A 103,969-nucleotide genomic window follows, 5' to 3' on the forward strand; every position below is an offset into this window, starting at 1 on the left:
GAGAGAAAGAGAGAGAAAGAGAGAGAAAGAGAGAGAAAGAGAGAGAAAGAGAGAGAAAGAGAGAGAGAAAGAGAGAGAGAAAGAGAGAGAGAAAGAGAGAAAAAAAGAGAAAGAGAGAGAGAGAGAAAAAAAGAGAAAGAGAAAGAGAGAGAGAAAAAAAGAGAAAGAGAGAGAGAAAGAGAGAGAGAAAAAAAGAGAAAGAGAGAAAGAGAGAGAGAAAAAAAGAGAAAGAGAGAGAGAAAGAGAGAGAGAAAAAAAGAGAAAGAGAGAGAGAGATTTTTTTTCCACCGCCAGAAAGGATTTCAGGGTTAATTTTCTCCCTGACTTCCTTTCTCCGGGCATGCGCAATGGAAAATGCGGATCCATCAACAAAAAAAAACGTTGCAAGGTCCGTCCAGGCATGCCGGCGGACGAAAAAAATTTGGCGGATCCTCACAAAAACGGTTCCAACGGATGGCCATCCGTCAAGATCTGGCAGTAATGCACCTCAATGGGGAAAAAAACGGATCCGCAAAAAAAAATGGCGGATCCGTTTTTTTCAAAACCTGGCGGATTTTGACTGATGGTCAAAAACGGAAGTGTGTAAGAGGCCTAAGGTTATGCACATGGGAAGGAGAAACAGATACAACAATTACTTACTAAATGGGAAACTGCTGGGGAAATCAGACATGGAAAAAGACTTAGGCATCTTAGTCAATAAGAAGCTAACTTAGAGTGCCCAGTGTCAGGCAGCTGCCACCAAAGCAAATAGGAAGAGGTCTGGGGACACGAGATGAAAACATAATTCTCCCTCTGTACAAATCACTCGTCAGACCACACTTGGAGTATTGTGTGCAATTTTGGACGCCGGTGCTCAAGAAAGACATTACTGAATTTGAAAGGGTTCACAGGCGGGCTACTAAAATGATAAATGGAGTTGGTTCGCTACAATACCCAGAAAGGTTATCAAAATTAGGTCTATTTACTCTAGAAAAGAGAAGACTTAGGGGAGACCTAATATATATGTACAAGTATATCAGAGGGCAATACAGAGATCTCTCCAATGAACTGTTTGTACCAAGGACTGTGACAAGAACAAGGGGGCATTCTCTTCGTGTGGAGGAAAGACAATTTCTGCACCAGCATAGAAGAGGGTTCTTCACGGTAAGAACAGTGAGGCTCTGGAATTCTCTTCCTGAGGAAGTGGTGATGGCCAACTCACTGAATGAATTTAAGAAAGGAATGGATGCTTTTCTTGTGAGTAACAGTATAGAAGGTTACGAATAACAGAATATTATAGGTAGATGGTTGACCCAGCTTAGGGGAAGGAATTTTTTTTCCCTATGGAGAAAATTGGCTTCTACCCTGTGGGTTTTTTGCCTTCCCCAGGATCAACAATGCAGAACAGCTGCACTAAAAATAGGTTGAACTAGATGGACATAAGGTCTTCCTTCAGTCTTCAAAACTATGTTACTATGTTTGACTGCAGTTGCTGCTGCTAAGGGTGGCCAAAATAGTGTTTAGGTTTTGGGGGCAATCACTTTTTCACACAGGGCCCTGTAGGTTTGCATTTCTATTTCTCTTAATAATAAAGACTTTTATTTATAAACTGCACTTTGTGTTTACTGGTGTTATCTTGGTCTATTTTTTTAGACATCTGTTTGGTGATCTGAAACATTTAAGTGTGACAAACATGCAAAAGAATAGGAAATCATGAAAGGGGTAAACACTTTTTCACACAACTGTATACAGTTCTATAACCATATTGGTTACAACCCACTAGGCCATTACGGGGCACTGAGGCCAGGACTGTTATTAGGTTCCTATTTTATTGGAATCCTAAAGGGGTTGTCCACCTTTTGGAGACTATTTTTTAATTTAAATGCATGTATTTAGGACTAAAAATAATTTTTACAAATTGGGTTTCATTAAGGGTGTGTGCACACGCTGCGGAATACTCTGCGGATTTGTCCGCGCGGATTTAATAAAATCAGCAGGTAAATCTGCGGATTAACCTGCGGTTTATCATCTCTACAATGGAGCAAATGGCAAACCGCAGCGGAATCCGCAGAAAGAATTGACATGTCAATTTTTTCTGTGGTTTTGAAACTGCTGCAATTCCGCAGCGTCTGCACTGCGGTTTTCATTTTGCATAGAAAATAAAAGGTACTGTACAACGCAGCAGAAACTGCTGTGGATCCGCAGGGCCAAATCCCCTGCGGATCCGCAGCAGAATCGGCAACGTGTGCACACACCCTCAAAGTGTTGCACCCTTCACTTTCTATGTTGTACTGTCTATTGCTGGCTGCTGAGTGAGTTAACTGAAAATCTGTTAGGGAGCTCTTTCTGTGGGTTGGATAGGGAATCTGACTCTTGGGGCGCAGTCAGAAGGCTATATACATCAGACTGCAATGCACGGACTGGCCGGCGGCTCTCCCGACCTGAACGTGACAGCCGCATATATTGCTACGGAGTAGTCACGCGCGTGTCAGAAGCGCCACAGGCCAGTCCGGTTTACGTGGCGGTCTGACAGCGGCTTAAGTGTCATTCTCTAAGCTCCTCTCAGCTGAGTTATAACACTAACCCCTTCCCGATCTTTGCCGCTACGTAGGCGTCATGAAAGTCGGTGCCAATCCGACCTATGATGCCTATGTGGCGTCATGAACTGATCGCCCTTCTGCGGGTCGAGTGACCGGGATCACTGAAAGGTCACCCGACCTGCAGGTACAGGACCCTTTGTGCTTCATACCAGGGGGGGTGGCTTAGCCCCTCCCCCGTGGCTACGATCGCTCTGATTGGCTGTTAAAAGTGAAACAGCCAATCAGAGCGATTGTAATATTTCACCAATGAAATTTGGTGAAATATTACAATCCAGCCATGGCCGATGCTGAAATACCATCGGCCATGGCTGGAGACCTCGATCTGACCCCCTTCCCCCCCCCCCACCGACTGACGGGGGCGATGGGCTCCCCGCCACAAACTGACAGCGGCGATCTGCCGCCCCCGTCAGCATCTGCTCCCCTCCCCCTGCCTTCCGATCCCCCTCCTCGGTACCTCCTATGTCCCTGTATCCGTCCCGGTGTCCCTCCCGGATCCTTCATGGGCGCTGCCATCTTGAAAAGTGACGGGCGTATGCGCAGTGCGCCCACCGAATCTGTCGCTGGCAGATTCATTCATTGCAGGTACATTTTGATCACTGTGATAAACTCTATGTAGGGACAAATAATAAAATAAAGAAAATATTTTTATTTTTCCATTAGGGTTAGAATTAGGGCTAGGGTTAGAATTAGGCTTAGAGTTGGGATTAAGGTTAGGATTGTGGTTAGGGTTAGAGTTGGGATTAGGGGTGTGTTGGGGTCAGGGTTGAGATAGAATTGAGGGGTTTCCATTATTTAGGCACATCAGGGGGCCTCCAAACCAGATACGGCGCCACCATTAATTCCAGCCAATTTTGCATTCAAAAAGTCAAACAGTGCTCCCTCGATTCCGAGCCCCGACGTGTGCCCAAACAGTAGTTCCCCCCACATATGGGGTACCAGCGTACTCAAGACAAACTGGACAACTTTTGGGGTCCAATTTCTCCTGTTACCCTTGGGAAAATAAAAAATTGCAGGCTAAAAAATCATTTTTTGAGGAACAAAATGATTTTTTATTTCACTGCTCTGCGTTATAAACTTCTGTGAAGCACTTGGGGGTTCAAAGTGCTCCCCACACATCTAGATAAGTTCCTAAAGGGGTCTAGTTTCCACAATGGTGTCACTTGTGGTTTTTTTTCACTGTTTAGGCACACAGAGGCTCTCCAAACGCGACATGGTGTCCGCTGACGATTGGAGCTAATTGTCCATTCAAAAAGTCAAATGGTGCTCCTTCCCTTCCGTACGCCCAAACAGTGGTTTATGACCACATATGAGGTATCAGTGTACTCAGGAGAAATTGCCCGAAAACTTTAGGATCCATTTTATCCTGTTGCCGATGTGAAAATGAAAAAACTGAGGCTAAAAGAAAATTTTTGTGAAAGAAAAAGTACTTTTTTTTATAGATCAATTTGTGAAGCACCTGGGGGTTCAAAGTGATCACTATGCATCTAGGTAAGTTCCTTGGGGGGTCTAGTTTCCAAAATGGGGTCACTTGTGGGAGAGCTCCAAAGTTTAGGCGCACAGGGGCTCTCCAAACGCAACATGGCAACCGCTAAATATTCCAGCTATTTTCCATTCAAAAAGTCAAATGGCGCTCCTTCCCTTCTGAGCCCTGCCGTGTGCCCAGCAATGGTTTATGACCACATATGAGGTATCGGTGTACTTGGGAGAAATTGCCCAACAAATTTTAGGATCCATTTTATCCTGTTTCCCATGTGAAAATGAAAAAAATGATGCTAAAAGAAAATTTTTGTTGGAAAAATTAAAATGCCCATTTTTTCCTTCCACATTGCTTTAGTTGCTGTGAAGCACCTGAAGGGTTAATAATCTTCTTGAATGTGGTTTTGAGCACCTTGAGGGGTGCAGTTTTTAGAATGGTGTCACTTTTGGGTATTTTCTGCCATATAGACCCCTCAAAGTGACTTCAAATGTGAGGTCGTCCCTAAAAAAAATGGTTTTGTAAATTTTGTGGTAAAAATGAGAAATCGCTGGTCAACTTTTAACCCTTATAACTTCCTAACAAAAAAAAAATTGTTTCCCAAATTGTGCTGATGTAAAGTAGACATGTGGGAAATGTTATTTAGTAACTATTTTGTATCACATAGCTCTCTGGTTTAACAGAATAAAAATTCAAAATTGCAAAATTTTCCCCAAATTTCCATTTTTTTCACAAATAAATGCAAAAATTATCGACTTAGATTTACCACTAACATGAAGCCCAATATGTCACGAAAAAACAATCTCAGAATCGCTAGGAAGCGTTCCTGAGTTATTACCTCATAAAGGGACACTGGTCAGAATTGCAAAAAATGGCCTGGTAATTAAGGTCAAAATAGGCTGGGTCATGAAGGGGTTAAAGCCTGTATTAACCAAAAGGTGCAAAATCTGTAGTGAAACCCAAGTGCAAAAATGACTTGTCACCTCAGTGCATGCATTCAAGTAGAAATAGCCCCAATGGTGGACAACCCCTTTAACTGCATGCCAGGAACGCTTCCTTCCATACCTGTCTCGGTACATGACCGTGAGCTCGGCCGCTGACAGCCGCACACACAACCTCTCCGGCAGCGCAATCACTGGCTGAGCCAGCTTGCGGAAGAGGCGGGTGTCGGCGCACAAGCACTTCCGGGTCACGTGGTCGGTTCACACGTGTGTAGTGCGGGCTGAGCTGATCGCTGGCGGCACATAGCACCGTACGGTGAGAGGCCGCGCTCTGCACACGGCGGGAACATGTGGACCGACCTGGATCTGATTGGAACCATAAGGGATGATGACGATGATGTCCCGGAGGAGGCAGAGTCTGAGGAGGAGGACGAGGTAGCAGTTTGTCACTGACACAGTCAGCTGTGTGTTGTGTCCACATATGACCCAATGGGAACTACAAGTCCCAGCATATTCTTTGGCCTCTCTCCAGCTCAGTCAGCACTGCTGCAGCACGGGGCACCGGCCATCTCCTTAAAGGGGTTTCTCCTATTACCCAGTGCGGTGTACACATGATCAGATGAGACTCTGCCCCTTCCCACCGCTGCGGTCCATGTGTATGGGCTACAGCAAACCACTGAGCTCAGTGATTGGCTGCAGTCCTCTGCCGGCAGTGCTGGACCGGGGGAGGGGAGGGCCCTGGTAACTGTATTTGTTGGTAGACATAGCAGCCAGCGTTTGGGGACCACATTTATGATGGTGGAAACCCCCTAAAATCTGAGGAATGGGTAAATCTTGAAGCTGGGCAGATAATGAGCCCTCCTAATGATGGCACGTGTCAGTGGTGTCGCTGATGGGCTACACTCAGTCCCATGGTAGACCCCAGGAACTGAGAAGCCAGTGTTGGAGCGGGAAAGGTCCGGGGACTTGTTAATGTACTAGGGGCCGACCAAGAAACCTGAGCGACAACCATCAGCGAAAAAAGAAAAGTGCCCTGCATCACTTCCAGTGTTTATCGGGCCCTTTGTGTATCGCTTTCTTATGGTCGCCGAGATCTCTGCTTCCAGGCTGTGATTTGGTTCTGTACCGGTACGTCCATATCAGGACAGAGGGACACAGTCTGGGGGTAAAACCGTGTCCCCATACCGGGGCTGCACACAGGACTATTGCCGCGATGACACTATGCGCAGGGGTTGTCCTGCCTCTGATCACAGCTTACAGTGGGCTTAGAAGGCTCATAAATAAGATCACTTATTTATCTTTTTATTCTAAATATATAATTATTTATTCTTATGCTTCCCGAATAATTAGAAAGGAGGCCAGATGGGGAAGTGTTTTAATAATGGACCGTGCACATAAAAATAAAAAGTTGCTGGAGTTCTTTACTTGAACAGGACACAGTTTGACCAGTCCTATTTGGACAGCTCCATCCTTATGCTTTACCAGAGTATATAAGTGTCATAGACGGGGGTCCTGTGCATGGGAATCCCCTCTGAGCCAGCTAGCCAAGTTGGGGGAGTCCGTGTATTACATGTTGGCTTTGTTCCCATGTAGGACAAATGAGGTGATGGTGCCAGAGAAAGTTGCGATCGGCTGTTTTCCAGGGTTTTGGGATCCCACATTAATATCCCCCTTTTAAGCCATGATCTATACGTTTGTATAACAGGAGCAGCCGATAGTCCTTGGCAAGAAGAAGCTGAGCAAACGCAATGAAGACTTCAATGCAGACTTTTTCTTTGGTGAGCGGGATGGCCAGGCTGATGACAGCTGGGTGATGGACGATGTTATGAAGCAGCTGAAGAAGGTGAGAACCAACTACACACAAATAACGTAGATGGAACGGGAGGAGGTCTTTGTTGATCAGAATACTCATTTACCACTTCTGTCCTCAGAGAGTTGCCACCAGTCTGGATGAAAAGATCGAGACCGTTAGAAAGAGGAGGAAGAACCCGGTAAGTAATCCATCAGAGAATGTTTCTCCAAACCTCCTGGTGCGAAAACTAAATCTTCCCCATTGAAACACAGGAGAAAAATGAGAAGATTCCTGACAAGCCAGAGACTGAAGAAGTAAAGAGCGAGGATGAAGAGGAGAAGGAGTCTTCAGAAAACGAGGAGTGTCCAGAAGAGTTCTCCTCCTCAGAAGAGGCCGTGCTGACAAAAGCTGGTGAGCTGCTGGTCTGGTGTCACCGCTCCACTAGGTCACGTCTGTTCCTATGCTCTACTATGTCTTACCCCCTATTGTTGACTTGTAGACACATTGAGAGTAAAGGAGAAGAAAAAGAAGAAAACCGCAGGGGTAAGACATTCTTAAAGACATTGGGGCAGATTTAGGCAACCAAAAACTAGACCTTGCTGAAAGTGGACCAAATTGGTCACGCATTGTCTGATAGATGTGGTTCATCTTGATGGACATGTTAGACATTCCGCTATTTCTTGGTTAGCTTCCATACATGACAGTACTTTGGGCTGACATTTTGGTGCAGGTGGGCACTTTATAAGCCAGGCAACCTTTCTATAAGCTTTAACCCTTTCATAGGCATTGTTGTCTTATAGGACCACTCCGGCCATTTTTGTTGTCTCGTCTGTTAACGATCATGAGTGGTGTGTAGAAAATATAATCAAATACTTACCGGTCAACGTCATTCGCTATTTCCATCACCGCTATGGTCCTCTCTGGGTGCACGTGACCACACGTGTGACCTGCCGTCTTACACAGCATCTTCTGTGTGGACCAGAGGACACGTTCTCAATGTGATTCTATGAGACTCTGAACAAGTCTCTCCATGATACCCGGATTGGTCATGGAAATGGCAGATGATGGGGAGCGGTAAGTATTTGAATACACTCTGTATACTCACTCATGATTGGTGACAGAGGGACTATAAAAGACAAAGAAGAAAATCCCTGGAGGCTCCTTTCAACACAGTGATTAGTTTTTCTTGAAAATTACGCTAGAATTCTGGCCCATATAGCTTAGTAAATGGGCTGTGAGTGAGCAACAGAAATGAAGGCAATGAGGAGACATACAATAGAAGAAGCACTACTTGGCATGTAGATGCCTACAGTGTGGCCATTCAGACTGGCTATCTTCGGATGATATCTTTGTAATACAAGGCCATAGAGCCATTGTATGATGGCACACTGAGCGCCTAGGGCTCTGTGATTTGATGCCTGATTATCCATTTGCTTGTATTTTTGTGCATGGTTTGTATTGATGTCTGAATTTTCTCTCCTTTCTAGAATTCATTTTTTGAAGATGCTTCTCAGTATGATGAAAATCTAACATTTCAAGACATGAATCTGTCCCGACCTCTGCTAAAGGTACTGAATTAGATCTTCAAAGATGGTAAAGATAAATTCAATCTCGATGTAACCTTGTAATATCTCTTAGAGGGGGTAACTTTCCGACCACCGACGCCCCCACCAGTCCTTAGAACCTAGGCTCAGAGGAGCCCTGTGTGAATGGAGCAGAGTTCGATGATGTGACCTGCCGCTCAGCTGCTTTTTGGCATACCCATAAGAATGAATGGAGTGGCCCGTGCGCATGATCGCCCACCACACTTCTCACACGGACGTTGTTTTTGGGATTGGTACAGGTCCCAGCAGTCAGACCTCTAGTGATCGGAAACTTTCTCTATTCCATGGATAGGAGATAAGTTTGAAACTTGACACTATCCTTTATATAGACTTGCCTATCTGGGACCTTTAGGACAAAGAAAGCATTTTGATGTGGGTTTGTTTTTTTTACATGATCATATTGCAAGGGAAATTTATTTATTTTTTTAATCGACGTAGTGGAATAAGAGTTTTTGTTTTTTTTTGTTTTTTTTTTTCTTCTCCCGGGATGAGTTGTTTTTCAGTGGCAGAATTTTGAATGACCTAAGTTTACCTTTGTTTTAATTAACGATTTATGGGGAGGAGTAAAAACAACCCCAGCACTTTTTTTTTTTTATATATCAGGGATGTCAACTGAAATATACACAGAGGGCCAAAATTAAAAGCTTGGACAAAGTCGCAGCCAACCTTATTTATTTAAAGAAAAAAGTGTCTACAATTGAAGTTTTTCCATATCAAATATAACGATGAACTCTTTCATATGGAAACAAGCTTAAAAGTGTTGTCCCACAAACAAAAGTACATTTTAATTAATAGATCTAAAGCCCTCATCACACATAGCAGCGATCTCGCTAGCGAGATCGCTGCTGAGTCACAAGTTTTGTGACGCAACAGCGATCTCACCAGCGAGATCGCTGTGTGTGACACTGACCAGCGACCGGCCCCCCTGCCGGTATCGCTGATCGTCCTGGAATAGCCAGGACATTTTTTTTGATCGCTGGTCTCCCGCTGGCCAGCACACATCGCTGCGTGTGACAGGCAGGAGACCAGTGATCAGCGCGCTAACTAAGGTAAACGTCGGGTTTCTAAGTGGCACGCGCTGCTTAGAAACCCGATGTGTACCTTAGTTACCAGCTCTGCACCAGCGTGCTGGTAACTAAGGTACACAGTGGGTAACTAAGCGAAGTGCGTCGCTTGTTACCCATGTGTCGCTGGTGAGATCTGCCTCACCAGCGATCATGTAGCGATGCACCATTGATCCTGACATCGTTGTCGGGATCGCTGGTGCATCGCTATGTGTGACGGGGCCCTAAGAATAAAGAGAACTAAAAAGCTTATGGCCTAACTTAAATATGTAATGATAAAGGATAAAAAAAAATGCTTGAATAAAATTAACGCAGATAATAAAGTATGATGCAAACAAAAGTGCCCCCAAACACAGGATGATTCCTCCACGGTACCCTCCACACGCACAGTATGATGACCCTACTGGAAGTACCTCCCTCAATTGTCCAAAAATGGATAATCTGTAAGCCCTTCTGTCCTGCTACTGCCAGAGCGAATGGATGCGGATGTAATTGTTGGCATTTTGCATTGTGCAGGCAATCTCTGCAATGAGTTTCACACAACCAACCCCAATCCAGAAGGCCTGCATCCCTGTGGGACTGTTGGGAAGAGACATCTGTGCCTGTGCTGCTACGGGAACAGGTAAGATGGTGACATTGCGTTCAAATGTGATCATCCCGCGCTGTAATGGGCTCATGTATCTAATGATCGCACAAAATCCAAGTAAGAGGCGGATCACACACTTGACCTTGCACAACATTGTTTTGAAATTGGGTTTTTCCTGGTTCAGAATGTTGATGTATATTCTTAATCCATCGAGATCTGCTTGAGGATGACCTTTGCCACATTACCTTATTGTTTCGCTGGGCTGCAGCTGGGTGTTACAGCGTTATCCCATTCACTTCAATGGTACAGCAGTGCAATAATCCGCACAGCTGCTACTAAGTAGGATGCAGGCAGGCTGTACCCCAGCCCCAAACTGCTGCTAGACAGTGGTGCATGGCTTCAGATCTTTACCCATCAGGGATTGCTAATGCTTAGCTTCAGGATAGACCTTAAAAAAAAAAATGCACTCCAGTTTTGCAGCCTCATATTGCACTACATTACTCTATATGGTACATAACGGTGTAGCGGCACAAGTGGTCTACTCGTAGTCCTGCCTCTGATCCACTTTTGTTCTCTTTTGTAGGGAAGACTGCTGCCTTTATGCTTCCCGTTCTGGAGCGTCTGATCTACAAACCGCAAGAGACCCTGGTAACCCGCGTTCTGGTTTTGGTTCCAACCCGTGAGCTTGGCATCCAGGTTCATGCAGTCACCAGACAGCTTGCCCAGTTCACCGCTGTTACATGCTGCCTGACTGTGGGTAAGTGCATGTAGCAGTCACTAGGGCCAGTAATGGTTGATTACCTGTTAACCTCGTGTCAGCGGGTGAAATCGTAGGACTTTATAGTCAAATTCATAGCTTCTTACTTTTTAGGCCCAGTTGCATAACTCTATGGATTTATAGGGAAACACGGTGGCTCAGTGGTTAGAACTGCCGCTTTGCTGCTCTAGGGTTCTGGGTTCAAATCCCACCAAGGACAGCATCTGCAAGGAGTTTGTATGTTCTCCCCGTGTTTGTGTGGGTTTCCTCCGGGTACTCCGGTTTCCTCCCACACTCTGAAGACCTACTGAGAGGGAATTTAGATTGTGAACCCCAGTGGGGACAGTGGTGATGCTTGTAAAGCTATGTGGAAGTAATGGTGCTATATGGGTAAAATAAATACATAGGGAAGCACTTTTGACTTAATAATTTATAGGGCCGCTGCCAACCACCACTAGAGGTAGCTAACTGCGTGTAGATTTACATAGCTATTATTTAAAGGTTGACACCTTAAAGTCAATGTGTTATTAAAACAGCGTTACTTTACATTTTTTACAATTCTTGATATTTTTCAATTATTTTTACTTTTTAATGGTATGAAAAATTCTTTTAAATAACGATTTGATATTTTCAATTTTTAAGTATTAGGGGGAGCAGCTGCTGACATTGGCAATGAAAACCTAGTGTATGGCTATCTTGCTTTATGGCTGCAGTAAATATCGCCAAGATCTTACTTACTGAGCTGTAGACCGTGTCACAGAGGACGGGCGGCAGCACTGATTCTGGCTTTTTTTATTAGCTGAAGTGAGAATTGAAATGGCGCTCCTTTCCCACAGCATAATAAAACATGCAGGGAATAAATGTAAATCCCATTATGAGGGGGTGTAGGGTTCTTCACAGCATTTATTGCTAAGAAATGACCTGGTGACCTCATTCTCCAGGTCGGTATGATTGCTGCAATTCCAAACTTGGTTTGGGGTTTGTTTGTTTTGTTTTTTTTTGAAATGTGAAAGAAAAAAAAATCATTAGTTTAAAGCACCACTCCAGACCCTGTCCCTAGTAATATACTTATCAGCCGCTGTCTACAGCTCTTCCCTGAGCTGCCATCTTGTGACCCCAACTTCTGTGTGACTGGAAGTCAGAGGTAACAAGCTCTGTGTAAAAGCCTTGTTCTGGCTCTCACAGACTTACAATCAGTAGTGATCTTCTGCTCGCTGCAGCAAACACTAGCAATCCGGCAGATCACAAACTGTTGGAAACCGACCAGAATGTCACCAAACAGAAGAAAATGGTGGCTGGTAAGTATAAGACTAGGGTCTGGGAGGTTAGATTAGTGTTACTATTCCATCGGTAAACTTAAACGAATATCGCTGGAGTGGTGTGTGCATATGATTTGCTTGCTTCTTATTGCTTCTTTCTCGTTCGCCTTATTGGGGGACACAGAGACCTTGGGTGTATGCTGCTGCCACTAGGAGGCTGACACTATGCACAAAAAAAGGTTAGCTCCTCCTCCGCAGTGTACACCCCACCGACTGGCAGGGAATTCCTCAGTTTAGCTTAGTGTCAGTAGGAGGTGGACACGGGTCTTTCATTAGACCCATATCTACCTCAGCGTGCATAGTTTCTTTTCAGGTTATCCGGAGGGATACAGAGTGAAGTCACATCTGTAGTCCCACATAGAGACTATGAGTACGGCGTGTACTGCCACCCCGTATCCTCATAGGTCTCTACAGCAGGACCAGGAGATCCGAACACGGATGTGTGTTAGACGATCCAGATGGTCCTCGTTCCCCATCTCCCACCCACTCGCCTACCAGAGCCTGTCGGTCGGATGAGGCGCGGATACGCTTCTTGACAACACACGCTGGATGAAGGTACCTTTATTCATAGAGACGGATGAGGCAGGGTAAGTATGAGGCCCCGGGTCCCATTCTCCTCAGCAGCTTCAGAGGTCACGGTGGCAGGGCTGCGCCGCCCCGCGCTTCCCGGCGGCCGCTGCATTAATTCAGGCCCCGGCTTGTTATCGGCCTGTTCTGCCGCAACTTCGCCCCCAGTGCATTTCTAGGGGGTTTTTCTCCCGTCCGGCCCCAGCGAGCCTCGGGAGCGGTCACCGCGGCAGTGCTGCGGGGCCTCCGCGCCGCCCCGCGCTGACAGGCGGCCGCCTCATCTATTCCAGGCCCCGGCTTCATCTTGGGCCTTGTCCTGCGTCGCGGCCACGCCCCCCCGCCTTTTTTCTCGGGCGGGCTTTCCTCCCGCCCGCTTTAAGCCTGCCCACCGCCTTCTTCCCTCACTCTAAGTCTCCGTGAGACGGCGCTGTCTCCACCCACTCCCAGTCTGGATAGGACGGCGCCATTTTTAGTATCGGCGGTTAGCCCCGCCCATCTTCTTCCTCGGTCTCTGCATGGAGGCGCGCGCTTCCTGCTCTGTTCTCAGGCTGCCGCCATTTTCACAGCCTGTCAGGACAGCGTCCGGCTATCTGCAGTGCCCCCTGCAAGCCCAGACGAGCCGTGCACCTTCATTTGCTGGAAGCTGCGACAGGACACCGGAACGTGAGTAGCTCTGCGACTGACACCCTCCTCTGCCTCCTGTCCCCCCAACCTTCCGGCACTGCTTCAGTGACTGTCCGTCAGTATGTCTAATTCTAAGCCTGACTGCTCTCGTCCTCCTGCCTCCTCTTGCACCTTAGTTAAGTACTTTGCGTGCTCTTCTTGCAATCGCAAACTTCCCTCAGGTCAGTCCACTCCCCTCTGCCTAGACTGCAGCAATCCGATTCAGCCCGACGCCGCCCAGGAGCCATCTATGGACCCAGGTGAGAGTGAACCCCCCCATGCCTAGCTGGGCTTCGTCTTTATCACAATCAGTGGCAGACCTCACCAAGGTGTCTCAGTCCCTAGTAGCCATTCTCGATAAGTTGCCCCTGGACACTTCTGCAGGGTCCAGCAGGTCTCAAGAGATTCCATGTGAGCCAGCCAGTGTTAGTCGCAAAAGACCCAGGCAGGATCTCCAGCCGGAAGCCTCTCCTCGTCCCATCTCACCGCATAGTCCTTCTCAGCAGCCTCCTTCCCGGGCCTCCTCTCTCGAGTCAGGTGAAGCGTTCTTGGACAGGTCCTCTGAGGGGATTTTAGAGCTGGATTCGGACCAGGATGCGAACATGAAGGTTACGGTGCAGAACCTCATTGCAGCGATTCACCAGACCTTCGAGATTGCTGACCCCCCCCCCCCCCTGCGAAATCCTCAGATCAGGAGGTTTCGTTCAGATGGGCGGAAACACCCTCCAGGGTATTTCCTTTCCATTCCGAGTTTGGAAAGATTTTTACCAGGGAAAGAGAAGATCCGACCAGACGCTTTCAAAGAGGAAAGCGTCTCGGCGTACTGTACCCGTTTGCTAAAGAGCTCACGGACAACTGGGCTGCTTCTCCCTCGGTGGACCCGCCCGTGTCCAGACTTTCTAATAACACGGTTCTCCCGCTTTCAGGCGTGGCGTCTCTAAAGGATTCTAATGATAGGATTATAGAATCCCTAGCTAAGTCTGTCTTCGAAGCGGCTTCAGCGGCGGTATGTCCAAGCTTTGCTTCATCTTGGGAAGCAAAGGCCATAGCTACTTGGGCAGAGGATCTTCGTCAGGGTATCCTAGATAAGGCACAACCAGAGCGATTGGCCGATCTCGCCAATCAGATTTCCCATGCGGGGGATTATCTGCTTTCTGCTTCTTTGGATGCCGCATCCTGCGCAGTTCAGGCGTCAAGCAACGTTGTGGCAATCTGACGTACAATTTGGCTCAAGGCCTGGCAGGCGGACTTGTCTTCTAAAAAGTCTCTTACTAACCTGCCTTTCCAGGGAGTACGCCTCTTTGGATTCCAATTGGACCAGATTATTAAGGACGCCACCGGAGGCACGAGTTCCCTCCCTCAATCCAAGCCTCGCAGACCTCCACTAAGGTGTCAGTTTCGACCCTTTCGGGCTTTCCGCCGTTTCAATACGGCGGAGAACCCATCCAACCAACAAAGACCGCAGGCGCGCCAAGACAGAAAGAAAGTTTCCTTCAGGCCCACTCCTTCCTGGTCGATCCCACTCTGCCCAGGGCAGACCATCCAGATCCAGATCTGGATGGTCTACATCTGCATGACTATCGTCGGACTCCCGAGGGTCCCTTCCAATTGGGAGGTAGACTTCTCTTCAGGGACGTCTGGCTGATCTCAGTAGAGGACGCTTGGGTCAGGGAGGTTGTATCGTCAGGATACAAGATAGAGTTCGTCTCTCTTCCACGGGATCGTTTCTTCGAATCCCGTCCTCCAAAAGATCCAGCCTTGATCCCGGGGTTCTTTACGGCCATCACCTCTCTCCTCAGTTCCGGGGTGATTGTGCCTGTTCCCGACTCGGAGCGGTTCACAGGATTTTATTCGAACCTTTTTGTGGTGCCGAAAAAAGGCGGGGCGGTCCAACCCATCTTGGATCTCAAGCTTCTCAACAAGAGAGTACGCCTTCGCCACTTCCGGATGGAGTCGGTTCGTTCGGTAATCGCTTCCATGGAGGAGCAGGAATTCATGTGTTCAATAGGCATCTTGGATGTCTATCTACATGTGCCCATATTCTCCGGACATCAGAAGTTCCTGCGTTTGCGATTCGCCAGGAACATTACCAGTTCGTCGCGCTCCCCTTCGGTCTCACCACCGCTCCCAGAGTCTTCACGAAGATCATGGCTGCGCTGATGGCCTTGTTGAGGATCAGAGGTCTCGTTCTTTTTCCATACCTCGACGATATTCTGATCAGAGCTTCCTCTTTTCAATAGGCTCGCCTAAGTTTGAAGATCGGCCTAGACACCCTTTCCAATTTCGGGTGGATCGTCAACAGGAAAAAGTCCTGTCTGATTCCTTCTCAACGTCTTGTGTTTCTGGGCCTACTGTTCCACACTCGTCGGTCAAGGGTCTTTCTCCCACGAGAGAAGATTCTTTCCCTGCAGCAGGATGTACGATTGCTGCAGATCACACGATTTCCGTCTCTCCGAACAGCTATGAGGGTCCTGGGAAAGATGGTGGCGGCGATAGAGGCATTTCCCTTTGCCCAATTTCACGCCAGACCTCTCCAGCACGTCATTCTGTCGAGGTGGAACAGGTCGGCTCTGTCCCTGGATCGCCCTGTACATCTTTCATGCCGGATCAAGCGGTCACTCAACTGGTGGTTCACGTCACCTCTTATCCACTTGGGCCGGTCTTTTCTTCCCATTCACTGGCAGATTGTAACAACGGATGGCAGCCTCCTCGGCTGGGGTGCAGTGTTCCGCAATCTCACTGTTCAGGGTCGTTGGTCGACTCAGGAAACAGCTCTGCCGATCAACGTCCTAGAGATACGAGCGATCTATCTGGCTCTCGTCCACTGAGAGAGGCTGCTCAGGGGCTTGCCTGTCTGGATTCAGACAGACAATGCCACATCGGTGGCATATGTCAACCGCCAAGGAGGGACACGGAGTGTCTCAGCTCTGGCAGAAGTGTCCAAGATTCTTCATTGGGCAGAGATTTCTGTCCCGACAATTTCCGCGGTACACATTCCCGGCGTAGACAACTGGGCCGCCGATTTTCTCAGCTGCGAGGGTCTCGCGGCGGGAGAGTGGTCCCTACATCCGGAGGTGTTTCATCTGCTCTGCCGTCAATGGGGAACCCCGGATGTCAACCTGATGGCGTCTCGCCTCAACAGGAAAGTCCCACAGTTTGTTTCCAGGTCTCGAGACCCTCTGGCAGTGGGAGCAGACGCTCTGGCCGTTCCTTGGTCGCAGTTCGAACTCCCCTACCTGTTCCCTCCTCTGACGCTTCTTCCCAAGCTGTTGAAGAAGATCAAAGCAGAAGGAATTCCAGTCATTCTCATCGCCCCGAATTGGCCCAGAAGGTCTTGGTTCGCGGACATTGTCAACCTTCTCGCGGACGCCCCCTGGAAGCTTCCAGACAGGGCAGATCTACTGTCTCAAGGTCCGATTTGCCACCCCAATTCTCAGCCGCTCAATTTAACGGCGTGGCTGTTGAGACCGAGGTTTTGAAACAGGCAGGATTCTCCGATCGGGTAATTCATACCATGATCCGAGCAAGAAAGCCATCATCTTCCAGAATTTATTATCGTACTTGGAAGGCCTATTTCACCTGGTGTGAGGCCAATGACATCGCACCCATGTGCTTTTCGCTCCCTTCTGTTCTGGAGTTTCTTCAGGCAGGGCTGGATGCGGGACTTGCCCTCAGTTCTTTGAAGGGTCAAGTTTCGGCGCTGTCCAGTTTATTTCAGAAGACGTTGGCCTCCCGCCCTCAGGTCAAAACCTTTCTTCAGGGCGTGGCTCACTCGGCTCCTCCGTACCGAGCGCCCGTGGTTCCATGGGATCTTAATCTGGTTCTTGAGGTTATGCAAGGTCCTCCTTTTGAACCTCTCAGGGATGTTTCTCTTTCTCTCCTTTCTTGGAAGGTAGCTTTTCTGGTGGTCATCACTTCCATCCGGCGCGTGTCGGAATTGGCGGCTCTTTCTTGCCGCTCGCCTTTTTTGGTACTTCACCAGGATAAGGTAGTTCTGCGGCCTCCGCCCTCTTTTCTTCCGAAGGTGGTGTCCTCCTTTCACCTCAATGAGGATATTGTTCTGCCTTCCTTCTGTCAGAGTCCATCTCATCCTCGGGAGCGGTCCTTGAACAAGCTGGACCTGGTCAGGGCGCTGAGAGTCTATCTGTCTAGGACGGCTTCCCTGCGAAAGACACTCTCTTTTCGTCATTCCAGATGAGGCGCGGAAAGGTCACCCGGCCTCCAAGGCTACTATTGCTCGCTGGATCAGATGGGCAATTTTGGAGGCATACCGGGTTAAGCATCGAGTGTTTTCTCCGGGGATCAGACTGTAAGAAGTATTATCCTTTCAACAAACTTTGCATCAGTTAACTGTGAGTACATGAGGAATAATAACATTATTACTGACCACTATATCAGTTGTACGACCTTGCAATAATTTTGTACAATTGTTTTTAGGAAAAACAATTGTCATTTGGATTGTGAATGCAGAATTAAAAACCTGAGAATGTCAAAGAAGCATCACATTAAATCAGCTGTATTTGAACATTTCACCATCAGTCAAGATAGAAAATATTATGTCTGTCAGTGTATGACAAATGATCCAGACGAAAACAAATGCTGTGAAGCCAAGATGAGTGCATATTCAGGCAAAGATAAAAATGCTCCTACCAGAGCTTCTAATCTAAAGAGACATTTACAGCGCTTTCATCCAGAAGTACTGAAAGCAGTGGATGAGAGACTGCATCCAAACCAATGAACCAGTGCCCAGCTCTTCCAGCCAAACAAAGGAGCAGAGAACTTTGCAGCCATCAGTAGCAAGATATTTTGTCAGTGACAAAGTTACTGTGACAATGACAGTAGATACATTTAAAAAACAGATCATAGAGCTTGTTGTAAAGGATAGTGTGCCTATTTCATTATTTTCACGACCAGCTTTTATGTGTCTGAATGGGGAAATGGCCCGCAAGCTTGGTGTTTCTCTGGAGAGAGAGAGTATTAGAAAATTAGTAATCGAAGAAGCTTTTAAACAAAAGGAAGAACTTAAAAAACTCTCAAGGGACGCTTTCTGTTTCTTAAAATGGATGCCTGCACACGTCACAGAGTGAACTATTTTGCCATCAATGTCCGATTTGTTTGTGACAAAAATGAAATAGTTACCAAGACATTGGCAGTAAAAGACACCAAAGCTCATCACACCAGTGAGTTTCTCCAGGTCTTGGTGGAAAAGGTTCTGCAAGACTATGAACTTAAAAAAGAGCAAGTTCTTTCTGTCGTAACTGACAATGCTTCAAATATGATAAGTACTATTAAGCTAATGAATGAGAGTAATGATGGTGACCAGCAGCTAGAAGAACATTCTGGGTCCACAGACACAGAAATGTTTGAAATAGAGGAACACAGTATTGTAACTGAGGAGCAAACTGAAGTTGCTTCAGATGAACATCAACATGATAGTTTAGATGATCTTGTTGAAACTGTGTCAATATGTTCTTTCATTCATCACATGCGCTGTGTTGTGCATACGCTACAGCTGGCTATAAGAGACAGTCTGCAAGAAGGACATGCTGCTGCACTGATTGGCAAGGTGAGAAAATTGGCTACTGTTGCCAGAACCCCTAAAGTTGACTCAATTTTGAAGAGACGTGCTGGAAAAGGGGCAATTATTGATCAAGCCACACGATGGGGCAGTACTTACTTAATGATTCAGCGCTTGGTTGAACTGAAAACCTTTCTTGTAGACATGGCTAACCATCAACTGACGCTAAATGAAAGTCAGTGGAATCAGGTGACTGAGCTGGAAAAATTGCTAGAGCACCCATTTACAGTGACTAAAAAATTACAAGCAGAGGACTTAACTCCAGGTATTTTCTTAAAGGAGTGGAAGAACCTGATGTTTCGCCTGTCCCAAAGAGGAGGGTTAATTGCAAATGGCATTGCTACATCAATGAAACGGAGAGAGGAGCTACTATTACAAAATAACATTCTTTTGGCAGCTGTTTATGTAGACCCAATGCATCGGATTCTTCTAGATGATCAACAGCTAAGTAAAGGAAAAGAAGCTCTGTTTGAAATAGCAGTAAGGATGAAAGGGTTGCAGAACAGTCAGGAGGAACAAGAAGAATTTGGTCGTCCTGCCACATCTTCACCCTCATCATCAACTGATGAAGAATTTAATTTCGAAAAATATTTGGATCACAAGGACCGTGCAAAGCATTCCCGCATAGAAGAAGAGTTATCCCCATCAAGGAACATAGCCAGTACATTTCAGCAGAATTTTTCATGTGCACTAAAAGAAATTGAGAAATTTGACCGTTCATCAAAAATAACAGTGCAACAAGCGATTCCTCTGTATCCTGACATTGTCAGAGATGTTGCCCGAGTGGTTACTGCTTTGCCACCAACACAAGTTAGTGTAGAGAGGTTGTTCTCTGCTCTCAAAATAATTAGATCAGATTTGAGGGCATCCATGAAGGAGGATCTGACAGAGGCAATACTTTTTCTGAGGACAAATTTATAGATTTCTTCTTATTAACTGCATAAAAGTGTTTATTGCATATTTACTTACAGTTTAGAAAAGTTTATAAAAGTTATTTGCTATATTCTAATTGTATTCTAATAAATGTAGTTTTTGCTCTAAGTGGTCTGATTACTTATATGATGGTGAGAAACTGAATAAGCACGATGTTTAATATTTTACAACAGTAAATTTGTTGTTATGAATTGGCCATTTATGAAGGAGTCGGAGCCTGATAAAATCCAGGAGTCGGAGTCGCAACTGTGGCTTACCGACTCCACAGCCCTGCTTCCTAGATCTCCTGTCTCTGCTTACCAACTGCAAATACTCATGAGGGGTAACCGAGGGACAGAGGGAAATTGTAGCCCAGCACATCAATTTCTTTTTATCTATTTATTGAACTCTCCAAATAAGTTTTGATTTTTGTTACTTTTTTTTTTTTTTTTTTACATAAAGGTCCATGTCTGTTCTTTCAGGTGGTCTGGATGTCAAATCTCAGGAGGCAGCTTTACGAGCTGGGCCCGATATTCTTATTGCCACCCCTGGAAGACTTATTGACCATCTGCACAACTGCCCCTCATTCAGCCTTGATGCTGTTGAAGTTCTGATTCTGGATGAGGCAGATCGGTAAATTTTCAGTTTTAACAAGTCCGGTACAAGGGGCATGACACTTCTACATAGAACTACAAAGGCTTATGGGGTTCCAACTGCACATGGAGCAAGTCCTGTCACCACTGCACATATAGACACCCAGTAGTTTTGCCAATGCAGTACTTAAGAAGTACTACTATACGGAAGGTCCAAACCAGTTTGGCATTTTTGAGGTTTCATGGGTATAAATAGAAATGACCTAATAAATGCTTAAAGAGTTACGAATTCGTCTGACAGCTGCATTGTATGAGGGTAGAGACGCTGATTCAAGCAATGTATTCCTTACTGGTCTGCTTACTGTAGCTTTGATAAAACACCATATTTCTAGCAGGAGATTATCACTAGAGGACTAGTAAACCTTTTGCCATGTAGTCCTCCCTTATTCATGAGCACTGTATACCCAGCACTCATCACTGACAGCTTTTTGTATATTATTATTATGCATTTATATAGCACCATTTATTCCATGGCGCTTTACATGTGTAAAGGGCAAATATAGACAAGTATAATAAACATGTGTGAGACAAGTGACACACAAGTACATAAGGAGAGAGGACCCTGCCCGCGAGGGCTCACAGTCTACAGGGATGGGTGAGGATACAGTAGGAGAGGGTAGAGCAGGTCGTGCAGTGGTTCAGTAGCCCGAGGATCATTGCAGGCTGTAGGCTTGTCGAAACAGGTGGGTCTTCAGGTTCTTCTTGAAGGTTTCCGTTAATGGTGAGAGTCTGATGTGTTGTGGCAGAGAGTTCCAGAGTATGGGGGAAGCACGGGAGAAGTCTTGTACTGTATGCGGTTGTGGGAAGAAGAGATGAGGGGGGAGTAGAGAAGGAGATCTTGAGATGATCAAAGGTTGCGTGTGGGTAGGTACCTAGAGACCATGTCACAGATGTATGGAGGAGACAGGGCGTGGATGACTGTGTGTCATGGATAGGGTTTTGAATTGGAGCCTCTGGGCAATAGGAAGCCAGTGAAGGGCCTGGCATAGAGGGAGGCTGGAGAATAGCGGGGTGACAGGTGGATTAGTCTGGCAGCAGAGTGTAGGATGGACTGGAGCGGAGCCAGAGTGCTAGAGGGGAGGCCAGAGAGTAGGAGGTTGCAGTAGTTGAGGCGTGACATAAGAGCATGCAATAGTGTGTTTGTGGTTTCGTGGTTGAAGAATGAGCGGATCCGGGAAATATTTTTGAGTTTGAGGCGGCAGGAGGAGGCTAGGGCTTGGATATGTGGTTTGAAAGAGAGCGCAGAGCCAAGTATCACCCCCAAGGCACCGAGCGTGCGGGACTGGGGAAAGAAAGCAGCCATTGACATTGATGGATAGGTCTGGTGGAGGGGTAGAGTGAGATGGGGGAAAGATGATGATGAATTCAATTTTTTCCATGTTCAGTTTGAGAAAGCGAGCAGACAAGGCTGAGATAGCAGACAGACATTGTGGGATTTCAGTCATTAAGGAGACGAGGTTGGGTCCAGATAGGTAGAGCTGCGTGTCATCGGCATAGAGGTGATACTGCAAACTGTAGGATTCTATGAGCTGTCCCAAACCAAAGGTGTAGATGGAGAATAGTAGGGGCCCTAAGACAGAGCCTTGAGGAACACCAACAGACAGGGGGCGAGGTGAGGAGGTGGTGTGTGAGAGGGAGACACTAAATGTTCGGTCTGTTAGGTATGATGAGATCCCGGATTTGGCCAAATCTGTGATGCCAAGAGATGAGAGAGTCTGTAGCAGGAGGGAATGGTCTACGGTGTCGAAGGCAGAGGACAGGTCCAGGAGAAGGAGGACAGAGTTGTGTCGCTCTTGGCGGTTAGTAAGTCGTTCGTGACTTTAGTTAGGGCAGTTTCAGTTGAGTGATGCGGTCGGAAGCCAGATTTTAACCGGTCAAAGAGGGAACAGGAGGATAGGTGGGAGGACAGTTCAAGATATACATGCTGTTCAAGTAGTTTTGAGGCGTAAGGGAGAAGAGATATCGGGCGATAGTTAGACACACAGGATGGATCAAGGGAGGGCTTTTTGAGGATGGGTGTGATTGAGGCATGTTTGAAGGATGAGGGAAAGACACCATTTGTAAGTGAAGGTTGAAGAGGTGTGTTAGAGATGGGATGAAGACTGTGGCCAAGTTAGGGATGAGGTGAGACGGGAGAGGGTCGAGGGCACAAGTGGTGAGGTGTGATCTTGACAGAAGGGTGGAGAGCTGATCTTCTGTCATGGTGGAGAAGCTGGCTTTTGCAGAACAGGGCTGAGCGGCTAAGAGGGGCATTGGGGTCTGCGGGCCAAAATTTTGTCTGATCTTGTCGATCTTCTGCTTTAAGAAGGAGGCAAAGTCTTCAGCAGAAATGAGAGGAGGGGGAGGAGGTGCTGTGGGACGGAGTAGAGAATTGAAAGTGTTGAAGAGTTGTTTAGGGTTGTAAGACAGGGAGGATATGAGAGATGCGAAGTAAGTTTGTTTAGCAGCAGAGAGCATGGACTTAAAGCTGGCAAGGGACTGCTTGTATGCGCTGAAGTGCTCAGTAGAATGGGTTCTCTTCCATCTCCGCTCAGCGGCCCTGGAAACCCGTCTCAGTTCTTTGGTCAGGCTGGTCAGCCAGGGCTGCCTGTTGATTGTACGAGTTTTGCTCTGCGTGAGGGGGGCAGCCGAATCAAGTGTTGCTGTTATTGTGGTGTTATAAAAAGTGTATACACAATGAATAGGCAGAAAGCTGCCAATCAGTGATGTGGGCGAGGTAATCCAGTCCCCATCACTGAGAAGACTAGCAGAGCTAAGGCAGGATATTATCAAAACTATAGCAAGAAGCCCAGTAAGTGATGCATCACTGGAATAGGTATCTCTGCGCCTACTTTATGTTGCGCTTAGCCTGCTGACAGATTCCATTTAGGAACCAAAGAAGAGGGGGAGTAGAATATTTCTTGTACCATTATTGTACACACTAACTATCCATCTTGTGTAGGATGCTGGATGAATATTTTGAAGAACAGATGAAGGAGATCATAAGACTCTGCTCCCATCAGCGACAGACATTGCTTTTCTCGGCAACTATGTCAGAGGAGGTAACGCTATAATTGCTTTTTTTAATGTTGAGTTTTATACACTGGGAGCTGTTTTCTGCATATTTTTTAGGCTAAGTGCACAAAAAAGTATTTTAGGCAATCACTTGGTCTGTCATTACGTCTCGGTATTTGCCTGCCACTTCTTGTTCAGCTGCATATTTTCCGATGTGTCTTATCAGTCCGCAGAAGTCAGGAGTTTTTTGTAGGTACAGTGGGGAAAAAAAGTATTTAGTCAGTCAGCAATAGTGCAAGTTCCACCACTTAAAAAGATGAGAGGCGTCTGTAATTTACATCATAGGTAGACCTCAACTATGGGAGACAAACTGAGAAAAAAAAATCCAGAAAATCACATTGTCTGTTTTTTTTTTTTTTTTCATTTTATTTGCATATTATAGTGGAAAATAAGTATTTGGTCAGAAACAAGCAATCAAGATTTCTGGCTCTCACAGACCTGTAACTTCTTCTTTAAGAGTCTCCTCTTTCCTCCACTCATTACCTGTAGTAATGGCACCTGTTTAAACTTGTTATCAGTATAAAAAGACACCTGTGCACACCCTCAAACAGTCTGACTCCAAACTCCACTATGGTGAAGACCAAAGAGCTGTCAAAGGACACCAGAAACAAAATTGTAGCCCTGCACCAGGCTGGGAAGACTGAATCTGCAATAGCCAACCAGCTTGGAGTGAAGAAATCAACTGTGGGAGCAATAATTAGAAAATGGAAGACATACAAGACCACTGATAATCTCCCTCGATCTGGTGCTCCACGCAAAATCCCACCCCGTGGGGTCAGAATGATCACAAGAACGGTGAGCAAAAATCCCAGAACCACGCGGGGGGACCTAGTGAATGAACTGCAGAGAGCTGGGACCAATGTAACAAGGCCTACCATAAGTAACACACTACGCCACCATGGACTCAGATCCTGCAGTGCCAGACGTGTCCCACTGCTTAAGCCTGTACATGTCCGGGCCCGTCTGAAGTTTGCTAGAGAGCATTTGGATGATCCAGAGGAGTTTTGGGAGAATGTCCTATGGTCTGATGAAACCAAACTGGAACTGTTTGGTAGAAACACAACTTGTCGTGTTTGGAGGAAAAAGAATACTGAGTTGCATCCATCAAACACCATACCTACTGTAAAGCATGGTGGTGGAAACATCATGCTTTGGGGCTGTTTCTCTGCAAAGGGGCCAGGACGACTGATCCGGGTACATGAAAGAATGAATGGGGCCATGTATCGTGAGATTTTGAGTGCAAACCTCCTTCCATCAGCAAGGGCATTGAAGATGAAACGTGTCTGGGTCTTTCAACATGACAATGATCCAAAGCACACCGCCAGGGCAACGAAGGAGTGGCTTCGTAAGAAGCATTTCAAGGTCCTGGAGTGGCCTAGCCAGTCTCCAGATCTCAACCCTATAGAAAACCTTTGGAGAGAGTTGAAAGTCCGTGCTGCCAAGCGAAAAGCCAAAAACATCACTGCTCTAGAGGAGATCTGCATGGAGGAATGGGCCAACATACTAACAACAGTGTGTGGCAACCTTGTGAAGACTTACAGAAAACGTTTGACCTCTGTCATTGCCAACAAAGGATATATCACAAAGTATTGAGATGAAATTTTGTTTCTGACCAAATACTTATTTTCCACCATAATATGCAAATAAAATGAAAAAAAAACAGACAATGTGATTTTCTGGATTTTTTTTCTCAGTTTGTCTCCCATAGTTGAGGTCTACCTATGATGTAAATTACAGACGCCTCTCATCTTTTTAAGTGGTGGAACTTGCACTATTGCTGACTGACTAAATACTTTTTTGCCCCACTGTATTTTAGAACTCCGGCATCTTGGTTGCCGGCTGCTGCGCCCGGTTGCCGGCTGTGGGCTACTATCAAAGCGAATTGATTTCTACAAAAATTATATAAAAAAAAAATGTGTTAGGTCCATTGGCATTTGTCACTAATCTGTGGTTGCTGGACAGGAGCCCTGAGAGCCGCCTCCTGGTGATATCTATGGCTTTTCTTTTGCTTAACTGGTCTGGTGTGATGTCATTGTTGCGGCATGACACACAAGTGACTTAGCAGCAGGCCGGCTAATCAAATGAGTTGTTGACATCAAGAGTCAGGAGGGGGTTCTTCGGACTCACATCCAGGGACCACAGGTTACGGACCATGTCGATAAATCGAGTTCTACAAGTCGATTTGCACCAACTCTTATCAGACGCCTCTGGTATCTTTATTTTGAGGGAAGAAACATTAGGATCACCGTGAAAATAGCCTTTTATACCTCCATTGCATTTGTCTATATCTCTTGAGTCTCCATAACTTGAATTGGCAGAGTATACATGTTTTTCAATAGACCAAGACATATAAGTTTCTCCCAGGGGAATTCTAGATATCTGCCATTATCCAGCTAATCCTGTGTTTGGCTAGTTGTATCCCAGAGAAGGTAGTCCTCAAATGTGAAACTCCTGGCAGATGAGTCTTTGATTTATATATATGAATATCAGATTATTGTTCCTTTTTGCTTTTTTTGAGAAAAGCGGGGATGGAAATCTCTCTATAGGGTCTTTCAAGTCAATTGTAATACTTCGATCCTCCACAGGTTCAAGATTTGGCCTCTGTGTCCTTGAAAAACCCTGTACGTATCTTTGTAAACAGTAACACTGATGTGGCTCCTTTCCTACGGCAAGAATTTGTAAGGATCCGGCCAAATCGAGAGGGTGACCGGGAAGCCATCGCTTGCGGTGAGTCTACAGTCATTCATTTTAAAGGGATCCAATTTTCTCTTTTGCCGTGCCTGATTTAGTAAGTTGATGCGTTCTCTCTAAAATACTGAAGTATATTTTCTTTGTATGCTTTTGGCTTCCTCTTACACTCCTCCTGGAAATGCATGAAAATTTTGACCCCTGGACATAACTGCTCTTACTCTGTCGCCTCATCTTTTTGTCAGTAGTGTCCCTGCACTGTATGAAGCCTGGTCCATGGTCTTGAGACCACAGCTCTGTGTGCTTGTCTTGTAGTGTTATAGTTACAGTTCAGCCGCTTCTGTACTCACTGATTGTGATGCTGACCATGGAGCTGACGTCCTTCGTTCTGTTGCAGCACTTCTCACTCGCACCTTTCAGGACCACGTCATGCTGTTCACTCAGACAAAGAAACAGGCGCATCGTATGCATATCCTCTTGGGGCTGATGGGGATACGAGTCGGAGAACTTCATGGAAACCTCTCCCAGACCCAGCGTTTAGAGGCCCTTCGGTAAATGGATGAGACCTCTCTAGAGTCCTGTGCAAAGAACTGAATATCTGTGATGAGATTTTAATGACCGTTCCCTTGTTTTCAGCCGATTTAAAGATGAACAGATAGACATTCTGGTTGCTACAGATGTGGCCGCCCGAGGGTTAGATATTCACGGTGTAAAGACGGTGAGTAATAAAAGAAGATTGAATATAATATTTAATTAATGGTCAAGGTGGTGAAGCTGACCTCAGATAGTAAATTAACAAATTGGCGAGGCTGAGGTCCTATTTACACTTGAAAGAGGCATTCCCTTCTTGTGTTGTTGTAGAAATATGCAATAATGTTAAAGGGGCCATCCAATTTATCTGCTCACAAATGTGCTTCAGCGTGAGTTACTGGCCTACAAGTAGTACAGGTCTTCCTCCCTCCTCATAGACCACCCAGCGCTCACAGGGTATGTGACCAGAAAGGGCCATCCGCCGCCCCCTGTTGGAAAATTCTGCACATAGGAAAACTGCTTTTGAGCATGTGCACACATTTGTGCGTCTGTTGGCAGGAAAAACGCTGCATAAAATAGGCACGTTTTTGCTGCTTTTTTTACATTTCGTTTTGGTGCAGATTTTTCCCCACTCATAAGTACGGGTGAAATCTGCAGCAAAAACACTGAAAGAATTGACATGCTGTAGATTTATATCTGCACCAAATCTGCAAGTCAAAAATAAGCAATGTATGATTGAGACATCAGGATTTCCTGGCATCAGAAAACCCTTCAGGTTTTATGTCAAATCTGCTCAGGAAAAAAATGCAACAATCTGCAATGTGTGCACAGGATTTTTCAATTTAGGGTGACTGATGGCCAGGTCTGGAACAAGGCAGCCGTGAATGTGCAGAGGGTCTCTAGTAAGCGCAGACGTACGTTGGGGACTGTGCGGTACCGGCAGGCTGAGTTTTTATACCAGTTGTCTGTAGGCAGTGCCCATCTCTTCAAGTGTTGGAGGCCACAAATCTCAGTATGCCATAAGAATGTGAATCTTGCAAGGCATGATGAAAAGAGCATTTTTAGGTCACTGTTGCATGCAATAAAATGCTATGGACCACATTGTATTAGTTCCCTGTCTCGGGGGTCATGTCAGCTGGTTGGGAGAGGGAGGTGGGTCGTAAGTAGCGCAGAAATTCTGCTACAGGAGAAGTCACAGTAGGGTTTCTTTTTTGATTAATATGTATGAAAAGATCTGATTCTATGAAGACCTATTTGTGGCCATCTTCCTTCAGGTGATAAACCTTACCATGCCTGCCACAGTGAAGCATTATGTGCACCGAGTCGGCCGTACTGCACGTGCCGGTAAAGCCGGCCGCTCAGTGTCACTTGTTGGAGAAGAAGAACGAAAGATTTTGAAAGAAATTGTTAAAAAAGCTCAAGCTCCAGTAAAGGCGAGGATTCTTCCACAAGGTAGGAGGCTGTCAGGCGGTTAGATGGAAGGTAATTGAATGAGAGAGAGCTTTTTTGATTGGCTTCATTCCAACCTTTCTCCTGTTCAGATGTCATTTCTAAATTTCGAGACAAGATTACAAAGCTGGAAAAGGAGATCTATGCTGTACTACAGCTGGAGCGAGAGGAAAAGGAGATGCAGAAATCAGAAGCCCAGGTAGGAGAAACTAAGAATAGGCTGGATTACAGGATCACATCTATTGAGGATCGTTTCTATTTTACCCTGTCATGCCCCATGTGTTGTTCCTACCCTGACAAGGGCAATATCCAAGTTTATCACGGTCTAAAAAATACCCCCCAAAGAAAGTATCACCCTCACTACGTGTTTCTGCCTGTGTACAGAGGATTGATGCACTATTCACATGTCCGGCCAGAGGTCGGTCCCTTTTGTTCAAAATGCTCCCCTACTCGACTCCTGAACTCTGTAATTGTTTTACCCACATAAGCCTAGCCACAATTGCAGGTGGCCTTGTAGATGATGCCTTTAGATTTACAGTTCACGTAAACTTTCACTTGTAAATCCACCAGTAATATCATTATGCAAATTATGGAATCACAGGCCACACCTGCACATGAAGGTTTTACCAGTAGCCATGTGTTGGTCATTGATGGTGGTGTGACGCGGTTATGTACTACACGGTCACCTATGGACTGACCCTTATGGTAAGTAATCATGGGGGAGCCTCTGACAACCTTGGTAACATTTTCATCCATTTTGAATATACTCCAATGTATGGTTGAGGATCTCCCTCACCAGTGGTGCTCCAATGTGAAAGGTAGATATAAGGTAGACTGGTTTATCCAGTGCGGATCCTCCCGCTGATTTTTCCGCGCGGATTTTACGAAATCCGCAGGTCAAATGACCTGCCTTTTTCCTGCGGATTTCTTCCTTTTTACTGCGGTTTTACTGCGGTTTTCCACTGCGGTTTTCCACCTGCGGATTTGTAGAATGGAGCAGGTGGAAAACTGCAGCAAAACCGCACAAAAGAAGTGACATGCTGCTTTTTTTTTTTTTACCGCACAAAAACCCGTAGTGTGTGCACAGCAGTTTTTTTTTTTTTTTGTTTTGTTTTCATAGGCTACAATGGTACTGTACATCACCTGCAGATCCGCAGCGGCAAATCCGCTGCGGATCCGCAGTAGAAACCGCACCGTGTGCACAGGGCCTTATTGTTGAAATCCTTTTTTCTCGTTCGCCTTATTGGGGGACACAGCGGCCATGGGTGTATGCTGCTGCCACTAGGAGGCTGACACTATGCACAAAAAAAGTTAGCTCCTCCTCTGCAGTGTACACCCCACCGACCGGCAGGGAATTCCCCAGTTTAGCTTAGTGTCAGTAGGAGGTGGACCCGGGTCTTTGATTAGACCCATATCTACCTCGTTGTGCGTCGTTTCTTTTCAGATTTTTCCCGGAGGGAATAGTCACATCTGTACTCCCACAAGGAGTCTGTGAGTACGGCGTGTACTGCCACCCTGTATCCTCGCAGCTCTCCGTGGCAGGACCAGCAGCCTTCCAGGCGGACGCCAACACGAAGAAGTGTCAGCGATTCTAAGGGTCCTTGTCGTCCGTCTCCCACCCACTCACCTACCAAAGCCTGTCGGTTGGACGAGACACAGACACTCTTCAGGAACAAGGTGCCTTTATTCGACAGGAATCCGGGCCCGGGACGGGTAAGTATTGGGGCCCATTCGCCGCCTCCTCAGTCGGCACGGTTGCAGCGTTCTCCTTGGAGAAGAGATGCGGCAGCGCTGCAGACACCCGCGGCCATCCTGCGCCTCTAGGTAGCCTCCGCTGTCACTTACAGCCCGTTCCCTTTACTCCTGACAGGTGTTTCACGGCAGCGCTCATGCTGCGGCACCTCCGCGCCGACCCCGTGCTGACAGGCGGCCGCCGCTATTAATTTAGGCCCCGGCTTCATTTCTGGCCTACTTCAGCGTCGCGGCCACGCCCCCCGCCCCTTTCTACTAAGGCCTGTTTCACACTTCCGTTTTTTCAAATCCGTCAAAATCCGTTTTCCGTAAAAAAACGGATCCGCCATTTTTTGCAGGATCCGTTTTTTTTGTCCCATAGACTTCCATTACGGTTACCGCGGATCCGTCAAAAAAACGGATCCGTTTTTTAAAAAACGGATCCGTTTGCATCAGTTTCCGTCAAAAAAACGGAAACGGATCCGTTTGGCGGACACAAAAACGGAAGTGTGAAACAGGCCTAAGCGGGCTTCTCTCCATCCCGTTCTAGGCCCTCCCACCGCCTCTCTTGCTCCCCAGCCTGTTCTTGGCCAGTGGGCGGTGCCTATTTCAGCCCGGCGGTTAGCTCCGCCCTTCTTCCCATGGAAGCGCGCGTTTTCCCTGTTCCTCTCAGGCGGCCGCCATCTTCTCTGTCTGTCAGCCGGTCGCCATTCTCTGTCTGTCAGCCGGTCGCCATTCTCTGTCTGTCAGCCGGATATCGCTCTCTTCTGACCTGCATCTGCAGACAAGTCGGATAGCATCGTCTCTGGGGACACCGGACCGTGAGTAGCTCTGCATCTGCAGACTGACACCCTTCTCTGCCTTCTGTCCCCCAACCTCCCGGCACTACCTCAGTTACTCACTATGTCTAACTCTAAATCTGATCGTACCCGTCCTACGGCTCCCTCCTGCACTCTAGTCAAGTACTTTGCATGTTCTTCTTGCAATCGCAAACTTCCCTCAGGTCAGTCCACTCCCCTCTGCCTAGACTGCAGCAATCCAATTCAGCCTGATGCCGCTCAGGAGCCATCTATGGCCCCATGTGAGAGTGAGCCCCCCCCATGCCTGGCTGGGCTTCGTCTCTATCGCAATCAGTGGCAGACCTCACCAGGGTGTCTCAGTCCCTAGTAGCCGTTCTTGATAAGTTGCCCCTGGACACTTCTGCAGGGTCCAGCAGGTCTAAAGAGATTCCATTTGAGCCAGCCAGTGTTAGTCGCAAAAGACCCAGGCAGGATCTCCAGCCGGAATCCTCTCCTCGTCCCATCTCACCACATAGCCCTTCTCAGCAGCCTCCTTCCCGGGCCTCCTCTCCCGAGTCAGGTGAAGCGTTCTCGGACAGGTCATCTGAGGGGATTTTAGAGCTGGATTCGGACCAGGATGCGAATATGAAGGTTACGGTGCAGGACCTCATTGCAGCGATTCACAATACCTTCGACATTGCTGACTCCCCTGCGAAATCCTCAGATCAGGAGGTTTCGTTCAGACGGGCGGAAACACCCTCCAGGGTATTTCCTTTCCATTCCGAGTTTGGAAAGATTTTTACCAGGGAAAAAGATCCGACCAGACGCTTTCAAAGAGGAAAGCGTCTCGGCGTGCTGTACCCGTTTGCCAAAGAGCTCACGGACAACTGGTCGTCTTCTCCCTCGGTGGACCCACCCGTGTCCAGACTTTCTAATAACACGGTTCTCCCTCTGTCAGGTGTGGCGTCTTTAAAGGATTCTAATGATAGGATTATAGAATCCCTAGCAAAGTCTGCCTTCGAAGCGGCTTCAGCGGCGGTATGTCCAATCTTTGCTTCATCTTGGGCAACAAAGGCCATAGCTACTTGGGCAGAGGATCCTTGTAAGGGCATCCTAGATAAAGCACAACCAGAGGGATTGGCCGATCTCGCCAATCAGATCTCCCATACGGGGGATTATCTGCTTTCTGCTTCTTTGGATGCCGCATCCTGCGCAGTTCAGGCGTCAAGCAACGTAGTGGCAATCTGACGTACGATTTGGCTCAATGCCTGGCAGGCGGACTTGTCTTCTAAGAAGTCTCTTACTAATCTGCCTTTTCAGGGAGTGCGCCTCTTTGGATCCCAATTGGATCAGACGCCACCGGAGGCACGAGTTCCCTCCTCCCTCATTTGAAGCCTCGCAGACCTCCATTAAGGCGTCAGTTTCGTCCCTTTCGGGCTTTCCGCCGTTTTAATACGGCGGAGAACCCCTCTAACCAACAAAGACCGCAGGCACGCCAGGATAGAAAGAAAATTTCCTTCAGACCCACCCCCTCCTGGCGATCACACTCTCTTCCCAGGGCAGACCATCCAGATCCAGATCTGGACGGTCCACATCAGCATGACTATCGTCGGACTTCCGAGGGTCCCTTCCAATTGGGAGGTCGACACCTTTTCTTCAGGGACGTCTGACTGGCCTCAGTGGAGGACGCTTGGGTCAGGGAGGTTGTATCGTCAGGGTACAAGATAGAGTTCGTTTCTCGTCCGCGAGATCGTTTCTTCGAATCCCGTCCTCCAAAAGATCCAGCCTTGATCCCAGGGTTCTTTACAGCCATCGCCTCTCTCCTCAGTTCCGGTGTGATTGTGCCCGTTCCCGAGGCAGAGCGTTTCACAGGGTTTTATTCGAACCTATTTATGGTGCCGAAAAAAGGCGGGGTGGTCCGACCCATATTGGATCTCAAGCTTCTCAACAAGAGAGTACGCCTTCGACACTTCCGGATGGAGTCGGTTCGTTCGGTAATCGCTTCCATGGAGGAGCAGGAATTCATGTGTTCAATAGACATCCAAGATGCCTATCTACATGTTCCCATATTCTCCGGACATCAGAAGTTCCTGCGTTTTGCGATTCGCCAGGAACATTACCAGTTCGTCGCGCTGCCCTTCGGTCTCGCCACCGTTCCCAGAGTATTCACGAAGATCATGGCTGCGTTGATGGCCTTGTTGAGGATCAGAGGTCTCGTTCTTTTTCCGTACCTCGACGACATTCTGATCAAAGCTCCCTTTTTTCAACAGGCTCGCCTAAGTCTGACGACTCATCATAACAGAATCACCAGCCAGGAAGAAGGGCGTCGGCAGCCTTATATCCAGTCCTCAATTCCAGCCACCCAGTCATCATCTAGCTGCCCAGGTGTTTGGTAAGCAGTCTCACTACCTTCCTTCACTAGAGGAGGGAGTTCATCAGACCTCAATGGTGAAGGGAAAAATGAACTCACAACAGCGGTCCTTGAACAAGCTGGATCTGGTCAGGGCGATGAGAGTCTCTATCTAGGACAACTTCCTTGTGAAAGACAGTGTCTCTTTTCATCATTCCAGATGGGGCGCGGAAAGGTCACCCAGCTTCAAAGGCCACTATTGCTCGCTGGATTAGATTGCCAATTTTGGAGGCCTGCCGAGTTAAGCATCGAGTGGCTCCTCCAGGGATCAGAGCGCACTCTACCCGGGCAGTGGGTGCCTCCTGGGCGGTACGCCACAGGGCTTCCGCGCTGCAGCTTTGCAAAGCTGCAACCTGGTCTTCGGTTCACACGTTTGTGAAATTCTACAAAGTCCACACCTACGCTTCGGCGGACACCAGCCTAGGTAGGAGGATTCTGCAGGCTGCAGTGGTGAGTCCGCTGGCCTGATGGAAGTTTGTTTTCCCACCCCAGGGACTGCTTTGGGACGTCCCATGGTCTCTGTGTCCCCCAATAAGGCGAACAAGAAAACAGGATTTTTTGGGTTGCTTACCGTAAAATCTGTTTGTCGAAGCCTTCATTGGGGGACACAGCACCCTCCCATGTTCTACAACTCCTGTTCTTATTTTGGTTGATTGGTTACAGTTGAGTTGTTTGTTCTGTTTTCAATCTATTCTGTTACTTCTCCTACTGCTTTCTCACTAACTGAGGAATTCCCTGCTGGTCGGTGGGGTGTACACTGCGGAGGAGGAGCTAACCTTTTTTTGTGCATAGTGTCAGCCTCCTAGTGGCAGCAGCATACACCCATGGTCGCTGTGTCCCCCAATGAAGGTTACGAGAAACAGATTTTTTCCATTCTACATGACGGCACCACGAGAGAGGGGATCCGCCCAGCGAGGACAGGAAACCTTCAAGATAAAAGGGGCGGCTCCTCTCTCCGCATCAGTTGGTTTCCTGTCCTCGATGGGAAACCCTCAAGATGAAAACCTCTTGATGGAAGAAAGAAGAGGATGCCTGGGCCTGGATCGGGTGATCAAATAGCAGGCGCCGGTCTGCTACACCTGATACCAGGTACCGGTAGTCGCCTCGGGGGTCATATATTCCTATGTCCCGCCTGAGCGAGTGCATGGCCACAGCCCATGGGGCAGATGCCCAGGTGAAGCTGGATACCTTGGAGGCCACAGGTGGTGTACCCTCCAAGAGGTAAAGATACCCCGTAAAACGTCCACGGAGGCCACTTTTCGTGTTCCCTCCCTGTCGACGTACGGTGGCCATGCAGCCCATGCGACACATCGGTGTCTGGGCGAAGATATTGCTCCTCGGGGGTGCCACGTTGGTGTACCCACCCTGTTGAGACCCGACGCCAGTCCCTGCAAGATTCAGGGGAAGGTTTACCTGGTGGATGCGTTGGTGGTATAGTGGTCGCCCATCCTCTTCTCCTCAGGTAAGAGGGAGCAGATGGCCGGTATGGGGCCCAGGCGCTCACCGGGCAACCCGGGATCGCGCCGCTGAGCACACCGGGGCGGCAAGGATGCGCGCATGGGAGCACGCATGGCGGGGCCTTGCTGGGAGGAAGCCGACGCTAAACCGGAAGTGGTAAGCGGCGACCCGGAAGTAGTACTGGCGCGCTCAGCAGAGACACAGGAGGGTGTGCGCAGTTACTGGGGACGCGCGGGCACAGGCGGTGGCGCGCGCGCGCGCGCGCACACAGGGCGCAAGCAGGGCGCGGGGACCAGGCGATCCAATTAGAAAAAAAAAAAAAAAAAGGGGGAATAACCTTCCCTCTTAGGCGGAAGGTGACTGCTCTCATTAAGTGGCTCCTGCCAAGCACCTGGAAGCTGGGGGCTGCTATTTAAACCAGTTGCGGCAGGCGTCACTACACCATTATATGGTAGGGTGTGACTGCTCTCAGCACAAGATAGCAGCAGACATATACGGCAGGATGGAGAGCCCCTCACCAGAGCATATACAACCACGCCAGGAAGCAAGGCGGTCACGCTCACACGAAAAGAGCCAGACACGCCGCAGCAGCAGTGGAAGCCGCTCGGGCAGCGCACGGGCGGATCTTCAACGCAAGAAGGAGGGGTCCCTAGTCTCCTTGGGAGACAGTGAGAAGACCAGTCAGCCTCCAGATCCGGTACCCGTTTTATGAAAGCGTCCGAGTGGTGAGTGAACTACGAGAAAGTCCAGTACTCTAATGTCTGTTCTCTTTCTCTTGTCTCCTCTCTTCCTTCTCCTCCCTCTCTTACATACACTGGCGGGGTGGAGTATAGGAAGTCCCTAGGAAAAGTAGGGGAAAATCTAAGAATAAAGAATGTGCTTTATGCAAAAGTCCCGTAGGAACAGCCTGGAATAAAAAGTTATGCCAGGAGTGTATTAACAAAACTATAGCGGAGGAGACTCCCTCATTTTCGGATAGTCTGAGGTCCCTAATTCAAACCGAGGTTTGTAAGTCAGTAAGTGCATTGCAAACTGCGGATGCAGATAGGAAAACTAGGGATAGATCCAGCCCCTCAGGGGTCTCTCAAGAAGACTATACAGGATCAGAGGAGGACTCAGATAAAACGCACTATTCAGATAGTAGCTCAGATGGGGAAGATACGTTCCCAGTAGAATCTACGGATGAACTTATTAAAGCAATCAGATCTACCATGGGTCTGGTAGAGGAGCGAGCAAAAAAGACAGCCCAAGAACTTATGTTCAGTGGACTACAAAAGAAAAAGCGTAAGACCTTCCCTATTAATGAGCAAATAGAAGAGCTCATAAAACGCGAATGGGAAAAACCAGAGAAAAAGTTCCAGATATCTAATTCTCTGAAAAGGAGGTATCCCTTTGAGGAAGAGGCATCCTCATCCTGGGATAGAGCTCCCAAAATCGACGTAGCGATATCAAAAGTCGCCAGGAAAACCTCCCTACCCTTTGAGGATCTGGGGTTTCTGAAAGAACCGCTGGACCGAAAGACTGACAGTTGCCTTAAGACAGCCTGGGAAACCTCGGCTGGGGCACTAAGACCAGCTATCTCAGCTACGTGTGTGGCTAGGTCTCTAAAGATATGGGTAGACAACTTGGAGGATCAACTAGAACATGGAGTGCCCAGAGAGTCAATTCTGGAAGCATTACCGGCTATTAGAGCGGCGGCAGACTTTCTCGCAGAGGCTTCTGCAGACTCGGCCAGACTAGCAGCAAAGTCAGCAGCCTTAACCAATGTAGGACGGCGCGCAGTATGGCTAAAATGCTGGCCGGGGGACACTCAGGCAAAGATGAAACTGTGCTCTCTGCCATGCGAGGGAAATTTCTTGTTCGGACCAGCGTTGGATGACGTATTGGAAAAAGCGGGTGATACAAAGAAAAATTTTCCAAAACAACCATTTCAGGCGTTTCGGCGCTCCTTTCAGAGGGGCCGAAAATTCAGAAAGCAACAATTCAGAGATCGAGACAAAAACAATTCTGACAGGCGATACAGAGGAGGGAGAGGCTTCTATTTCGGTAAGCCCTCCAGGGAAGCCAAAAAGCCCTCCCAGTGACGGTCCTTCTCAGGTGGGGGGAAGGCTCTCTTACTTCCTCCCAGCCTGGGAGAGAATCTCATCCAGCACCTGGATCCGACAGATAGTGGGGTCAGGTCTGGAATTAAAGTTCCACCATTGGCCACCACAAAAATTCATTCAGACTCCAGTGCAATCTTCTCAAGAAAGACAAGAGAGTCTGGAAGAGGAGGTATTGTCACTCATACAGAAACTCGTACTGGAAGAAGTTCCGGAAAAAGAAAAAAAGGAAGGCTTTTACTCCCCCCTATTTCTAATAAAGAAACCAGACAATTCCTGGAGGACAATTATAAACCTGAAAAGCCTCAACAGATATTTGATAGTCCCATCATTCAAGATGGAAACCATAAGATCTGCAGTGAAACTCCTCTTTCCTCGGTGTTACATGGCGGTCCTGGATCTCAAGGACGCTTACTATCATGTCCCGATCCGGCAGCAAGACCGCAAATATCTCAGGGCGGCAGTCCAGATAAAATCTCAGTGGCATCACTTCCAATACAGGGCTCTGCCCTTTGGGGTAGCAATAGCCCCCCGGGTCTTCACGAAATTAATTGCGGAGGTCTCGGCACATCTCAGGGAAAAAGATGCCCTGGTAATACCATATCTGGACGACTTCCTGATAGTGGGGAGAGATTTCTCTCACTGTCAGGAACAAGTCAAGATAGTGATGGAGACACTTCAGACTCTGGGTTGGCAACTGAACCTCAAAAAATCCAAACTGGAACCAACAATGATCCAGAATTTTTTGGGCCTAACAATAGACTCAGTGGTACAGGAATGTCGCCTCCCAGAGGAAAAAGAAGGAAAAATCAAAAACCTAATCAGGACAACATTAAGAAAACCAGTAATGACTCTGAGGAAAGCCATGTCAGTGTTGGGATCCCTAACTTCCTGCATACCAGCAATAAAATGGGCTCAGTTTCACACAAGGGAACTTCAGTGGTGCGTGTTACAAAACGATCTGAGGCTTCAGGGGCAGTTAGAGCAAAAACTCACCATCCTGGACCCTGTACTCCAGTCACTCAGGTGGTGGTTACAGATAGAGTCCTCTCCAAGGGGAGTACCCTGGACATACACAGCCTCCAGAGTAATCACGACAGATGCCAGCCCTTGGGGCTGGGGAGCCCATCTAGACACCCTATGGCTTCAAGATCCTTGGGCTCAGGACGAAAGAGATCTATCCTCAAACGAGTGGGAGCTGTTAGCCATCGAAAGGGCGTTGGAAGGTTTACTGATACACCTGACAGGACATCACGTGAAAGTCCTATCAGACAATCGGACAGCAGTAGCATAAGTGAACCATCAGGGGGGCATCCGTTCTCGGTCATTAATGAAGATAGCGGGAAGAATCCTGACTCTAGCGGAACGTCAGTTTCTCTCATTATCAGCCCTGCATATCCGAGGTGTGGACAACTTGAAGGCAGACTTTCTGAGCAGGAACCGGTTGAAGCAAGGCGAATGGTGTCTAAAAGAGTCCATTTTTCAACGGATTATGCTTATGTGGGGGAAACCCATAATAGATCTCTTCGCCTCAAAAACCAACAGAAAGGTTCAAAAGTTCTGCTCTCTAAGTCCAGCAGACATGCCACTGGCGGTAGACGCCTTCAGGATAAAATGGACATCAGGTCTCCTGTACGCCTTCCCCCCCGATATGCCTCATTCCATTAGTCCTGAAGAAGATCAGGGAGGACCGAGCCAGAGTAATTATGATAGCTCCCTTTTGGCCAAAAAGACCATGGTTCTACTGGCTAAGAGTGATGTCAGTGACGGACCCGTGGGTACTCCCAGAGGACCACGACCTCCTAACACAGGGTCCCTTCAATCACCCTCCGAACTCCAGGTTGCATTTGACAGCCTGGAATTTGAAAGGTCGCTGTTAGAGAAAAAAGGGTTTTCACAAAGGTTAATTTCCACCCTAATCAGTAGCAGAAAGCCAGTGACTACAAAAATATACGGGAGAATATGGAGAAAATTTTTGTCCACCTCGGGCCCAATACAGGAGGGGGAAGTACCTGTGAGGGCAGTGCTAGAGTTTCTGCAAAGGGGTTTAGACTTGGGCTTAGCTGTCAGCACCCTCAAAGTACACGTTTCAGCACTGGCAGCATTATTCAATTATGACCTAGCAAATGATAGATGGGTGGCCAGGTTTATCCGGGCCTGTACTAGAGCCAACTCTGTCCCATCTCCTAAACCTCCTCCCTGGGATCTAAACTTAGTCCTATCATCTCTAACAGAAAGTCCATTTGAACCACTAGACGTGACATCAGATAAAGTGTTAACTTTAAAAACAGCCTTATTAGTAGCGCTTACATCGGCACGTAGGGTGGGGGACTTACACGCACTGTCAGCAGACCCGCCGTACACTCAGATTATGGACGATAGAGTTGTCTTAAGATTAGACCCAGCATACCTCCCTAAGGTAGTGTCGAAATTCCACAGAGCTCAAGAAATAGTCTTGCCATCCTTTTGTTCTAACCCCGGTAACAAGAAGGAGGAGAGGCTACATTGCTTAGATGTTAGGAGATGTATCCTACAATATTTGGAGATGACAAAACCCTGGAGGAAACAGAGGGCCCTGTTTGTTTCATATCAGGGGGCAAGGAAGGGCCTTAAAGCCTCTAAGCAAACTATAGCTAGATGGGTGAGAGAGGCCATCATACTAGCATATAGTAGTGCAGGTAGGGCTGTTCCAGAGGGCCTAAAAGCCCATTCCACGAGGGCCATGGCAACGTCCTGGGCGGAGAGAGCGGACGCCTCCATCGACCAGATCTGTAAGGCGGCCACTTGGTCCTCTCCATCTACCTTTTTCAGACATTATAGATTAGACCTATCTGCTACCTCTGATCTCACATTCGGGAGAAGAGTGTTACAAGCAGTGATCCCCCCCTAAAGAGAATACAAATCTCTGTAACTCTCTCGTGGTGCCGTCATGTAGAATGGAAAAACACGGGTATTACATACCTGGTAATGTGTTTTTTCATGAGACATGACGGCACCCTTATATTCCCTCCCTATTTGATCACGTCATTAGTTGGGTGCATTATTAGTATTATACACTCCCTTGGTGTCGGAAATTTATCAGCGTTAAAGTTGTATTATTTATGTGTACACTAACCTGCGGAGTTCCTCTCGTGCTCTGTAAAACAACTGATGCGGAGAGACGAGCCGCCCCTTTTATCTTGAAGGTTTCCTGTCCTCGCTGGGCGGATCCCCTCTCTCGTGGTGCCGTCATGTCTCATGAAAAAACACATTACCAGGTATGTAATACCCGTGTTTACGGTAAGCAACCCAAAAAAATCTTTTTTTTTTTTTTTTTTTTTGTTCTCTCGGAGCAATTTACATCTAAGCCTGAGATATTGGCCCTTTGGAATGCCCTTTTTAAGAGTTAGGATGATAGCTATCCCATCTTGGAAGTGCGTTGGTAGGAATATGCTTGCAGATATATAATAACACTGTATTTTTCGGATTATAAGACGCACCGGACCATAAGACGCACCCCAATTTTCAGTAGGAAAATAGGGGGGAAAAAAAATGTCAATTGGGGGTCCGTCTTACAGTCCGAATTCAGCTTAGCTGGAAAGGGATGAAGAAGGTGGAGAAGTAGTCACAGGCGTCATTCAGTGGTCCAGGCTCGTGCGGTGGTGGCTCTGGGGTAGGGGCAGCTGTGCTGGGGCAGGGGCAGCTGTGCTGGGGCAGCTGTGCTGGGGCAGGTGGGCTCTGCGGTGGTGGCAGCTGTGCTGGGGGCAGGTGGGCTCTGCGGTGGTGGCAGCTGTGCTGGGGCAGGTGGGCTCTGCGGTGGTGGCAGCTGTGCTGGGGCAGGGGCAGCAGTGCTGGGGCAGCAGTGCTGAGGCAGGGGCAGCTGTGCTGGGGCAGGTGGGCTCTGCGGTGGTGGCAGCTGTGCTGAGGCAGGGGCAGCAGTGCTGGGGCAGGTGGGCTCTGCGGTGGTGGCAGCGGGCGGCGCTGTGCTCCGGTGCAGGGGCGGCAGCTCCGCCAGCATTTCTTCGCAGCCCGGAGGCCCCCGCAGTTCCCTTGCTGGCCGCCGCCATGTTGTGGTGGCCTCCGGGAGCATGGACGCCGGAAAGATGGCCGCCTGTCCGGGGATGGCGCATGTGCGGGATCAGATCTCGTCCCGAGATCTCGGGGGACGAGATTCAAATCTCGGGAACGAGATCTCGTCCCCCCGAGATCTCGGGACGAGATCTGAAGCTGCGCATGCGCCGTCCCCGGACCGGCTGCCATCTTCCCGGCGTCCATGCTCCCGGAGGCCACCTCAACATGGCGGCGGCCAGCAAGGGAACTGCGGGGGCCTCCGGGCTGCGAAGAAATGTCGGCGAAGAAATGCCGGCGGAGCCACCGCCCCTGCACCGGAGCACAGCCCGCTGCCACCACCGCAGAGCGCCGCCCGCTGCCGCCAGCCATCAGGTTAGACCGTGTATTGCGACCATAAGACGCACCCCCCACTTTCCCCAAAAATTTTGGGGGAAAAAAGTGCATCTCATGGTCGGAAAAATACGGTGTGTGTGTGTGTGTGTGTGTATACACACACACACCGTATTTTTCCGACCATATATATATCTCTGAATGTGTGTATCACCAACCAATCACGAAGCATCTTTCATTTCACCAGAGCTGTTTAAAAAAAAAAAAAAAAAAAAGCTGAGCTGTGATTGGTTGCTATGAGCAACAGCATGTGTGTGTGTCAGCGAAGCTCACTCCACATAGCACCAACCAATCACTAAGCATCTTTCATTTCACCAGAGCGGTTTAACCCCTTCCTGACATCTGATGTACTATCCCGTCCATGGGAACCGGGCCCTATGCCCATTGACGGGATAGTACATCATAGCGATCAGCGCCGCTCACGGGGGGAGCGCCGCTGATCGCGGCCGGGTGTCAGCTGATTATCACAGCTGACACCTGGCACTATGTGTCAGGGGAGGTCACGGACCGCCCTCGGCACGTTAACCCCTGCCACACTGCGATCAAACACGCAGTGTACCGGGGGTTTAGGGAAGCATTGGCAGGGAGGGGGCTCCCTCCGTGCTTCCCTGAGACCCCCGCAGTAGCACGATGTGCAGCGCTGCTGCGGGGGCCTCCTTCCCTGCAGGTCCCCCGGATCCAATATGGCGGCAGGGGCCTGCAGTGAGGGCTTCCTCACTGCCTGCAGGGCGCAGGCATGAGGAAGCCTGCTGCAGTGCCTGTTAGATCGCTGATCTGTCACAGCGATCTGTGATGTGTCAGATCAGCGATCTCACACATGACAGTGATGTCCCCCCTTGGACAATGTAATAAAGTTAAAAAAAAAAAAAAAAAAAAGTGTAAAAATTAATATAAAAAATCGCTAAAAAATTCAAAAAAAAATATTCCCTAATAAATTAATTTTTTGAAAATACAAAAAAAAGCAAAAACAATAAAAGTACACATTTAGTATCGCCGAGTCCGTAACGATCCGCCCTATAAAACTGTCGCATTAGTTAACCCCTTTAGCAAACGCATATAAATATCCATGGTACCGCTGAAAACGTCATCTTGTCCCACAAAAACGAGCCGCCATACAGCATCATCAGCAAAAAAATAATAAAAGTTATAGCTCACAGAATAAAGCGATGCAAAAATATTTTTTTATATAAAATAGTTTTCATTGCATAAAGCGCTAAAACATAAAAAAACAACACAAATGAGGTATCGCTGTAACCGTACTAACCCGAAGAATAAAACCGGTTTATCAATTTTACCGCACGCGAAACGGTTTAAATGCACCCCCCAAAAGAAATTCTTGAAATGCTGGTTTTTGTTTATTCTTCGTCCCTTAAATCGGAATAAAAAGCGATCAAAAAATGTCACGTGCCTGAAAATGGTACCAATAAAAAAGTCAACTCGTTCCGCAAAGAATAATACCTCACGACTCGGTGGGTAAAACTATGGAAAAATTATAGCTCTCAAAAATGTGGTGATGCAAAAACTATTTTTACAGTAAAAAGCGTCTATTAGCGTATGACAGCTGCCAAAAATAAAAACCGCCATAAATAGTAAATCAAACCCCCCTTTATCACCCACTTAGTTAGGGAAAAATAATAAAATGAAAAAAAATATTTATTTTTCCATTTTCCCGCTAGGGTTAGGGCTGAGATTAGGGTTTGGGGTGTGTTGGGGTTAGGGTTGGAGTTAGAATTGGGGGGTTTCCACTGCTTGGGCACATCAGGTGCTCTTCAAACGCAACATGGCATCTGATCTCAATTCCAGCTAATTCTGCATTGAAAAAGTCAAATGGTGCTCCTTCCCTTCCAAGCTCTGCCATGCGCCCAAACAGTGTGTTACCCCCACATATGGGGTATCAGCCTACTCAGGACAAATTGCAAAACAACTTTTGGGGTCCTATTTCTCCTGTTACCCTTAGGAAAATAAAAAATTGGGGGCAAAAATATTTTTGTCGAAAAGAAAGTTATTTTTATTTTCACGCCCGGGCGTTATAAACTTCTGTGAAGCCCTTGGGGGTTCAAAGTGCTCACCACACATCTAGATTCTAGAGTTCCTTGGGGGGTCTAGTTTCCAAAATCGTGTCATTTGCGGGGGAGTTTCCACTGTTTAGGCACATCAGGGGCTTTCCAAACGCGGCATGGCGTACGATCCCAATTCCAGCCAAAAAAGTCAAATGATGCTGTTTCCCTTCTGAGCTCTGCCATGCGCCCAAATAGTGGTTTACCCCCACATGTGGGGTATCGGCGTACTTAGGACAAATTGCACAATAACTTTTAGGGTCTTCTTACCCTTGGAAAAATAAAAATTGAGGTTGAAAAGATCATTTTTGTGGAAAAAATATGATTTTTTTTTTTTTTTAATTGTACGGCTGTACGTTATAAACTTCTGTGAAGCCCTTGGGGTTTCAAGTTCTCAACACACATCTAGATAAGTTACTTGGGGGGGTCTAGTTTCCAAAATGGGGTCACTTGTGGGGGTTTCCACTGTTTAGGCACATCAGGGGCTCTCCAAATGTGACATGGCATCCGATCTGAATTCCAGACAATTTTGCATTAAAAAAGTCAAACGGGGCTCCTTCCTTTCTGAGCTCTGCCATGCGCCAAAACAGTGGTTTACCACCCCCCCACACTTCTTGAATGTGGTTTTGAGCACCTTGAGGGTGCAGTTTTTAGAATGGTGTCACTTTTGGGTATTTTCTATCATATAAACTCCTCAAAGTGACTTCAAATGTGATGTGGTCCGTAAAAATAAAATGGTGTTGCAAAAATGAGAAATCGCTGGTCAACTTTTAACCCTTATAACTTCCTAACTAAAAAAAAAATGTTGGTTCCAAAATTGTGCTGATGTAAAGTAAACATATGTGAAATGTTATTTATTAAGTTTTTGTGTGCCATATCTCTGTGATTTAAGGGCATAAAAATTCAAAGTTGGAAAATTGCGACATTTTCAAAATTTTCGCCAAATTTCTGTTTTTCTTCACAAATAAACGCAAGTTATATAATTGAAATTTTACCACTAACATGAAGTACAATATGTCACGAGAAAACAATGTCAGAATCACCAGGATCCATGGAAGCATTCCAGAGTTATTACCTCATAAAGGGACAGTGGTCAGAATTGTAAAAATTGGCCTGGTCATGAATGTGCCAACCACCCTGGGGGGTAAAGGGGTTAAAAGATGCTGAGCTGTGATTGGTTGCTATGAGAAACAGTTTTCCCACACCAGAAAACACCTCAAACAGACACTGACATGGTGAGTGAAATCTAGCATCCCTGGGAACATAAGCTCCCAGCCATTGTCTGCCCCCCAGAAAGGAGCAGTGAGGACGACAGAAATGAATTCCCCCCACCCCCCTCCCGTGCCCATATACACATTCTCCATCCAATAGGCACATCTTCCCTCATTGGTATGAAAGTCGGGGCAAATCCATCCAGCGCTTTGGTTCTAACAGCAGGCCTCTCTTAAAGGGATCCCCGGTATGGAAGTCAGGGCAATTGCCTTCAAATTCTCTGGTACTGACTCCAGGCTCTCTTAAAGGGATCTCCTGTATGGAAGTTAGGGCAAATCCCTCAGCGCTCTGAATCTGACCCCAGGATTCTATTGAAAGGATCATTGGTATGGAAGTCAGGGCAAATCCACTCAGCACTCTGGTTCTGATCCCAGGCTCTCTTAAAGGGATCCACTCTGCGCTTTGGTACAGACCCCAAGCCTCTCTTAATGGGATCTCTGGTATGGAAGTTAGGGTAAATCCCTCTGCCCTCTGATTCTCACCCCAGGTTTCTATTAAAGGGATCCCTGGTATGGAAGTTAGGGCAAATCCACTCAGCGCTCTGGTTCTAACCCCAGGCTGATGGGATCATATGGGATATTAGGGGTAGTAGTCTGGTGGCTCTGGCTGACAGGATGATGTGGGATATTAGGGGTAGTAGTCCGGTAACTCTGGCTGACGGGGTGATATGGGATATTATAGTGAATGTGGCTCTGCGGTGTGGGCGGGGCTATACACTCAGCTTTATATATAGATATAATCATTATCATTTGTTATAACTAACCGCAGTTAGTTACTATGCCCGGCCAGCGCCGGGCTCTTCAGCTAGTATATTATATAATCAGACACTGGGTAATTGACCTTTTGAGTGTAATGTCACTCAAGGTATGCACCTTATGCCCACATTACCATTGCGGGCTTCTCCACCCCCATACCTTTACAGTTTACATACTCCCTGATGAATCCTCTGTACTGAGGAGGAAACGCATAGGGAGGGTGACCATTTCTTTGGAGTATTCTTTAGGCAGTGCTACATTTAAGTTCTGCCCATGTCAGGCTTGGAGCAACACATGGGGCACAACAGGGTAAAATAGAAATGAATCCTGCCTTTAGGAATATGTCTTATCATGGCACATTGGTGAGATCGAATCTTTGTACAGTCATGGCCAAAAGTTTTGAGAATGATACAAATATTATTTTTTACAAAGTCTACTGCTTCATTTTTTCTAATGGCAATTTGCATATACTCCAGAATGTTATAAAGAGTGATCAGCTTAACAGCAATTACTTGCAAAGTCAATATTTGCCTAGAAAATGAACTTTATCCCCCAAAACACATTTCAACATCATTGCAGCCCTGCCTTAAAAGGACCAACTAACATCGTTTCAGTGATTGCTCCATTAACACAGGTGTGGGTGTTGATGAGGACAGGGCTGGAGATCAATCTGTCATGATTAAGTAAGAATGACACCACTGGACTCTTTAAAAGGAGGCCGGTGCTTGGCATCATTGTTTCTCTTCTGTTAACCATGGTTATCTCTAAAGAAACACATGCAGTCATCATTGCACTGCACAAAAATGGCCTAACAGGGAAGAGTATCGCAGCTAGAAAGATTGCACCTCAGTCAACAATCTATCGCATCATCAAGAACTTCAAGGAGAGAGGTTCCCTTATTGCCAAAAAGGCTCCAGGGCGCCCAAGAAAGACCAGCAAGCGCCAGGACCGTCTCTTAAAAGTGTTTCAGCTGCGGGATCTGGCTACCAGCAGTGCAGAGCTTGCTCAGGAATGGCAGCAGGCAGGTGTGAGTGCATCTGCACGCGCTGTGAGGCGGAGACTCTTGGAGCAAGGCCTGGTCTCAAGGAGGGCAGCAAAGAAGCCACTTCTCTCCAGGAAAAACATCATGGACAGACTGATATTCTGCAAGAGGTACAGGGAGTGGACTGCTGAGGACTGGGGTAAAGTAATTTTCTCTGATGAATCCCCTTTTCGATTGTTTGGGACATCTGGAAAACGGCTTATTCGGAGAAGACCAGGTGAGCGCTACCACCAGTCTTGTCTCATGCCAACTGTCAAGCATCCTGAAACCATTCATGTGTGGGGTTGCTTCTCAGCCAAGGGAATGGCCTCTCTCTGTCTTGCCTAAAAACACAGCAAGAATGGTACCAGAATGTCCTCCAAGAGCAACTTCTCCCAACCGTCCAAGAGCAGTTTGGCGATCAACAATGCCTTTTTCAACATGATGGAGCACCTTGCCATAAAGCAAAGGTGATAACTAAATGGCTCAGGGAACAAAACATAGAGATTTTGGGACCATGGCCTGGAAACTCCCCAGATCTTAATCCCATTGAGAACTTGTGGTCAATCATCAAGAGACGGGTGGACAAACAAAAACCTTCAAATTCAGACAAAATAAAAGCATTGATTTTGCAAGAATGGACTGCTATCAGTCATGATTTGATCCAGAAGTTGATTGAGAGCATGCCAGGGAGAATTGCTGAGGTCCTGAAGAAGAAGGGTCAACACTGCAAATATTGACTTGCTGCATTAACTCATTCTAACTGTCAATATAACCTTTTGCTACTCATAATATGATTGCAATTATATTTCTGTATGTGATAAAAACATCTGACAAACACACATAAAAACCAGAGGCCAGCAGATCATGTGAAAATATAATATTTGTGTCATTCTCAAAACTTTTGGCCATGACTGTATATGAGCACTGGTTTATTGAGCACTTGCACTTTATATCCTTGTATTGATGGTGGTCCTTGTGTGTTTATTTTATCCTAGGTTCTGTTAATTGTACCATTAAAGTTTATACTTTAACCCCTTCCTGACATGAGACGTACTATCCCGTCCACGGTACCCGGGCCCGTATGACCGGGGACGGGATAGTACGTCTACCGCGATCAGCGGCGCCCACGTGGTGAGCGCCGCTGATCGCGGCCGGGTGTCAGCTGATTATCACAGCTGACACCCGGCACAATGTGTCAGGGGCGGTCACGGACCGCCCCCGACACGTTAACCCCTTGCACACCGCGATCAAACATGATCGCGGTGTACCGGGGGTTAAAGGGAAGCATCGGCAGGGAGGGGGCTCCCTCCGTGCTTCCCTGAGCCCCCCACGGCAGCGCAATGTGCAGCGCTGCTGCGGGGGGCTCCTTTCCTCCAGGCCCCCGAATCCAAGATGGCGACGGGGGCCTTCGGGGGCCTGGGGAAGCTGGCTTCCTCAGTGCCTGCAAAGCGCAGGCATGAGGAAGCCTTGTGCACTGCCTGTGACAGATTGCTGATCTGTCACAGTGATCTGTGATGTGACAGATCAGCGATCTGTCACAGGACAGTGATGTCCCACCTGGGACTATGTAATAAAGTAAAAAAAAATTAAAAAAAAGTGTAAAAATAAATTTAAAAAAATCGCCAAATAAATTAGTAAAAAAAAAAAAAAATATTCCCCAATAAATTCATTTTTTGAAAATAATAAAAAAAAACAATAAAAGTACACATATTAGGTATCGCCGCGTCCGTAACGACCTGCCCTATAAAACTGTCCCAATAGTTAACCCCTTTAGCGAACCCCTTAAAAAACAAAAATAAAAAACGAAGCAAAAAATAATGATTTATTATCATACCGCCAAACAAAAAGTGCAATAACGCGCGATCAAAAAGACGCATATAAATATCCATGGTACCGCTGAAAACGTCATCTTGTCCCGCAAAAAACAAGCCGCCATACAGCATCATCAGTGAAAAAATAAAAAAGTTATAACTCGCAGAATAAAGCGATGCAAAAATAATTATTTTTTATATAAAATAGTTTTCATTGCATAAAACCGACAAAAACATAAAAAAACGACCTAAATGAGGTATCGCTGTAACCGTACTGACCCGAAGAATAAAACCGCTTTATCAATTTTACCGCACGCGGAACGGTGTAAACGCACCCCCCCCCCCCAAAAGAAATTCATGAAACGCTGGTTTTTGTTCATTCTGCGTCACAAAAATCGGAATAAAAAGCGATCAAAAAATTTCACGTGCCCGAAAATGGTACCAATAAAAACGTCAACTCGTCCCGCAAAAAATAAGACCTCACATGACTCGGTGGGTCAAAATACGGAAAAATTATAGCTCTCAATATGTGGTGATGCAAAAACTATTTTTACAATAAAAAGCGTCTTTTAGCGTGCGACAGCCGCCAAACATAAAAACCGCCATAAATAGTAAATCAAACCCCCCGTTATCACCCCCTTAGTTAGGGAAAAATAAAAAAAATGTATTTATTTCCATTTTTCCGTTAGGGTTAGGGTTAGGGCTAGGGTTAGGGCTAGGGGTGTGTTGGGCTAGGGTTAGGGCTAGGGTTAGGGCTAGGGTTAGGGGCGTGTTGGGGTTCGGGTTGGAGTTAGAATTGGGGGTTTCCACTGTTTGGGCACATCAGGGGCTCTCCAAATGCAACTTGGCGTCTGATCTCAATTCCAGCCAATTCTGAGTTGAAAAAGTCAAATGGTGCTCCTTCCCTTCCAAGCTCTGCTATGCGCCCAAACAGTGTTTTACCCCCACATGTAGGGTATCAGCCTACTCAGGACAAATTGCAAAACAATTTTTGTGGTCCAATTTCTCCTGTTACCCTTAGGAAAATAAAAAATTGGGGGCAAAAATATCATTTTTGTGGAAAAAAATGATTTTTTTATTTTCACGTCCGAGCGTTATAAACTTCTGTGAAGCACTTGGGGGTTCAAAGTGCTCACCACACATCTAGAAAAGTTCCGTGGGGGGTCTAGTGTCCAAAATGGGGTCACTTGTGGGGAGTTTCAATAGTTTAGGTACATCAGGGGCTCTCCAAACGCACATGACACCCGCAGACCATTCCATCAAAGTCTGCATTCCAAAACGTCACTGCTTCCCTTCCGAGCCCCGACGTGTGTCCATACAGTAGTTTTCTCCCACATATGGGAAATCAGCGTACTCAGGACAAATTGGACAACAACTTTTGGGGTCCAATTTCTCCTGGTACCCTTGGGAAAATAAAAAAATGGTGACTAAAAGATCATGTTTGTGGAAAAAATACGAATTTTTTATTTTCACGCCCGGGCGTTGTAAACTTCTGTGAAGCACTGGGGGGGGTCAAAGTGCTCACCACACATCTAGATAAGTTCCTTGGGGGGTCTAGTTTACAAAATGGTGTCATTTGTGGGGGGTTTCCACTGTTTAGGTACATTAGGGGCTCTCCAAAGGCAACATGACACCCGCAGACCATTCCATCAAAGTCTGCATTCCAAAACGTCACTACTTCCCTTCCGAGCCCCGACGTGTGCCCATACAGTAGTTTTCTCCCACATATGGGGTATCAGCATACTCAGGACAAATTGGACAACAACTTTTGGGGTCCAATTTCTCCTGGTACCCTTGGGAAAATAAAAAAATGGTGACTAAAAGATCATGTTTGTGGAAAAAATACGAATTTTTTATTTTCACGCCCGGGCGTTGTAAACTTCTGTGAAGCACTGGGGGGGTCAAAGTGCTCACCACACATCTAGATAAGTTCCTTGGGGGGTCTAGTTTACAAAATGGTGTCATTTGTGGGGGGTTTCCACTGTTTAGGTACATTAGGGGCTCTCCAAAGGCAACATGACACCCGCAGACCATTCCATCAAAGTCTGCATTCCAAAACGTCACGACTTCCCTTCCGAGCCCCGACGTGTGCCCATACAGTAGTTTTCTCCCACATATGGGGTATCAGCATACTCAGGACAAATTGGACAACAACTTTTGGGGTCCAATTTCTCCTGGTACCCTTGGGAAAATAAAAAAATGGTGACTAAAAGATCATGTTTGTGGAAAAAATACGAATTTTTTATTTTCACGCCCGGGTGTTGTAAACTTCTGTGAAGCACTGGGGGGGTCAAAGTGCTCACCACACATCTAGATAAGTTCCTTAGGGGGTCTAGTTTCCAAAATGGTGTCATTTGTGGGGGGTTTCCACTGTTTTGGTACATCAGGGGTTTTCCAAACGCGACATGGTGTCCAATCTCAATTCCAGCCAAAAACGTCAAATGGCGCTGCTTCCCTTCCGAGCTCTGCCATGTGCCCAAATAGTGGTTTACCCCCACATGTGGGGTATCAGCGTACTCAGGACAAATTGCACAATAACTTTTAGGGTCCTGTTACCCTTGGGAAAATAAAAATTGGGGTGAAAAGATCATTTTTGTGGAAAAAATATGATTTTTTAATTGTACCGCTGTACGTTATAAACTTCTGTAAAGCCCTTGTGGGTTCAAAGTTCTCACCACATATCTAGATAAGTTCCTTGGGGGGTCTAGTTTCCAAAATGGGGTCACTTGTAGGGGGTTTCCACTGTTTAGGTACATCAGGGACTCTCCAAACGTGACATGGCGTCCAATCTGAATTCCAGCCAATTTTGCATTGAAAAAGTCAAACTGCGCTCCTTCCATTCTGAGCTCTGCCATGCGCCGAAACAGTCGTTCCCCCCCACATATCAGGTATCTGCGTACTCAGGACAAATTGCACAATAACTTTTGCAGTTCGATTTCTCCTGTTACCCTTGGTAAAATAAAAAAAAATTGAACCCGAAGTATTTTTTTTATGAAAAAAAGTTAGATGTTCATTTTTTTTTAAATATTCAAAAAATTTCATGTGACGCACCTAAAGGGTTAATAAACTTCTTGAATGTGGTTTTGAGCACCTTAAGGGGTGCAGTTTTTAGAATGGTGTCACTTTTGGGTATTTTCTATCATATAGACCCCTCAAAGTGGCTTCAAATGTGATGTGGTCCTAAAAATAAAATGGTGTTGTAAAAATGAGAAATCGCTGGTCAACTTTTAACCCTTATAACTTCCTAACAAAAAAAAATTTTGGTTCCAAAATTGTGCTGATGTAAAGTAATCATGTGGGAAATGTTAGTTATTAAGTTTTTTGTGTGCCGTATCTCTGTGATTTAAGGGCATAAAAATTCAAAGTTGGAAAATTGCGAAATTTTCGCCAAATTTCCGTTTTTCTCACAAATAAACGCAAGTTATTTGAATGAAATTTTACCACTAACATGAAGTACAATATGTCACGAGAAAACAATGTCAGAATCACCGGGATCCATGGAAGCGTTCGAGAGTTATGACCTCAAAAAGGTACAGTGGTCAGAATTGTAAAAATTGGCCCGGTCATGAACGTGCAAACCACCCTTGGGGGTGAAGGGGTTAAGCATTTATAAGATTTTCTCTCCCTGCTGATATTGGATATTGCCTATTGAGAGATCATTTAGGTCTCCCATATCGTATCAGACTCTGGCTGTTTTTTTTCCCATTGCTAGTTACCAGTACAGTGTGTGCATTAAAATACTTATTGGCCGTCATCTGCCGTTTCCAGCTCTGCTCCAGTCCACTCCTGCAGCTGTGACCAACTGGCTCACACAGCGTAGTCTTTTGTGGACCAGAAGTCACTTTCTCTGTTGGTCTATGAGACTCTGAATGAGGTTCTCCTAGACTTGCATTAAAAAAGGATCTAACGGTCCACTGCATCATCCGACTAGGTACAACTACAGTCACTATGCTGGAGAGGATTGGGGCAGTGTTGAAAACTGCGTAAGACAGCGATGGGTAAGTATATTAATGCGCCCATTGTACATACACTACTGATGGCTAACAGAGGGGGGAATAAAGAAAAATGCTGCACTGGTCCTTTACCACCCATTTGCTCAAAAGGCACTACATTGGGCAACAAGGAATGCGGCTGAGGAAACAAAAATTGCGATAGTGAGCGTATTACAATCTGGTCTGTCACTTTTCAGATCAGTGTAGCACAAAAGAAGTTAGAGCCAGGATCTGAACCAGACCGTATGGAAAGAAGCTGGTTCCAAACCAAGGAGGAAAGGAAAAAGGAAAAATGTAAGTAGATAGCTACAGTTCAATACTTAATTATCTTGTAAATAATTATACATCCCCCCTTTCCACACCTTGGTTTTCCAAAGAAAAATTCTCTGCCGATTTGACAACTTCATTATACAGTCCTGTTGCAGCTGTGTTCTCTGTTCTGAATCAATGCCTGAACAACCCATTTTCTAAATGAGCACCCTCTTACATTCAGCTGATTGTCACACGAGCAAGCAAACAAAAGTTTAAAATGTTCTTGTCTGATTCTACACCAGTGTCCCATGCGCTTCAGGAGTTTGATCTGGCTCTAAGAGGAAAGAAAAAGAGGAAGAAATTCCTGGAAAACACAAAAAAGAAGGGAGAACTGACAGTAGGTGACCTCCTTGGTGCTGTACTTTTTCCATAAATTGTGCGCTATCCCAAATGACATTAATACTCTCTCCTAAACAGCCAGAGGAGCGCTCTCAGTTCGAGGTGCTGAAAGCTCAGATGTATGCAGAGCGAGCCGCCAAGAGAGACCGCAAACCGAAGAGGGCTAGAGCCATGCCACCTGATGAGGACCCTGCAGGTAGGGTACTGAAGGGGGGTAGGTTATCGCTGCAGAACCAGTAAGCATTTTGTGGTTTGGGAGATCCAATATTGTATATTTCTATGCTTTTCTTCTTATAGCTTTAGCCAAGCAAACAAAACCAAAGAAGCAGAAGAAATCCACAGTGTTTGATGAAGAACTAACCAACACAAGTCGTAAAGCTTTGAAACAGTACAGGGCAGGGTAAGTTATGCCATGATCAGCAGGTATCATGCATGTGCCCTATTCTAATGAATTCAATTCCACACCTCTGATGTGGAAGCGAGCCATGTCTGATCACCCCTATAAGGGAAGGTTCTGTGACCAGTATTACATTTTTATCTCATGGCCTCTCATTTTGTTTCCATTCATTCCTACGATAGTCTCACAGCAGTTTTATGTCCTCATAAAATGTTATCCCCATGCTATCAGTAAGGATCATGGGCATAAACCGACAGAAACCAATGTAATAAATTCTCCTCCCGTTAGTTATATTCTGTACTTTATGCCCTCCAGATAATGAATATGAAATTATTTTGTTCCTCTCCCTTTAGACCATCATTTGAGGACAGGAAGAGGCTGGGAATTCAACACAGGAAAGGAAATTTCAAGTCAAAATCTCGGTGTGTATTACATTTATTTGGTTACTATAGTCCCTTTACCTGGAGACACAATCATTTAACCTTACCAGACAAAAACAATTTTGTTGAAAGGTGTTCTACACATGGATTTAAGAAAGGCGAAGTTCATGCATCCGTGTTTAACCGACAGAAAACTGATGGCATCCTTGTGCTCATTTGGGGGACACGAGCCTGCCACTATGCAAAAAGTTAGCTCCTCCCCAGCAGTATACACCCACCAACTGGCACAAGGTTAATCAGTTTTAGCTTAGTGTCAGTAGGAGCAGACATGGGTCTGGACTTGGTCCCGTTTCTACCTTAAGTTTGATGTTTATATCTTGGATACAGCTTGTGATTGCAACAGAGAGGAGTTTTCACTGTCATCCCATGTAGAGACCGAGGGCATTGTGGAATTGTCACTACGGTTTCCTCTCTGCTCTGCGAGGCAGGACACTAACACAGCAAGACTGTTTGAGGCTTCCCAGCAGAAGGTCCTTTTCTCCATACCCCTGCCAACTTTCCCTTCAGAGCCAGCTGGTGCGGGGAGGGTTGACTGACCCATTAACTTCCAGCTGCCATACAGAAATGCTCCCCCTAGATGTAGCCATTTCAGGTTGTCATGATTTTTGGGGCCGATTCATTGCGCATGCCAATCTTAATGAGTAGGCTCACTGTTGTACTATGGGACTAATTCTCTTAAGAGGCTCTGCTAGAAATGTACTCTAGTAGGGCGACTGGAGGATGTTATGCCACTAAAGTGGTGTAACTCATTAATTTGATGGGGGGGGGGTGTAGCCACACCGCTTCGCACCCATGCTACACCCATATTGCCATAGCTAATCAGGACTGGTGTGAAAACACTAAATTCTGTAATATACAGTACAGACCAAAAGTTTGGACACACCTTCTCATTCAAAGAGTTTTCTTTATTTTCATGACTATGAAAATTGTAGATTCACTCTGAAGGCATCATAACTATGAATTATCACATGTGGAATTATATAATTAAAAAAGTGTGAAACAACTGAAAATACTGTGTCTTATATTCTAGGTTCTTCAAAGTAGCCACCTTTTGCTTTGATTACTGCTTTGCACACTCTTGGCATTTTCTTGATGAGCTTCAAGAGGTAGTCACCGGAAATGGTTTTCACTTCACAGGTGTGCCCTGTCAGGTTTAATAAGTGGGATTTCTTGCCTTATAAATGGGGTTGGGACCATCAGTTGTGTTGTGCAGAAGTCTGGTGGATACACAGGTGATAGTCCTACTGAATAGACTGTTAGCTGCTTTTTTCTTGCCATAATACAAATTCTAAGTAAAGAAAAACTAGTGGCCATCATTACTTTAAGAAATGAAGGTCAGTCAGAAAAATTGGGAAAACTTTGAAAGTGTCCCCAAGTGCAGTGGCAAAAACCATCAAGCGCTTAAAAGAAACTGGCTCACGTGAGGACTGCCCCAGGAAAGGAAAACCAAGAGTCACCTCTGCTGCGGAGGATAAGTTCATCCGAGTCACCAGCCTCAGAAATCGCAGGTTAAGAGCAGCTCAGATTAGAGACCAGGTCAATGCCACACAGAGTTCTAGCAGCAGACACATCTCTACAACAACTGTTAAGAGGAGACTTTGTGAAGCAGGCCTTCATGGTAAAATAGCTGCTAGGAAACCACTGCTAAGGACAGGCAACAAGCAGAAGAGACTTGTTTGGGATAGAGAACACAAGGAATGGACATTAGACCAGTGGAAATCTGTGCTTTCGTCTGATGAGTCCAAATTTGAGATCTTTGGTTCCAACCACCGTGTCTTTGTGCGACGCAGAAAAGGTGAACGGATGGACTCTACATGCCTGGTTCCCACCGTGAAGCATGGAGGAGGAGGTGTGATAGTGTGGGGGTGCTTTGCTGGTGACACTGTTGGGGATTTATTCAAAATTGAAGGCATACTGAACCAGCATGGCTACCACAGCATCTTGCAGCGGCATGCTATTCCATCCGGTTTGTGTTTAGTTGGACCATCATTTATTTTTCAACAGGACAATGGCCTCAAACACACCTCCAGGCTGTGTAAGGGCTTTTGGACCAAGAAGGAGAGTGATGGGGTGCTACGCCAGATGACCTGGCCTCCACAGTCACCAGACCTGAACCCAATCGAGATGGTTTGGAGTGAGCTGGACCGCAAAGTGAAGGCAAAAAAGCCAACAAGTACTAAGCATCTCTGGGAACTCCTTCAAGACTGTTTGAAGACTCTTTCTGGTGACTACCTCTTGAAGCTCATCAAGAGAATGCCAAGAGTGTGCAAAGCAGTAATCAAAGCAAAAGGTGGCTACTTTGAAGAACCTAGAATATAAGACATATTTTCAGTTGTTTCACACTTTTTTGTTAATTGTATAATTCCACATGTGTTAATTCATAGTTTTGATGCCTTCAGAGTGAATCTACAAATTTCATAGTCGTGAAAATAAAGAAAACTCTTTGAATGAGAAGGTGTGTCCAAACTTTTGGTCTGTACTGTATTTGCACAATTTCCAAATTGTCGAAAAATATTCTGACTTATTAAGGTGTCTTGCATCAGAATCTTGGCTTAAATACCTCAGTGAATCAGCCCTTATATATACATTTTGCATTTTGGAGATGGTTGTGTTTTATTTAGTAGAGGCTCTAATGATTTACATTTTGTTTGTCAGGTATCGCAGGAAATGATCGCACTGGATGTCACACTTGCAGGGCAGTGGAGCTGGCGCTTACTCACACAGAATTTCCATTTGATGCAGAATCTCTCTGCATCGGACTTTGTAGAACTTTCATCTTGACCATTACATAATATAATGGTTCAGCACTGTATGGATGGTGCCTGGAATAATCAGTTGGCAGATGTACAATGGACTTTACTGAGGATTGCGATCTGTTGATAATTGTATGATATGAAATATGTTTTAGAACTCTGAGAATATACATAAAGTATTTTGAGAGCAAAGAAAGTAATAATAGATTTAGCACAACTCTGAAGTTTTTGTTGGGCGATCCAGACTCTGATATTCTCAACTTATTGCTTGCAGTAGGCTTGATAACTAAAAACTAAGGTCTTGGTCACACATCCGTGTATCGTGATCGGAGTATGGAGCAGTCACAGAGCTCCTGACTAGTGATGAGTGCATATACTCGTTACTCAGGTTTCCACGAGCATGCTTGGGTGGTCTCCCGAGTATTTTGGCGTGCTGGGAAATTTGGTTTGTGTCGAAGTAGCTGCATGATTTATGGCTGCTGGACAGCCTGAATACATGTGAGGAATGCTTGTTTGTTAGGGAATCCCCACATGTATTCAGCCTGTCCAGCAGCCATAAATCATGCAGCTACTTCGACACAAACCAAATTTCCCAGCACGCCAAAATACTCGGAGGGCACCCGAGCAAGCAACGAGTATACTCGCTCATCACTACTCCTGACCTGAACCTGACATCCTCCTATTTGTATACCAGACTCCTACAGACGTGTGAATGGAGCATAACTGGGATGCTTTCGCTCTCCGGTTTAGCAAGGAAAAGCTTTCAGGAGCTACAGCTGACAAGCTCATGAGCAGCTTTATATCGGTAATTGGAGGTATGCGTCAGACACTAGTTGTCTTGCCCCAATATCCACATACTTGTGAAGATGGTGATAAAACTCGAGTGCATTCAGAATACAGGATGAAAGTGAAGTGTTCCATCCAGAAGGACAAATCTGCTGTTTTCCAGCATCCGTGTTGTGCACAAGATTAAGAAATCTTAGGGAGAGCAAATCTGCGGGATAAAGTGACTATGGATTTTGCACTAGAAATGCTCTCTACTGTGTAGACATTTGTACAGCTGCTGTAGTTATCCAAATGGGGTTTGTAGATAAGTACCCTCATGTGGCAAAATTTTAAGTTGTATTAACCAGGGCTGTGGAGTCAGTAAGCCAAAACTCCGACACCTCAATTTCCATGACACCGACTGACTCCCTCATACATGGCTCATGTTTAAATTTACTGTAGTAAAGTGGTAACATTAGACTAAATCATTAATACAATAATCAAGCCAGTTAGAACATAAAATATATTTATTGGAATACAACTTTAGAACAAAAAACTTTTGCATATTTACAATTTATTTTACACTATGCAGTAAGTGGATAAAAAACCAGTTTTCAACAAAAACGTACTGAATAGCATTTGTGTAGTCTTAAGAATTTCTTCTGAGAAATAGAATTGCCTCCATCAGATCATCCATCATTGACCTCAAATCTGGCCTAATTATTTTAAGGCTGGAGAACAACCTCTCTACACTAACTTGGGTTGGTGGCAAAGCAGTAACCACATGGGCAACATCTCTAACAATTTCAAGGTATAAGGCTGGTTTCACACTTGCGTTTTTTTTCGCGGTATTTTAGCGCTAAAAAACGCATGCGTTTTTTTTTCCTATACTTTGCATGGGATGCGCTTATGTGCGCATACACATGCGTTTTTCCGCGCATGCGTTTTTTTGCAGTATGCGCTCGGGCGCACAAAATGCATCCTGTTGCATTTTTTGGGCGTCCGACTTGCCTCAAAAAAACGCATGCGCGCGCAATGCGTTTTTTTACAGCAAGACACCCATTATAAGTCTATGGGTGCGCATTGGCATGCTTATGTATGCGTTTTTTTGCGCATGCGTTTTTTTTTTACCATTAGTTGGACAATGGAATTTAGGGGTTTGGGTTAGAGTTAGGGTTAGTTAAGGGGGGTTAGGGTTAGCTAGGGTTTAGGGTTAGTATGGTTTGGTTAAGGGTTAGGGTTAGTATGGTTTGGTTCAGGGTTAGTAAAGTCATGGTTTGGGTTAGTGTGAGGGGCCACCTAATGTTGGAAAAAAAACGCAAACGCGGTAAAAACGCATAAAAACGCTGCGTTTTTTTCATGCATGCTCATAAAAATGCTTGAAAAAAACGCAGCATTTGTATGCGTTTGTATGCGTTTTTTCAATGCGTTTTTTTGCGGGAAAAACGCGCTGCAAAAAAAAGCAAGTGTGAAATTAGCCTAAGGGTGAGTGCACACAGTCCGGATTGTGCTGTGGATTTTTCCGCGCGGATTTGCAGGTAAATCCGCAGGTAAAATGACCTGTGGCTTTGCCTGCAGTTTGCCCCTGCGTTTTTTGACACCTGTACAATGGAGCAGGTGTCAAACCGCTGCAGAATCCGCAGAAAGAATTGATATGCTGCGTATTTAAATCCGCACAGAAAAATCTGTAGCATGTGCACGGCAGTTTTTAAATTCCATTCATTAACATTGTACTGTACATTGCGGATCCGCAGAGGCAAATCCGCAGGCAAATCCGCACCGTGTGCACACTCCCTAAAGGAATTGCCTCGTGCACAGTCAGTTTTGATGAACAATTGAACTCTTCTACTTCTTTTAGAGCAAGTGAAAAATTTTGATGGAATACGGTCAATCTCTTCTATAGGAGTGGAATCTTTTTCCCTGTGGCAACACTTTGCCTGCTCCATGTCATCCAAATACTTGTCAAAACCAAACTCCTCATCTGATGAGGATGAAGGAACAGCAGTAGCAGCACTGGCAGGACTAGAGTCCTCTTGCTTTTGGTTGTCCTGTAGCCCACGCATCCTGACTGCTACCTCAGGCAGAGCTTCTTTTCCTTTAGTAAGCTGTTGATCATCCAATAATATATGATGATTCGGGTCCATATAAACAGCTGCCAGAAGAATTTTATTTTCTAATAGCAGTGCGCCTCTCCGTTTTATTGAAGCAGCAATGCCATCTGCAATTAAACCTCCTCTTTGGGACAGGCAAAACAACAAGTTCTTCCACTCCTTTATAAAAATGTCAGGAGTTAAATCCTCAGCTTGTAACTTTTTAGTCACTGTAAATGGGTGATGAAGCAATACCTTCAATTCAGCCACCTGTGTCCATTGACCTTCATGTAGTGTTACCTGAGGGTTGGCCATATCTATAAGGAAGGGTTTCAGCTCAAGAAATAGCTCAATCATTAAATAGGTGCTGCCCCACTGAGTGGCTTGATCCACAATTGCCCATTTTCAAGGACATCTCTTCAAGATGGAATCAATTTTAGGGGTTCTGGCAGCAAAAGCCAATTTCATCACTTTGCTAAACAGAGTTCCAGAATGTCCCTCTTGCAGAGTATCTCTTATTGCCAGCTGCAGCTTTTGCACAACACAGCGCATGTGATACATAGGTGTGAAGCAGTTTCAACAAGATCAGATGTAGTAATCTGTTTGTTCCTCCGTTATGGGAACGGGACTGTGGCCTTCCATCTCCAACATACTGAATGTGAAATGTTCTTCTAGCTGCTGTTCACCTTCATTATTTTTATTCCTCAGTTTAATTGTACTTATCATGTTTGAAGCATTATCAGATACAATAGCAAGGACCTGTTCTTTTTTTAAATCATAATCTTGCAGAACTTTTTCCACTGAGGTCTGGAGAAACTGGCTGCTGTGATGAGCTTTAGTATCTTTTACTGCCTACGTCTTAGTAACAATGTTTTTCCATCATACATGTTGACACCACGAGAGAAGGGATCCGCCCTTCAGGGACAGGAAACCTTAAAGATAAAAGGGGCGGCTCCTCTCTCTGCATCAGTTGGTTTTCTGTCCTTGATTGGGAACCCTCAAGATGAAGACTCTTGAAGAAAGAAGAGGATGCCTGCGTCGGATGGGTTTTAGCAGGCACTGGTCTGCTGCATCCGTCACCAGATGCCGGTAGTCGCCTTGGGGGCCATGTATTCCCATGCCCCCCCTGAGCAAACGCATGGCCACAGCCCGTGAGGCAATGCCCAGGTGAAGACAGGAGCCTCGGCGGACACATTGGGTGCACCCTCCCTGATGCCAAAATGTCCTACAAGTTATATGGAGGTCCTCGGAGGTCACTTTCTATGCACCCTCCCTGTTGACATCTGGTGGCCATGAAGCCTGTGAGGCACATCGGTGTCCGGGCGAATTAAAACTCCGACGAGGCCAGATTTATCTACCCTCCCTGTTGAGCCCAAGACGCCGGGCCACCATTTAAAAAAAAAAAAAAGTCTGGAAGGAAGGAGTGTATCTAGGACTCAGTGGTGGCCAGCGGCGTGGTTGCTCGCTCCAGGCGAAGTCCAGGTCCATGAGGCAGGTATGGAGGGAGCAGCGGGGTCGGGTGTCATGGTGCTGGAACGCCGAGAACGAGGTACCCGGAGAGACTATGGAGGCGGGTAGGCAAGGGGAGCGTGTACCGGAAGTGATCCGGATGTTGCCCAGACGTGCATCGGAGGTGAACCCCAGGTGGTTGCTCGGTGCGCACACAGGCACAGCGCACATGCGTGGGGATAGATCCAGGAAGCGCAAGCGGCTGGCAGGTGCAGGATCAACCAGGTGATCAATTAATTAAAAAAAAAAAAAAAGGGCAATGCTGTTATTTAAAGGCAGTCAGAAGTGCTGGCGGGCATCACCGGCCATTCTAGGTTGAACGTGACTGCTCTCGTCAGGTGGCAGCCGCTAAACAGCTTGTGAGATGGAGAGCCTTTCACCAGAGCACTTACAGCCGCACCAGGAGGTACAGGAGAGGCGGTCTCGTTCAAATGAGAAGAGCCAGACGCACCGCAGCAGCAGTGGAAGCCGCTCGGGCAGTGCACGGGCGGATGTTCGCCGTTCTGAAAAGGAGGGGTCCATAGTCTCGTTGGGAGACAGTGAGAAGACCAGTCAGCCTCCAGATCTGGTACCCGTCCTGTGAAGCGTCCGAGTGGTGAGTGAGCTTCGAGAAAGTCCAGCACGCTAATGTCTGTTCTCTTTCTCATCTCTCCCGTCTTTTTACATACATTGGTGGGGTGGAGTATAGGAGGTCCCTAAGAAGAGTAAATCAAAATCTAAGAATAAGGAATGTCCCTCATGTAAAAGCCCCTTAGGAGCATCCTGGAATAAGACATTGTGCCAGGACTGTATTGATAAAACAGTAGCGGAGGAGATGCCCTCTTTCGCTGAAAACCTGAGATCCCTGATTCAGTCAGAGATCTGTAAGTCGGTGAGGGCTTTACAGACTACGGATATGGATAGCAAAGCAAGGGATAGGTCCAGCCCCTCGTTAGTGTCTCAAGAGGACTCCTCGGGATCAGAGGAAGATTCGGATAGATCACGTTACTCGGAGAGTAGCTCAAATAAGGGAGATACTTTCCCAGTGGAAGCTACAGACAGGCTTATAGACGGCCCAGGAACTCATGTTCGGCGGCTTACCAAAGAAAAAACGTAGAGTCTTCCCTATTAGCGAACAGCTGCAAGGACTTATAAAAAGGGAATGGGAAAAACCAGAGAAGAAGTTACAGATAGTCAAATCCCTAAAGAGGAGGTACCCCTTTGATGAAGAGGCATCCTCATCCTGGGACAAGGCTCCAAAGATTGATGTAGCAATCTCAAAGGTCGCCAGAAAGTCCTCCCTGCCATTTGAGGATTTAGGTTCCCTCAAAGAACCTATGGACAGAAAGACGGATAGCTGTCTTAAAACAGCCTGGGAGGCATCGGCGGGGACACTAAGGCCGGCCATCGTGGCCACTTGTGTGGCTAGATCCCTAAAAATATGGGTTAATAACCTGGAGGATCAGCTACAGCAAAGAGTCCCCAGGGAGACTATCGTAGAAGCAATACCGGCCATAAGTGCAGCAGCACTATTTCTAGCTGAGGCTTCGGCGGATTCAGCAAGGCTAGCAGCAAAATCAGCAGCTTTGGCTAATGTGGGACGCGGTGCGGTGTGGCTCAAATGTTGACCGGGGGACACACAGACAAAGATGAAACTGTGCTCTCTGCCGTGTGAGAGAATTTTCTTGTTTGGACCGGCATTGGATGACGTGTTAGAAAAGGCCAGCGACATGAAGAAAAATTTCCCAAAACAGCCATTTCAGGCCTTTCAGCGCTCCTTTCAAAAGGGCCGGAAGTCCAGAAGACAGCAGTACAAGGACCGAGACAGAAACAACTCTGACAAGCGATCCAGAGGAGGGAGAGGCTTCTACTTCGGCAAGCCCTCCAAAGACACCAAAAAACCCTCCCAGTGACGGTCCTTCTCAGGTGGGAGGGAGGTTCTCCCACTTCCTTCCAGCCTGGGAGAGGATCTCATCCAGCACCTGGATCCGGCAAATTGTGGGATCAGGTCTGGAGTTAAGGTTCCACCACTGGCAGCCACAAAGATACATGCAGACTTCAGTACAGTCCTCTCAAGAAAAACAAGAGAGTCTGGAAGGGGAAGTAATCTCGCTCCTAGACAAACATGTCCTGGAAGAGGTTCCGGTAGAGGAAAGAAAGGAAGGTTTTTACTTCCTCCTATTTCTTATTAAAAAAAAAACAGACAATTCCTGGAGGACAATTATAAATCTGAAAGGCCTCAACAGGCATCTGATAATCCCGTCTTTCAAGATGGAGACGATAAGGTCAGCAGTAAAACTCCTCTTTCCTCATTGTTATATGGCAGTCCTGGACCTCAAGGACGCTTATTACCATGACCCGATCCGGCAACAAGATCGCAAATATCTCAGGGTGGCAGTCCAGATGGGGTCACAGTGGCGTCACTTTCAGTACAGGGCTCTGCCCTTTGGGGTAGTGATAGCCCCTCGAGTTTTCACAAAATTGATTGCAGAGGTCACAGCGCATCTCAGAGAAAAAGATACTCTGGTGATACCATATCTGGACGACTTCTTGATAGTGGGAAGAAATGTGATGGAAACACTACAGACACTGGGATGGCTGCTGAACCTCAAAAAATCCAAGCTGGAACTGGCAATGATCCAGAATTTCTTGGGGCTAACGGTGGACTCGGTGGTGCAGGAGTGTCGACTCCCAGATTAGAAAGAGGAAAAAAATCAAACAATTAATTTTAACAACAATAAAAAAGCCGGAAATGACTCTGAGAAAGACCATGTCGGTGTTGGGGTCTCTAACCTCCTACATACCAGCGGTGAAATGGGCCTAGTTCCATTCAAGGGAACTGCAATGGTGTGTGCTGCAGAAAGACCTGGAACTTCAGGGACAGAGCGGAAGCTCACCCTCCCGGACTCTGTACTCCAGTCACTCAGGTGGTGGTTGCAGATAGAATCAACCCTGAGAGGAGTACCCTGGACATACACAGCCTCCAAGGTATTCACAACGGATGCCAGTCCTTGGTGGTGGGGAGCCCACCTAGACACACTATGGCTCCAGGATCCCTGGGCCCAGGAGGAAAGAAATCTATCCTCAAATGATTGGGAACTTCTAGCAATCGAAAGTGCGCTAAAGGGGTGGTTATCACACTTAAGAGGACACCACGTGAGAGTCCAATCGGACAACCGAACAGCGGTCGCATATGTAAACCACCAGGTGGGCACCCGTTCTCGGTCATTGATGCAGATAACAAAGAGGATCATGACTCTCGCAGAACACCATTTCCTCTCATTGTTGGCCCTGCATATCCGAGGAGTAGACAACCTGAAGGCAGACTTTCTGAGCAGGAATCACTTGAGGCAGGGAGAATGGTCCCTAAAAGAGTCCGTTTTTCACCTGATAGTTCAAAGTCCGGGCTACATTTGACAGCCTGGAATTTTTAAAGGTCACTACTAGAGAAAATGGGATTCTCAGCTGGGTTAATATCCACCTTACTCAGTAGCAGAAAGCCAGTGACTACCAAAATTTATGGGAGGATATGGAGAAAATTCTTATCTGTCTCTGGGCCAATACGGGAAGGGGAAGTCCCGATAGTGGCAATACTGGAATTTCTGCAGAAAGGTTTAGAGCTGGGGTTAGCTGTCAGTACCCTCAAAGTACACGTCTCAGCCTTGACAGCATTGTTTAACTGTGATCTGGCAAATAATAGGTGAGTGGCCAGGTTTATCCGAGCCTGTACTAGAGCTGAATCTGTCCCGTCTCCTACTCCTCCTCCTCGGGATCTAAATTTAGTCTTATCATCTCTGACAGAGAGTCCGTTTGAATCACTAAACACAACATCAGATAAAATTTTAACATTAAAAACAGCCTTATTAGTGGCGCTCACATCAGCCCGTAGGATTGGGGATTTACACGCATTGTCAGCAGACCCTCCCTACACTCAGGTCATGGACGATAGAGTTGTGTTAAAATTAGATCCAGCATACCTTCCCAAGGTGGTATCAAAATACCATAAGGCTCAGGAGATAATTTTACCATCCTTTTGTCCTAACCCTAGTAACCAGAAGGAGAGGCTTCATTGCCTAGATGTTAGGCGATGTATCCTGCAGTATTTAGAGGTAATGAGACCTTGGAGAAAGCAGATGGCCTTATTTGTCTCGTTCCAGGGGGCAAGAAAGGGCCTTAAAGCCTCTAAACAGACTATAGCTAGATGGGTGAGAGGCCAGTATGCTAGCGTATAGTAGGGCAGGCAGGGCTGTTCCAGAGGGTCTAAAAGCCCACTCCACGAGGGCCGTGGCGACATCCTGGGCGGAGAGAGCAGATGCTTCCATCGACCAAATCTGTAAGGCGGCCACTTGTTCCTCTCTGTCTACCTTTCTCAAACATTATAGGTTAGACCTATCTGCTACCTCTGATCTCACATTCGGGAGAAGAGTGTTACAAGCAGTGATCCCTCCCTAAGAGAATACAAATCTCTATCTCTCTCGTGGTGCCGTCATGCATGATGGAAAAACACGGGTATTACATACTTGGTAATGTGTTTTTTCATGAGACATGACGGCACCCTTATATTCCCTCCCTATTTGATCACATTATTAGTTGGGTGCATTATTAGCATTATACACTCCCTTGGGTGTTGGTAATTTAGTAGTATAAAGGATGTATTATTTATATGTACACTAATCTGCGGAGTTCCTCTCTGTAAAACAACTGATGTGGAGAGAGGAGCCGCCCCTTTTATCTTGAAGGTTTCCTGTCCTTGAAGGGCGGATCCCCTCTCTCTCGTGGTGCCACCGTCATGTCTCATGAAAAAACACATTACCAGGTATGTAATACCCGTGTTTTTGTTGTCACAAACAAATCGAACATTGATAGCAAAATAGTTCACTCTGTGACGTGTGCAGGCATCCGTTTTAAGAAGCACAAAGCGTCTCTTGAGAGTCTTTTTAAGATCTCCCTTTTGGTTAAGGGCTTCTTCAATCACTAATTTTCTAATACTTTCTCTTTCCAGAGAAACACCAAGTTTGCGGGCCATTTCTCCATTAAGAGCTGTTAAAGCTGGTCATGCAAATAATGATAATGGTACACGGTCCTTCACAACAAGCTGATGAGCTGTCTTTTAAATACATCTGTCATTGTTACAGTAACTTTGACACTTACAAAATATCTTGTAACTGATGTTTGAGACACTTTCCTTCTCCTTTGCCTGGCGGGAAGTGCTGGTCTCTGGTTTCTTGATGCTGCTGTGATCTTTTTCAATCACAGCTTTGTAAACTTCTGGGTGGCAGCTTTGTAAATGTCTTTTTAGATTGAAAGCTCTTGAGCATTTTTATCACTGCCTGAGTATGCACTGTGTGTGTTTGTTATTTTTCCCCTTGGAGGAGCTTCACTACTTATCATGAACATAAACTGCAGCACAGATTCATCTCAGCTAAAAGTCTAGACCTTAGATCAGGAATAGGACAGACATTTATAGGATATTTCATAACTTTCCCAAATTATGAAAAAAATATTCCCCACAAACTGCATTGAATTACTGTACCCAATTTATTATATATTTTAGGAGTCGGTCCATTTTATACCGACTGACTCCACCAAAATGGGCACCAACTCCACAGCTCTGGTATTAACACATCCATGGGTAAGAAAACGTGTGGACAACCCGATGTTGATCTTTGTGATGTGTGAATATGGCATGCTTTCTGTAGCTACGTTTGCTTGGACCTCCAAAATTACAAATTGGAGGGCTTTATATACCACAACATACTTCGGAAGTATGGAGATGAAAACCAAGTAGGTGGGAAACTAGTTAAATTATTGGTCCCGCCATGAAGCACTGAGCTCCTGTATTTGGTTTATCGGCACAGAAAATGACTACCCCTTTAAGCCATTCATGACCGGATGTAATTTTGTTTTTTGTTCCCCCTGCTTCCCAGAGCCATCATTTATTTTTTTTTTGGTCAAAATGGCCATGTCAGGGCTTATTTTGTGGGTGATGAGATATACTTTTGAACGACACCAATAGTTTTAACATATCGTGTTCTGGAAAACAGGAAAAAAATTCCAAGTGCGATGAAATTGCAAAAAAGTGCATTTCCACAATTTGTTTTACTTTTTTATTATGTTTACTAAGTGCTAAAAACTGACCTGCCATTATGATTCTCTAGGTCATTACGAGTTCATAGACTCCAAACATATCTAGGTTCTTTTTTATCTAAGTGGTAAAAAAAAATTCCAAAGTTTGTTAAAGAAAATTGTGCCATTTTCCGATACCCATAGCATCTCCATTTTTCGTGATCTCGGGTTGGGTGAAGGCTTATTTTTTGGGTGGCAAGCTGATGTTTTTAATGATACCATTTTGGTGCAGATACGATCTTTTGATCGCCCGTTATTGTGTTTTAATGCAATGTTTCGGCAACCAAAAAAACGGAAACCTGGCATTTTGTCTTTTTTTCTCGTTACACCGTTTAGTTTTCGGGTTCATTTTTTTTTTTATTGATCGGGCAATTCTGAACGCGGCGATACCAAATCTGTGTATAATTGATTTTTTTTTATTGTTATATTTTGAATGTGGCGAAAGTGGTTATTTTATCTTTTATATTTTTAAAAACTTTTTTTTTTTACTTTTGGCATGCTTCAATAGTCTCCATGGGAGACTGAAAGCTGTGATAACCCAATCGGCTCTGTTACATACAGGCGATGATCAGACTGCCTGTATGTAGCAAAATTACTCGCTATGAGCACCGATCACCGGGCGGCGCTCATAGCAATCTGGCAGTGACAACCATAGAGGTCTGATGGAGCCCTCTGGTTGTCATGCCAACCCATCGTTGACCTGCGATCACGTGATGGGGTCACCGATGGGCGGATTTCCGGCCCTCTCGCCGGAAACGCGTGTTAAATGCTGCTGTCAGAGTTTGACAGCGGCATTTAATTAGTTAACAGCCGCGAGTGGATCACGATTCCACCCACGGTTGTTAGAGGCACGTCAGCTGTTCAAAACAGCTGACATGTGCCGGAGCTCACATCAAAGGGAGGGTGTCTGACATCGGCGTACTATTACGCCCGATGTCGGAAAGGAGTTAAATGTTTGACCACGCCATGATGCACTGAGAACCTCCACTTGGTTTTCAACAGTCATTCTGTGCTGAAAAAATCCCTTTAAGTTCACATTTGCACTAAACAAACCATGCTGCAATGGCAAATCTGCCTCAGATACCAGACCCAACAGTAGCCAATGGATCTCATTGAGCTATATTGCAGTACCTTTTTGACACTATACGCAAGCTCAACAGAGCTGTTCCCAGTGGGGGCTTTGGAAAAATGATAACACTAATATACAGTGATTTTGGTGCCAACGATGTCTGATCGGTTTCATATTAAGTTTATTGTGCTGATTAAGAATGACACTTCAGTTTTGCCAGACTGGCTTTAATTCCTGGGATATTTAATAATTACAGTAGAATTCTGGCTTCATAGTCACTTTCATAGCATTGTACGCCTACGTATTGAAATACAAAATAAGCAGGTAATGAAGTATCCCATATAAGACACTGTTTAAGAGTCAAAAGACCAAAAGCTGTTGCATTTGGGGAAAGCCTTATTTTCATGGATGAATTATAATAAATAATCTTTATTTTTATATAGCGCTAACATATTCCGCAGCGCTTTACAGTTTGCACATATTTTCATCACTGTCCCTGATGGGGCTCACAATCTGAATTCCCTATCAGTATGTCTTTGGAATTCTCTCTCAAGTGAGAAGCAATTCAGCAAAAGTAATGGGATTTTAGAATTCAGCACCTTCAAAATACCCTAAATCCATTCATAAAACCTTACCTGAAAAATATAAAAAAATTTATAGACCTGTGTTGATCAATGAGGGTCCCATGTCCCATAGTTACAAAGGAGCAGTTGTAACAGTTTCATTGGAATTGTACTGTGAAAGTGGGACTATCATTCTTATCAGTGCTCTTTAAAAAAAAAAAAAAAAAACGTTAAATATACTATCATGGATAACTGCAGGGAGAGTCATGCAGATCCCACCACTACCATGAGTTTGTTAGGAGATGCAACTCTGCTGCCCCAAGTTGTCAGGACAGTTGCGCAATTGATTGACGAGGCTGCTGCTGCTTCCACTACTAGGCTGATTATTGGGGAACACGCTGTTAGTTGTCAGGTTCCTGCCTCTGCACAGGAGGAATCCTGACCCTTGCATTCTGCGGTCTCCCATTCCTCTCCGGCCAAAGAGGAGCCTGCTCAGCAAAAACGTCATTCCCGGCATATTGCTCAGTCTACTACTGTTGGCTTGGTTACTGCTGCCAATCAGGGTTCAGCTATGGTAACCTGCAATAGCCAGCAGCGAGCAGCTCTTGGGACTAAGTCCTTCTTTCGGCCCACTGAGCATGCCCGTGGGAAGTACTCTCATTGGAGGTCTGAGGTCACATGCTCAGGTCCTATTGCTGCTCCCATTGGACCACTAGGAAGGTCCCAGAAGGACGCTGCTATAAAAGAGTCGCATGGCCGCACGGCCATGCGCTAGTATGCACAGTAATTGGTAGTGATGTGTGTGATGATGGATGCTTGTGAACCGCTGACTGACTCATTATGAAACCCCTTCCCTTTGATACGCATGTTAGCAGGGTTTAAAGTCCAGAGTCAGCGCCGCAGTGCTCCCAGTTCCTCACACATGCTAGCACCTGAGTGCGCCACTCTACCTAAGGCACTACGCTACCGCAGGTACTGCAGCATCCATTAGTGCGGCGCAGTGCGCGTCCTATGCGCTTTCCAGGCCTGAGTTTAGGCTGGTTAGTGGTGTCCGCTGAATGACTCATTATGAAACCCCTTCCCTTTGACACGCATGTTAGTAGGGTTTAAAGTCCAGAGTCAGCGCCGCAGTGCTCCCAGTTCCTCACACATGCTAGCGCCTGAGTGCGCCACTCTACCTAAGGCACTACGCTACCGCAGGTACTGCAGCATCCATTAGTGCGGTGCAGTGCGCGTCCTATGCGCTTTCCAGGCCTGAGTTTAAGCTGGTTAGTGGTGTCCGCCAGAGCTGCGCTGTAAACACTTAGTGCGGTAAGCAACGTTCAGCTGCACCCTGTGACTTCTAACAGGCCACAGCATTCTATAGGTGTCTGTTTAGGCATCGCGGTTGCGGTGCTGAGCGCTAGAGGGGCTCTAACCCTGAGTCCTTGGGGTAGAGTCCTGTGTCTTAACACTAACGCTCTCCTGCCGAGTCCCGTGAGGATAAACAGGCTCTGGCACTTGTTCCAGCGGCTCTGTAAGGTAACAGAGTTTGCTCCTGTACACACCGATTCAGCGGTTAACCCCAAAATGTTTAGTGCTCCGCCATTACTGAGCAGCAGTTTCCATCTCTGCACGGTGGACCCCGGGTTGCGATCGCACTTCCTTATATTTTATATTTAGTGCGATCCGCAACCCTATCAAACGCAGTGAGTGTATGGCTTATTCACCTCCGATTAAAATGCTTGACTTTTAGCCTTATCTCACAATCCACTTGGCTGTCTCATAGCTAAGCTTGACCTGCAACTGTTAACAATAATCTGCATAACTAATCATATGCTTATGTCACTGCATTGATACTGTTTTGCTCCTGGTGGTGGAAAAATCTTTTTCTTTTTGTATTCTACAAAATACAACCTGTTCTCACATTCCATAGTAGCTCAGTGTGTTGTTAGATTAATTCTCAAGCAAAAGGTAACTGGTTCGAATTGAAGAGAAGCCATGAAGATGATTTCCCAAGACAAGAGAAACGGCATCACCCAGCTCATCAACAGTGGTCTCTGCCAAAATAAAAAGCCAAACAGAATCATGTGAGTGCCATGATAGCTGGAAGAATATGAAATGAAGTCCATCCATCCAATCAAAATCTAAGAGGTGAACGTCCAGGCAAATTATCAGAGTTAACAAGTCGGCTTCTGATAAGGTCTATCAGTGGTGGCACAACAAACATGGCAGTTTAAGCGGCTCCTATGCTTCATAATGATGTGATCACAGACAACGATGAAAGCACCGTGTGATGTATGTTATACAAATCTGGAATGGTGGCCCGAAAAAAAGGTCAAGAAGCCTCAACTTTAATATCGTCATAAGAAGCGTCCACTCAAGTTTGATAAAAAGTACAAAAAGTGAACAGCAGAAGATTGAAAACGGGTGATTTGGAGCGATGAAATGAAACTCAATAGACTAGGCTCTGATGGGTGCAAATGGGTCTGGAAGAAAATGAAAAAAGGGGTTAATGGATTGAGAAATTGAAGGAACTCTCAAGTTCAGTGGAGGAAGCCTGATGATATGGGATTGTTTCACAGCATTGGTTACTTGACCAGGATCGATGCTAGTCTCAATGATATACTATTGAGTATCCTACAAGACGAGTAACTTCGTACACTCTAGTACTATGGGTATGAAAAAGATGACAGTATTCCAGCAAGACAATGACCCGAAACATACGTCGAGGTTGGCGAAGAAATGATTCATTGGAGGTGCTGGATTGGCCTCAGTCCACAGAACTCAACCCAATCAAACACTTGTGGGTAGAGTTGAAGGAAAAAACGGTTACATACCCAAGTGACACGACCAGTATGCACCAAGTTTGGGAACATGTAGAAGATTCCTGGGATCAGATTTCTGCTGAGACACGCTTGAATCCAATCAAGAGCATGCCCAGAAAAATTTATGCAGTGTTGAAAGCCAAAGGTAGATTTTCAAAACAATTAAAATTTAGATTTTTATGAGCAAAACAGTAACAATTCAGTGATGTGATCAGAATCTGTATAACTAATCATATGCTAAAAAGTTTCAGGTCAAATTTATGTATGAGTTAGCCAAGATAATTGTCTATAAAATAGTAGCCTCATGGTCGAAGCAGTAGTGGATAGAGTTGAGCGAATTTTGCAAAATTCAGATTATGATCGCCAGCGAATAGTGCATATGCCGAACGTCATTGGAGTCAATGGAATTAGAGTTGAGCGAATATGTTTGGAACCATTTGATAAAGTATCTCATACTATCCTTATTGAAAAATGACCAAGTATGAGATTGACAAGACTACGGTTAGGTGGATTCATAACTGACTCACTTATCGTACTCAAAGAGTGGTGATAAATGGTTGCATATCCAATTGGAAGAGTATTTCAAGTGGGGTACATGGCGGCTCTGACATGGCCCCAGTGTGTTCAACATTTTTATAAATGATCTACATAAGGGAATTGAAGGTAACCTAATCAAATTCGCAAACAATGCAAAGCTAGGAGTGATAAATAATACTAACAGAGACAGAAAAGATTCAGAAGGATCTAGATAAGCTTCAACAAATGGCAGCGACTAATATAATAGTATTTAACGGAGAAACGCAAGATTCTACATGTGGGCAAAAAAATGAAAATTACATCTACAGAATGGGAGGAATAGACTTGGGTATACTAATAGATCACAAACTGCATGAGTGAACAGTATGATGCAGCAGCAAAAAACGCCAACAGTTCTAGGATGTATTAAGAGAAACATAGCGTCTAGATCAAGTGAAGTAATTATCCCACTCTACTCATCCTTGGTCAGTCCTCATATGGAATATTGTTCACAGTTCTGGGCACATGTTAAAAAAGACAATGAAAAACTAGAGCAAGTTCAGAGAAGAGCTACCAGGATGGCGGGCACACTGCAAAGTATGTCCTTCAACAGTGTTCCCCAACTCCAGTCCTCAAGAGCCACCAAAGGTTCATGTTTTGAGGATTTCCTTAGTATTGCCCAGGTGATAATTGCAGTACCTGCACAGGCAATAATTCCATCACCTGGGCAATACTAATGAAATCCTGAAAACATGACCTGTTGTTGGCTCTTGAGGACGCATGTGCAGTAGCGGCAATCGTGTCAGGATATGTTGGTATCTGTGCCACTACAATACAGAGTATAGTTGGTTTAGCATTGGTACTCATCTGTGTCATTAACAATTGGCATTAAAAAGCAGTATCTATTGCAGCAGTTTTTTGAACTCAGTCTGCATGCTTAGAAACCACTTCCATTTTATACACGTGGTTAATGATGGGGTTATAACTTCTTTTGGGCAATATCATACATTTTTTGTCACATTTGAAATGTGGCATTGTTGGTCTTTTTGTTGCTATTGGAAAGAGTGTGAACATACACTGCATGCTTAGAAAACACTGATTTAACCAACATTAGGTTTTTCCTACAGTAACCACATCTGAGTTGGCTCTAATAGTTTTCTGAGCACCATTTTTTCATCTATACCAACTATTAGTTGGCAGTGTAAGCAGTATCTAATTTCTGGAGCAACTTTTGAAATTTAGTCTGCATGTTAAGAGACTACAGTCTATTTTGGCAAACCAAGGGCCCAAACCCCTGGAGTATTGTTATCCCTTGACCACGTTGTGAAATTATTTCAATCGTCACCAGTTGCCTATTGTGTTCTTTTTTTGTTTTTAATTGGGGTCTAGGGTCCTCTTAGATATAGGATTGTCTATGTCTATTGATAGGGGTTCCTTTAGGACATCGGGTAGGAGGGTTCCCCTAGTGGCTGTAGGATGTTACAGGGCTCCCTGGGTCAGCCATCGTGGAGCGGGGGCGCCACTACGTTCCATTTTTAATTGGTAATTTTGGAACACGGTTGTTTTTGTTTGTGCACTTTGTTTTGGTGTGAACCATTGCATATGGTTTTTTAATCAATAAAGATAATTTTTAGGGATATATATGATTTAACAGTTGGATACCCTTTTTGGATCAATTTTTGAGAATTTTTCACGTGTATACAACCTGCTTTGTGTGAACCAGTTTGATTGGTCACACCTGTCTTATATATGTTTGGAGGACAGTGTTTGTCATGCTCTCCCATACTTTCATCTATACAGATTTATACCCCCTATTATAATTGGTCCGGGGTCACGTCAGCTGGTTTGCCCCCTTCCCCCGAGTACACCAGCATCTTTGTGTTCTCTAAATCTACTGCTACCCTTATAAATGGGCTATTTTTTTCCCTTCTCTGTGCGGCCGCACATCGCGCATGCGCCTTTACTTGTATGTTTGGACACAACCTGACTTGTCAGCCCGTTAATAATGTAAAAAACTACAAACACAAAACTAAGTATGCTGCAAATTTCTGCACAGATGGCTGATTCCGCTCTGTATGTATTTTGACCATCCTTAACAGAGGTGATATTAACTAGCGACTATGGGCACATGCTAGATGATCTACATCATCGATACTGACACTTATTGCTTTAAGTGCAGATGATCGGTATTGAGCAAGCACCGCTCATTGAGACTCTTCCTGACCGTTCTGCGCATGCGCAGTGGGCAGACAGATAGCCGCGGTCAGAGTACAAGCGCTGACATCGGCAATCAATTGGTCCTTCCTGCACCTGCGCAGTAGGGAAGAAACTCTGCATTCTGATACTGGGTAGGTGCTGCACTGATTAAACCACTCAGCATGCCCCAGCAGTGCAATGCTATCAGGAAAGAGGCCGCCTCCCATAGCAGGGCCCACATGCCGGTGAGTCATCTCTGGTCAGACTGAACTACTATTTATAAATCACAAAATGCACGCATCCTTACTTCCCCTGACAAAGCTGCAGTGTGGCAGCGATACGCGTGGGGCTCTCCTGTGCCCTGTTCCTCCACCGGGCGGTACTTTGAGGCAATAACTTCACTTTAGTAATCCCATTCAGGACCCTTTACTCAATGGTAGTTTTTCCCTCCATTATTTGTGGCCTTGGCTGCGCGGGGTCAATTATATCCTTGTGCTGCTATCTTTTTGTCCCATTTGGGACAGTTTCTGGGGGGATTCTCCTGCATACAGTTACATTCTATACCTTCTCCATATTTTCCAGCTACTTTAGCCGTTTTCTGTCTGCTAGTGAGAATTAGGGTAGGGGACCATTTAGTGCTTAGACATTACTCCCTCTTTAATTGGTGCATTGCTGTCTCTGGGAACGCCCTCGACAGCCATCTGTGCGTGTTCATGCATAGCAACATGGTATTTTCTAATTGAGAGATGTTTATTAGATTAAGTATATACATGTATAGTTTGCACATAGAGTTTAGTTTACGGCTGTCCCCAAGTGGACATGGGCACGAATCGTAGGTTGTTTTTAACCCTCGAGTGTTTTTTTGTGATGTTAATAAAATTATACGCTTATGGATATTCAAGTGTGCACTGATTATGTCATGGTCTTTTTTGCATATGTTCCCCAGGTTCTTTTCCATGCATTTGGTGGCACCTTGTATATTTTAGTGATCACATTGTAGTGCATCCAGCATCCTTTGTTAGTTCCTAAATCCGGACACCTTTGATATAGAAGGGCTAATGATTTGCCTTTAAATGCCTAACTGCTTTTAATTCTTCATTTGCCTTTCATTTATTCTTATGACACTGCAGTTTTGCCTGTCTCCTCTTCAAGGGAAATATGCTTCTTATCATATATGTTCTCAATAGTCAGCCACAACGTGTTCTGGGTACATTGTAAACAAGGTATGACCCTGAGGTGATGGTGGGGGCCACATGAGCTCCATAGAATTACATATTGTTGTAATTGGTATAAAAGATTGCCTTGTGTTTGATTACGTCAGATCAAGGGATTCGTCCACGGCCCATGTGCAGTCTCTTGTCTCCAATTGCTTGTAAATTAAGGGCGTAAACTCCTAATTTGGCCTCACTGGTGATCTAGCATATCTGACTCTGGGTCAGAACGAAAACAACTACGACAGTTTGGCGCCCGAATGCGGGACCGTGGAAACCAGACTATTCATAATCCGTATGTGGCAGTTTCCTGGGAGGTTGAACATGCAAAATCCAGCAGCTGCAGCAGGTGAGAAAATTTTATTCTTACATTGATTTTGCATTGGCAATCTCTCTAGATCTCTACATATCTCTGGGTAAGGCTGTACAACACGGTTCAAAAGAACCTACATCACCAGTGAGCAGTGAGTATGTCCGTATGAGTTGAATAATAGAGTAATAAGATAATAATTGTCATCTGTATTATCTGTCAATCTGTTCTGGCAATATACTAAAGGTACTGTCACACTTAGCGATGCACCAGCGGTCCCGACCAGCGATATGTATGTCACGTCGCCGTCAGACTCAGGACCTGCTGTCTCAGCCTTGGCCACTAGGAGGCGCCAGACTGTCACATCACGGTCTGACTCAGGGTCAGCTATCCCGGCCTCGGCCACTAGGAGGCGCCGGACTGTCCCATCACCGGCTGACTCACGGCCTGCTGTTCCTGCCTCGGTCACTGGGAGGCGCTGTGCTTCACCCCCGAGTAATGGCAGCAATAGAGATGAGGCTCTTGCGCAGGCATCCGCTGGATGCAGGCTCCGCTCCTCGGTCAGTCATGAAGGAGCTGGTGCATCACCATCCGACCTGGTCCTGGGGGCGGTCCGGATGACATCAGCAGTCCGGGAGCCTGTGAGGGATGACCTGATCCCTCAAATACTTTGGGTCTGGTCTTGCAGGCCGCCGGATATATTCTTGGTTCCCCTATGTGCTACTGTGTGATTGACTATTGTTTGACTCTGACCTCAGCCTGGATTTCTGACCCCTCTATTGCCTGACGATTCTGTACTTCTGCTATTCTCCTGGTTTGTGACCATGGCCTGGATATTCTGACTCTGCTACTGCCTAACGATTCTGTACCTCTGCCGTCCTCCTGGTTTATGACTCTGACCTTGGCCTGAATTTGACTCTGCTATTGCCTGCCGTTTTTGTACTTCTGCTGTCCGCCTGGTTTAGACTCGGATTCCCGACTACGCTTTTGGTCTCGTTTTTTAACCCCTCTCTGGCGACCGTCCTGCTCTGGCCGCTGCTCATATTCAGAGTCAGCTACCTCCTGGGCTCTGCTGTAAATCCAGATCCCTGTATAGGGGTAAAGGGTATCGGGGTTGTACGGGGTGCTGTATTACTGCAGCCCAGACTTGCAGACGGACGTTACAGTATGTCTATGAAAACCTCTGAATGAGATGAGAGATGAGTAATTGAGTATAAGGGATATAAATAAATCCCTGATTGATGAGAGGTTCCGATTAGGAATGGTCCTCTGTATGTGACAGAGGACATTATTCAACTCACTTTGAGCTGAATTAGGTGGATTGATTGAGATAAGGGATTTTTGTTATCTTCTCTTTGTAAAATCAAATGACCACTGAAAAGTGAAAGAAAAAAAAATCCCTGAATGAGCACGTATGAATGAATCATCACACATCATTTTGTGTCAAGAGATTGTTACCTTTCTAGTTCTTGTGGGAGATCCCGGACAGATGCGCTATAGATATTTCAAATCTACATCTGAGACTGAATGAATTGAGTAATTATATAGCTCGTGTTATATGTGGCATTACATTGTAAATGTTCCTGGATGCATTTGGCCAGAAAAGGGCAAGGCTCGGTTACTCACATTATACAGTTACCTGCTCTTACAGTGAAATCCCGTGATTTTGAGAGTTTTGCAGAGATTGATTTTGATTAAGTCTAAAGAACTGCATTCTGTTACTGTGTGAAGGACACTGCATTTCTAAAATTCTGATGGGAGGGGGGAATAAAAGGGCTGCGTGGTTCTCTCCTCTCCATTCTTATCTCCGCTGAGTGTCTAATGGGAGGATTCACGGATCTGCGCTCAAAATTCTCTGTATTTCTGTCCTTGGTGTAATACTCACTAGGAGATTTGTGCATTTTAAAGCAACAGTACTTAATTGAAGTGGAATGAAATTTTGGAAGTTGAAGTTGAAAGTAAAATATGGTGCCTAATTTAGAAGGAAATTGTAAGTGATTGTTTGGTCATTAATGTGGTTGAACCTGCTTCTAGTTGTGTGATTTATAGCAAATTGTGGATCAACAAAGGAGGTAGCCGACTGTAAGGCTGATAGGCCTCTAACCTACTTTATCACACCTGGGCCTTCTTACTTTAGTCAGCAGGGTTTTTTTTTGTGGGTGAGAGGCGAGGGCAAGGAGCCTTCTGGATACACCTTGGCAGGCTCACTCTGACTTGCTACGTGTGGCCTGTAAGACAAGGTCAGGCATACTAGAAGAGCATTTCAGAACAGAGGTGAGCTAAGTTTAAGCAGCCTTCCCACGTTCCATGGAGCTGGGCTGGAGGAAAAAAGGCCTATTCCTATTCTAGCCAGCTGATCTAACGGGTGAGAGGCAGAGAGCCTTCTCGTTACATCCTGTAGGTCTACCGGGTAAGAGGCTACACCTTGGCAGGCTCTCTCTGACTTGCTACGTGTGGCCTGTAAGACAAGGTCAGGCACACTAGAGGGGCATTTCAGAAGAAATGTGAGCTGTCGGGAGAAAAAGTTGAAGCCATGGCAACTTTTTCTGTGTACAGTCGGTGCCCCCAATGGGATCCAAGACAGCTATGCAGATTGTAAAAGACAGAGAAGGAAGCAGTAAAACAGGTGGAACCAATATTGAAAAAGGCAAAAATACTAGAGTGTGAATGGATGCACAAAAAGGCACAGACAAGGGAAGAAAATAGCAAGTGAATAAATGATGTTTGAGAATGTGCAACAGTATGGAAGGTGTATTATGAATGTTTTGATTGACAAAGTTTAACCAGAGACCCAGACAAAACAGATGGACTTGTAAACACTGTGGTCAGACTCAGACAAACCCAGACTGAATAGCTTCTTGCGTGACCTGTCCTACTGACCTAAGCGAGTTGCGCTAAATCCTGTCCAGACAAGATAATATGCAGTGACATAAGAAGCTGACATAACAGTGTGGGTAGTGGGGTCATTGACCTTAGAGGAGTAAGCTAACAGTAGACATCAGACAACCAACCCCATCAGGACCTAGAAGGGTGACTAGAATAAGAAAGATGCAGGTGTGTTATCCCTGGAGCCCCTCTGACCAGCTAGCTTTGCTGAAGCAGCTGCCTGACCCTGAAAACCAACCATTCCCGTTTTACAGACACATAAAGGAAATACAGGAGATATATAAGTGTACCTGGGCAGACCTAGAGAGGTTGGTGAGTTTAAAGGCAGGTGACGCACTAGGACACATAAATAAGACACACACAGATGTGGCAAAGAATCAAGCTTGGGGCATGGATGATAAATCTGCACGGTCTGGAGAAACGTACTGTGAGTCACTAAGACAATGGGCTATAGTGAAACAATCAGAGCAGTCTGTACTCCTGACTAAAGTGACACAGCAAAAAGGAGAGTGTAGAGATGTACTTTGGATGGTTACAACTGAAATGGGCAGACATGGGGTACATTTGCATAAACCCACTTGATGTTAGAATACTGGTGAATGCATTCATTGACGGTATGAACAAAGACTTACGAGACGCAGTACAGACAGCCAGACCTGAATGGAGATATGTAGATCCGAAAGACTTCATTAAGGTAGCTAAAGAAGTTGAGCAAACAAGGACGATAAGACAACCTGTCATGTATGCTGGCGCACAAGGAAAAAAAGTGGAGACGTAATAGGGGACCAAGGGACCTAGAAACAGTGAGGTGCTGGAATTGTGGTACTTACAAAACTTATTGTTAGTGACAATACCCCTATGACTTTATTGTCATGATTAAATTGAAAAAGGAACCACTCCTCCTTGTTTAAAGCATTACCCCTTGAGCCTAGCCAAATCAATGGCCCCGAGCAGAGATATTAAAGAGTATAAGGCAGGGTTTCTGGTGCAAAGATCTTCCCCCTGCAACACCCCTTTGTATCCGATTATGAAAAAAAGGACCCAAGGATTTGCTGACACTTACAGATAGGTTCATGACTTAAGGGCTATCAATGATGTTACAGAGAGTATGACCTCAATCGTCCCTGATCCACACACATCTGTCACAGATCCCAGTGATGTCAAAATGTTTCACAGTCATTGATTTAGCAGGTGCATTTTTCTCTGTACCCCTCACCCTGACTGTCAGTATCTTTTTCCTTTACTCATGAAGGTAAACAATATTGTTGGACAGTTCTCTCTCAAGGGGGGAAGAAATCCCCTGCCATCTATTCAGCAGCGATGGCAGGGATCCTTGAGTAGTGGCAATCACCTCATCCGCAGATTGTACTATTACAGTACATGGATGACCTCTTGCTGTTCTGCCTGGACCAGTTGTCCTGCAGGGAAGCTACAGGTTTCTTGTTATGTTTTTGGCAGAAAAGGGTTGCAAGGTCTCACGTGACAAATTACAGTATTACAAACAAAAGGTGACATTTTTGGGACATTGTATTGCCAAAGGTACAAGACACCTGACTGAAGACAGGAAACAGGCAATTCAAAATCTCCCTCTTCCCAGGTCACATCAGCATCTATGCACTTTCCTAGGCTTGGTGACCTACTGCAGGCCTTGGATAAGGTCTGCTTCACAAATGATGCAACCAGTTTGACTGGTTGTCATCAGACCCCTATGATCTCACTCAAGAAGCAATTGATTCCTTCCATTCCCTCAAACTGCTCATTGTGTCAGCCCCAGCCTTAGGCTGGAGTCAACATAGCGACTAACCAGCGATCCCGACAACGATATGACGTTGTCAGGATCGCTGGTGTGTCGCTACATGATCGCTGGTGAGCTGCCAAACAGACAGCTTCACCAACGATCAGCACCAGCGACGCCGGGCCCGCGGCGTCGCTGTGTACGTTAGATACCAGCGTGCTGATGCAGGGAGCTGGTAACTAAGGTACACATCGGGTTTCTAAGGGACGTGCATCCCTTAGAAACCCGATGTGTACCTTAGTTACCAGCTCCCTGCATCAGCGCGCTGGTAACTAAGGTACACATTGGGTTTCTAAGCACTGCCCGGTGCTTAGAAACCCTGCATTTACCTTAGTTACCAGCTGATCGCTGGTCTCCCGCCTGTCACACGCAGCGATGCGTGCTGGCCAGCGGGAGACCAGCGATCAAAGAAACGTCCAGGGCTTTCCAAGAGCGATCAGCGATACCGGCAGGGGGGTCGGTCGCTGATAGTTGTCACACACAGCGATTTCGCTGGTGAGATCACTGTTGCGTCACAAAACTTGTGACTCAGCAGCGATCTCGCTAGCGAGATCGGTATATGTGATGGGGCCCTTAGGCATTCCAAACTATGACCAGCCATTTTTCTTGTTTTGCACAGAGCAGGGAGGACATGCTACCGCAGTACTGACACAACAACATGGAGCGAAACAGAGACCAATAGCTTACTACTCAGCACAATTAGACCCAGTGATCAGAGGGTCACCTACGTGTGTCCGTGCAGTAGGAGCAGCTGCACTACTACTAGGAAAGGCTTGTGAGATCACGCTAACTTTTCCTTTGACAATTTATTCCCTACATGACATCCATTCCATACTCGTACAAGTTCAACCAAAACATCTGTCTATGGCCAGACAGCTCCGACTTGAATGCGCTCTACTAATTCCTGAGTATGTCACCCTCAAAAGGTGTAATGTTCTCAATCCTACCACCCTCCTGCCTGTGGATTCAGAAAAGGGGGAATTGGTGACCGTATTAGCAAGTGAGGAAGAATACTTTGACATGACACATGAACATGACTGCATAGAACGGATGAGTCAGGAGACAGTGGGTTTTGCACACGTTCACGAAAAGCCTGTTCCTAATGCAGATTTTGAGGTTTTTTTTGGCTCCAGATACCACCAGGATGGGAGATTCTACACTGGATATGCAGTAGTATCCTCGCATGAGGTAATCAGAGCTAAACCACTCCCTCCTCACATGTCGGTACAGGAGGCAGAGTTAAAGGCACTCACTGAGGCGTGTAGAGCCGCTGCAGGTAAAGTCGCTAATATTTACACAGATTCGAATTATGCATGGAAAATAGCCCATGCTTATGGCCTTATCTGGAGAAGCAGAGCGTTCCTTACATCAGCCAGTAAGTCCATTAAAAATGCAGAGCTGGTGAAACAATTGATGGAGGCATTGATGTTACCAGTCCAGGTTGCCATTGTCAAGGTAAAAGCACACACAAAAGGTGACTCCGTGGAGGTAGAGGGCAACAGAAGGGCGGACGAGGCTGCTAAAGTAGCAGCAAGGCGGCCTAGGGAGCAGTGGATGGTGGCGGGGAGTCAGCATATTCCAGCTACTGAGCCTAGATGTCCTGAAATCCCTCCAGCAAAAGGCTGCCCAAACAGAGAAGGTACACTGGGGGGAGCATGGGAGCTGAGCTCAAATGGAGTATGGGAGAATAAGGATAAATTGTGCCTACCGAAGTCCCTGTTCCCAATCATGGAGCAACACATGGCCCCACTCACGCCTCAAAAAGTCACGTGTGCCATGGTAGATGCCTTCTGGATCGCTCCTGGTTTCAGTTACGCAGCCGCGAAACTTGTACAATCATGCCTCATCTGTACACAGCACAACCCAGGTAAAACAGTAAAAGTCCCTAAGAAAGCGACACCTAGGCTTCTCTACCGTTTCAGAGACTACATACAGCTACCCAAGGTAGGAGTGTATGCAAATATCCTAGTATGTGTAGATCTCTTCTCTGGTTGGCCGGAAGCCTATCCGGTAAAATGTGAAAATGCTAAAACGACTGCAGACAAACTGATGAAAGAGCTGATCTGCAGGTATGGTGTCCCAGAAGCCATAGAAAGCGATAGGGGTACACACTTCATGGGAGAAATAATGAGGGAAGTCATGCAGGCCCTGGGTGTACAGCAAGCATTTCATACACCATATAGACCACAAAGTAGTGGGAAAGTGGAAAGACTAAATGGGACACAAACTGAAAATTCAAAAGGCCATGGCAGACACAGGAAAGAGCTGAGTAGAGTGCTTGCCTCTTGCACTCTTTTCAGTCAGACACACTCCAAGTAGAAAGATAGGTTTGTCTCCTTTTGATGTCCTGTTTGGTAGTGCACCAAAGACAGGTCTGTACTTCCCACACGTGCTACAAATGCAACATGGAGCTATGACAGCCTATGTCCAGGTCTTACAGGAAAGAATTAATGTGGTACATAAACATGTGTTCTCATCCATTCCAGATCCTAATGCCAGTGCAAACATGCATCAGCTGAATCCAGGTGTTTGGGTGGTCATACGCAGACACGTGAGGAGTCTAGACCCATAATTTGACGGCCCTTTCCAAGTCCAGCTGACCACATCCACCTCAGTAAAACTTGATGGAATGCCCACCTGGATCCACGCCAGTCACTGCAAGAATGTCCTTTCACCAGCAGAATGACTGTTCTCCTAATCACCTTGCTGGCAGTGACAGGGTTACTGCACTCTACAGAGACACAGGATAAACTCTTAAATGCTGACTGGGACAACAAACTTATTCGGCATCATGCTCTTCTCATAAAGGACATGGAAGGACAGAAACCGAAAGACTGTTGGATCTGTACACACAGCCCAGTATCTGCGAGGACTATGCCATGCTTAGCCTTACCTATGGAGTCATGGGAGGTATTAACCCCACACTGCATACATAATAAGATTTGGACTCAGTCTAGGTTTTGGGGAAAAGATGTGCCCCGTGATATATCTGCCTCATTGGCTATAATCGGATGGGCCGCTAATCCCTGGCTTCAGTTTAATATAACACGGCCTAAGGTACAAATGTGGTGGCGGGAATATGATTCAGACGTCGGAAATATGGTAGCCAGGAGGAGGACTGAAATAACTCTCAGACCCCATTCCCAATGATGGACTGTGGTTCAGTCTTCAACACACTGGAGCAAATACGTGTGGTGAGGACAATAATTGCTTCCGTACATACACTCATGATCAAACACAGGTTAATGAGACAGTGTACCAAGATGGTGTTGAAGGCTGTCAAGCATCTACGGATAAAATAATAAGGAAAGAAAGGGGTAAATGTACATCTGGTATAAGTGGAAAACAAATGAATAATACTTGGTGTGCCCATAAGCCTATGTCAGGACATTTGAATTTATACCAGTGTATACAAACCCCCGGTCTCGTTTGTGTTCTCCCAGAAGGAGTATTCTTGGTTTGCGGACATACTTTGTATAGAAGGGCTGCAGACAATAAGCCCCGGCCAGTGGTAGGCCGCATCTAGTAGAAATGGGGATAACAAATAAAATATTCAGTAGTATGCTAATATACTCCTTCATAACACAAATGTGGGATAAATTAGTGGAAGCTACTAACTACCTGGAAGATCAGATTTTCCAGATTCTTGAAGTTCTTAATGAAACTAATACAATGCAGAGACAATTAATCATAGTTACTAACCACCATACTATAGTACTAGATTACCTGACAGCAAAAGAAGGAGGAATGTGTCAAATAATTGGTCCCACCTGTTGTAATTATATCGACCCTGCTGGCAATCTCCAGATCAAGGCCAGTATAGACAAAATAGGTGAACTTAGAGACCAATGGTTAAAACAACAGTGCGAACAGAGACTCCTGGTGGGGTAACACATTCTCTTTTTTTTTTAATCCAGCAAATTGGTTTAAAGGGAATCTGTCACCCCTTTTTTGAGATATCATATAATGATATCATTCAATTGTGTGTCACAAAAGGATTCTCTTAGTACTTTTGCTTCCCCCTGACCCCGAACCTTCCATGCATAAATACCTTGTTTATATCGGTTCAGATGTATGTAAACTGCCACGGACCGGCCCGATGGGCGGGGCTTATTCAACTGCTCCCCCCCTCCCTGTCTTGCTCTACACAAGAAGAAATGCGTAAAGCAAGACAGGGAGGGGGGGGAGCAGGTGAATAAGCCCCGCCCAGCGGACCGGACAACGGCAGGTTACATACATCTGAACCGATATAAAAAAAGGAATTTATGCATGAAAGGTGTGGGGTCAGGGGAAGCAAAAGTACTAAGAGAATCCCTATGTGACACACAATTGAATGATATCATTATATGATATCTCAAAAAAGGGGTGACAGATTCCCTTTAATGGCCTGGCAGGATGGATTTTTGGCATTGTACAGACTTGTATGCAAACTTTGTTGTTTTTCTTATTGTTTTATGTAGCCGTAAAAGCGCATGTATTACTTAAGCTACTGAATAATGTGTTAAAAAAAAAAAAGAAACTAAGGCTGAACCTTCTGTAGTGTATAATAGACCCCAGATAGCCATTGCTGATGGGGAAAGGGAGTGTCCACACTGAGGGTGGATGGGCGAAGCAGGTAGGAAGCCCCCTTATGGGTACTAGACCCATGAGACAGTAGCTCCTTTGTTGACATCAGCTGACCCTGTGGCAAAGGTTATACCATTTACAAAAGGGGGAAATTGATATAGAAGGGTTAATGATTTGCCTTTAAATGCCTAACTGCCTTTAATTCTTCATTTGCCTTTCACTTATTCTTATGACACTGCAGTTTTGCCCGTCTCCTCTTCAAGGGAAATATGCTTTCTCAATAGTCAGCCACAACGTGTTCTGGGTACATTATAAACATGGTATGACCCTGAGGTGATGGTGGGGGCCACATGAGCTCCATAGAATTACATATTGTTATAAATGGTATAAAAGATTGCCTTGTGTTATATTACGTCAGATAAAGTGATTTGCCCACGGCCAGTGAGCAGTCTCTTTACTCTCCAAGCGCTTGTAAATTAAGGGCGTAAACTCCTAATTTGGCCTCACTGGTGATCTAGCATATCTGACTCTGGGTCAGATCGAAAATAACTATGACACCTGGCATGAGCTGTCTCTGTATGCCTTGAATGCGTTATGGTGTCCTGCTGCTAGTCTTGTCTGGGGAGGGGTCATAACAGGCGCTTTCACTCGTCAACAGAAAATGATAGGCTCACTGATGAAAAAAAAATTAAAGCCTTAGTCCTGACTTTTACACACCAGATCACAGTACAAAAAAAAAAAATTACCTTTGGAGTACAAATTACAATCATTTCACAGAAGAGGTCCACAAAGAACTATATTAAAAAAATAACTTATTATTGAATCTAAAATTACTAACCGGTGCACAAAACCCAATACAAATCACCAAAATACCAAGAAGATAATAGATAGAAAAAGGCCAAGGGAGGTCGTCCTGGTGGTGACCCCAGATACCATTCTGGGGAGGCTACATTGATGACATTTTGATTGTGGACAAGTGATGACCTCTCCTTTGGTAGGTTTGTCCAAAGTCTGAATGATCAAGACATGGCCTTAAGTTTACATCAAGGACTGATGCTAATTCCATTAACTTCCTAGATATCACCATTAGGAAGGATAATGAGGGCCATTTAAAAACCAGCATCTTTTGGTTGAGAATGTTTTATGTGCAACTGTTATAAAATAAAATTGACTTGATGAGAGAAAAAAAAAAAAATCTCAGAGACAGAAGAGTCTGGGAGTATTAACGCATGACAACCTTTGACACGGTTTTCCAAACGTTTTATTGGAGTTTTAACCCCTTCACCCCCAAGGGTGGTTTGCACGTTCATGATCGGGCCAATTTTTACAATTCTGACCACTGTACCTTTATGAGGTCATAACTCTGGAACGCTTCCATGGATCCCGGTGATTCTGACACTGTTTTCTCGTGACATATTGTACTTCATGTTAGTTGTAAAATATCATTCAAATAACTTGCGTTTATTTGTGAAAAAAATGGAAATTTGGCAAAAAATTTGAAAATTTCGCAATTTCCAACTTTGAATTTTTATGCCCTTAAATCACAGAGAACCGGCACACAAAAAACTTGATAACTAACATTTCCCACATGTTTACTTTACATCAGCACAATTTTGGAACCAAAATTTTTTTTTGTTAGGAAGTTATAAGGGTTAAAAGTTGACCAGCGATTTCTCATTTTTACACCACCATTTTATTTTTAGGACCACATCACATTTGAAGCCACTTTGAGGGGTCTATATGATAGAAAATACCCAAAAGTGACACCATTCTAAAAACTGCACCCCTTAAGGTGCTCAAAACCACATTCAAGAAGTTTATTAACCCTTTAGGTGCGTCACAGGAATTTTTTTGAGTATTTAAAAAAAAATCAACATCTAACTTTTTTTCACAAAAAAAATACTTCAGGTTCAATTTTTTTTATTTTACCAAGGGTAACAGGAGAAATTGGACTGCAAAAGTTATTGTGCAATTTGTCCTGAGTACGCTGATACCTGATTTGTGGGGGGAACGACTTTCTGCGCATGGCAGAGCTCAGAATGGAAGGAGCGCCGTTTGACTTTTTCAATGCAAAATTGGCTGGAATTCAGATCGGACGCCATGTCACGTTTGGAGAGTCCCTGATGTACCTAAACAGTGGAAACCCCCGACAAGTGACCCCATTTTGGAAACTAGACCCCCCAAGGAACTTATCTAGATATGTGGTGAGAACTTTGAACCCACAAGGGCTTTACAGAAGTTTATAACGTACAGCGGTACAATTAAAAAATCATAAATGACAAATATACACCGGCGCTACCAAGTAATGATGGATATGTGCAAAGCAGCCGCTGCTGGTGAATACCCCGGGTCTGTGCACACCCAAGAAAAAGTGAATAACAAAAACCAAGAATAAAATACACCTGCGCTGGCTGACTAAATCCTGCAATGATCACCAGAATGGGTATGAATGAATAATGTATAATGTACTTACTTCCCATGAACTGAGGGGCTGCAGATAAATCCAGCATATGCCATGTGAAAAAATGGCTGTGCCCCAATAGAGACCGGAGACGCAGCACCTAGGAGGCGTCCCTCCTGTGAACGATGGTGCAGGAGCGTCCCTTCAGCTAACGGCCGCTGGACACGCTGAAAAGATGGCGGCGCACTCCGGCCGAGAGGCGCCGCCGGCGTGCAGCGGCAAGGGGGAAGAGATCAGGTGAAATATGCACAGGCCAAAATCATACCTAAAGGGTTGATTATTCATAAGTCTTTGGCTGGGGATTTTGGGGATTCATGTATCCAACAAGAATGGGATACCATGTTTTTTAATTTTTCTTTTAAGACTCTTGAATTTGTGATTAACAAAAGGACGTCTAATTTGAATAAGACAAGTCGTCCGGTGGAGCCGTTATTGGATCAGCTACAAAAATATAATCACTTGACGGATCTTCACAATTTAGTCACTAATATTCTTTCCAGATTAAAGAATAGGGAAAGAGAGATTATCTCTAAAAAAATAAGAAAATTTCAAAGAGATAAAGTACCTAGTGAGAACTATTCGGATCTTTCATTCTCTCTTTCTCCTAGTACTTCAGTACCCCTTACGGGTACTCAGTGCCAATCTGGGCAATTTTTGGTACTTGATGAATATAATATCACTCCATCGTGTATTACCCCTGACAATTCATTTGCATTTTAAGTGTATGCTAACACTAATTCTACACAGTATACTCCGGTTTCTGTGCATCAAACTAAACGTGATTGCCCAGGGATTTGTAATCCCATTTCACCATCAGTTACCGCTTTACCTGGAATGCCTCCTAGGGTTAGCACAACTTCCAATAGTGCACTTGGTTCCCCTCACATAAGGTATACTCATGAGGGGACACCTCCTCTTCCCCCAGTTTCTAATAGATTCCAACCTTTATTAAATATGGAAATTGATGGGGAATCTTCAATCTCCTAATAATTGGGAGGACGGGGGGCCGTCTAGTTCCCACAGTAATGCATCTGTGGTTACAGAGGGAACCCTTACCACCAATTCCAGAGATGAAATTGGACAGTCTAAAATTCGTTTACACAAAAATACATTCAAGCAATCAGTACAAGCTACTATACCTAAATATATACGATCCAATAAGAACCCAATAACTAGCATCAATCTAAAAAAGGGACCATCTATCCAGCACTCTAAAAAAGGTAGAGGTCCCACTTTTCCCACAAATCGGGATTTTTTTCGGGTAAAAACCACAGGACCAAGAGGGGCAAGAGAGGCGGGAAACTCGCCCAAAAGAAAATAAAATCTAATTCTACATCTTCAGATCAGCAGATGATATTCAACTTAAGCTCCTACACTTTAACGCTTCATGAAGAATCACTATTAAGAAAAGGTTTAAAATTTGCCCCCACGGCCACAGCTAAACCATTCAATCTCTATATCGGTCTCAAGAAGTTTCTACGCAATTTGGCTATCAAAAAATATTTTTTAAAGAAAGGATCAATAGGATCCAATGCAGACCAATTCAGTGTATCTCAGTATGTACACACGAATTTGGCTAACCCCTCCAGGTTTAATCCTATTCAGGAGTATTCAAGTGCATTTTGCACCTTTGAAACCATGGTCACATCAGATCTTAGACGCATTAAGAATAAGAATTATAGATTTTTACCTCATAATTTGACTCCGCAGGAACGTAAATCTATAATAGATCTTCAAAAAAATGAAAATATTATTATACGGCCTGCGGATAAAGGGGGGGCATTGTAGTATTTGACCATAATACATATCATCAAGAATCCTTAAGGTTGTTGGGGGACACAGTTACCTATAAGAAATTAAATGGGGACCCTACGGTTCGATTCAATAAGAAATTAAGTATATTGGCAGAATGGGGCAAATCCCATGGCTTATTGAATAAAAAGGAATTTCAATATATTGTAAATAAATCCCCTAGTATATCTATATTTTACCATATCCCGAAACTCCATAAGGATAAGTTGTGTCCCCCTGGAAGACCTATAATTTCTGGCATTAACTGTCTAACTTCCAACCTTTCCCGTTATGTTGACATACATCTGCAGAAATGTATGCCTCTGGTACCAGCTTATCTTAAAGACACTAGTCATACACTACAAATTCTTGAAAATATTCAATGGCAAAATGGATTTATCCTTGGGACTCTTGACATCAAATCCCTTTACACAGTGATAGACCACCAAAAGGGATGTGAAGCGGCCAGACATTTTTTGGAAAAATTAGATTCTTATACTAATACTCAATTAGATTTTTTAATAGAGAGTATTTCCTTCATTCTAACCAGGGCTGTGGAGTCGGAGTCGGAGTCGTGGAGTCGGAGCTCATTTTGGTGGAGTCGGAGTCGGTATAAAATGGACCGACTCCGACTCCTAAAATATATAATAAATTGGGCACAGTAGTTCAATGCAGGATGTGCTGAATATTTTTTCATAGGAGTTTGGGAAAGTTATGAAATGTCCTATAAATGGCTGTTCTATTCCTGATCTAAGGCTACATTCACACACAGCGTTTTTCCTGTGTTTTTTGAGGATACGTTTTTCAGCTGCAAAAGTTGATCATCTTTTTAAAAAACTGCATCACCTGAAAGGTTTTTGAGCTCATAGATAATGTTTTCAATAGCAAAAACAGATTAGAAATCTGCTCTATCTATCCATTTATCCATATCTGTCTATCCATATCGTATCTGTACCAAAAAGAATGAAAACCGGGTAGTACACCAATATATACTCTGTTCTATCTAAATATCTTGATTATTGGATCATAAAAATGATTAAATGTCTGAGGTTCACATTGTACTACAATAAATTTTTCACTTAAATATAAGCAATATGTGTGGGAGTCGGAGTCGGAGTCATGGAGTCGGAGTCGGTGTAAGGGAAATTGAGGAGTCGGAGTCGGAGTCGCAGGTTTGGCTTACCGACTCCACAGCCCTGATTCTAACACACAATTATTTTCTCTATGAGGATCAATTTTATTTACAAACATGGGGTACCGCTATGGGTACCCGTTTTGCACCCAGCTACGCAAATCTGTATGTAGCCAAATGGGAGGAGACCAACATCTTTCAATCTGGACAACTTCGGTCTGATTTGGTGATGTGGCGACGCTTCATTGATGACGTTTTATTTATTTGGAAAGGGTCCCTTGGGGATCTAGAGGCCTTTATTTCAAGCTTAGATCTCAACATGTTTGGATTGGAGTTTACTGCCACCACCAGTACCACCAATATTCATTTTCTGGATCTTGAAATTTATGTGGAGGAAACTAACTTATATACTAGATGTTTCCATAAAGAGGTTGATTCTAATAGCTTTATTAATTTAAATAGTTGTCATTTACCAGCTTGGCTTTTAAATATTCCTAAAGGGCAGTTCACGAGATTAAGACGGAACTGCTCTAAAATAGAGGATTATACTGTTGAGGCTATTAATTTAACCAAGCAATTCCTCACTAAGGGTTATCCTGAAGATCTTCTTAATGTAGACAGAAAAAAAGTTGAACTGTTATCTAGGCATGCTGTAATTCACAAATCTGATTCCGACGTTGCTAAGGTACCCACTATTACTGAGCAAATTCATGATTTACCTATTATCACCCAATATCATTCTGGTCATAAAGAATTTATGAATATTATCCGTAGACATTGGTTTATCCTTCAGGGTGATAAAATAATAGGTAATCTCTTTCCGGAACTTCCAAGATTTGTATTCAGGAGGGCTCAAACGGTGGGCAATTTAGTAGCCCCCACTATTAAACCGCTTCCGCCTATTTTATCAGGGGCACGTCCAAGAGGTTTTATACCCTGCGGTACGTGCTCTTGTTGCAGTCGTACCAGTTTCAAGAAAATTCTACAGACAGCATTTACTGATTCTCATAATAAATTGTCGTTTAGGATTAAGGACCCGATTACTTGTTTTACTACTGGTGTCATTTATCTAATCAGGTGCCCTTGTGAAAAAATATATGTTGGTCGCACCAAACGCAGACTTATGGATCGAGTGAAAGAACATTTTAATAATATAGAGAAAGGTTATAGTGGTCATCCCCTCTCTAGACATTTTAAAGATTATCATAATAAATCTGTCAAGGGAATATCGTTTTGTGGTATCCAACGAGTACACAAAAACGTGAGAGGTGGTGATTATTTGGCGCAAATGTCTCGGGTTGAGTCGCAGTGGATTTTCACTCTGGATTGTTTGGCCCCTAGGGGCCTTAATCAAGAAGTTGAGTTATATGCCTTTTTTTGATGGATTTTATATTTATTCAAATGGTTACCAACACATTTTCTGTAACATTTATGTTGTTGGTTTCTTTTTTATATAAAAAAAAAAAAAACAAAAAAAAAAACACACTTGTTTACCCATGCCAGGAATTTTTCATTGTACGTATTTAAAGTATACATTTTTTAGGGAGAGCTTTGTTTTAGAGAACATGGGTACTCATGTTTTGTATTTTTATTTGCATATTATATATATTTTAATGGGACCATATTAAAAATTGGTTTTAAATCATTATTTTTTACATTATCACATTTTCCTCAATAGGGCAGTGGGTAGATGTATTGCCATCTAGCATGCCTCTTATGCTGACAGGGGGGGGGGAGGTGTGGTTCATGCCACATTTAAGGATAGGCGCAGCAGGGTCTGCTAGCCCTGATGAAGAAGGTCCGTATACCTTAGAAACGCGTTGGCTTCTAGTTTGGCCTGTACGCGCCCCCGTCCTTCTATCTCCGGTGACGTCACCTGATCTCTTCCCCCTTGCCGCTGCACGCCGGCGGCGCCTCTCGGCCGGAGTGCGCCGCCATCTTTTCAGCGTGTCCAGCGGCCGTTAGCTGAAGGGACGCTCCTGCACCATCGTTCACAGGAGGGACGCCTCCTAGGTGCTGCGTCTCCGGTCTCTATTGGGGCACAGCCATTTTTTCACATGGCATATGCTGGATTTATCTGCAGCCCCTCAGTTCATGGGAAGTAAGTACATTATACATTATTCATTCATACCCATTCTGGTGATCATTGCAGGATTTAGTCAGCCAGCGCAGGTGTATTTTATTCTTGGTTTTTGTTATTCACTTTTTCTTGGGTGTGCACAGACCCGGGGTATTCACCAGCAGCGGCTGCTTTGCACATATCCATCATTACTTGGTAGCGCCGGTGTATATTTGTCATTTATGATTTTTTAATTGTACCGCTGTACGTTATAAACTTCTGTAAAGCCCTTGTGGGTTCAAAGTTCTCACCACATATCTAGATAAGTTCCTTGGGGGGTCTAGTTTCCAAAATGGGGTCACTTGTCGGGGGTTTCCACTGTTTAGGTACATCAGGGACTCTCCAAACGTGACATGGCGTCCGATCTGAATTCCAGCCAATTTTGCATTGAAAAAGTCAAACGGCGCTCCTTCCATTCTGAGCTCTGCCATGCGCAGAAAGTCGTTCCCCCCACAAATCAGGTATCAGCGTACTCAGGACAAATTGCACAATAACTTTTGCAGTCCAATTTCTCCTGTTACCCTTGGTAAAATAAAAAAAATTGAACCTGAAGTATTTTTTTTGTGAAAAAAAGTTAGATGTTGATTTTTTTTTAAATACTCAAAAAAATTCCTGTGACGCACCTAAAGGGTTAATAAACTTCTTGAATGTGGTTTTGAGCACCTTAAGGGGTGCAGTTTTTAGAATGGTGTCACTTTTGGGTATTTTCTATCATATAGACCCCTCAAAGTGGCTTCAAATGTGATGTGGTCCTAAAAATAAAATGGTGGTGTAAAAATGAGAAATCGCTGGTCAACTTTTAACCCTTATAACTTCCTAACAAAAAAAAATTTTGGTTCCAAAATTGTGCTGATGTAAAGTAAACATGTGGGAAATGTTAGTTATCAAGTTTTTTGTGTGCCGGTTCTCTGTGATTTAAGGGCATAAAAATTCAAAGTTGGAAATTGCGAAATTTTCAAATTTTTTGCCAAATTTCCATTTTTTTCACAAATAAACGCAAGTTATTTGAATGATATTTTACAACTAACATGAAGTACAATATGTCACGAGAAAACAGTGTCAGAATCACCGGGATCCATGGAAGCGTTCCAGAGTTATGACCTCATAAAGGTACAGTGGTCAGAATTGTAAAAATTGGCCCGATCATGAACGTGCAAACCACCCTTGGGGGTGAAGGGGTTAAAACTCCAATAAAACGTTTGGAAAACCGTGTCAAAGGTTGTCATGCGTTAATACTCCCAGACTCTTCTGTCTCTGAGTTTTTTTTTTTTTTCTCTCATCAAGTCAATTTTATTTTATAACAGTTGCACATAAAACATTCTCAACCAAAAGATGCTGGTTTTTAAATGGCCCTCATTATCCTTCCTAATGGTGATATCTAGGAAGTTAATGGAATTAGCATCAGTCCTTGATGTAAACTTAAGGCCATGTCTTGATCATTCAGACTTTGGACAAACCTACCAAAGGAGAGGTCATCACTTGTCCACAATCAAAATGTCATCAATGTAGCCTCCCCAGAATGGTATCTGGGGTCACCACCAGGACGACCTCCCTTGGCCTTTTTCTATCTATTATCTTCTTGGTATTTTGGTGATTTGTATTGGGTTTTGTGCACCGGTTAGTAATTTTAGATTCAATAATAAGTTATTTTTTTAATATAGTTCTTTGTGGACCTCTTCTGTGAAATGATTGTAATTTGTACTCCAAAGGTAATTTTTTTTTTTTGTACTGTGATCTGGTGTGTAAAAGTCAGGACTAAGGCTTTATTTTTTTTTTCATCAGTGAGCCTATCATTTTCTGTTGACGAGTGAAAGCGCCTGTTATGACCCCTCCCCAGACAAGACTCTAGCAGCAGGACACCATAACGCATTCAAGGCATACAGAGACAGCTCATGCCAGGTGTCATAGTTATTTTCGATCTGACCCAGAGTCAGATCCTGACCTCGTCATATCGCTGGTCGGGATCGCTGGTACATCGCTAAGTGTGACAGTACCTTTAGGCTTCCTCAAGCCTGCGCTTTGCAGGCACTGTGGAAGCCAGCTTCCTGCAGGCCCCCGTCGCCATCTTGGATTCGGGGGCCTGCAGGAAAGGAGCCCCCCGCAGCAGCACTGCACATTGCGCTGCCGTGGGGGGCTCAGGGAAGCACGGAGGGAGCCCCCTCCCTGCCGATGCTTCCCTTTAACTCCCGGTACACCGCGATCGTGTTTGATCGCGGTGTGCAAGGGGTTAACGTGTCGGGGGCGGTCCGTGACCGCCCCTGACACATTGTGCCGGGTGTCAGCTGTGATAATCAGCTGACACCCGGCCGCGATAAGCGGCGCTCACCACGTGGGCGCCGCTGATCGCGGTAGACATACTATCCCGTCCATGGGCATAGGGGCCCTGGTCCCATGGACGGGATAGTACGTCTGATGTCAGAAAGGGGTTAATAAATGGGGAAGGTGGTGTAGGGGAGGGAAGGAAAGATGAAAAGGAAAAGAGGAAGCACAACAATGTCCAAATGTAAAGAATACATAAAATGTAACAACAGAAGCATATTATACAATGAACTATTACAAAAGTTTTTAAGCATATATTAAATTTGTTCCAAGCCAAAAACCTAACCCCAAAGGGGCCTAGGCAGGCGCACTTTGGTTGAAGACCTTAAGAGAACAGCTCCAGCCACATCTAGGCCATTTCCTAGCATGTTTGGCAAATTGATCATGCATATGTGCAAATTTCAGTTCAAAGGAATGATGAAGGCTAATTTTGTCTATAATATCGTTAATTTGTGGAGGTTTTGGATTTTTCCAAAGGAAAGCGATATTGTGTTTGGAAACTAGTAAAATGTGCATAATCAACAGCCTGTAAGAAGGGTCAATTTTGTCAGCGTCTAGAGAAAGAAGGGCCAGACGAGGAGACAAAAGTCGCGTTCCTAAGATAAAATCGATTAGATTTGAAACCTTTCTCCAAAAGGGAACAATTTTGGGACATTGCCAAAATATATGCAAAATATTTCCTGGCCTTCCACAACCTCTCCAACAGAGCGGAGAATTGTCAGGGTTGATTCTATGGAGTCTTACAGGGGCATAATACCATCTTGTTAAAAGTTTGAAGTGGGTCTCTTGTTGTGATAAGGAAAAGGAGATTTTTGTGTACTCACCGTAAAATCTCTTTCTCTTAGCCTTTAATTGGGGGACACAGAACCGTGGGTGTTATGCTGCTGTCCACTAGGAGGCGACACTATGCATAATCTGAAAAAGATTAACTTTGGCTCCTCCTCTGCAGTATACACCCCTGGACGGTGTCAGCCTTCTCCAGTTTTGTGCAAAAGCATTAGGAGGAATATACCAGAAACATAACCATGCCTGTAAAAAAAGGCTACTATAAACAGGCTCAAACAACAATACGAGAACCCAACCGTAACAACGGCCCGCAAGGGCAACAGGGTGGGAGCTGTGTCCCCCAATTAAAGGCTAAGAGAAAGAGATTTTACAGTGAGTACACAAAAATCTCCTTTACTCTGTCGCCTTATTGGGGGACACAGAACCGTGGGACGTCCCAAAGCAGTCCCTGCGTGGAGGCCCCTACCGCCCAAGTAGAGTGTGCCGTGATACCGGCCGGAAGGGGAGAATTGTTGAGGCGGTAAGCCTCTTGAATGGTGGACTTGATCCACCTCTTGGTAGGGTGGCTTTGGAAGCCGGTAGGCCCTTGCGAACGCCTTCTGGAAGAAGGAAAAGTGAATCAGACTTCCGGAAGGGAGCAGTCCTAGACACGTAAATACGCAATGCCCTGACAAGGTCAAGCGTATGCAGAGCCTTCTCTACCCTATGAACGGGAGCCGGGCAAAGAGACGGTAGGGATATTTCCTCATTGAGGTGGAAGCTGGACACAACCTTCGGAAGGAAGGATGGTACTGTGTTGCGAGTTCATTTTCCCCTTCATTACTGAGGCCCGAGGAACTCCCTCTTCTGGTAAAGAAAGGTAGTGAGCCTGATTGTCAAACACCTGAGGCTGATGATTGTGACTGGCTGAGTGGAGTTACGGACTGGATATAATGCTGCCGACGCCCTTCTGCCCTGCGGGTGATTTCTCTGTGGGATCTTTGGAGACCAGTCTGAATTCCTGCTCCTCCAAAGCTAAGTTTGCTGCTCGGCCTTTTGCTTTTGTGCTTTGACTTTGTTTTTGCTTTGTCTTTCTGGATTTCTGCCATTCCCTGCGGGGTGTGCTGAATTCATTTAGCTCTGTCTTCTGAAAATACCTGAGTGCTGATTCAGTTTTTGAAGCCTAGCTGCTTCAGGGCCTTTTTCATATCAGCTGGTTGGCTTATGTCTTTGATAGGGTTTTGGCAGATTGCAGACAGCAGCCTTCCTGTCCTTTCCTATCTAGGTAGTTTTGGGCCCCGTCTTTGCTCAGTCTATCTTTCTGTCTGTGTTAGTATTTTCATCTTGCTTCACCGTCATTATATGTTCGGGGCTGCCTATTGCTTTGGGGTCTGCTCTGGGGCAGTTTAGATTTCCCCTTTCTTTCTTTAGGCCTATGTATTTCTCCGGCTGTGATCGAGGGGTCTAGGGCATCGTAGGTACCCCCCACGGCTACTGCTAGTTGTGTTGATAGGTTCAGGGGTCTGCAATCTGATAGTTGCCAACTTCTCTGGTTTTCTGGACTTAGCTTGTATTTCTGCTTTTGCCTCCTACGGTGACTCATTCATAACAGAATCACCCGCCATACCGCAGATTCTAGGGTACTCAATAGCAGGAAAGAATTGTTAAAAAAAAAAAAAGAAGTGTACATCGTTGTGGAGATCCGCATTGTCCTTCTCTATCAGGGGACGGCCTCGGTGACCTGAGGCCACTGTGTCTTTCCCTGGAGGGGGAAGACCTATTGCTATGTGAGGACGCAGATGAACGCGACCTGTGGGTCCGCTTACGCCTCGAACTGTCGGAAGCGCCCTGATCATGAGACCGGACGTCCCTTTGCTGGGTAACGTTCATAGCCGAGACATGACCCTGCAGTAATGTGGAGGTCAGGTTATCTATAGACTGTGTCATAGACTGCGACATCTGAGTCACCCATTCCGGCGCAGTAGCGGTCGCAGAAGCGTTGGTAGGGACTTCTTGGGGTTCTGATCCTGTTTTTTGGGTACAATCGCGGCAGTGCGGGTACGTGCTGCCGCTGGGGAGAGTGGCCTTGCAGGCTGTGCAGTCTGCATAAAAGCAGTCTGGCCTGGTTCTTTTCCTTGAGCCCGACATAGTACCTAGGCTGATTAGTGGAGGCCCTACAGGGGTATCTACGCAGAGGAAAGGAGTAGGAGAGCGCTATAGGGTATAGGAATTCACAGCTGAGTACCAAGGACCCAGCTGTGATCTTACCCCACCGGTGCTCCCCCTTAGGTCCAGCGCTGATAAGTCCCACGTCCTGTGCCCCCCGGAGACTGCTGTGCTGCGTTCTTCCAGGTGCAGCAAGATGGCCACCGGATTCTGAGGTGGAGAGGGAAGGGGGCGGAGAGCTGGAAAAGGGCGCGCTGGGCCATGTAAAAGCGCGCCCTTCCTGCCTCGATCCGCCCCTTCTATGACACTACAGTGTCATTTTCGTCATCCGTGGGGCGGGAACGGGGCGGCGACTTCGGCTGGGCCGAAGCCGCGGCCTAAATTTGAGGTCTCCTGCCCAGCAGGGCTCCAGGACGGCGCGGTCGTCTGCGGGGGGGTCAGATTTAAACCAGACCCCCCCAGAATGAAAGGAGGGCTGGCGGTGGGGCCATGTATGTGACTGGGGCCCTGTGGAGGGTCCCTTGGGGCGCCATTGCTGCAGAGACCGGGGCACAGGGAGCCCGGTCTCTGATAAGTGCCGGCCTCGCTGCACCTCCCCCGGTCCCAAAAGGAGCCCACAGGTGGAATGGGGTCCCTGGTGCCTGGTACAGGCACTACCTGCGGTGGCTCAACCTAATACCCCCAGAGGGGGATTAGGGAGGGTGCTGCTGTCACCGTCAGGGGGCTTCATCGTCACCTCGACCTCGACCCAGAGCCGGACGGAACTGAGGAAGGAGGGGGGGTCTCGACCTCGAACCAGTACCCGAGGGACTGGTGAGGGAGCGACATGGGGAATAGCCACCTCGACCTCAACCGGGTACCCCTAATGGGGGACCGAGGAGGGAGCCATGCCGGGAGTCTCGCTGGAGACCCTCTTTTCTTCATCTGTAGTCCTTTGGAAAAAAATCCAGGAAAAAGACGGGAGTAAAAAAATCTTAGGTGTGCCTCCTGCGACACTAAGCAAAAACTGGAGAAGGCTGACGACGTCCAGGGGTGTATACTGCATGCCAAGCTGGTGTCTTATCATGTGGCCACCAGAATGTGCTTTGTTTGACTAAATTTGCAGTGTAATAAGCCGTGATATTTGGGGAACCAGCTCCACCATAAGATTTATGATTGTAGAGAATGTTTTTTTGCTATTCTGGGTCTTTTGTTATTCCATATAAAGGAATTCAATGAGGCTTGGAGATTTGCAAGAGAAGAAGTGGGAACTTTTAAGAGAGCGAAGTAGATATAGGATTTTTGGGAAGATGTATGATTTAACCATCATGATTCTTCCCCACCAAGAGAGTCCATCATCTCTAGATATACGAAATTCATTAAAAAGCTTTTTGGTAAGAATCTCTAAGTTTAATTTTATAAGAGAGTTTATATTTTTGACAAATTTTAGGCCTAGGTATGTCAGCCCATCAGTGGCCCAAGGCGAGAGGCCCTCAATTTTTCCTTGGTCTATTCCCAGGTTAAAGCCAAGTATTTTGGATTTAGAGTAGTTTATTTTAAAATAAGAGACCTTGGAAAAAGTCTGGATTAGAGTTTGTAAGGCAGTGATCGAGTTGCTTGGATCGGTAAGGGTAAGAATTACATCATCTGCATATAACGCTATTTTAAAATCTCTATGCAAGGTTTTAATTCCTGAGATCTTTGTACTATTCCTGATTAATCGGGCCAGAGGTTCAATGGCCAATGTGAAAAGCAATGGTGAACCTTTGAGACTTTGTGCAGGAATGAATATGTTGCATGGATTTATGTCTTTTTACATCAATTAAGGAATTTGCTCCTCAGACCTTGTGGAGGTATCACAAAACATTACCAGACCCCAAGCAGAGGACAATAAAAATTTCACACTCCTTATCTATGAACTATTCCAATATTTATGGCCACAACTGTTTATCACTCTCCCGTAATGGTAGTTCTGCGTCATGTCACTTGTCTTATCTATTGCATTAATGCTGTGAAAAATGGGATTCTTCAGATTTTGTATTAGTCTATGCCTGATGAAGAAACCACCTGAGTAGTCTCAAAAGCTTGCAATTTGTTACCTTTGAGGCTATGTGCACACGTTGCGGAATTTTCACATCTCCCTGCCGCGGGAAATACGCTAGAATTCCGCATGTGTAAGTCCTGTGTATTTCCCACGTTTTAACTTGCGTTTTGCAAGAGTAATTAGCTTGAAGTATTGCTAGCATTTTCCAAGCGATCTGTAGCACTGCTTGGAAAACTGATTGACAGGATGGTCACACTCGTCATGTGACCAACTTTTTACTATTGCGGCTGCCTTTGCGGCATCAGTAGTAAAAAAGATAATTTTTAAAAAAAGGTGATATTCTAATCTTCCGGTGTCCCCGCGATGCTCCCGGCAAGTACCGTTCCCAGCGATGCCTTGCGACAATGATCTTTGAAGTCGCGGTCTCATGAGACCGCGACGTCAAAGGTCATTGTTGCAAGGCATCGCTGAGGCCTGGGGAGTGGACGCTGGAAAGGTGAGAATACTTTTTTTTTTTACACACACAGGGATATGGTACCCAGAGCCTGGAGGAGAATCTCCTCTCCTCTAGACCCTGGGTACCATCCGCACAATTTCCACTTACTTTGCGCATGGTGGCTATAGCCACATGCGGAAAGTAAGCAGAACAATGCTTTCCTGTGTGTGTGGAATCCCCGCGATGCCGCACAAAGAATGAGCATGCTGCGTATTTTTCTGCAATGCTATTTTGCCACGGAAAGGTATGCAGCATTAGCACAGAATGTGCGGAATGCCATTGAATAGAATGGCTTGCATATTTTGTGTTTTTGCAGCGTTTTCGCGGCGAAAAAACGCAAAAAACCTGTGGGAATGCCGGACGTGTGAACACAGCCTTAATGGTTAACTGAAGAGATGGCATCAACTGAGGACTCAATTCTAAGTATTTTTTTCCCTGTAAACTCCAATTTCTCTTCAAATTTTGAATGTTTTTATTGTCACTCCTTAAAGAGGAGTAAAACTGACACCACTGTTGTCAGCAGCGTTCTAGGAGTCAAACATGCTCCAAGAGGTCTTCCCCATGCTGTTCTCCCTTCCATTTCAACATTTTCACTGCCCCTCAAACCCTCTAGTGTAGGAAAAGTGCTTTATTTCCCATGGACTCCCATAATACTAATTACTCAAAACAAGCATCAAAGCATTAGGGATTGCTCAGTTCTAGTAACTAGCATTTTAGAGCTTGCTCATCCCTAGTATACACCTTATATCCTGGAAGCCCTGCATTGTGATGTACATTGAAGTACACCAGCATCCTAAAGTGTTGCTTCCATTCTAAAGACATACTAATAGGGAATTTAGATTGTGAGCCCCATCGATAACGGTGTTTCTCGGAACCCATGACAGCACCATGGAGAGAGGGGATCCGCCCATCCTGGACAGGAATCTACAGATAAAAAGGGCGGTACCTGCCCTCCGCCTTCAGTTGGTTACAGAGCATTAGAGGGTCTCCAGATTAAACAGAAGTATATACACATTATAATATTGCTTATTATCAAGAAGCACCGTGCCTAAACGGAAACACTCCATGGACAGTAAAACGTGCTCACCACACGCGTGAAGGGGGGGGGGGGGGGGGGGGAATAAGCAGGTGCTGTCATGGGTTCCAAGAAACACCGTTATCGTTGAGTAACTAAGCTATTCTCTCTCACCCATGACAGCACCACGGAGAGAATTACAGAGATTGGTAGCTTAGGGAGGGACCACCGCCTGAAGGACCCTTCTCCCGAAGGTCAGGTCAGACATAGAGGCTAACTCTAAATGATAGTGTCTGAAAAGAGTTGTTGCCACTATAGGTAGATATGCCGGGTCAGGCTTCAAGATGACTATCTTCTAGAATTTTGGTCAACGGTGGCACTGTTGATAGAGCCTGAATATCGCTTACCCTGAGAGACGATGCTAGCGCCGCTAGAAGCAGTTTTAATGATAGCACCGCTAGAAGCACAGTTTTAATAAGATATTAAGGGGAGCTGACTGGATAGGTTCAAATGGGGGACCTGTTAGTGCAGACAGTACGAGATTCGGGTCCCATGATGGTAATTTCAGGCTAACTATTGGCCTAGACCTGGTTGCGGCCCTGATAAACCGTGCTACCCAGGGAATTGCCTGCCACATCCTGATTATAAAAGGCACCTAAGGCCGCTATCTGTACTTTCAGTGTGTTAACCACCAGTCCGTGCTCTAAGCCCCTCTGCAGAAATTCAAGAATTTTGTCAATCTGGACTCCATCCTGGACCCTGGAGGTGGACAGAAACTTCCTTCAAGTTCTCCCATAGGCTCTTGTTGTGACCGGTTTCCTACTCTTTTGTAGTGTAGAAACTAGGCTTTCAGAGAAACCCCTTTCCCTCAGCAGTGCCCTTTCAAATTCCATGTGTTAAATCGAGGTTCACTGCTCGAGAGTGTAACACTGGTCTCGGAGACAGTAGGTCTGGGAGATCTTGTAGGACCCAAGGGTCGGTTATTGAGAGCATTCTCAGCCAGGAGAACCAAGTTCTTTTTGGCCAGAATGGAGCCATTAGTATCATTCTCGCTCCGTCCTCTCTGACTTTCCTTATGACTGCCGGAATGAGAATGATCGGGGGAAAGGCATACATTAGGCTCTGTGTCCATGGGAGCATAAGAGCGTCCAGGGCCTGAGGATTCCTCCTGGGGTCTAGGGAGCGAAAAAAGGTTTCACGTTTTTGTAGTTGGCATACAGATCTATGTCTAGGGTTCCCCACATTTCTACAATCTGCAGAAAAAAGGACTGTTTTAGGACCCATTCTCCCTGGCGTAATATGGTGCGACTCAGAAGGTCTGCTCTCCAGTTCTCTGTTCCCCGTATGTGCAGTGCCGAGAGAGATACTCAGATAGGGTGAGGATTTTGGAGACGTGTTCATTAGGGCTCGGGACCTGGTTCCTCCCTGATGATTTATATAAGCCACCACCACCTGATTGTCCGAAAATATGCGGACATGATGACCTCACAGCACGGGTAGGAAGTGTGTTAAGGCGTAGCCTACTGCCCGAGTTCCTTTTGGTTCAAGGAGGCATCCAATTCCTGGCCTCACCCTTCCCTCTGGGCCACCCTGCTGTTCATGTATGCTTCCCATCCTGTGGGACTGGCATCTGGGGTAATTATATGTGTGATTTTTTTTTTTTTTACCCAAGAAATCCCTTTGGATAGGTTGTCTTTGTTTCCACGCCAGGCTAGGAAATTAATAGTTTTAGAATCTAGGGTAATGCGGCCCCCTAAGTGACCTTGTAATGCTAACTTGCTGGCTAACACATCCCATTGGAGAGGTCTCGTATGTAGCTGTGCCCATTGGACCGCCTGTAGACAGGCAGAGAGAGACCCTAGTAATGACGTTGCTTTTCTTAGTGTCATGAAATGGTTCTGAATCACTCTTGCTACCATTTGAGTGATGCCCTCTTTTTTGCGGTCCGGGAGGTATTGCTCTTGGGTGTTTGAGTCCAGTGTTAGTCCTAGGAATTCCCAAACGTGTTGGCTCCAACCTCAATTCTCTCAGGTTCAGAAGCTAGCCGAGGTTCTGTAGAGTGTTCAACACTTTGTCCCTTGCATTTTAGGGGCGCGCCGCTATTAAAAGTCATCCAATATGGGATTATTAATTTGTCCTGCTCCCTTAGGCGGGTCATCATTTCTGCTACTAGTTTTGTGAATACTCGTGGGGCTATAGATATTCCGAACGGCAAGGTCCCATATTGGACCCCTTTTATCTCGCCCTCTATAGCGACCGCCAGTCTGAGGTATTTTCTGGAGCCTCCGTGGATGGAGATGTGATAGTACGCATCACTGAGATCTAATACTGTCCTGAAGCAGTGTGGGAACAGGATTTTGGTGGTTAATTAGATTGTCAAAAAAACAAAAGTTCAAAATGGAGTCAAACGTTTAGACTTTAAATTTATTATCCGGAAGGTGCCGTCCGGTTTGGTCACAAGAAAAAGAGGGGAATAGAAGCCTCTGCCCCTCTCCTGCAGGGAAACCTCATGGAGGACTCCTTTCTTTACTAAGCTTAAGACCTCATTTTCGAGCGCTTTTATTCTCGCATAGAGGATCTTAGTGGAGTTACTACGTATTTTTTGAGATGGGAGAGAGAAAGTCTATCCTTAGGCCCGAGGCGATCAGAATTAATAACCAAGGGCAGTCTGAGATTTCCTTCCACAAACTGTCAGTTAGAAGGTTTCTTGTCTCAGGATAAGTTACCGAAGAGGACCTCCATCTCCTCTTCTCTCATCCCATTCCTGTTCCCTCGGTGACCTCCTCTGAAAGAACCTTTTAAAAGCTATAGGCCCCAGGTTTGGGCATCCCATCATTTTATCCCCTGCCTTTGGAGGAAGTGATCGTCTCCCTGAATAGGAACTTCGTTTCGCAGGGGATCGAGCATAGCTTCATTTAAGCTTTTAAATCCTCTGGCCAACATTTGAGCCACAACTTTCTTCGGGCTGCGTTTTGACAGGGCTGCCACTTTGGATGATAATCTTACTGAGT

General features: G+C 45.5%; 1 protein-coding gene across 1 annotated transcript; it reads left to right on the forward strand.

Moving 5' to 3' along the window:
* Positions 1 to 5,103: 5,103 nt before the first annotated feature.
* DDX27 (DEAD-box helicase 27) lies at positions 5,104 to 56,488 on the forward strand. The gene is made up of 21 exons (XM_073559310.1): positions 5,104 to 5,429; positions 6,700 to 6,837; positions 6,926 to 6,985; positions 7,059 to 7,197; positions 7,286 to 7,329; positions 8,274 to 8,354; positions 9,971 to 10,076; positions 10,624 to 10,797; positions 20,319 to 20,469; positions 23,431 to 23,530; positions 26,129 to 26,270; positions 26,629 to 26,782; positions 26,868 to 26,949; positions 28,037 to 28,214; positions 28,304 to 28,410; positions 52,240 to 52,336; positions 52,597 to 52,691; positions 52,772 to 52,889; positions 52,991 to 53,093; positions 53,444 to 53,512; positions 56,186 to 56,488. The coding sequence occupies exons 1-21, from the start codon at positions 5,343 to 5,345 to the stop codon at positions 56,199 to 56,201; spliced, it is 2,241 nt and encodes a 746-aa protein (XP_073415411.1). The 5' UTR covers positions 5,104 to 5,342; the 3' UTR covers positions 56,202 to 56,488.
* The last annotated feature ends 47,481 nt before the right edge of the window (positions 56,489 to 103,969 follow it).

Source organism: Dendrobates tinctorius, unplaced genomic scaffold (genome assembly GCF_039654945.1).
Source record: "Dendrobates tinctorius isolate UK_male_01 unplaced genomic scaffold, ASM3965494v1 ptg000270l, whole genome shotgun sequence".
Classification (NCBI taxonomy): Eukaryota; Metazoa; Chordata; class Amphibia; order Anura; family Dendrobatidae; genus Dendrobates; species Dendrobates tinctorius.

Excerpts from the sequence above, each read along its gene's own strand:
- DDX27 (XM_073559310.1), top strand. The coding sequence starts at position 5,343 with ATGTGGACCGACCTGGATCTGATTGGAACCATAAGGGATGATGACGAT. Across the intron at positions 10,077-10,623 it reads CTGTGCTGCTACGGGAACAG|GGAAGACTGCTGCCTTTATG; the intron begins GTAAGATGGTGA and ends TCTCTTTTGTAG. Across the intron at positions 28,215-28,303 it reads GGCGAGGATTCTTCCACAAG|ATGTCATTTCTAAATTTCGA; the intron begins GTAGGAGGCTGT and ends TCTCCTGTTCAG.